At 33.2% G+C, this 144,179-nt stretch overlaps 2 protein-coding genes and 1 long non-coding RNA gene across 3 annotated transcripts; 2 read left to right on the top strand and 1 right to left on the bottom strand.

Moving 5' to 3' along the window:
* Positions 1–48,326: 48,326 nt before the first annotated feature.
* On the bottom strand, positions 48,327–100,001 carry LOC132742969 (uncharacterized). Its single transcript, XM_060731476.1, has 6 exons — positions 99,964–100,001; positions 90,532–90,636; positions 88,315–88,518; positions 68,526–68,632; positions 51,700–54,024; positions 48,327–51,362 (listed from the first exon to the last, which is right to left on the bottom strand). Exons 5-6 carry the CDS (start codon positions 53,656–53,658, stop codon positions 49,548–49,550), a joined length of 3,774 nt encoding a protein of 1,257 aa, XP_060587459.1. The 5' UTR covers positions 53,659–54,024; positions 68,526–68,632; positions 88,315–88,518; positions 90,532–90,636; positions 99,964–100,001; the 3' UTR covers positions 48,327–49,547.
* On the top strand, positions 54,302–57,186 carry LOC132742906 (uncharacterized). The gene is made up of 3 exons (XR_009627501.1): positions 54,302–55,635; positions 56,037–56,110; positions 56,456–57,186. It is a non-coding gene; the product is annotated as an uncharacterized LOC132742906 (long non-coding RNA).
* A 74-nt stretch (positions 100,002–100,075) lies between the features above and the next one.
* LOC132742925 (Fanconi anemia group D2 protein-like) lies at positions 100,076–141,728 on the top strand. The gene is made up of 44 exons (XM_060731431.1): positions 100,076–100,158; positions 100,934–101,006; positions 101,359–101,487; positions 102,014–102,075; positions 102,654–102,706; positions 103,201–103,248; positions 103,837–103,897; positions 104,372–104,427; positions 105,192–105,282; positions 105,735–105,859; positions 106,342–106,429; positions 108,069–108,173; positions 113,095–113,171; positions 114,108–114,213; positions 114,987–115,160; positions 115,819–115,953; positions 116,904–117,035; positions 117,395–117,502; positions 118,270–118,319; positions 118,951–119,010; positions 119,721–119,907; positions 120,164–120,240; positions 121,509–121,640; positions 122,099–122,199; positions 122,553–122,668; positions 123,041–123,149; positions 123,716–123,833; positions 124,746–124,833; positions 125,234–125,328; positions 127,292–127,373; positions 127,820–127,936; positions 128,471–128,599; positions 129,122–129,240; positions 130,200–130,313; positions 131,436–131,563; positions 131,775–131,874; positions 132,638–132,760; positions 133,773–133,866; positions 135,207–135,278; positions 136,170–136,208; positions 137,476–137,625; positions 139,443–139,589; positions 140,189–140,281; positions 141,551–141,728. The coding sequence occupies exons 2-44, from the start codon at positions 100,949–100,951 to the stop codon at positions 141,635–141,637; spliced, it is 4,335 nt and encodes a 1,444-aa protein (XP_060587414.1). The 5' UTR covers positions 100,076–100,158; positions 100,934–100,948; the 3' UTR covers positions 141,638–141,728.
* The last annotated feature ends 2,451 nt before the right edge of the window (positions 141,729–144,179 follow it).

Raw genomic sequence — 144,179 nt, 5'->3', positions numbered from 1 at the left:
AGATATTGGCACAGTACCATAACTCTGATTTGCTTTTTTAGCTGACTATTCATAAAGAATAAGTAAGTATTTAGTCACCCGAGCTCGGCGTAACCACTTATGTTAAAGTTTTTGTAATAGTTAAATATTTTCAAAAGTCCATTGAATATGGCTTTGAAGACTTTGCCACTTGTTCACCATCATTACCCCAACCTATAACAGGAGGACGGTAACCGTATCAAAGCATTTGACAGAATTAGGCCTTTTGATTAATTTACCGTTAAAGTTTTTGTAATAGTTTCAAATATTTTCAAAGTCCATTGACCTATGGCTTTTAAACTTTGCACACTGTTCACCATCATTACCCCAACCTGTAAACAGGAGGAGGTAACTGTATCAATCATTTTGACAGAATTATGCCTTTTTTTCGACTTAGAATTTATGTTAAAGTTTTTGTAATAGTTTAAATATTTTCAAAGTCCATTGACATATGGCTTTGAAACTTTGCAAACTTGTTCACCATCATTAACTTCAACCTTGTAAACAGGAAGGAGGTAACTGTATCAATCATTTTGACAGATTTATGCCCCTTTTTTCAACTCAGAATTTACGTTAAAGTTTTGTAATAGTTCAAATTATTTTCAAAGTCCATTGACCTATGGCTTTTGAAACTTTGCACACTTCTTCACCATCATAAACCCCAAACCCGTAAACAGGAGGAGGTAACTGTATCAATCATTTTGACAGAACTTATGGCCCTTTTTTTCTACTTAGAATTTATGTTAAAGTTTTTGTAATACCTCAAATATTTTGAAAGTCCATCGACATATGGGCTTTTGAAACTTTGCCACACTTGTTCACCATCATCACCCCAACCTGTAACAGGAGGAGGTAACTGTATCAAGCATTTGACAGAATTATGCCCCTTTTTTCGACTTAGAATTTTACGTAAATTTTTTTTGTAATACCTCAAATATTTTCAAGTCCATTGACATATGGCTTTGAAACTTTGCACACTTGTTCACCATCATTACCCAACCTGTAAACAAGAGGAGGTAACTGTATCAAGCATTTTTTTTTTACAATCAAGCACTAACAATAGTCGAGCGTTGCTGTCCTACCGACAGCTCTTGTTACATAATAATGCCCCTTTTTCGACTTAGAAATTCTTGGTTAAGTTTTGCGTGTAAGCTGGTATCTCCATTACTACTGAAGGGAATGGATTGAAACTTCACACACTTGTTCCTGTGATTATCTAAGATGATTGGCACAAGTCACATACTCTGATTTGCTTTTTTTACATAATTATGCCCCATTTTTCGACTTAGAAATTCTTAGTTAAGTTTTTGCGTGTAAGCTGGTATGCTCCATAACTACTGAAGGGAATGAATTTAAACTTCACACATTGTTTTCTGTGATTATCTAAGATGAATGGCACAAGTCTCATAACTCTTGATGATTTGCTTTTTTTACATAATTATGCCCCATTTTCGACTTAGAAATTCTTGGTTAAGTTTTTGTGTGTAAGCTGGTATCTCCATAACTAACTGAAGGGAATGGATTGAAACTTCACACACTTGTTCTCTGTGATTATCTAAAATGTTTGGCACAAGTCCCATAACTCTGTTTGCTTTTTTACATAATTATGCCCCTTTTTCGACTTAGAAATTCTTGGTTAAGTTTTTGCGTGTAAGCTGGTATCTCCATAACTACTGAAGGGAATGGATTGAAACTTCACACACTTGTTCCCTGTGATTATCTAAGATGATTGGCACAAGTCCCATAACTCTGATTTGCTTTTTTGCATAATTATGCCCCTTTTTCGACTTAGAAATTCTTGGTTAAGTTTTTGCATGTAAGCTGGTATCTCCATAATTACTGAAGGGATTGGATTGAAACTTCACACACTTGTTTTCTGTGATTATCTAAGATGAATGGCACAAGTCTCATAACTCTGATTGCTTTTTTGCATAATTATGCCCCTTTTTTGACTTAGAAATTCTAGGTAAATTTTTGCTTGTTAGAAGGTATCTCCATAACTACTGAAGGGTTTGTACCTTTTCGGACAATTTTAAGTATTCATATAGGTAAGCAGTATTATACACAATGAAACACCCGACAACTTTTCGAATAGTCAAGCTTTACTGTCCTCCGACAGTTCTTGTTATTTTTTGTTTTGATTGGGTTTTACGTCACATCGACTCAGTATGGTGGAGGAACTGGTGGGGGGAAGACTTAGGGCCTTCCGTGCATTTTTTTTCAGACACGAAGGGGGGACCTGAAAAAAACCACGACATTCGTGCTAGCTGGATACTTTTCAATGAAAAATTAATCCCTGTGGGGATTTTGGAACCCCCAGTGGTGAGGGGAAGTGGTTTGAATCAATGAATAAAATCGGCCATGTACCCTCTTGTTTTCCCTGTATTGAATTTATAATGAACGTTTTTTTGATGTCCTCGGGGTTTTGCCTGTGCCCTTGTTGTTTTTTTTGTTGGTATTAAATGTTCCCCTTCCTTGTTATCTTTTTTTATATTTATTTTTTTGGTTGCGGGAATTTGGGGTAGAAAATAAATTTTTGTGATTAATTTCCCCCTAATTAACTTTGATTCACAAAAAACATGTATTGGTACATCCCCCGGTCCCATGACACTATTGTAAGAGTTTTAAGATTTGATTATATTTGATGAAACTACAGTCATGTATGACTTTGAATGATGGCTGTGTGTCTGTTATTTGTCAACATTCACAATTTTTTTAAACAACATCTCCTGCCAAACTACTAAGTGGATTTTGACATAACACATTAACCACTCAGCCATGCCGCCACTCAAAAACAGGTTTGACTTGGTAGACAATTAAGTTGAGTGATAATTGGATGAAAAATGGTCACTGAATAATTAGTTGAAATACTTTTTGAAAAACATTCTAGAGACATAAAGCTCCCTTAACAGCAGTAAAATCAAGTATGAAAAAGTGAAAATCAAAGATTCAGTTTGATGTACAAATGTAGACCAATCAAGATAGATAATTTAAGGATAATTATCCTTTAAATACATAGTTTAATAATGATTAGAGCTGTCATTGATTCAGTGCGAAGCATGTTGATGATACATCGGATGACACATATTTTGATACTCAGATATATGGATAAATACTCCTAATTTCTTGTATATAATTATACATAATATATAATATATATCATTATCGATCAATGATAATTAAAACTGGAGAAAAAACAAAACGAGAGTTACCAATTGCGGCCCACTCTCCTCGTTTCATCGTGGCATTTTTCCCTTACTCCTTTTTGTTTCAAATTGGACAACGACATTGATTGCTTCAAAAATAAAGGACATGACATGGCACTTTCTTAGGACTGAAGTATTTTCGACATGCAATGCAGGGGTTGTAAAAATTGATGTTTAAATGATTTTAGTAAAATATATTTTCCCTTAAAATGAATATGTTGTGTTCCGTTATAAATGTCCTTCAGATGATTTTTTCTGACCAATTTTGTCAACATTGCTATGAAATGTTTCCATTATGTTACAACAGCTAGGTGTTAGACATGGCCACCTGCTTTTGTATGCGTTTTGGGTGAATTAATCAAAATTATCTATTTTTTCAAATGTGTATGTGAAAAATATCAAATATAACTTTATCGATGACATCTATTTTTTTAGCTACAGCAGATTGTTACCCTGTTGAGGAGATTGATGTGAAGGAACAGGAAAAAATACTGGACCAAATTATCAGGTAAATACTTGTACATGAGTTAAAGGGTTAATAATTTCATTTTACTTTAATATTGATTTATTATAAAACATGTAAGTGATAAATGATAATTTTTGGCATGACTGTTTGAAGAATTAGGGAGAACTATGATAATTGTTCTCACCGGGCAGGTGTCTGCATCACAATTTTGGTTAAGTTCTTGCTCCAAGTTATGGCCCTTTAATGAAAAAGGTGGTTTTTTGTGTAGCCTCTACAGAGTGGTGGCAACATACAGGGATCACTTCTCCGTCATCTGTCTGTCTGTCTGTACAAACCCAGAGGTACTTGTGTGACTTGGAGAACAATGGGTAACAGTACATTACCTTTGTTCCTATTCATTCCGTTTTTACTTGTGTGTCTTTTTTAGGCCTTGTGTTACTAAAAAGGCTGAAAAGATAAAAGGAAAAGTCACATAAGTACCATTTCGTAAGTACGTCTGTCTGTCCATCACAAACCTTGTCCGGACTACTCCTTATAAACTATTAGTGCAATTTCATCCAAACTTTAGAAGAATGATCAGTACCAAGTCTAGTTGTGCATATCCTCAGCATTTCCGGTTCAATGATTTTTGTACATTAGTATTTATATATAATACACAAGTTTTTCACTTGAATGATTTTTGAGTTATTGCCCTTGAATAAAAAAGGTGTTTTTTTGTGTTGCCGCTACACAAAAGTTTGTCTGGACTACTCGTCAGAAACTGTTAGTGCAATTTCATCAAAATTTTAGGGAGCATCTCATCAACATCAACATCAGAGTTTTTGCCCTTTCATGATTTTAATTTAGTGTTGGGTATCAGACTCAAAAATCACTATCGATAATCAGACCACCACAATCGATTGTCTGCCGATAATATAATTGAGTTCCGCATTTTTTATGGCCCTTTATTCTTCTAAGGTACCAATCCTTGTATATATTTTTTTATACAGTACTGACCACATTTTGAGAATAAATAGACTCTTGTCTCCAAGATTAAAAGTAAGATTTACTCTTTGAATTCAAAACAAACAACACACATACCTAATACAACTTTATGGCTGTCAATATTGGTACTAGTCAACAGTTTCACTAATTTGACTACAGTAGATAATTATGTAAGTTTATAATGTTATGTTATTACACACTATAATTTTCTAAAGTAGTATTAACCATGTTAAATAGGTTTTGAAAATTAGATGAATTTTATTATTTACATTTGAAAATGTGCACATACTTTCATACTGGTTTATCTTAATCATTTAATCGTGCTCCTGTTGTGTATTCATTTATATGCAAGTAAATTTACATGGTCGAGTAGTTACTGTCAAATATGGTAAGAACCGATCCAGGGTGTTAACTATCAAACTCGCTGATTAAAAAGTGGGAGGTGTCGTGTAAATTATGCTCAATTAATTACGATGCCGTAGATGTACATCGGTGACTGCATAGCATGTCACATAAATGTATTAATTGCAGTCTTACAATTGCAATTTTCGGCAGTATATTTCAATGGTTAACAGATATGCCCGAAGGTGAGGATTAAATTTATTGTGTTAAGTAATGATTTATACATGCTGTAAGTAAAAAAGCGTGATGAAGATGAATTCACTTTGATGTTCAGGCAACAAGGTCGTTCAAATTGCCTGCTTATTCACTAGCCATGCTTTTTCTGTATTTTTTTTACAAGGCAAACAAAAGACTTTAGGATCATCTGGAATCGATAAACTTCTATTTGACTGCATGTAAAAAAGTTACGCTGTAGGCATTTCAGCCATGGTAGAACATTAAAATAATCGATTTTTAAAAAGGACTATCGATTGACGCCTATTTTTGGGTGGTCCGATTAGTTATCGATTTTCAGAGACAATCGTGACAACACTTATTTTAATTTTGAAATTTGTCCGGACTTACTGCTGTTATACCACTAATGCAGTTTCAATTTACTTTTCAACTTTACATGATTGATCGATAGCTCAAATTCTTGTGTATATTACACATGTTTTTAGGTTGAATGAATTTTTGCCATGTTATGGCTATCATGAGGCGACACATGTCATCACTGATGGCCCTTGTTCTTGTGTGTTGCCAGATACACAAAAGCTTGTCCGGACTAATTCTCAAAAAACTGCTGGTGCAATTTCATCCAAACTTACGCATAAATGGTAATTACAGCCTTAAATCATGTGGTTGTTATTCTCTGTCGAATGTTTGGATGACATACATTAATTTCTTGCTATAAGTGGACTCCCAGTCTTGCACCTGCTTTAGCTATATGAAATAGGCGATGGATATCGGTCTTCCTATTCGTTTTTTATTTATTTTCGCTTTCTGTATTGCAGAACACTGGTTTTGTCCATGTCTTTTGTAAACACATGCTCAGGATATGTTGCTAAACCGTTCTATTCAGTACATTAGTTGATATATCTTAATAGGTGTCATGCCGAAATACTCACGAAACCTGATAACTGTTTGCTGTGCCGCAAATTTTTGGTACATCACCATTTTAACTTTCCTATTTTCTATGAGATTTTTTCATTTTTCCGCATCTCGTTTGTTTGTTAAGTTATTTAACTGAAATTTTCTGAGATAATGTCAGCATAGTAGCAGAGGAAGTCAACATGATATGGTGCAGACAGATCTTTAGATATTTGAAATATACATAATTTATTAAAGCTTATTCATAACAGAATGCATATTATTTGACATGACTGGGAACTCAAACCAATGTGGTTAACACTGAAATTTTTTTAAGTAATTAGAGTAGATATTTTGTAAATAATGTGTTGTAATGTAAAATAATAAATTTATAGGTTATATGTATGAACTTTTATCTATTGGTGTTAAAAATGAACCGTCACTGACTTTTGGGATAACCCTGGTATATTTGCCTGATTATAAAATAATAATAAATTATATTATATTAAAAATGGATGTTCTTTTGTTTGACACTGCTTATTTTTGTGGGCAATGTATCGTAATTCTCGGAGGTACATGTACATAATATTAAAAAACTTCAATCAAGAGATTCATATCATTTGGCAAATGGATATCATTTCATCAATTTACATTTTGTACCCCCACTTAAGGGGCGGGGGATCATTTAGATTTACCCTTGTCCCTCCGTCCACTCTCACGGGACAGTAATAATGTGGCTAGAGGGACAATAGGTAATTGTTCTTTCTCTTTGATGTCATTCATTCCGTAATGTTTCTATGTGGCTATTTTCTTTTGTGTGGCTAAAAAGAACAATAGAGTAGCCACATTATTACTGTCCCGTTAGAACTTTCGTATTTTTAGAGTTATTGCCCTTGACTTAGTAAAAATTTGCAATCTTCAACTTGTGTCGCATGTTACTCAAAAAGTATTTGACCTACAGTCATGAAACCTTGTAGGAATGTTGCTCAGCATGTGAAGTTGTGCACCTGGGTAATAACGTGTGGATATAATTTAGTATTTTTAGAGTTATTGCCCTTGACTTAGTAAAAATTTGCAATTTTCAGTTTGTGTCACATGTAGCTCAAAAAGTATTTGACCTACAGTCATGAAACTTTACAGGAATGTTGATCAGCATGTGAAGTTTTGCATCTGGGGTTTGGCATGTGAATTTTGTATGTTTTTTCAGAGTTATTGCCCTTGATTAAGTAAAAATTTGCAATTTTCAATTTGTGTTGTGTGTACCTCAAAATGTATTTAACCTAGAGTCATGAAACTTAATAGGAATGTTGGTCAGCATATGTAGTTGGGCACCTTGGATTTCGCTTGTGGATTTATCCAGTATTTGTAGAGTTATTGCCCTTGACTTAGTAAAAAAATGTTTCATTATGTTATTTGTTCCTTGAGTGTTTGAGTTAGAATCAATCAACTTTGCAGGAATATTGATTAACATCATTGTGAAGCTATGCACCTGGGATTTTGCATGAAGATTTTTTCAGTTTTGTTAATGTTATTGCCCTTGACTTAGTTTAAATTTGCAATTTGCAACTTGTTCATGCATAGCTCAAAAAGTATTTGACCTGTAGGCCTGAAGGTTTACAAGAATGTTGGTCAGCATGTTTACTTATGCATCTTGGTGTTCGCTTGTGGATATATTCAGTATTTGTAACGTTAAAAAACTTTCCCTTTACTAAGTAAAAGTAGTCCAAAAAAATATTTGGCATAGAATCATAAGATTGACAAAACAGTGAAGTGTGGGGGCACCCGTGTACTTTGGACACATTTCTAGTTGCATCAGAATTAATTACTTTTTTTCATCATGGCATAATAGTGTTGTTAGATGATATTTTATAGCAGAAGTGCAGACACTAGAAAATCCAGTCTGATGAGCAAGAAATAGCGTACATTGCATACAAAGACAGCATTTGTTGAAAGCATAACATCTTATCAAATAATTAATACTAATATTCAGTTAAAAATTAGGTATATATATTATGTTACAATTAACATGTCTTAACTTGCCAATATTACAGTCAGGGCAGAGTGAAAACTAAAGGAACTGATGCTAGCCCACCATCCTCAAAGGTAAGAGACTTTACAACTACTTGATCTCACCTCTTAAAGAAATTTTAATTTTTAAAGATTAGTAAGAAATTTATAAATGTTGTATGTCCTTTTATTAATTCTGACCGCTGGGACAAACCTGTAAAGGCCAAAGTATCTGTGCACTTGCTGGTCCAGTTGTAAAGCCTATATCAGGTGAGACTTTTCATACAGATCTTCCTAAGCCTGTTCTTCATACAGTGGGGGTCATGAGTCGACAAAAATGTCCAAGGCATCATGTCTATCAAAAATTGTTCCTCTAAGGGCAACCATCTCAGGTAGTCACAACAGGTCAACCAGTTATCTATGACTTGACCTTGACCAGCCTTGTGCCTTTTTGTCAACTTGTGTGCTTCGGAAGGGATTTAGAGAAGAAATCTTAAAAAAAATATCCTTGCATATTTATAAAAGGGACATGGTGGTAACAAGATTAAAGAAACTTTATTTTAAGTTGTTTTTTACAAATCATATTACATTAACTAATAAGCTATTTACAGAAATAAAAGATAAAAAGCATCAAATTTACAACCATTGATGCTACCAGGCTTCTTTGAGAAAAGCCCTTCAATTTGACAAAATTTACAGCTAGGACAAAAGCCTTCTTATTAAATTTACATGTAGGACAAAAGCCTTCACATTAAATGTACAGCTAGGATGAAAACCCTTCCGTCAAATTTACAACAAAGACAAAAGCCTTCCTCTTGAACTTTATAGAGAGAACATAACATTATAACAAACTGCAAAAAAGAGTGGATGCCACAACTGTTAATAATAGTATTATTTTATTAGTACATGTACAATAATGTGAATAAATATATTGACTTTGCATTGCTGTATTATTAACAATCTTAACAACGAAGGGAGGAGAGGAGGGGTTTTCTTACCTGCTTGATATTTGGGAGGGCATTTTTACTACCTGCAAATTTCATTGGAGTGCTCTGGTCCACTATATATTTTTAGATTGAGAGCTTTTTTCTTAAAGGGCTTTTGTTATACTCTCAATGCTACAATTCTCCCTAATTGGACAAGCTATGATAATTGATAAACAAACAGTCACCTGTAGTAACAATATAATTTTGCACAATAAGCATAATATGCCCTTTTTAGTAGATTGTAAAAAAAGAAAATGATTTTAAAAACAAAAGTTTCTTTTAAAACACAAGCTTTTTATTAGAATTTAAATATTCGACCAATTTTTATATTTATGTAAACTTATCAATTTCAGGTAGCTCCAGTGCCGCCAAGACCAGATGTCAATGAAGGTGAGTATTCACAGATTTCACTTATTGTCAGTATGTCTAAATCTGCTAGTCAAATGAGTAATAGCAGGTACTTAGACTTTTAAATTTTACCTTTCCAACCCCAATTAGACTTTTAAATTTTACCTTTCCAACCCCAACCCCATCCAGTATAGGCCTCACCCTTCTGAAGGCATAACCTCTGCTCAACCTTGGTAGTTGGAAGTATTCCCCATTGTGTTGGTGTCAGTGTGGGCATAAAAGTTACAAGGTAATAACTTTACTCATTTAATCATGTTTTCCTTCGAGATGTTGTAACAGTTGACTGGAGCATAATACCTAACAGAAAAGGCAAAATAATTATGTTTTTGATAAATTCTTTATCAAACCAATACTAATTATAAGTTAGCGTATCGGGTTTTGAAATACTAGAACTTTCACGGTGCCTATACCATGTGACATTTTATGATCTGGGCATGGCAAAAACAACAATACAATAGATGACCCAGATTTATCTTCATCCATTACTATTTGAATATTTCATTATTTATGTGTCGCCTCTACAGAGTAGTGGCAACAAATAGGGATCACTTCTCAGTTCTCTGTCTGTCCATCACAAAATTTGTCTGGACAACTCCTCAAAAACTCCTGGTGCAATTTCATCCAAACTTTACAGGAATGATAGGTACCAAATCTTGTTGTGCATATTTTTAGCTCACCTGTCACAAAGTGACAAGGTGAGCTTTTGTTTTGTGATTACAATTCATCCGGTGTCCATCCGTAACCTTTTACTTAAACAACATCTGCTCATAAACCGTTGAGCCAATTTCATCCAAACTTGACTGGAATGTTCCTTATATATATATAGTAAACATTTAAGAAGCCTTCTTTTAAAAACCCTAAGAGCTAGAGCTAAGATATTTGGCATGAAACATTTTCAAGTGAGTGTCTACCAAATTTGTTCAAATAACAGTCTTTGGGTCAAAATTGGCCCCAACCCAGGGTCATTGATTTTCCTAATATGTACATGTATATAGTATAAACTAAAATATGATAAACAAGATCATCAAGTAAAGGCGGCATTCAATGAACACAGCCTCCACACGACCCAGTAATAAGAGCCAGTGGCAAGGAGCCCAGGAGGACACCAAACAAAAACAGGGAAGGGCATAAGGCAGAGTACGGGCAGGCAAACCACTACCTAAGAATAATTAATTAGAAACTGATAAGGGACTATAAGAAATCAAATAAATGATTGAATAAAAACCTTCTTTTAAAAAAAATAGGGGAACTAGGGCGTAGATATTAAGCATGAAACATCTTCAAATGAGTGTACCAAGTTTGTTCAAATAAAAGCCCTAGGGTCAAAATTGGCCCTTCCCCGGGGTTCATTGATTTTCCTTATATGTATATAGTAAAACTTCTTTTAAAAAATCCAAAGAGCTAGAGCTTAGATATTCAGCATGATACATCTTCTAGTAAGTTTCTACCAAGTTTGTTCAAATAAAAACCCTTGTGTCAAAATTGGCCCCCACGGGTAATTGATTCAATATGAAATATGAACTTTGTGATATCAGTTAAACATTTAGATTTTATATCTGCTTTTAATAATATAGTTTACAATATTTCTTGTTCCTTGTCATGGAGAGTTTCTATATTCAGGTGAGCAATTAATGGCCATCATGGCCCTCTTGTTGGCATTTTCCATTTCATTGTTTAGAATTATGGCCCTTTAATGATTTTTAACTTTTTAGCTCACCTGTCACAAATTGACAGGGATCGCTTTTCATCCATCTCCGTCCGTAAACTTTTACTTTAAATGACATCTCCTCATAAACCACTAAGCCAATTTCATCCAAACTTCACAGGAATGTTCCTTTGGTGGTCACCTTAAAAAATTGTTCAAAGAATTTAATTCCATGCAGAACTCTGGTTGCCATGGCAACCGAAAGAAAAAACTTTAAATATCTTCTTTTAAAAAACCCCTCAGAGCTAGAGCTTAGATATTTGGCATGAAACATCTTCTAGATAGTGTCTACCAATGTTGTTCAAATAAAAGCCCTGGGGTCAAAATTGGCCCCGCCCCGGGGGTCATTGATTTTCCCTATATGCATATAGTAAAAACATTAAAAATCTTCTTTTAAAGAACCCAAACAGCTAGAGCTAAGATATTTAGCATGAAACATCTTCTAATGAGTGTCTACCAAATTTGTCAAATAAAAGCCCTGGGATCAAAATTGGTCCCGCCCCAGGGGGTTATTGATTTTCCCTATATGCATATAGTAAAAACTTAAAAAATCTTCCTTTAAAGAACCCAAACAGCTAGAGCTAAGATATTTAGCATGAAACATGTTCTAATGGGTGTCTACCAAGTTTGTTCAAATAAAAGCCCTGGGGTCAAAATTGGCCCCGCCCCGGGTGTCATTGATTTTCCCTATATGCATATAGTAAAAACTTAAAAAAATCTTCTTTTAAAGAACCCAAAGAGCGAGAGGTAAGATATTTAGCATGAAACATCTTCTTATGAGTGTCTACCAAATTTGTACAAATAAAATGGCCCTGCATCTTCTAATGGATGTCTTCCAAGTTTGTTCAAATAAAAGCTCTGGGGTTTAAACTGGCCCCGCTCCGGGGCCTATATACAGGTGAGCGACCTCAGGGCCATCATGGCCCTCTTGTTAAAGATTGCCGGGGCTACTCCACTTATACCACTTATGCAATTTAATGAAACTTTACAGGACTGATCTATAGCTCAAATACTTGCTCATAGTACAAGGGGTCTCGGGTTGAATGATTTTTGTCTGAGTTATGGCCTTTTAATAAAATTGGTGTTTTTTTTTTTTTGATGCTACACATAAGCTTGTTCGGACTTCTCCTCAGGATGGGGTCGCTTAGTTTACATAGACTTCTATTATAAAAATGTTTTCAATATCTTCGTCTCTTAAAGTACAATGCCAGGGATAAGATATTTGGCATCACCTTATGATCCTATACAAAAGATTTTTAATCATGCCACTGGGGTATAAAATTGGCCTGCCACTATGTCACTTACTTTATATCGACTTATAAAGGAAAGTACATATAAGTCTTTTTTTTTGAAGCTACAACGTCAAGATGACTTGGGTATCATATAAATCATGTCCACTCGGCCATTCCGCCACTCAAAAACAGGTTTTACTTGGTAGAGAGTTTAAAGTGATAATTGCATGAAAAATGGTCTCTGAACAAGTAGTTAAACAAAATTTAATTTTGTTTGAAAAAAAATCTGGTGACAGCATTAGCTCCCTTAACAGCAGTAAAATCAAATATGAAAACGTGAAAATCAAAGATTCAGTTTGTTCTAGTGTAATCCAGAAAGGTAATAAAAGTATGATTGTCCTTAAAATATGTAGGTTTATTATAATAAATCTATTTTTTTAGTTGCAGGAGAAAAGCCAGAAGTTGTGGAGAAAGATAAGGGAGACGTATTGAGGTCATTATTATATAAATTATTATATATTTTTAGCTCACCTGTCACAAAGTGACATGGTGAGCTTTTGTTTTCGCTTTTGGTCCAGTGTCCATCCAGCATCCTTCCGTCCGTAAACTTTTACTTTAAACAGCATCTCCTCAAAACTTCACAGGAATGTTCATTTGGTAGCCAACTTTAAAAATTGTGCAAAGAATTTAATTCCATGCAGAACTCTGGTTGCAATGGCAACCAAAAGAAAAAACCTTAAAAAATCTTCTTTTACAAAAACTTAAAGAGCTAGAGCTTAAATATTGAGCATGAAACATCATCTCATCAGTGTCTACCAAGTTTGTTCAAATAAAAGCCCTGGGTTCAAAATTAACCCCGCCCCGGGGTTCATTGATTTTCCTTATTTGTATAAAGTAAAGACTTAAAAAATCTTCTTTTAAAAATCCCAAATAGCTAGAGCTTAGATATTAAGCTTGAAACATGTTCTAGTGGTGTCTCCCAAGTTTATTCAAATAAAAGCCCTGGGGTCAAAATTGGCTTCGCCCCAAGGGGTCAATTTGTTTTACCCTCTATGTATAGTAAAAACTTAAAAAAAATTCTTTTAAAAAGCCCTAAGAGCTTGAGCTTAAATATTAAATATGAAACATCTTATCAAAATTTTTTTATTAAATTTCTATTAAAAATCAGTTAAATTTTGCTCAGGCAGTCTCAACTGTAATATGTCTTAACTTTCCAATTTTACAGGGACGGTGAGGACAGTGTGAATGCTAGCAAATTTTCCCCAAAGGCAAGAGACTTTACAACAATTTGATTTCACTTCTTAAATAAATTTAATTCAGAAAGATCAATAACAAATTTATAAATGTTGAATGTGCTTTTATTATGCTCCCGAAAAAAATTTCTGGGGAGCATATTGTCACCAGGTTGTCCGTCCGTCTGGACGTCCGTACGTATGTAGGTCCAGAATTCGTTTCTGGCCCATAACTTCGTTATTTGACGTCGGATTTTACAAATATTTCACAGAAATGATCACCATATTGAGACAACATGTCGCAGGCAACATTTGGGTTGCTACTTTGAAGGGCAAGGTCAAGGTCACAGCATGACCTCGCAGCAAAATCGTGTCCGGCCCTTAACTTTGTTATTTTAAGTCGGACTTTACAAGTATTTCACAGAAATTGTCATCATATTGAGACAACGTGTCACATAGAACATTTGGGTCGCTACTTTGAAGGTCAAGGCCAAGGTCATAGCATGATCACAATATTGAGATGACGTGCCGCAAGCAACATTTGGATCGCTTCCTTGAAGGTCAAGGTCACAGCATGACCTTGCAGCAAAATCATGTCTGGCACATAACTTGTTATTTGAAGTCTGATTTTACAACTTGTTCACAGCCATGATCATCATATTGAGACGATGTGTTGCGAGCAACATTTGGGTTGCTACCTTGAAGGTCAAGGTCACAGCATGACCTTGGAGCAAAATCATGTCCGGCCCATAACTTTGTTATTTTAAGTCAGATTTTACAACTCTTTCACAGAAATGATCACCATATTGAGATGACGTGTCACAAGCAACATTTGACAAAAAAGTCATCTTTTAAAAAATCCAAATAGTAAGAGCTTAGATATTTGGCATGAAACATCTTCTTGTAAGTGTCCACCAAGATTGTTCAAATAAAAATCCTGGGGTCAAAATTGGCCCTGCCCCAGGTGGGTGATTGATTTTCCTTATATGTACACATCTTTTGGAACTGTTGTTTTCCCTTATCCCTTTCCCAGATATGGTTTTACACATGCTTTATTTCAGAAACAAATATAAGCTTTGTTATATCAGTTTATGATTTAGATTTTATATCTGCTTTCGTTTATATTTAACAGTATTATTTGTTCCTTGTCATGAAGAGTATTAATATTTAGGTGAGCAATGGCCCTCTTGTTCCCAGTTATTTTCCTTTTTATCACTTTGAAAATAGGGCATTGTATGGTTTACATATTCTGGCAAGTTTGATTTAACTTTAATTTCTCCTAATAACTTCATATCTTACATATTTGGTATTTAGATATTTTCAATGGTTCAGTAAGAGGTCACTGGGGTCAATGTCATTGTTTTCTATAAATGAATTGAAACATTTTTGCTCATACAGCCTTAAAATACATGTATTTTAAAATTGATTTATTTCTTTTGTGTTTAATATGGACATGCCTAGGGAGGTCATTTTGCTTGGGGTTCAGTTAGGGGTCATTTATGTCCAGGTCAAGGACACCAATGTCAAAAATAGATTTTTACACTTTTACCGATGTAACCATATTCTATTGACTGATGCCTTTTTGGTAGGAACATAAAGTTGAGGAATTTTCTTCCTTTGGATGGCGTTAAGGGTCAGTTGGGTCAAGGTCACCTGAACTAAAAATAGATTTTTATGTTTTTGTCATTTAGCCTTTATTATGGACAGATAGATGTCTTTCATATTTGGTTGGAAGATATCTTGCATGGTCCTCTTCCTTTGGATTGAGTTAGGGGTCATTTGGATTGAGTTAGGGGTCAGTGGGTTAAGATCAGGGGTGTAAAAAATAGATTTCTAATTTTTTGTTAAGTTAATGATTTTTAATTGAGGAGTTAAGACGTAAGTCACTGTTTCAAGGACAAATCTGTCATGATGTTCTCTTGCATGTCGTTAAAATTAACACTATAGTGATTAAAATGATTTGATAAAAAAGAATGAGTTACTTTCCCTTTAATCATGTCATATTCTATTTTTGTAAATTCTGATTTTAATAAAATCTGGCAGATCTTTATTTATCAAAAAATGCATTTCATAGTTACTTGCCAATAGGTAAAGTTTATTTAACATTTCTTTGTAAGAGAAAACTATTATATCAATCGCATTATATTACAGGTAGAACCAATAATAGAAGAACACCGAGTATCTGCAAGTTTTAAAGAAAAAGCCCAAGATGATTAAAAAACTTCAAGGTATTTCTATGTTTTATACATATTGCTTTTTTATGCCCCCTGACTTTTTTTAAGTTCTACCTGTAGCAATGGCTTCAAAATTTACACACTTACTAATCAAAACAAAGAACATGATCTGGGAAAGTTACATAACTATGGCTTTTATTATGCTCCCTGAAAAATTTCGGGGGAGCACATAGTCGCCAGATTGTCCGTCCATCTGTCAGTACATCCCGAATTCGTGTCTAGCCCATAACTTTGTTATTTGAAGTTGGATTTAACAACTATTTCACAGAAATGATCACTATATTGAGACAACCTCTCACGCGCACATTTGGGTTGCTACCTTGAAGGTCAAGGTCACAGCATGACCTTGAAGCAAAATGGTGTCCGGCCCATAACTTCGTTATTTGAAGTTGTATTTTACAACTATTTCACAGAAATGATCAACATATTGAGACGACATGTCGTGCGTGACATTTTGGTCGCTACCTTGAAAGTCAAGGTCACAGTATGACCTTGCAGCATAATCCTGTCCGGCGCATAACTTTGTTATTTGAAGTTGGATTTTACAACTAGTTCACGAAATGATCACCTTATTAAGAAGACGTGTCGCGCATAATATTTGGATCGCTACCTTGAAGGTCAAGGTCACAGCATGACTTTGCAGCAAAATTGTGTCCGGCCCATAACTTTGTTATTTGAAGTAGGAGTTAACAACTATTTCACAGAAATGATCACCATATTGAGAAGACGTGTTGGCAGAGTTATGCCCCTTATACTTTTAAAATAATATAAAATTTTCAGTTTCTGTTCATTATCTCCCCAACGTTATTACACATTCAACTCAAATTTGACATATGGATAGACAAAGGAATGTGCAGGTCAAGTTTGAATTTGGTCATGGTTTGATAATTTTTTGCAGAGTTATGCCCCTTTTACTTTGAAAATAATATGAATTTTTCAGTTTCCATCCATTATCTCCCCAACGGTATTTTACATTCAACTCAAATTTGACATTTGGATACATCAAAGGAAGGCACAGGTCAAGTTTGAATTTGGTCATTGTTTGATGATTTTCGACAGAGTTATGCTCCTTTCACTTAGAAATGATATGAAATTTTCAATTTCCCTTCGTTATCACCCCAACAGTTGTACATATTCAACTCCAACTCAAATTTAATCTATGAATATGTCATAAGAATACACTGGTCAAGTTTGAATTTGATCATTGTTTAATGATAGCTGACAGAGGTATCCCATTAATTTTGAACTTTGAAAAAAAAAAATCAGAAATTTTTATTTTCCGTTCATTATCTTCCCAATGGTTGTTACACATTCAACTGAAATTTGACATATACAATAAGCAGTTCAAATTCAAATTTGGTCGTCATTCAATGATTTTTGACAAATTGTTATCTCTTTTGAATGTTGGAAAAATTTTGAATTTTTAGTTTCAGCACTCATACTTTTGTAGAAATGTATGTAGCCATTATTTTGGCAACAAATAATTATGCAATATGCAATTTACAAAAGGTTAACACTTAAAAGTTTCAGTACCTTTAACTTTTTTTAAAAATGGTTTATGTTAACACTGAATAGTTTTAAGGGCTTTGAACTGTAAATGAAAAAAAAAGATTGTGCAAACAAATTTGGAACTAAATATTATAACATCTGAAATTTTGGCTGCATGTGGGAGCATTTGTGGCGTGACGACACATTTCTAGTTTATTTCTTAAGGGATCAACTTCATACTACAAATATATATTCCTTATCATTAACCACATCTTATGTGACAAGGTTCATAACTCTAGTACCAATGTTGCAAGAATTATCTCCCCATTAACTTAGATTTTTTTACTTGAAAAATGTTATTTTTTACTATAACTTCTTTAGTTTTGAAGGTATCTACTTCAAACTTCAAATACATATTCATTATCATCAATTACATCTTATGTGACATGGTTCATAACTCTTTAAGCAATATTTTCAGATTTATCTCTCTTTGAACTCAGGATTTTCTTTAAGAAATATTATAACTTCTTTACTTTTTATATGCCCGAAAGAAGCATATTATGTTATACCATCTAGCGTCTGTCTGTCCGTCTGTCTGTCCATCCCTATGTACCCAGAGGTACTTGTGTGACTTGGAGAACAATGGGTAACAGTAAATTCTCTATTCATTCCGTTTTTACTTGTGTGTCTTTTTTTAAGCCTTGTGTGACTAAAAATGGCCAAAAAGATCAAAGGAAAAGTCACATAAGTACCATTTTGTGAGTACGTCCCAATTTGGTTTCTGGAGCATAACTTAAGTTCCGTTTGGCCCACAATATTCAAACTACATAGGATGATTGTCCATATAAGGTAGAAGACCCCTATTGATTTTGAGGTCACAAGGTCAAAGGTCAAGGTCACTATCACCTTAAAACTGAAAACAGTTTCTGGAGCGTAACTAAGTTCTGTTTGGTCCACAGTGTTCAAAATTCATAGGATGATTGTCTATATTGTTTAGAAGACCCCTTTTGATTTTAGGGTCACTATGTCAAAGGTCAAGGTCACAGGGTTATTGAATGTTAGTATAGTTTCCGCTTATTATCTTGAAAGTAATTTATCACGAAGTCTTCATATTTCACATAGTGATTGGTCATAACTAGTAAGTGATTGCTATTGATTTTGGGGTCACTAGTTCAAAGGTCAAGGTCACAGGGGCCTTAAATGTCAGAATGGTTTCAGCTCATTATCTTGAAAATTATTTATCACAAAGTCTTCATTATTTTTCTTTTTTCCATAATTGAGCACTTCCATGTACCCATTTATGGCAAGTTTTTTATAAACAAAATTACCAATAATGTGAGTCAAGGGCTAGAAAGTCGTTCAACATTTCTTTTTACACATTGGTTTATACAGCCTTTATTTATAGACTGATGTTTTTATATTTGGAAGGAACATACCTTGTATCTTCCATTGCTGGGAGTCAAAAGGTCAATGTCACTTGTGCTAACAATAGATTTTTTTACACTTTGTATGCCCCCGGGCATATAGTAATTGAACCGTCCATCCGTATGTCCTTCCGTTCGTCCGTCCATACGAGGTTAACCTAGAGCGGCAAGTTGGATTTTTCTTAAGTTCTACCTGTACCAATGGCTTCATAATTTATACTAATCCATACAAAGTATATGATCTGGGCAAGTTACATAACTATGGCTTCCATTTGCACCAAGTTATTGCCCTTTTCAGCACTTAGAAAATGAATAATGGATAACCTAAACTGGCAAGTTGGAAATATCTTATGTTCTATCTGAACTAATGGCTTAATAATTTTCACAATAACTATTCAATACAATGTACATGATATTGCCAAGTTATATAAATGTGCCATCCATTTTCCCAGTAATTTCCCTTTTTATCACTTTAAAAATATGGCCTTGTATGGTTAACCTATTCCGCCAAGTTGGATTTATCAAAAAATTTCACCTAATTACTTAATTTATTTAATGATATCTTTCATATTTGGTAGGTGGATACCTTTAACGGTCTCTATTTTTTTGTGGCGTTAGGCGTCTCTAGGTCAAGGTCAAGGTCACTTGTGTTAAAAAAATAAATCTAAACATTTCTGCTCGTACAGCCTTTATTTTTAAGTTTATGTCTTTCATGTTATAGTCATACCAAGGGAGGTCCTCTTCCTTTTCCTTAAGTAAGGGGTCATTTGGGTCAAGGTCACCAATGTCAAAAATAGATTTTTTACACTTTTACAGGTGTATTAACCTTATTCTATCGACAGATGTCTTGTTTATTTTGTAAGGACATAAAATTGAGGTATTCTCATTTGGATGGAGGTAGGGGTCAGTTGGGTCAAGGTCACCAGTGCTAAAAATAAATTTTTACACTTTTGCCCATACAGCCTTTATTTATTGACAGATTTGTATTATAATTGGTAGGAAGATAACTTACATGGTATTCTTCCTTTGGATGGAGTTAGGGGTCAGTTGGGTAAAGGTCAACAATGCTAAAAATAGTTTTTTACACTTATACAGCCTTTATATATTGACAGATTTATTTCATATTTGGTAGGAAAATAAGTTGCATGATATTCTTCCTTTGGATGGAGTTAGGGGTCAGTTGGGTCAAGGTCACCAGTGCTAAAAATAGATTTTTTACACTTTTGCCCATACAGCCTTTATTTTAAATATTGTTACTCAGGCAAGAATCTGAGCCGGGGGCATTTGTGTTTAACAAACACGTTCTTGTTTTATACAGCCTTTGTATATTTTTTTTTAACCAAAGTCTCATTGGCGTCCGCTCCGAAGCGCGGCGCCTTATGGAATGAAATGAGATTTTGTGAAAGGGCGACAGCAACTTCTCGAGCCTTTTATTCGGTCATAATAAAAGCCGATCATTCCGATCGGTATGAGGGTGCTTGATTATTATAAAGTTGCGATATGTTCAATGAATAGCGATCTGGAGAAGTTCGCAATGCAAACATTTTCAAATGAAATAACCTTTTCCGTCTCTTCGGTTTTTTTATTAATCATTTTTAGTACACAGTGGGTTATTATGGTATGGTAAAATACAATAATGAGTTGATGATCTAAAAATTTATTGATTATACATAAACATACAATTCGAAAAAAAACCCAACAACAACAACAATAGCATGTTTATTTTATCTATATGTGATAAAAACAATAAATATGTACAATAATTGAGAAAAAAGGTACATTTTTATGGTATTAATATGACACTATCAACTTTGAAACATTTTATTTAATTTGTTACTCGTGTTTAGTAAAGATGCCGAGGAATTATTCAAAGTTACAAATTAGATTTTATGAATTATTCAATCGATTGATAATTTAAAAAACGATAAAGAAAAATACCAATGTGCCTGTACATGGTTTAAGAATAAACAATATTATATCTTGAAACATTAACCATAATTTACTGACTTTTTCCAGTTAAGTTTTGACTTATAATCGTCGGTCAATATGACAATTGAATTCTTAAAATTTATTTTACAATTTTAATAAAAAAGAGTAGTAAACATAAAAAACTCAGTATTAAAATAGCACATAAAACACAAAAAAGAGAGGGAAACAATATTCATAAAATCTGTATTTTTATATTAAAATAGATATTACAATTATTGTATAATAAACAATTATGCTCAACATGATCAACATGGTAATATAACCAGTATCATATTTTTACTAAGTGTGAACAGATACCTTAAGAGGGGGTCTTCGCTAATAGCGATAACATAATAAGGGACAATTCCACAAGTGTCGTGTTGATCATGAGTTACACATATGGATTATAAATGATTGTATACATGTATATCCGTTGTTATTAATAATCACGATCATAAAGAAATAACAAGTAATATTCTAATCTCTAGCATGCCAATCAAAGTTCATAATGAACAATGTCTATCGTCTGTTCATTCTGGTAAAAACCAATTAACCATTGAAAAGTTTATAAGAATATCTTGTCATCATATGTCTACTAGTTCATCTTCACTTTCTGCATTTCTTGCTTGGACGCCCTTTGATGCTTTGCATCAATGCTTTTCTTGTATTTATAAGGAACATACCTTAGATTGTCCTTTAAGTTTTGATGGAGTTTTGGGTCACTGGGTTCAAGGTAAAGTTTTGCATTTATATATATAATTGATAAAGTTGAATATTTTTCAACTTCATCACAAGTCATAGCAATGATTTGCAAACTCAATATTTTTCACAGTTACAAAATGTTATGACTCTTTATCGCATGGTTTGAAACTTTTCCTTTGTTCTTACTTACCCATTATACTCAGTACACCTTACCCATTATACTCAGTACACTTCAATGAGCATTTGAAAACTGTATTGATATATAGGCTAGTACAGTTTTTTCATTGATTCATATAGGAAAAAAACTCATCTGTTATATATCAGGAGTTTTTTTTCGCACCTTGTATATATCAATGCAGTATTTTTTTCATAGAGGCTCCAATGGGGCAGTGGCAACGACCATTCCCAGTAGCAAAAATAAAATAAATTAAAAAAAATGGAATCAATAAAAATAAAATAAACACATAAATACAATGAAAAATATAAACAAAGATAATTTATGAAATGAAATTTACTCTCATTTAATCAAAAGGTACATCCGCTGAATGAATTATTTCCACTGAAAAAAAGCCCTATAATCTTGAATCAACCTTGGTAACAGTTTACAATCCGCCTCTAACAATTTGGATGTCTTTTGTATATCTTTTTTTCGCAGCAGCGAAAACAACTTGAAAAAACTGCCTTATCATAAATAATTGTAATGCAGCTAACGATCTATTTATTTATTTAATTATTTGTTTCTATTACAAAAAAAAGAAAAAATTATATCATTGCTATAAAACAGTTATAGTATATGAAACTCGTTAGTTACGGGGGTATAACACTGGCTGGGGCGACATCTCGGGATGTTTCTGTAAAAAAAATTGTCCCCGCCATTTTTTAGCAGAAACACCCCTTGATGTCGCCCCAGCCAGTGTTATATCCTCCTAACTAACTGGTTTCATATACTATAACTATAACGTAAAGTTATATAACTGTTTTTACTATTTTCTTGGCAATTTTTCTGTCCATAACTGAGTGAATACGTAAACTTTTTTTTTTAAATATTGTTACTGACAAGAATCTGATTTTTTGTTTAACAAACACATTCTTGTTATGTAACTCACCCTTACCATACAGTAATGGTCGTGCCCTACTTTGAGTTTAGAACTGTTCATTATTAATTTTAGGGGTTTTCATATGAAAACATTTAAATTTGGGAGTCAACAGTTAAGAGACAGGTTTTGCAGGTGGCTTGTTTCTTCAACAGTAAATCATTATTGCGAATAGAGTTAATAAGCAATCTCTAAGAAGTTCCTTTCATCAATTCAGTAAGGAGTGGTGGCATGGCCAAGTGGTTAACACTTCAGACTAGAACTCTAATGATCACTAGCCACATGGGTTCAAACCCCATCAGGGGCAAGTCATTGTTTCCTTGAGCAAGAAACTTTACACTCATTGCTCAGTACTGGTTGGTTCCAGGAATGGATTCGAAAATGTGTCTATAAGCTTCTTCCTACACATTCGAACTAAAATAAATTCTGTATAAACCAGTGCATACCAAAAGAGTATTAGAGCCCTTTGACAAATTATTTGATAAATGAATAGTATCTGCTATAATGATTTGATGTAAGCACAGAATTGTCAATTTTGTGGTATGCACTGCTCCTTAAGTTAATGTTAGAATGTAATGGCTTACACAAATGTATATTAAAATAATATATTATATGTATATTGAAATTGCTGTTGTATTTTAGATGAACTGGAGTCTATGAAGAGACAGCAGTTACAAGATAAACAACAAATATCTGAGTTGATAAAGGAGAACTCTGTTCTCAAAACCAAGGTAGGTGTACCAATTATACATATATGATGTTTTATTGTGCCCCCATTTTTGGCGGGGGGGGCATTTAGATTTACTCTTGTCCTTCTGTCCCTCTGTTCTCTTTTGTGTCGCACGTAGCTCAAAAAGTATTTGACCTAGAGACTTGAAACTTTATAGAAATGTTGATCAGCATGTGTAGTTGTGCACCTGGATATTTCATGTTTAATATCTAGTATTTATAGAGTTATTGCCCTTGACTTAGTATCAATTTTCAAATTGGGGGGGATCCGTCTGTCCTTTCCATCCGTACATTCTCTTTTGTGTCACACATAGCTTAAAAAAAATTTGACCTAGAGTCATGAAACTTTAAAAGAATGTTGATCAGTATGTGTAGTTGTACACCTGGGTATTTTCATATAGATATATTAAGTATTTATAGAGCTATTGCCCTTGACTTAGTAAAAAATTACAATTTTCAACTTGTGTCGCATGTAACTCAAAAAGTATTTGACCTAGTGTCATGAAACTTTAAAAGAGTGTTGATCAGAATTTGAAGTTGTGTACACCTGGGTATTTTTGTGTGGATATATTTAGTATTTATAGAGTTATTGCCCTTGACTTAGTAAAAGTTTACAAATTTCATCTTGTGTTGCACGTAACTCAAAAAGTATTTGACCTAGTGTCATGAAACTTTTCAGGAATGTTGAGCAGCATATGTGTTGTGCACCTCGGTAATTTTGTGTGGATATATTTGGTATTTTAAGAGTTATTGCTCTTGACTTAGTAAAAATTTGCAATCGCACATATCTCAAAAAGTATTTGACTTTACAGGAATGTTGCTCAGCATGTGTAGCTGTGCACCTGAGGTTTCGCTTGTGGAATTATTCTGTTTTGTTAGAGTTATTGCCCTTGACTTAGTAAATACAGTTAACTTCACTTATAGCAAACACGGTTATAAGGAACAATTTATTTTTGCCCGAATAATGCCCTCCTTTATTCAATATAAAAATATACGGTTATAGCAAAGACGGTTATAAGGAATTATCGCTTATAGCGAACTCATTTCTTAGTCCCAATTTAGTTAAATGTACAGAAAATTACACTTTTATAACGAACTCCTAAATATCGGCTTACCGTAAATAGAAACTGCATTTTCAACTTTCTTTTTCATTGACATGGATTAAAACTTGGCCGAATGTACCTTTATTATTGTAATATGTACTTCAATACATCTATTAAAATGAATTTGTATAGCAGTATGTACTCGTTTTCTATTAAGGATATTTTTTTAGAATGAGTTATTGTCACCATGATAAAATGGTTATTTCTTTTATTCTATTATTTCTTTTCTTTAATAGTTTTGCTCGAGTAAAATAATTATGATCATTTATAATTGGTTTTCAAGATAATCACGCATGCTAGCAAGCATACTCCTTTGAAAACTACAAAGTATGCTTGATTGAAAAGAAAAGAAATCTATATCATTCATTAGTAAAAGTCACCCTTAAAATATAATAGAAGATATTCAATATAAAAGGATGGAAAAAGTCAAAAATCTTGTTGATTCTTATTCATGGAAAGAAAACAAAAAGCACTGAGTTTAGAAACAAAATATGATATTTTATGAGAGAAGGAGTAAAACTAAAACTGAAATAGCAAAAGGATTTTCAAATTTCAAAAAGTACGCTCTCGGATATAATGTGTCTAAAATGGAAATAAATGACTATTTTTTCTTAACCAAATGCTCTTCAAAATGGCGGACGATGATAAACATTCAGTTTGTTATATGTAAATCTGTTTGCTATAAAAATTCCTGATACAAGGAACTAATTCGCTATATGCTTACAAGGAACTCTGGATATAAGGAACAGATTTTGAATGTCCCGATGAGTTCGTTATAAGCGGAGTTTACTGTATTTGCAATTTTCAACTTGTTTCACATGTAGCTCAAAAAGTATTTGACCTAGAGTAATGAAACTTTACAGGAATGTTGATCAGCATGTGTAGTTGTGCACCTGGTTATTTTCATGTGAATAATTATGTTTAGTATTTTTTTTTTAGTTATTGCCCTTTACTTTGTAAAGATTTACGATTTTCAACTTGTGTCACACGTAACTAAAAAAGTATTTGATCTAGTGTCATGAAACTTTACATGAATGTTGCTCAGTATGTAAAGTTGTGCACCTGGGGTTTTACTTGTGGATTTATTCTGTTTTTGTCAGATTTATTGCCCCTGACTTAGTGAAAACTGTTCCATTATGTTGTGTTATTTGTTCCTCGAGTGCTTGAGTTAGAATCAACCAACTTTACAGGAATAATGATCAACATCACTGTGAAGCTATGCACCTTGGGTTTTGCATGTGATTTTTTCCGTTTTGTTAGAGTTATTGCGCTTGACTTAGTATAAATTTGCAATTCTGAACTTGTTCATGCATAATTAAAAAAATATTTGACCTGTAGGTCTGAATTCTTGTTAATATATTGCTTGATGTATTATCACCAAACTTGTTACTATTTGAAAAAAAAACACTTTATGATTGATATGATTATAATTATATACCTGATGAACACTTAAATAAAGTCAAAATGTTGTATTTAGATAAAAACAACACCCATATTTTTGACTATTATTATTATAAGGTCCTTACCTGTTTAACTGGAGGGGACTTAAAGTAAACCCTCCATGTGTCTGTACAAACACAGAGGTACTGGTACTTGTACAAACACAGAGGTACCGGTACTTGTACAAACACAGAAGTACTTGTGTGACTAGGAGAACAATATGTAACTGTACATTTTCTTTGATCCTATTCATTTTGTTTTTACGTTTATGTCTTTTTTTAGGCCTTGTGTGACTAAAATTATCAAAAGAAAAGTCATACCAGTACCATTTTGTAAGTACATCTGTCTGTCCATCTGCTCTCCTGTTCGTCCATAAAATTTGGTCCCTTGATGTAGCAAAAAGTACTGAAAATGTTTTATGAAATGTAAAATATGGGAAGATCACAGTCTGGAGATTATGCATGTCTTTTTCGCTCACCTGAGCTGCCACAGGATGAGCTCTTAGGATCTTTCAATGTCCGTTGTCTGTCCACATTTTAGTTCATTAACACTAGTAAGTGGTCACAAATTTATGTCAATTGTCATCACACTAGTTCACCCGTATAAGAAGCAGTGTCATGCGCTTGAACTACATCTCCAGGCCAAAGATCAAGGTCACACATAGAGGTCATTGAAGAACGCTTGTCTGGTGCAAAACTTCTACATGCATAGAGGGATTTTAATTCAACTTGGTACAAATGTTCACCATTGTAAGGTAGAGTGTCAGGCAAAAAATTCAGGTCCCTTGTGCTAAGGCCAAGGTCAGACATAGGGGTCAAATTTCAGATAAAAATATGAAGATGTGAATAGGGACCATAATTTAGTCATCATTTATTGAGGGATTGTAACACAAATGGTCATTATCATGACTACTGCCATGGCACTTGTATTTTAAGTCAATTTATGCAAAGTAAAGTCACTAAAGATGATGAAATATCTGGATTTTTTTAGGAGCATATCATATGTTCATCACCATTATAAGTATTGTATTGCTTTATACATGATCCAGTTCAAAGGTCAAGGTCATACTAAAAGCTAATTGCTATGCATATCTATAATGCCCACATGTCCATCAAAGGCTTTTTAATGGGCATATTTTGCGACAATGTTGCCCTTGTTCATTCTAAGTTCAAGGGTCTTAAACTTTTAAATGTTAACACAAACCATTTTAAGCTCGACTTTTTTTGAAAAATAAAAATGTGGAGGTATTGTTACAGTCATGTCAGTGTTGCCAAAAAGTTTTAATTTCTTTTACCGTTTCAAAAGATATACAGCAGACACAAAATTTTGAAATTGATACAAAATTGACTGTGACCTTGACCTGAGAAAGGTCAAACCTGCGCTCTGTACAATGAAATAAATTAAGTAGAATTAAAAGGAATTGAATAACTTATTAAACAAAATATTTCAGTTTCAACAAAGCACAAAAGCGAAAAAGGAAACAAAAGCAGCAAAAGGGGTTCAAGGAAAGGTAAGTGCATTCACATATACAGTGTAACTTCCGAAAACCGAACACCCATGGGACTTGTCAAAAAGTTCGGATTTCAGAGGTTTCCGGAATTCAGAGGTTTATGATAATGTGGACAAGACTAAGCCACTAAATGTCAAGGAAGATGTGGCCATTACTGTAATATCATATATAATAGTCTTTTAATCAAGATAAAGATGTGAATGAAATGAATACATTTTTATCTTACCTGCAAAATTATGCTTTTGAATTTCTATCAGTTTGTAGAAATGTTGTTAATTGCATAAAATTACATATCTTCCGACGCTAGTTAATTAATTATTACATCAAATGCAATAAAATCCCTATAGACGTTTGATGCATACATTGTCCAATTAATTGTCATTTAATCCGCTAATAAACACTTCAAATTAACTGACTGCCGTAAATTACTTTGACTAACCGCATCACTTCAAACATACCATTTCACAGTTTGTGATTTTAACGTGTGTCAAATTCACCGCTAATTAGTAAACAATCGATAGGGAGATTAAATCTTCCTGCAGGGTAAACATTCTGGATTTACAATGTATTTCACACCTTTGGATATTTCCGGTTTTTGGAGGTAAAATTGCATTGATTTGACTCTAATTTTACGAAAATATCGTCTGGAATTCAGAATTTAGAAGTTCCGGAATTCAGAAGTATTATATTGATAAAAAATAGAAGGGAAAAAATCGGGATTCGGAAGTTACACTGTATGAGTAAAAGTGGTTTAATATCAGGGCTTTTTAGCTTGACTTTTTAAAAAAAAAATAGGAAATAGAGGGAGGTATTGACATTACAGTCATGACGGCATTGAACATTGCTATTGCTGTCCGCAAACTTGAACCTTAATCAAAACTTTTTATATGCCCGAAAGAATTTCAGGCATATTATGTCATACCTCCTGGCGTTCGTCCGTCTGTCTGTCCGTCCGTTAGCAATTTAGTTTCTAGAACATAACTTAAGTTCCATTTGGCCAACAATATTCAAACTTCAAAGGATGATTGTCCATATTGTCCCCCGCCTTTTCGAAATAGGCTCCGTCTGTCCGTTCGCACTCACAGGACATTAATTATGTGGCTAGAGGGACAATAGGTAACTGTTCTTTCTCTTTGATGTCATTCATTCTGTAATGCTTTTATGTGGCTATTTTCTTTTGTGTGGCTAAAAAGAACAATAGAGAGAACAATAGAGTAGCCACATAATTACTTTCCTGTGAGAATGTCCGTCCGTCCGTACGAACCCAGAGGTACTTGTGTGACTTAGAGAACAATTGGTAACAGTAAATTCTCTTTGATCCTATTCATTCCATTTTTACTTGTGTGTCTTTTTTAAGCCTTGTGTGACTAAAAATGGCCAAAAAGATCAAAGAAAAAGTCCATAAGTACCATTTTGTGAGAACGTCTGTCCTTCCGTCCGTCTGTCAGAGCAAACATTTTGGGTTTAGGGGCTATATAACAGTAAAGAGAACAAAAGAGAACAGTAGGTTCATTCCGTGATCAAAGGGTTTATGGGCTAGTAGCCCTTAAGAAAACAAAGAAAATAACAATGAAAATAGCCCCTAAACCCAAAATGTTCGTCCGTCACACTTTCGTGTCTGGTCCATAACTTTGTCATTTATCAAAGGAATTTGAAATAACTTTGCACAAATGTTTGTTATAATAAGACAATGTGTCAAGCGCAACAACCAGACCCCTCCCTCCAGGGTCAAGGTCGCTCTTGCTCATTCAAGGTCAACATTGTCTATTTGAGGGTATATGTCGACACTGTCCAGTCCATAACTTTCTTAACTATGAAGGGATTTTGAAAATACTTGCCACAATTGTTCACAATAATCAGACGATGTGTCATGCGCAAAAACTGGTCACCTACCTCCAAGGTCAAGGTCACACTTGGAGGTCACAGATTAACATAGTCTGTTAAAGGGTATATTTTATGTCCGGTCCATAACTTTTTCATAGATCAAAGGATTTTGAAAATACTTGGCACAAATAGTCACTATAATAAGAGGATGTGTCATGCGCAACACCTGCATCCCTACCTCCAAGGTCAAGGTCACACTTAGAGGTCAAAATTAACATAGTCTGTTATAGGGTATATTTTGCATCCGATCTAGAACTTATTTATAGTTCATTGGATTTTGAAATAACTTGGCACAAATAGTCACAATAATAAGACAATATTTTAAGTAGAACACCTGCACCCCTACCTCCAAGGTCAAGGTCACACTTAGAGGTCTAAGGTTAATAGAGTCTGTTATATGGTATATTTTGTGTCCCGTCCATAACTTCTTCATAGATTAAGGAATTTTGAAAATACTTGGCACAAATAGTCACAATAATAAGACAATATTTTAAGTAGAACACCTGCACCCCTACCTCCAAGGTCAAGGTCACACTTAGAGGTCAAAGGTTAACATAGTCTGTTATAGGGTATATTTTGCAGCCCTTATGATCATCAGGGCAAATGTGACTATGCGACGACGTCACATTTGCCCTGATGATCAGAAGAGAAACCGGTTGGCAAATAATTAAATAAGTTAACTCATGGACTGTGTTTTTTGTTTTTATTTATATGTGACTTTTCCGGCACTTGTTTTCGTTTTTTGTGTATATATATATATATATATAATATATATATATATATGAAGGTTTTTCAGCTATAAAGGAGGATTGCTTTTTGAAAGAGGTAATACTTTATTTAATCCCATGTCTTACAAATGCTTCATCCTTACTAAAAAAAACACTTTCGTGCATATAATGCTTCGCCTAGCGGTGCACTTGTTAAGTTCTTGTATTGTCAAATATCTAATTTTTGCTTGTTTTTTTGCTGTTAGTGGCTATAGTTTTGTTATTTTCGAATTGATTGTCTTCAAAGTTTTACATAATAATAATTAAGGATAGACCTTAAAGTTTATCAGACAGACTTTGGCCTTCACTCATGAATGTCCTAGACCTTGAAGGTTAAATTGATCTTGACTCATGTATGACTCATGTATGACCTTGACCTTGAACTTGAAAGTCAAATTATTTTATTGCAATGATAACCGCTATTATTGGCTTAACTTAGTAGTTAATCAATGGATTATTGTTATACTTGGACAAAACAACATTTTTGGACAAAATCTTCTCAAAGGTTGTACTTGAACCTGAGCTTTAAATGACCTTGACCTCAAGGTCAGAGTAATGAAATTTGTTTAAGTTGTCACAATTTTGTTATTTATGTATGGATTGATTCATATGTGGTCAAAACAACAATAAAATGTCACCACAGAGATTTGTGGAATAAGTTAGATATGACCTCGACCTTTAAATGACCTTGACATTCAAACAGCACTGGCTTAATTGGTTTTTAATCTAAAAGTATTTATAATCAATGATGTCGGAGGACAAGAAAAAAGTAACAGTGCCAAGATAGAATATGAACTGCTTCTTAAATATTTTGATTTTTTTTCATTTTTCAGCAAGCGGCACCAAGGCCTTACAGTTTAAGCCATCAGAGCCGTCGGTCACTGCCTGAGCTTGATATTAAGGACAAAATCTTGGTAAGATATTTGTATATGAGGACAAATTTTAAACTCTAATTTGTACAATGGACTTAGCTTTGCTTTGAATAATGCATGGTTTCAGTACCAAAATACTTTAACGGAGCAATCTGCAGTAAAGAGTGCGACTGTATGCCTAGATGTCATTATATTCCACACACTACATGTACGAGGTATGTTCAAAAAGTTCGTGGATTTTTGCTGTCATTTTTTACTTGGTTCATAAAAACACCCTAAGTGGATATGAAACGAAAGAGTGTCTTTATTTCTAAAAGTAAGATTTACTTTTATTGTAAACCTTTGTTTCCTTTACGAGTTATGTGCACTTTAATAACCATGGCAACGCAACATCGGCGCACGCCGAAATTTTCATATAATGTTTAAATATAAACAAATGTTGAAACAAACTGAGTGATTGTTTTATGAAGTAAATTACAAGTAATCATCTTATAGTATGTAAATGACATAAATCTGAAATTTGACGTCGATTGGACGTTGTATAGCTGAACAAACAGGTTTTGAGCAGTAGTAGACAGACGGGTTAGTTGGGAAGTATAAAGCCCGTTTAAAAACTAGAAATTTGCTCTTTCGGAAATTTTTACCAATAAATGTGGGATACTCCTTCATAATTTTATTAGGTGATTAAATTAACTAATAACAATGAGGTTGGCGAGCAGGTCTCTTAGTTTCAGGTCGCGCAAGCGATTTAAATACGGCAAATACATGCTCACAGACAGAAAGGGTGACAGAGAATTTTTAGCAGAATTGTTGGGACGTTTGTAACGTCAATTGCAAAAGATCTACAGAAGTCCAGACAGTATGAAAGGTTTGCGATATGTCCGACATATTTAATTTCTGCATCGGATCTTTGCATTCAATTCTGACAAAACAATTTAATTTAATTAAAATAATATGTTATTTCATTCACCAGGATATATGCGTATTTACAATAAATAATTATAGTTATTTTTGTATTACGTGTATTTACTCTGGTCCGTTTGATAATTAATGCTATTTAAACCGGTATTCAGTAGATTTACCGCATAAAATAATTGTCAGTTGATAAATGTTTTTTCTTTATCATTGATAATCATATTGTTTAAAGATCGGACGAGGGCGGTTTCAAATTGATACTATAAATCAACAATTGAATTAAACTTAATAACACTGTCCGTTAAGTGTCGAAATTACTCAAAAATCCCGATAAAGAGCGGAAAGTATGCGGCACTCGGACCTTTATACGGAGAATGGAGCGAAAAGATGAACCACTTTATATCTCGGGTCATCATCACACACAGAAAAATGGTTTTGGTATATGATCCGCAGATATTGAACACTAAAAAGAAACAATGTCGCTGGTAAAATGTTTCATTTATATTGCGACGTCACGAACGTCATTTTGTTTCGTCATCAGCGTGCGCCGGATTGTGCACCCCTTGTGATTTGTAACTGTCACAGAATTGTTATTTGTAAACATATTGTATTGATTTTTTCACTGTTAAATAAGGACATATTTTCGTATATGTCTCTTGTAAAATCATATACGCAAATTAAAAGATGTGAACAGTAGAGCCGCAGTCCACGAACTTTTTGAACAGCCCTCGTATATTGATTGCATTTTTGCATTTTCACATATTTCCTTTTTTACACTGTCACATATTTGTCTTCAGCTTGTACAAACAAATGCCCCGGGCCCAGATTCTTGTCAGTAACAAATTTTCAAAGAAGGTTTACCCATTCACTCAGTTATGGAAAGAAAAATTGTCAAAAATTTCTAGCACAGTTTTATAACTTCACAGAGTCATGACCTTTTCTTTTTGTGAAAAATGTTGGTTGGGAAAGTCATTGTTATTTGATGAAACTGAATATCTTCAACTGACCAATATTAGTTTATCAAATACAATTATATTAACACAAGACAGTGACCTTGAACCCAGTAACCAGAAACTCCACTCAAACTTTGAGAACCACTTTAGGTATTATCCTTCCAAATAATAATGAGAATTAGTAAAACTAGAAGTGTTTCAGTAGAACACGGATGCCCCCACACTCCACTGTTTTGTCAATCTACTGACTCTAGGTCAAATATTTTTTGGGAACATAGAACATTGCAAATCTTTTACTAAGTCAAGGACAAAAGCTCAACAAATACTGAATAAATCCACAAACAAACCCCTAGGTGCTTACTACACATGCTGACTAACATTCTTGTAAACTTTCAGGATTCCTGGTAAATACTTTTAGCTATGTAAGAACAAGCTTTACATGCATAATTTTGTGCATATTTTATTTGTAGCTCAACTTTCTTTGAATAAAAATTAGAGGTATTGTTAGTCATGATGCCATAAGCTATAAAGTATTTGACCTGTAGTTATAAAACTTTACAGGAATGTTGATCAGCAAGTGTAGTTGTGCACCTGGAGTTTCGCTTTTTGCTTTATTAGTCCCCTCTGGTTTACCGGAGAGGACCTTAGTTTTACCCTCCGTCCGTCTGTCCGTCCGACCACAAAACTGGATCCCGCGATAACGCAAAAAGTACAGAAAATATTTTTATGAAACTTCATATATGGATAGATGGCAGTATGGAGATTATGCATGTCTTTTTCTTTTCTTCCTATGATGAAAATTATGGTTGCTTTGGCAACAAATAGACTGAAAATATGGCAAATTTTGCACATAAACTGGATCCAGTGATAACGCCAAAAGTACTGAAAATATTTTTATGAAACTTGCTATATGGATAGACAGCAGTATGGAGATTATGCACGTCTTTTTCTTTTCTTCCTATGTTGAAAATTTGGGTTGCTATGGCAACAAATAGACTGAAAATATGGCAAATTAAACACATAAACTGGATCTAGTGATAATGCAAAAAGTACTGAAAATATTTTTATGAAACTTGAAATATGGGTAGATGGCAGTATGGAGATTATGCATCATGTCTTTTCTTTTCAACTATTTTGAAAAAAAATTGGTTGCTGTGGCAACAAATAGGCTTAAAACATGGCAAATATAACAATATTTGTGTTTAGTCAAAAAAAGCTGAAATTTTTTATGAAACTTAAAATATGGATAGATGGTAGAATGGAAATTGTAAACAAATTTTAATCTTGACTATAGGGATTATATTGAGAGCTGTCATACTTAACAAACGTCAGCAACCTCAACAAGATTTCTGATTCCAGTTTTTAGGCCTTTTAACTATACTGGGATCCTACATATTACCAACCAAAATATGATGTTTTATCGCTGTAACTTTTATTTAAAATAATAAAACAAAATGGAATTTTACCCAAATAATTTTTGGTTCTTAATACACGTAAACATTCTTTTATCAAACATGAAATTAAACATTTGACAGTAGAAATGTGTCTTTAAAGTATGGCATTATAATAGGAGAAAAATCGTGTAGACAACCCAATTTACTGGACATGATGTTTCAAATTTTTTTGAAGTTGTGAATTGAAATTAATCAAGGAAACTACAACTTTTGAATGGCAAGGTTATGATACTGGAAAACCCAGTATGTCACTAAAATAGACATAGACACGGCAGCCATGCTTTTACAAAGAGTCCAGTATATAAGATGTAATTGAAATTAAAACTATTAACCCAATTAAAGTATTGATTCCTTATGATCCTTAAACGTATGAAACATTTTGATATTCAAATAAAATTCTGTTCTTAGTCATACAATTTCCTTTTGGTCATCATGTAACATGTTGTAAAAGCTATAAAATCTATTTTATTTACATTTCATGTAGTTTCCTCCCATTGGCGTAATCCATTTCTAATTTGCATTTCTTTGTAAAAGACAGCAACGAGATACTGTTTGAACTAAATTTAGAATTACATTTTATCATTAAAATGTGTTACGATTGTCTCCTGAGATAACGTTGAGAATAATTAAAAGTAAAATCTATCTAAAATAACCCATTAATGGCCTAAATAATCGGGCATACGCAAAATACATAATTCCCCCACATTACCAGGTATGAAATAAAATAGTCAACAAAAGGGCATATAATTCAATAAAGAACTGAATCAACAATATTTACATGAGAGTGGTCTTGTTGTTATTTACTTCGAAGTTGAAAGTGTGTGTGTAATTCAGACCGGATGACTTTTGAATTGCAACAAAAATAAAGCCTTATTCGACATGAATATATTTTGTCCGGTAAACTGATTGTCCGGTAAATATGTAGGATCCCAGTAAGTTTTTTATTTCTTAAGGTATTTATTTCAAACTTCAAACATAAGTTTCTGGTCATCAACCACATCATATGTGACAAGGTTTTAACTCTAGCACAAAAATTATCAGAATTGCCTCCCTTGAACTTACATGAAAAAAATGTGTTTTTAATAACTTCTTTATTTCATAATGTATCTTCTTCAAACTTCATATACATGTATATCTATGTTTCTTATTATCACTCAAATCATTTGGGAGAAGGTTCAATACTCTAGCAAGACTACTTCCAGAATTATGTCCCCCTTGAACTTAGATATTTTTTTCGAGAAATTCAACTTCTTCATTACACTTAGGATTTACTTCAAACTCCCACATCATAATAATATGACAAGGTTTATAAATCTAGCATCCGTATTTCCAAATTATCTCCTCCTTAAACATTGAATTTTTGTTATTCATTCTTTTAACTTTCTTTTACTTCAAATTTAAAAGAAACATTCATTATGAACAGCTTCATTACTAATTGTTCTCTGTTACTTTCATATTACGTATGAGTCATCTTGGATCTTTATTTCAAGAGTTAGTTCAAGAATTTTGCTTTAAAAAAATGTTATATTTTGGTTACAGGGATGCTTAAAAAATAACTTTGAAGTGTCCTTCAATCTGTCTGTTCATAATAACTGTTTCCTGTGATCACTTTTGAAGAACTTTTCCAACAAATTTTCTTAAAAAAGAGAAAAATTGAAACATAAATAAATTTCCAATGGCCCTTCAGAATGTTCAGATCGGGTTCTAACCGGTAGGGAACTTATGGATTGCTTGCAATACTATGAAAATTGCTTGTTCTGTTTGTTCAGAGTTAAGGTACTTGACATAGTAAAGATTTACAATTTTAAACTTCTGCCGCATGTACCAATCAGCAAATATTGCTATTTTTAGCTCGACTTTTTTTAGAAGAGTAGAGGTAAATTGTTATATTACTTGAGGTGTTGCCGTCCGCAAACTTGTACCTGGATCATAACTTTTTTAGTTCTTGGTGTATTGTCTTCATACTTGGCCACAACAACCCTTGGGACAAGACCTTTCAGTAGACCACACTAACCTTGACCTTCATCCATAAATGACCTTGACCTTCAAGGTCAGAAGTCCAAATTTTGCTTGTTCTTGATATTATTGGCTGTAACTTTGTTATTTTTGAATGGATTGTCTTTAAACTTGAACATAATAATCTTCAAGGTGAGCCCTTTAAAATAATCAGACAGACCTTGACCTTCACTCATAAATGACCTTGACTTTGGAGGTCAAATTATTGAAATTTTCATTTTTTTGGCTATTATTAGCGGTAACTTTGTTTTTGAATGGATTGTCTTTAAACTTGAACATAATAATCTTCAAGGATACCCCTTTAAAATGACCAGACAGACCTTGACCTTCACTCATAAATGACCTTGACTTTGAAGGTCAAATTATTGAAATTTTCATTTTTTTGGCTATTATTGGCTGTAACTTTATTTTAGAATGGATTGTCTTCAAACTTGAACATAATAAAATTCAAGGATAGTCCTTTAAAATAACCAGATAGACCTTGACCGTCACTCTTAAATGAACTTGACTTTGAAGGTCAAATTATTGAAATTTTCATTTTTTTGGCTGTAACGTTACTGGCTGTAACTTTGCTATTATTGAATGGATTGACTTCATATTATAACAGAACATTCTTAGTGACAAGACTTTTATGTTTATCAAACTCAAATTGACATTGGCTCTTTTAAGATCTTGACCTTGAAGGTTACATTATTGAATTTTCACTGATTTGTGCATTAAATGACCATATCTTTGTCCTTTTTTCTCTACTGTAATACACATGCGGATATATATGGAAAAAAACAAAACAAATGTGATAAGACAGACCTGTTAAATTTATAAAAAGGAAACGTCAAGATTTGTTCAAACATTTCTTTGTTTGCTTTTAGAAAAAGTAAAAAGTCGAGTGTTGCCCCCGCCCTGCGGTGGCTCTTTTGTTAAAGATCTATGAGTATTTGTCAGTTTGTCTTGTCTTGACATTGTAATACCTTTCACTGTATATTTTTTGTGCACTTAATCTCATTTTATGATATAAAAATATCTATATCTGTTGATGTTTCTGCATAACAGATTCCCAACACAGCAAAATTGAAAATATTGCACATTTTGAATGGAGCCTGTTAATTGATGATAGTGGTAATTGCAAGCTACCCTCCATGCTCCCTTGCACCAGCCTAAACTCAATTCAACATCATACATGACCTTGTAAAATTTTGAAACATCCCCCACGCAGTATACATTGTTGGCAGAGTACATGGAAATGAAATTTACCTTGTAAACTTAAAATCAATAGCGGTCACCTATCAGTTTTATCTGAGATGAATCAATCTATCAAGTATGATTTGTCTCAGCTAAAAAGTTTTTGAATTATACATGTAGGTTGCACAAACCTTGGTTGACATTATAGACCATTAGAAAGGGTTGACTGTACTTTTAAACGTTAAATTATTATCAATAACCATATTCAACCAACCTGTTTTTTATTGTTTCTTTATTCATTTCATCAGTAGTTAAAGAGTTAAATAGAAATGGTCCGCCAGACAGCAATATGCCCTCCCCTTTTCAGGGGGATGGGGGCATAAAATATATGTAAAGATGCAACTACTTTAGGGCAACATAATACTGTTACCAATTATAAAATTTTATTCAAAGATTTCTAATAGTAATTTAACATTTACAGCATGCATTAATTGACATGATCTACTTTTCAAATAATCTTCTTAATAAACAAGTTGTACCGGGATAGTACACATAGAAATAAGACCACATAAAGATTTGTTGCTGCTCTTTTTCAGACAGGGTTAGAGAATGCATTACAAGATATCATATCAAAACAGGACAAACTGGCAGCAATTATGTTCATCGACCTTGACAACTTCAATAATTTTTGGGAGGAATTGCCTGAAGACAAACACTTGCCTGAGAATTTGCACAGTGTTTGCTTCATTGGAGGGGACCGAACTTGGAAACCATTGGAAAGTAAAGCACTTTCTCACCATGTACAAAAGGGATTATTTTCCCTTGTTCTATGTGGAACTGAAAAAGATGCTGCGGACGAAGACCTTAAAAAACTGGTAATTAAGTCTTTTACTTTTTTCTTATGGATTCCATGATAGGAATCATGCCTGTAAATCCAAAAAAATGTTTGCGGTTCTCCTTAGAGATCAAATTAAATTGGTTGTTAAGTTAAAGTGACTGTTAAATTCTAGTCACACTACATATTATACGATGCATCTTTCATTTCATGTGTGATTTTCAAGATTTACTGTGACATTCTAAATGTCATTATTTATTGAATGATACCCATGTTAGGCGTGTGGAAATCCTACTGCCCCACTTGTCCCACTAAGGACTTTATGCCAGTGGCAGTGGACAAGTAGATTTGTCCATAGAACTAGATCATGGACAAGTGAAAATCTAAGCTACTAGTAGATATAAAAACATACCGTAATTCTATCTTTACCAAATAGGAGAATTTATTCTAGTAAGTCAAGATAAGAAATCTTAGTTAACTGTGAGTGAATACACTTTTTCATATCATTAATATCGACCCTAATGGGATTACATTTGTAGGAAAGCCATCAGAAAGCATTGTCTCCCTGATACATGTAGGTCAAAATACGGAGGCATTCAGTTGTTGTTACAATGTAAATGTCTAGCATGCCCATTTATTTTATGTTTGTTAAGTTGTTTTGGATCAGTTATTTATAATGGCAATCATTGATTTTCCTCGGGTTGCAAAAATGACATCTGGTCTTCGTTTAGGATAATATCTTAATTTCTTACTATGAAAGGACACTATTACCTCTCATTAACTTTCATTAACACATACACTCAAAGTTATGTATATTTATAGGGGCAGGTAAAGTAAACCTGAGGAAGAGTAAAATTTTCAAAAATTTCATGTGGCAAAAATCCATATTTCTACATAGACCTGCCAAATGTATTTAATTGTCTTAAATACTTAAATGTATAAATTGTGTACTGTTAAACTCATTCTTGGAGAAAATGTGTCCAAATATTGGCTTGGTTAATTTGGTTTCCTTCATGAAGTAATTAAAATACATGTATATTCATTCCAATGGTTTCCTACTTAGTGGGTTTTCCATCCTTTAAGATTAAACTTTGATTACTTGTCCTATAATAATAATTCTACTCTTAAATATGAGTAGATAAGTGGAATTTTGCAACCCTGCTTTTGCAACCTAGAAATCTTAGAATTATGCTCCATAGAAAATAGTAGCAAAAGGAGAAACTCCAATATTAAATTAAAAAAAAAACAGTAATAAATGCCACTGATTTGTAAAGATATGAAAAGTTTAAAGTTAAACTGGGGATAATTGCTGACACTTTGTTCATTTCAGGCACAAAGTATTGACAGTGAAATACCGGACCAACACAAAACGTTTTTAATTCTGTTTAAAAATTGTGGATTGTACCCATACATTAATATGAAAAGATATGTACAGACAATGGACCCCAGACAAAAGCCCCTTCAAGAAAATGTGTACCATGTAATCTTGAACCATTTAAAAAGAAGCAGTAAAAGTTATTAAAAATCTGTATAAGGAGTCAAGTAAATCAATGAAAGCATGGTTGTCACATTATTTTCGTTTATTTTTAGGCCAGAAGTATTGACAGCACAATATCTCAAAAGATAACATTCCTCATATTATCTGGGGATGGTGGATTCTTCAAATTCCTCCAAACAGCAAACAGACATGTTGAGATTCAAAATCCACATAAGACATCAGTCAAAGAGCATCTGTATGATGTTGTATTAAATCATATGAAACCTTAGCCTTGCCATAGCCTTATGTTTACAAACAACATAGTAATGAAAATGTAATTGAAAATGCTGATTATATCTTGTTGTCTGATATTTCAATAGTGAATGTTTCTTATACTCTATATCGTTGTATGGCAAAAAGGGCACTGTCACAGATGATTTTTTTACTGGATATTTGTTCTACGGCACATATTTTGCAGAGGATGTGACCACGTGATATAAAATATTCTCTGTTCCTCTCATCACAGATGAATCACCTTGAGCTGTCAATTACTGAAAGACACCTAAAAATAAATTCATTGAAATTAAGTTAATCAATGCATATATTACATGACTTTACTGACGTTGCTCTCAGAAAGTCAAATTTGAAAGAATAGGACATAAGACATATTTGTTCGGAGTATCAAAAATATTTAAAGCAGAAAAATTGAAATCACCAAGCTTGTTTGCGAACTTGCTTATTTTAATAACAGACAAATGCTTTTTGCAATCATTTTTTTTCTTTTTCCAAAACCAGTGTATTGTTGTTAAGTTGGACTCCAACTACAACAGGTTATATAATTATTTCATAATGTTGCATAATGTTATATCACGAAAAAAGAAGGGTTTAAACTTTAACTAAGATTTAAGTTTATTTTAAAGTTTAATGATAACAAATCCTTATTGCTTTACAGATATTTCGTGCTTATCATTCACTAAGTTATATTTTGGTTACAATAATTATTGTATTGAGTAAATTTGTAAAACTTATTGATACACTGTTCTGTAGCTTAGCATGGCCTAATGCTCTTTATATACAATATATAGAGAATGGTTCTACATTTGTACTTTTACTTACACTCTTCTCACTTTCCCTCGGAGCGTGCACGTCGCTGAGAAGGCACAGGGCATCGGCAGAAGATTTGAAGACTTGGGATGGCGAAAAAGATCGAAACATGTGTTGCAGACCAGCTGCCGATGTCCTGACTAATGCCGAGGGGAGTTGCTGTACAAAGTAGGCTTTGGGTCAACGAGGATGCTATGCTAGGGTGCGTGAGCCCCTAGCACAGTTAAACAGCTTGAACGGCAGGCCTTTTGCAACAGCCCTTTTCAGGGCTACCCTTTTATATTGACTCAGGTTACTGTACATTTAGGTTCTCATTGAATGCAGAACAGTGACCAACTTTTGGCTCAAAATTCATATCTTAGGCTAATACTTCGTGGAAATTGCATGGAGGTAAATTATCACCTTTGTGCTTCAAAATTAACTCTTTAAAGGCATGACTGGTGACATGTCCGGGGTCCGTAGTCTATAGTGAAAGCTGCATTTTGTGCCCTTTTGGGCGGATGAACCCTCATTAAGCTTCGACTACATAAATACATACATTTTGCTTTCACTGGCCTTTAATCTTAGTGAAGTATAAGTTGATATAGCATTTACTTAATTATGTTAATAAATTATAAAATATGTTAAGTTTCTTAGTAGTATTTCGATTCTTTTAATTATTTTGTAATATTTATACATTATTATCATCTTTTGCTGAAAATGCTTTATATTCTTTCGTGTTAAACTTTTCCATGAATCATAATCTATGTTTAGAATAGTTATGTAAAGAACTGATAAACCTAAAGCATTTGTTAAGTAAATTTTGGTTGGTTGTATGCAGACCAATCAGATGAGTTGTTACATACAGTGCCACCTGTGTGTAGATGCTAGCGCCCTCTAGGATTCAGAAGTTCATTTATCCCGGCATCTTGTGGAGTTTTGACAATTTGTTAGAAGTAACATCTAAAAGCTCTCCAAGGTTAATTATTTTATTAAATTTAGACACTTTGGCATTAAGGAAACCTTAGAGATTAACTTAATTCATTGAAACATTTTTTGATAAATTTGTAAGTAATTTTAGTAATTTCTATTTGCAAAATTAATTAAGATTAATTAATTAATATCTTTTCTTTGTTTTAAGTAGCGCCATATGTATATTTTTGTTGATATAGATTAAAACAGGACTTGCTACTATTCAGATTCATTAGTTTAACAGCACAGAATCATTTAGGTTATGTTTTCATATCTTCAGTTATTACTTTTTTATCAACTTTCAAATCAACTTAGTTTATTCTGATTTTCATATTTTGGTTAAATAGAATGAATAAGAACAGTTCATATTAAAGTGATAATTGTAAACTTGTTTAGCTTTAAGTAACTTTTAGTTAAGTGTAAATAAAAACATAGTTCATTAAAAATTTGGTTGATTCAACATTTGTGTTTTATTATTAAGTAACTTTTAGTTAAGTGTAAATAAAAACATAGTTCATTAAAAATTTGGTTGATTCAATATTTGTGTTTTATTATTAAGTAACTTTGAGTTAAGTGTAAATAAAAACATAGTTCATTAAAAATTTTGTTGATTCAACATTTGTGTTTTATTATTAAGTAACTTTGAGTTAAGTGTAAATAAAAACATAGTTTGGTTGATTCAACATTTGTGTTTTATTATTAAGTAACTTTGAGTTAAGTGTAAATAAAAACATAGTTCATTACAAATTTGGTTGATTCAATATTTGTGTTTCATTATTAAGTAACTTTTAGTTAAGTGTAAATAAAAACATAGTTCATTAAAAATTTGGTTGATTCAATATTTGTGTTTTATTATTAAGTTACTTTTAGTCAAGTGTAAATAAAAACATAGTTCATTAAAAATTTGGTGGATTCAATATTTGTGTTTTATTATTAAGTAACTTTTAGTTAAGTGTAAATAAAAACATAGTTCATTAAAAATTTGGTTGATTCAACATTTGTGTTTTATTATTAAGTAACTTTGAGTTAAGTGTAAATAAATACATAGTTCATTAAAATTTGGTTGATTCAACATTTGTGTTTTATTATTAAGTAACTTTGAGTTAAGTGTAAATAAAAACATAGATCATTAAAAATTTGGTTGATTCAATATTTGTGTTTTATTATTAAGTTACTTTTAGTTAAGTGTAAATAAAAACATAGTTCATTAAAAATTTGGTTGATTCAATATTTGTGTTTTATTATTAAGTAACTTTGAGTTAAGTGTAAATAAAAACATAGTTCATTAAAAATTTGGTTGATTCAATATTTGTGTTTTATTATTAAGTAACTTTGAGTTAAGTGTAAATAAAAACATAGTTCATTAAAAATTTGGTTGATTCAACGTTTGTGTTTTATTATTAAGTAACTTTTAGTTAAGTGTAAATAAAAACATAGTTCATTAAAAAATTTGGTTGATTCAATATTTGTGTTTTATTTCCCTTTGCATTCAAAGAGTGGTGTCATCCTGACAATTAGATTTTTTCCATTAAAGAGTACTCCTGAGCAAACTAAGGACATCAAAAGGTAAATATTAGGTAATAAGTAACTACATTCTATTTATAGAAAACAAAAAGCTTTTATAAGTTTTCAACACCACAACAATGGTTTCAGGCGATGGATGGAGGCCTACATCTAATTTTAGAAACACTTATTATGTCCCCTTCAAATTGTTCTGCTTATGTCTGTCCGTCAGTAGACCACACGGTTTCCGCTGATTATCTTGAAAACTATTCATTACAAAGTCTTTATATTTCACCTTACTAGTAGATGACCCCTATTGACTTTCAGGTCACTAGTTCAAAGGTCAATGTCAAAGGGGCCTTTAATGTCAGAATGGTCTCCGCTGATTATCTTGAAAATTATTTATCACAGTCTTCATATTTCACATTCTAATTGGTCATAACTAGTAGATGACCCTTATTGATTTTGGGGTCGCTATGTTAAAGGTCAAGGTCACAGGGGTCTTAAATGTCAACAGACCGACATTAACAAAACACTATACCTACCCCCTCTTCGAAGGGGAGCATTACAAAGGTAAAGCAAATAATTCATTAATTGGACCTTCAAGGTCAAGGTCATATATGGGAGTAGGTCAGAGTCTGTTTATCTTTAAGGGCTATCCTTAAAGATTATTATATTCAAGTTCGAAGACAATCCATTCAAAAATAAAAAAGTTATAGCCACTAAAAGCAAGAAACAAGCAAAATTTGGATGTTTGACCTTGGAGGTCAAGGTCAGCTATGAGTAAAGGTCAAGGTCTGTCTGGTCAACTTGAAGGTCTATCCTAAAAGTATATTATGTTCAAGTTTGAAGACAATCAATTTAAAAATAACAAAATTAAAGCCACTAATAAAAACAAGCAAAATTTAGACATTTAACCTTGAGGGTCAATGTTAGTCTGGTCTACTAAAAGGTCTTGTCCCAAGGATTGTTGTGGCCAAGTACACCAAGACCTTAAAAAGTTATGATAAACATACAAGTTTGCAGACGGCAACGTCGACATGACAATAACAATACCTCTTAAGTCGAGCTGCAGCTACTATAGTGTTCACAAGATTTTTCTACTTTTAGCTCCTGTGACCTTGTTTTTGAACCGGGATATCCCATATTGAATGTGACCTAGAATACATCAAAACAACCTTCCTTATCAATAACTTTAGTGTTAACAAGATTTTACTAATTTTAGCTCCTGTGACCTAGTTTTTGACCAGAGATGACCCATATTCAAACTTGACCTGTATTTCATTGAGACAAACATTCTGACAAAGTTTGATTATGAGCCATTCAAAACTGCTAGAGTGTTAACAACCCAAATGTTGATAACGCATGACGATGGACATAGCCCCATCAACATATCTCACCTTGACCACTTGGTGGTCAGGTGAACTAAAAACCAACAAATTTAGGCATTTGACCTTGAATGTCAAGGTAATTAATGAATGAAGGTCAAGGTTAGTCTGGTCAAGCAAAGGGTTTTTGTGGCCAAGTATGAAGATGATACACCAAAAACTTCAAAGGTTATCTTGCAGATGGCAATGGCAAACAAATAATGTAACAATACCTCTTTTTTTTCTTCAAAAAAATAAAGTCAAGCTAAAAATGGTTCCAACCAATAGCCCTTGAACCCTTCACTGTTGCATTGGCATTGGCCAGTAGATGACCCCATTGATTTGGAATGGATTTTGGGTTAACGGGTCAAAGTACACTCAAAACTTCTAGACAACCCATGGACCAACACTAAAATTTTACACTAAATGATCACTATATGGTGTCAATGTCACATTTTACCTTGTATGTCAAAAAAGTTTCAGATTAATAACTCGACAGCCCATGGGCCTTCACAGGTTGCATTGGTCTTTGGTAGTAGAGGACCCCTTTTGAATTTTATGGGGGCAAGTTCAAAGGTCAAAATCACACTGACCTATATGCCAAAACGGTTCCCAAGCAACATTGCATGCAACTTCCGATATTCTGATGATGGCAGCATGAATTTTTTACAAACCTCTTGTTTTCAGAAGGTTCAGTGACAATTTTTCCTACATGTATCATGGTTTATTGGAAATTATAAAAGACATGTTGGTCAGTTACATTGCTGTCTGATCAGGATCTGCACTGAGCTCTAGTCAGTAAGTTTCATATTTTGAAATTTTCCCCAATATTCATGAGATTGAAAGATGGGCAGGTACGGTTATATATATATTAAAATTTTTAACATGGTAAAGGTCCAACAGAAAACTAAAACACAGTATCAAATTTTTTCTCATATATTTTTTTCAAAATTTTCTTGGATTTTTGTCAATATAAATATTACATAGAAAATGGCATATTCAAAAAACCGTTCATGAAAAGACCATTTTTGTCACAAAATAATACATACATGGGTACATATAAAACAATATGATGTTATCAACAAGGAAATTTCTGCATAGAAATAAAGCATATTTTGATTATAGTTGCTAGGTAACTAATTCAAAATGAGTTTTATTTATACAATATATAAATTAGTGTGCATGATTAAATGACATAAAAAGAAAAATAATCTAATAATATCTCTTAACCTAATATCTAAGGAATAAATTCGCACATCAAAGGCATAAATAGGTAATTATGTTAATAAAATTTAATAAATAGTAAATAAATGAGATTAAATTATGTAATATCAGTATTGCTTTAGAGTGGAAATAGTTTGAATAATGAATAACTTACAAAATTTTAAGAGATTTGTTTTGAATATTTTCAACTACAATTGTACCAGTCAATTTAAATTACATTCCCCTTGTTTTGTTTGTTTGTTTTACCACATTTTGGGGACCTAGACATGCGTCAAATGCATAAGTCACACCAGCTGACTGCTTCCTGGGAGTCCAAACCAGAAATCGCACCATTTATTTGAGCCACGTCACGACAAAACCAACATAATGGGTTTGCGACCAGCATGGATCCAGACTAGCCTGCGCATCCGTGCAGACTGATCAGGATCCATGCTGTTCGCTATCAGTTTCTTTACTTGTTATAGAGTTTTTTAGCGAACAGCATGGATCCTGATCAGGCTGCGCGGTCTGGATCCATGCTGGTCGCAAACCCATTTTATCTTTAAACCACAAGTGAAATACACTAGACCTGAACTTATTGTAAACATAAAAGGGATTAAATAAATCAGACTTGAATATCATTGTACCATTTATGTAGTAGTTTACAAGAAAAAACTAGAAAAATATCTTTAAAACATGAACAGGGTTCTGACCGGCATATGAGAGTTCATAGATCTATATTGATATATCAGTACTTGAGCTTCACTATGTAGGTAGGAACAGCTAAATCATACATAACAGTTACTGTAGTTGTATGATAAATATTATTGAGCATATAAAACTATAATTATTCACACCTATAAATATTTTACAATTTACATACTGTAGTTCTGTTTTTACTTTCAAACTGCAAACTACTGCTTTTTTTTTTCTTCTCAAGAAAGATAACTCCTCAAATACAGTATACCAAAGGTACAAATAGATTGTCTCCCTTAGCACATGCATTAAGTATTGGAGAAAAAATTTATGATTTTGATAATTTTTTAGTCAATTTAAATATAAAATTGCATAGCTTGAAATTTTATCATAACTCTATTACCATGTAAACTGCATATTTTACTTTATACACTTCATTTTCAAACACTTATTAAAAGAAATCTACACTTTCATTACTTTTGATGTCAAAGCTCTACACTGCAATTTAATTAGCCTAATAAATCTCCTTTCTTCATAAAACTAAAATATACTTTCGGAAAGAAATGATTTTCTAATAAAATTTCCGCATCAGTTATTTGAAAGCTTTTGTTAATCTAAAAAAATCTGTATAGAAAATATACATGTATATCAACAAATCATTAATTGACTAAAAATGTAAAAAAAAATTATGAGCAGACAAAGAAAGTTTTTACTGGTTTAACAATTTCTTACTGATAAAAGTGTGTATTATAGTGTAAATCTAGGAAATAAACTAAGCTCTTTCAGGTTAACTTTTTCAATTGACAGTGACATATTGTATAGAAAACTTAGGAAATTAACTTTAAGGTAGTCTCACTGTAATGATTTCCCACACAAAAAAAAAAAAAAAAAACATCGGCAAATATCGTAGCAAATCAGTTATTTCCGGGAAAGTTATTTTTTCAAAATCTTGGGCATTTGATTATTTACAGTCATGCTCACACTTTACTCCTATGTACTAAATTCCGGTTATAAACGGTTCAAAATAATTGAATTCCAAGATTGTGATAAATAACATTCCAGAAATGGCCGATTTATAACGATATTGGCCAATGTTAGAAATCTTTATGGTGGGAAAGCATGACAGTAAGACTGCCTTATTAACGGTACAGCTAAAAGAACACATCGGTTGGTAATAGTAAAGAGCCAGGCCAGCTGGTAAATCTGTGTAATTTGACAAGGCTCCTTAATGTGAGCAACTCAATTTTAGAACTTGTATATTGAAATCCAATAAAATACTAATGAACTGTTACATAATCAAACCTGGGCAAGTCCATTATACAAAGTAAGATAAGTATGCAGTATTATGTGAATGGATGGTTTTATTTATTCCAATTCTCTGAAATGCAATATTAACTAGAACTGCCACTATCATGGCTTGAATACCCCCGCATACCACTTTGTCAGAATCAACAGTGGCCATTTAGAGCTCAAGAACAACCTCCCTGCCAAGGTTACTAAGACAGTGCATTGCTAAGTTATGTATTCTACATGCTTCAAATGTGAAAATGTCAAAATCAATACATTGCGGACAGGACATTCTTTAGCAATTGAGAAGAAAAGCTTTTGTTTTGTCAAGGTCCCTGTGACCTTGACCTTTGACCCAGTGACCTCAAAATCAATAGGGGTCACCTTATAGTCATGATCAACATCCATACCAAATATGAAGACTGTTGGTCAAAGGGAATCTTAAGTTAATGGGAAGACAAACTTTTTGAAGTCAAAGTCCCTATGACCTTGACCTTTGATCCAGTGACCTCAAAAATCAAAAGGGTTCATCTACTAATCATGATCAACATCCATGCCAAATATGACGACTGTGGGTCAAAGGAATCTAATGTTATTGGGCAGACAAAGTTTTTGAAGTCAAAGTCCCTGTGACCTTGACCTTTGACCTGGTGACCTCAAAATCAATAGGGGTCATCTACTAATCATGACTAACCTCCATGCCAAATATGACGACTGTAGGTCAAAGGAATCTTAAGTTATTGGGCGGACAAGCTTTTTAAAGTCAAGGCCCCTGTGACCTTGACCTTTGACCTGGTGACATCAAAATCAATAGGGGTCATCTACTAATCATGACTAACCTCCATGCCAAATATGAAGACTAAGGGTCAAAGGAATCTTAAGTTATTGGGCGGACAAGCTTTTTGAAGTCAAGGCCCCTGTGACCTTGACCATTGACCTAGTGACCTCAAAATCAATAGGGGTCATCTACTAATCATGACTAACCTCCATGCCAAATATGAAGACTAAGGGTCAAAGGAATCTTAAGTTATTGGGCGGACAAGCTTTTTGAAGTCAAGGCCCCTGTGACCTTGACCTTTGACCTAGTGACCTCAAAATCAATAGGGGTCATCTACTAATCATGACTAACCTCCATGCCAAATATGAAGACTAAGGGTCAAAGGAATCTTAAGTTATTGGGCGGACAAGCTTTTTGAAGTCAAGGCCCCTGTGACCTTGACCTTTGACCTAGTGACCTCAAAATCAATAGGGGTCATCTACTAATCATGACTAACCTCCATGCCAAATATGAAGACTAAGGGTCAAAGGAATCTTAAGTTATTGGGCGGACAAGAAAAAACCGACGGCCGGACGGACGGCCGGACAAGCTGATTCCAGTATACCCCTCTTACAACTTTGTTGTGCGGGGGTATAATTATTCATGCAAAAGTACCATGCAGTATAGACATATGTAAAAAAAATTTAATCTCAAAAAGTACTAAATGAATACATATAATGTCAAAATATCAAAAATGGAAACACTAAATAATGGAATAGGAGACATGACTGTAGATTTTATCTACATGTACAAATACGGTACAATTGACTAATAGATTTAATATCATAGCTTTATATAATATATCATCGTTATACAATTACTCGCACTTCTGCAGTTTAAACTAACTGTTATCATATCAAATCATAATTCGGTTCGCATTTCTCCATTAGAACCATAGTGTGTAGTAAATTCTTCATCTTTCCCTATTGTATCCACACTCGAAACCGAGAAGTACTTGTTTTTTTCAAAATGTTTATACTTGGGTGAACTTGACTTAGAGTCATCACTCTTACATCTCCGCACGAGGGGCCTCATTAATCGTGCATCACTTGATTTACCCTGGTCGTCGGCAGAATCTGACGAATAGTTTGTGGAATCAAGGTTTGACACAGCACCCCCAGCGTTATTATCACAATACTTGTCACAAAGACTTTCATTAAAAGCACAATCACTTGAATTTTTATCATACCTATCAAATGATGGGGGTAAACTATTGTGCGAAATAACGTCTGCTTCTTCCACACAGTTGGAATGAAATGCTCTGTCTAACTCTGATTCCATGCTTGCTGCCAAATCAATCATTGACAGTGGCCTAAATATATCTGCACTTTTATTTGATGCACCACTCTCGGCACTTTCAGGAATATCTTGATTATCACTCTCCTGTTCACTCTCGGTCACAACAATATCTATATCAGTTTCATCAGCACTTTCATCATTATCAATATATCCTTGATTTGAAGCACTTCCCTGCAGTAAATAGTTCTCGAAATTTATACCCGGCACATTTTCATGTCCAACATTTGGACTACTATGACCTGTGTAATTCAAATTCACAACATTTGTTAAAGCACCCGTATTTTGCCCATCTGGTCCCACATTCATATCACTGGAATGAGACGATCGAGAATCAAGTTCATACTGGTTTGATGGTAAATTTTCATCTTCCCGTCGTATTCTTACAAAACCATCCTCAACCACCAACATTGATGGTTTACTAGTCCGTTTTATTTTACGAACTAATAATGTCGCATCGGGATCAGAATATTTTTCTGCTGTGTGCGGAGGATATGGGGCCTTCGGAGAAGGCGACTTGTTCCTAATTTTTTTCAACCAGCTTAAATGGTCTGTTTCTGAGACAACAAAATCCAAACTTATTGAAGAGCTGAATACTTCATTCTGATCCAGTTTGTTCGGACAACAGCACATACTACACGGTAATAAATAATCGTATATCTTATGATTAATATCTTTCTTCATTTTATATCTCAACGGTTGACTAGCAACATATGCAACACCTAAGCACATTAAAATTTCCAAACTTCTCACAATAGTATGATATGTCCACCAAGGCCATGGATCAGGCTTTGTCTCAAACTTCAGCACACCATACACACCGAACATCCCGTAAAGCTCAAATCCTATTATAGCAACACCGAAAAATGCCGAAATGAACGTAATTTTCACTGCAAGACAGAGTGTGTACCTCTGTTTAGTAGGCTTGACTTGATATGTATGAGACGTGTTATGTTTATACTCATTGGGGCTTCCCGTCATTAGCTTCTGATGTGTCATAGCACCTTTATATAGTTTTCGAAACAACACCAAATACCCTACGAACATCAATAATCCCCATAGTATGAAAAATGCTTGACATATAAATATCATTACTGAAGCACTTGAAAATAATCCAACAACTATATCTGTAGCTATTGATAATAAGAAATGCAATGACACAATTAAAACTAGCACCCATAGTTTCTGAACTTTTTTAGAAATGGCCCGCACTCTTGTAGCAAGAAGTAAAGCGTAAAATAATATACTGAATAATGCCGTCATACATGGAAATGCTGTACTGTAAATGAAATAATCCAAACCGAATGGAAATGTTCCCAATGAATTATAAGCATCCACCATTAAATATGTGGCACGTAGAACACAAATAGATATCACAAGTAAAATGCCCAAAGTGATAAAATTTTAAAGCTTTTTCTCAGCAAATGCTCCTATTCCAAAATCTTATTTAAATTTTCACAAAAAAAATATTAAAACCCAACACAGAGAATGTAAAATTTCCCAAAAAAACACATGAAAAATCCCACGCTTCTCGCCAAAATTTTTGCTAGTTTCCACTCTGGGGCCTGGCTCTCAAAGGGATTTTTCCCCTAAAAATCTTGGGTTTTCCCTTCCCCATTTACTTGTTTTATTGTCTTTTCTCAGATTTTAGGGTTTTTATCTTATTTCCCCTCCCATTTTATCACTTGGTCTTCAGTTGGGGTTTTTGGGAACGAACCTGTTTGTTTTTGCCCGTATGTGTTTTTTCAGTTGAACTAGATATTTCTGGTTCAGCAGTAGGTTCTACAATAGCACTACCTGTAGTGACATTTTCTGATGGTTCTGGGTGAGCACTAGTCACTGGTTCATGACTTGTCTCTGGTCTAGGCTCGGGGTTTGTGGTAGTTTTTGGTTTAATTGTTGTTTCTGCTACTATTTCAACAGTTGTTAGTTTAATTGTTGTTTCTGGTACTTTTTCAACAGTTGTTACAACTGTTGTTGGTTTAAGTGTTGAAGGATTACTCGACACTGTTGTTGTATTACCAATGTTATCTGACTTAGTACTATTTTCAGGTTCTGGTTCAGAAGTTGCTTCGCTTTCTGGTTCAGGGGTTACATCTACTTCTACCTTTGAAGTAGTTGTTCTTATTGTACTTGATGTAGTTGTTTCCTCTGTTTCAGGTGTAGGCTCAGCATTACCACTTTGTTCAGATGTTGATGAATTAGTAACTGGTGAATCTGTAAGTTCTGGTTTAGCACTTGGTTCAGGTTCAACAGTTCCATTTGTTAGTTTATTATTAGGTTCTCCTGTAGGCTCAGGACCACTTTCTGTATCAGTTGAATTATTGCTAATTGTATTCTGAGTAGTTATTCCAACATTTGGAGAATCAGTGCTGCCTTGATTACTTGATGAATTAAGTCCTTGCTTAATGCTGCTGGTTACTGTTTGTACAGTAGTTTCTGGATTTGCAATCTCAGTATCATTGCTACTGCCTTCAGGTTCACTTGTAAGCTCTGGTTCCACAACAGTTGAATTATTTTCAGGCTCTGGTTCAGGCTCTGGTTCAAAATCAGGAGCATTGGTGATGGTTTCATTGTTTGTTTCTGGTTCAGCTGTAACAGCTGTGTCAGTCACTTTATCAGTTCCTGCACTTAAAGTTGGTTTTGGAGAATTTTCAGGAACCACATTGGCTGGATTGCTGCTATTATAGACAGTTTCATTGTTTCCTTGAGGCAAATCCTTTAAAGTTTCATTAGACGCTGTTGAGGCCAAAGTTGGAAAAATATTGCTATTGTTTTCATTTGATTCAATCGTAGTCTTTACTGTTGTGGTAAAATTTACAGACGATTCAGTAATTATTTCATTCTGCATAGGAATCGTTGTAAGCGGAGTGGTTGTAATAATATTTTGTGCAGCTGAGGTAGTTTGTATTAACGGGCTCACTTGTGTTGACATTTCTGGGATCTCGTTATTCATTTTGTTATCCACTTGAGTAGGTGGAGGAGAAGTATTTAAATTGTTTCCACCAAGCATATTAGCCATTTTATCTGTGGTACTCAGAATTGCATTAGAGGCACTTTGTCTTGTTGAAGTTACTGGTGTAGCGAAATTGTCAACAGTGTTATTTTTAGTCTCATTTTGTGATGTGGATAGAGCATGTTCGCGAACATATTCACTGCTATGGTTGGATGAGGATATTGCACTTTGTGATATGGCAGTTGAATTATTATTGTTATTTACAGTGTTATTTCCTGAGATAATCATTGAATCAATATCATTTATTTGGTTACTTGTATTGCTAGAGTTTTGAGAATTCAGATCATTATTATGATTACCCTGGTTTGATGTATCACCTATTTGTGGAGAGGGTAGTGAGTTTTCATCATTTTGATTTTCGCCAGAATTTGCACTTGAATTCATTGGTTTAACACTTATGTTGTTGTTGTTTCCTGATCCTGGGGCATAATTATATATTGAATTTGCAGAAGTTGTTGTTACTAAATCTGAATTTGCATCATTTTCTCCAATATTATTTTCGACTGAACGTTTTATTAGTTTTATTCTTTTCCAATATTTTTCAATTTCCGTCTTTTCCAGGAAAGAGTTTTTATTTCTTCCATATTCCTGATAATCTAATCCAAAAGTTTCATGACTGATTAAAAATGAACACAGGAAAATAAGATATATGGCAGCCATTTTGTATCCATGGAAACCTTAAAGTTGACTGGTTTCTCTTACAAATAGACTGTACTCTATACAGCACACACAAGCGCCCAGAATCATGCTTTTTCTCCATAAACAAGGTATCACAGTCTATGTTCTTAAATTGACATTTCTCGCCCCCAGTTTAACACATACTCGCAAAATATAACTTCCGTTTTTTTTTAATTTCACTGGAGATTATTCTATCCTTACTCGTCAGAATGTTGCCAAGTTTTTATGTTGATTCCGGTAGATAGAAATCTTAAACATAATATCTTGGGCATCTAATGGAAGTATATTCATCTGCAGATGGTCTTGTTAATCAACATGATCAATGCAATTGATTCCAGGGTGTCGAAACTGAAAAAGAGACGAAAATTGTATTAACACATTTATCTCATACATAGTTGATTACATATACAAATTATCTGTAACTATCAAGAATTTTTTTCTTTCTTAAGTACCATATTGTTTCCATTTAACGCCTCCAGGGGCTTTCATTTTTCTAAAAGGGGGATGGGGGGCTATAAATAAAAATGTGCTTCAAATATATTTATCTTAAATATGTTTATTAAGATACTATTCAATTATAAAAAACATTATGCATTATTATGATCTAATATATGACACAGGATCCCGGGTGTAGATTTTCCAGGGTAAGCCTGGAAGAGAGGCTGGTAAACCCTGGAAAACTATGGAAAAGCATGGAATTTCATGGAAATTCATGGAAAATAAGTATTTTTTCCATGCTATGTGGACTTTTTTTGTCCAGCCATTTCCAGCATTGCTGGAATAGGCTGGAAATTGGCTGGACATTTGTGGTAAAAGCCTGGAAAACCATGGACTTTACTTCCATGTAGCATGGAAAGTGGAACTTAGATTTTTTTGATGCTGGAAATGTGTTAAACTTTTTCTAAGTATGCTGGAAAAAACTTGTAAAAATTACAACAAGAAATCTTACTTTATATATATTCAGCACAATATTGTAAATTTACGAAGAAAATATAAAATCATCATTTATCTTAATGCAAGTTACTGTAAATGATTTGAAATTTGACACTTTATACTTTTTATGTAGTTGAAAAAGGGTAACTCAGAAAAAATGTCTATGCTAAAGACATAAATGAATTGATTGTTCAAAATACATAATTTTTTATTATTATTTAAATAAATCTACATGAAGTTATGTACAGTGTAATAATATCCATTTAATTACAGGCTTTAGGTTTAACTATAGATTAATTTAAGTCTGTGATTAAATCATTCAGACACTATAATAATCAAGATGGGATTGCATTACTTGCCATTTTTAAATTGTAAGAATTCATGTTTTTGGATAACAATAAATAAATAAACAAACAAAACAAAACAGTGCATGAAAGAATCTCATATATATTCTGTATTAAACTCATATATATTCTATATTAAATTGACCAATATTTAGGAAAATAAATACTACATCCACTGAGATTTTACACTACACAGATCAGAGCTCTGATAAAACTCATTGACCAGCATTTTCTCACCGTCTGCGCATGACTAATTTACTCCACTGGTCATTTCAGATCAGGCTTTTCCATGTGATTATTTTGGGGAGAGATAACATTATAAATTTCATATGCAGAGTGTGTCTAGAAGGACATTGCAATCTTTTTTGTACAAAAATTTGTAATGATCTTTAAAATCTATATATTTATTAGCTATTTGATATTTTCTTTTACACTCAAAGAATAAAAGTTAAAATGATGAGTAGATTAACCCTGCTTTACATAATGATAGACCTGTCCAGTAACTGTTGTAAATTTTGAATTCTAAGATATCTGGGTCAGCTAAGAGTGCAAATTACAGTGGATGTACTTGATAATTTAGCAGTTTTGGAGATATTGTTTTGTTTAAGACTTTAAAGTGTTTAAGTATTGGTATGATAACAATTAGAATCACCAGGGACAAAGAGATATACAACAGAATCAGGTATTTATAAACCTTAAGTTACATCAATGCAGAAAAAGGTTATATATCAAACTATCAACATTTGTAACAAGAGATCAAGGTTGTTTTTATATTTTTAACTCCATGCATTTGTTTTTCTGAAAATTGTTTTTAATCTATACATGTATAGTCTGTAAAATATAAATTATTCAATGATTTCTTTACAATGTATATTGTTAAAATGACAATTGTTATTACTGATCTTTTTCATTTCCTACAAATAAAACAAATTAAATCAATTTGATTAAATAGGACTAAATGGTACAATCAGTAGTTTTGTACCCGCTGAACAGGGTCATCATATGATAATCATTTGTTATTTACATGTATGTGTTGTGTTTTCAATGATTACATTTTACATTATACAATTACATAACTTGCAGGCTGGGACATAAGTGCTGACTGTGAGAATTACCAATAGTGTTGAATAATGATGTGCAGAATTAATCCTGAAAAGGTATATTTTTAAATCTCAATATGTGTACTTTTTTATTCCATGTCTTTTCTTGAAAAAATACATACTGGGTGATAAATATTGTCACAAATTGACTTAATTCTTATACATGTTTGTGAGAGAAATTCTTAAACACTTGTGCACTTTGAAATAAGATATACTGCATTGCTTTAGTATTTTCTAATATGCATAAGCATTATAAGTGAATATTTAATAGTAAATACTGTTGGAACATTAGATTTGATGTTATTAAAAGATACGAAGTATAACTGCATAATATTTATATGCAATAAAACATAAGTCATTACCACATCTGTGTTAAATTTATTATGAATTTTATCTTTAAAGGTGAGCACAACCACAAGAAGTTCTAGGAAACACAGGCAGAGGACTGAAAATGGACATCAATAAAAGAAATAGTAATTTAAATAATCAGAAACACTTGAAACAAATTTAAGATTAAAAAAGGTTCCTCATTGACAGACTAAGAGCAAATAATTGCTAAAATTTATAAGACAACCAGAACCTACCAAACCTGCAGATAGTAAAAAAACTGTTTGTGCTATAGTGAATGTAGGATGTTCTATTCTGTATTTGGACTAAAGGATATGTATTAAATTTTGTGAAAGAAATATGTGATCATGTTAAACTTATAAAAAGTCCACCCTAAACATTCCTGTGCTGAATTCCGTCAGAGAATTTTACATTTTAAGATCATTCAGGGATGCTGGAATTAGGCTGGATTTTTTTCCATGTTATTCCATCAAGGCTGGACTATTTACCATGGTAAAAAGTCCAGCCTCTACCTGGTTGGCAGACACATGGAATACCCTGGAAAAAAATCCATACTTTTGTTCCAATACTCCATGTACATGGAAAAGCATGGAATAAAGTCCATGCTTTTCCATGGAAAACATGGAAAATATTCCATGCAGCATGGAAAATGTTCCATGTTTTTTCCCTGTTTTTCCAGCCCATTTTTTCTCAGCTACAGGCTGGAAAAGGCTGGAAAATTTTGTTCCAATACTCCAGCCTCTTATTTTCCATGGAAATCCCTGGAAAAGCATGGACTTTTTACATCCGGGATTATTTCTTTTAATGATTTTACATTACTGGAGTGTCATTGTTATTTTTTAAATAAAAATATTTGAATTTTTTGGATTGCTTTTTCATTACAGATTATAAATCTATAAGGTAAGATTTTTCTTCTACAAAATGTGGTGGTGGTGGGGGCATTAATTTGGGGGTGGGGGCAACAGGGAGGGATGTTAAATGGAAACCAAACGGTATTTTATAAACCAATACATGTATAATGACTATGTTACGTTTGACACAGCTCCTCTAAATAACCTTCTTAACCTCAAGATGTACATCAACATTATTTCACAAGAGACTGGTTCAAAATACAAATGTATTAATATATTGATTCCACCTAGTACCTACAAGAGATACTTAGTATTTAATACTCTTTTGTCTATTTAACAAATTCCCCCCTCCCCACTATTCTCCAGTATTTAAAACCTAGTTAAAGTAACCAAAATGTTGTGCTAGCTTAATGTTATATCCACAAGTACCTTACAACTTCTCAACATATTTATTAAGATTTATAAAGACTGAAAATATGTTATATGCAGTTCAACTTTAAATGATAAACTTTTCAGTATCATTTGAAGGGTTCTTCTACGATTTTTGGGTTTTCAGTTTTCATCAGGCTATGTATACTAGCTAGAATGTGCTTTTTCTAGAACCATCATTTCTATAATGTAAAATGACCCAAAAATCAGGCCAAAAATCATTCTCAATTTATCCAGATTCAATTAAATATGAGTTTATTCCTTTATGATCCTTAGCAGATTTTCCATATTGAGTTTTTTCAAATGATCTTAATAATGTACAAACTTCCACTTTGGTGTTTTTAGGCTTTTTGACCTGACAGTGGAGCGAGCCCCTTTAATATCAAAATCCCTTTTGATTTATCTTTATTTAGTATCATAAAACAAGTTAAAATTCTTCTTTTGTGTATAAGTTTATTATGATTTTGATGATAATGACGCTGGTTATATAATATAAAGAAAGGAGAAATCAAAAAGGAAGAGTGATGTTCACTAAACAACAATATTGAGCTACAAACAAAGCATTAGTAACAAACTTAAACACCGTAGGGCACAGGGGTGGGGCAAAGGACACCATAGGGCACAAGGATGGGGCAAGGACACCATAGGGCACAAGGATGGGGCAAGGACACCGTAGGGCACAAGGGTGGGGCAAGGACACCATAGGGCACAAGGATGGGGCAAGGGGGGGGGACTCCATCAACTACTCCAGTTTACAAATCCATATGTAATTATCTTTAAAAGCCCTAAAACTAACAAAATCATAATTATTTTACATAACAATTATATACTTAAAATGAATCATTAATTCATAGGTATATATCTATCATGTTCCCTGTTTAACTTCTCTACAAAAAAACATTATTAGATTACTGTATTATGTATCAGTCTGATAATCAATTACTGACTATAACCACAACCCTGATCACCATAGTTTATCCCATCTCTCTTCTCTTTATTAGACATATATAGATTTAACCCTTATCATGCTAAATACCTTAAATGGACTTGTCTGGCTTTTTATCCGGACAAAACCATTTATCATTTTTAGAGAAAATTTCAAAACAAATATTGACTGATTAGCTAACAGTGCAGACCATGAATAGACAGTAACGATGTGCCAGCTGCCTGACATTGGTCTGCACTCATGGCATGGGTATATTCAGGCTAAGAGTTAAACCTCACTGATTATTATGTAAGTTGGTACAAAAATTTTCATTAATAAAATAATTTTGAAATAACACAAAGAAAGTTTTCTTTGAATTTTGCATCAACAAAATGCACTAACAAAAAAAACCTCCTAAAATTACAGAATAATTTCATTTCACAACAAAATTTAACAGACATTATTTTGATAACAGTAAGGAGTACATAAAAACAAGAGGGCCATGATGGCCCTGGGGTCGCTCACCTGAACATAGGCCCCCAGGGCCGGGCCAGTTTAAACCAAAGGGCTTTTATTTGAACAAACTTGGAAGACACCCATTAAAAGATATTTCATGATGTTAAGTTTTTACTATACACAAATAATGAATAACAATGACTTTTGCCCCCTCCCCCCTCTCCCTGGCAGGGCCAATTTTGACCCAAGGGCTTTTATTTGAACAAACTTGGTAAACATCCATTAGAACATGTTTCATGCTAAATATCTTAGCTCTAGCTCTTTTGGTTCTTTAATAGAAGATTTTTAACTTTTTACTCTATGTATATAGGGAAAATCAATAACCCCATGGGACAGGGCCAATTTTGACCCCAGGGCTTTTATTTGAACAAATTTGGTAGACACCCATTAGAATATGTTTCATGCTAAATATCTTAGCTCTAGCTCTTTAAAAGATTTTTTAAAGCTTTTACTATATGCATATAGGGAAAATCAATGACCCCCTGGGGCGGGGCCAATTTTGACCCCAGGCCTTTTATTTGAACAAACTTGGTAGACACTGATAAGAAGATGTTTCATGCTTAATATCTTAGCTCTAGCTCTTTGGGTTCTTTAAGAGAAGATTTTTTTGAGTTTTTACTATATGCACATAGGGAAAATCAATGACCCCCTGGGGCTGGGCCAATTTTGACCCCAGGGCTTTTATTTGAACAAACTTGGTAGACATCCATTAGAACATGTTTTACGCCAAATATCTAAGCTCTAGCTCTTTGGGTTTTTCAGAAGAAGACTTTTTAAGTTTTTACTATATGCATATAGGGAAAATCAATGACCCCCTGGGGCGGGGCCAATTTTGACCCCAGGGCTTTTATTTGAACAATCTTGGTAGACACTTATTAGAAGATGTTTCATGCTTAATATCTTAGGTCTAGCTCTTTGGGTTCTTTAAAAGAAGATTTTTTAAGTTTTTACTATATGCATATAGGAAAAATCAATGACCCCCTGGGGCGGGGTCAATTTTGACCCCAGGGCTTTTATTTGAACAATCTTGGTAGACACTTATTAGCAGATGTTTCATGCTTTATATCTTAGGTCTAGCTCTTTTGGTTCTTTAAAAGAAGATTTTTTAAAGTTTTTACTATATGCATATAGGGAAAATCAATGACCCCCTGGGGCGGGCCAATTTTGACCCCAGGGCTTTTATATGAACAAACTTGGTAGACATACATTAGAACATATTAGATGCCAAATATCTAAGCTCTAGCTCTTTGGGTTTTTCAGAAGAAGATTTTTTTAAGTTTTTACTATATGCATATAAGGAAAATCAATGACCCCCTGGGGCGGGCCAATTTTGACCCCAGGGCTTTTATTTGAACAATCTTGGTAGACACTCATTAGAAGATGTTTCATGTTTAATATCTTAGGCCTAGCTCTTTGGGTTCTTTAAAAGAAGATTTTTTTAAGTTTTTACTATATGCATATAGGGAAAATCAATGACCCCCTGGGGCGGGGCCAATTTTGACCCCAGGGCTTTTATTTGAACAATCTTGGTAGACACCGATTAGAAGATGTTTCATGCTAAATATCTTAGTTCTAGCTCTTTGGGTTCTTTAAAAGAAGATTTTTTTAAGTTTTTACTATATGCATATAGGGAAAATCAATGACCCCCTGGGGCGGGGCCAATTTTGACCCCAGGGATTTTATTTGAACAATCTTGGTAGACACTCACTAGAAGATGTTTCATGCCAAATATCTAAGCTCTAGCTCTTTGGGTTTTCTAGAAGAAGATGTTTAAAGTTTTTTCTTTTGGTTGCCATGGCAACCAGAGTTCTGCATGGAATGGAATTCTTTGAACAACTTTGTTAAGGCTTCACACAAGGAACATCCCTGTGAAGTTTCATTATGATCTGCCTTATGGTTTCAGAGGAGATGTCGTTTGAAAAGTGTGAACGGACAACGTACGACGGACGAAGAGTGATCCTAATAACTCACCCTGAGCATATGCTCAGGTGAGCTAAAAACCCATGCATGAATGCTTTGTTCTTTATTGCCTGAACATATAACAATAACAGTGTGAAACATTTTATTTATCACAAACCTGATATATTAACTACAGTATCCATTATTTTCAAGCTTAATCTGGCACTGCCTAATGCATTTTTTTACAGTTTCATAAAAATAACTTTATCAAGGTTTATCAGAATGGTTTCATTCTGCATCAACATAAATACATCATTAACTATGTTGTTTTTGTGAACGTTTTATGGTGGATATCATCATTTACAGAATAAGCCTATAGCCTATGATAAGCAAGAAAACATCTGTGAATCTGGCACCTGTATTCTACAAAGAGTGAAAATAAAAACCCCATTCCAGCTTTTAGACAAGGAAAAGTATAAATAGCAGATTTTTTTATTCCCAATGACCTTGACCCTTACCATTCTAACTTTGTATAATGGGTATGTCTCACTTTGACTGTATCAATTTTCAGGTATATCAATAGCAAATTAGTCTGGTTTAAATGGACAGACAGGCTGACTTAGCTGGAAAAAGAAATCAACATTAATTTCTCAATTAACTGATTCCTTCACTCTATGAAAACAACCCCACATTATTACCCACCTTGAAAATTTAGAAAATTGAGAAAATCAAATTTTTCCTTAAACAAAAATTAAATAAATAAAAAAATATACAAGAGATAGCAGGTGCATGTTCAGAGATAATAATTGCATGATGGTAAGATATAATGTCAGATGATGACTGGGAATCATCTGTAAAATCTCACAGATAGCCATCTCCTGTACTATTTACCCCATATTATCTGATCTCCTATAACTGTGTATTTGTAAATAATCAAAAGTAATAAATATCATGTCTCCAGAGAGGCCTCCTATGTGTTAAATGTTTCCTGAACTGTAAATTTTTAAAGGGTTTTAGGAAGTATCTTTTAAATCTGTCGGCATGTAGATTTTTTTTTCAAATCATTCTGCAGAAACTTTTTATAATCTAATACATTGGCATGTAGAGTTATTTATTGTTACATTGGCATGCTCCCTGTGGAATTATTTAAAATGCAAGAAATTTTATGACTTTTTCTCTTAATTTTGTATAGTCTTTCTAAGTTGTTTTTTTTTAAAACTTTTTATTAATGCTAAATATCTTAGAATTTTGACTTGATCATCTTTCATTCTGTTAAAAACCATTCATCATTTTATAGAAAATTTTCAATGTTAAGTACTGACTGAAGAGGGAATAGTGTAGACTGACTTAAAGCATTCTGCAACAAATTAAGTACTTTTATAAAATTTAAAATAAATGATGCTACATATACAAATATATTCAAAATGCAATAAAAAACCTTCAATTTTACCCCCCCCCCCACGTCACCCCTCCATCCATTCCCCCATCCCTACACACTTCTCAATTTAAACAAACAAATCATCAAAAATTCATGTACTTACAAATTACATAACAGTGAAATTGCACTCACAAATAATATATACCATTGAAAGCAATTAATAAAATTCATTCCTATCTAAATACACTATTAGTAAAGATAAAATTAAGTCTCCAATTATTACAGCCACTCACAACAAAGGTAATTGAGGTATTTAATGCTCACAATGACTTTAAACCACACACATGTTTATGACAGGCGAATGCAGACATAAATATTACTATATTACCACTAATTGTTACCCCTTCTAGGTAACTGCATAATAAATGAGGGAACGAGAGTAAAAAAAATCCTCAATAAATAATTCAATGTTTATACATACAGGCCACTCAGACACCTGTATTTTAACATTTTGTGTGAAATACATAACGCATATTCTTCATTAACATTTTATATTGAATATGATACGATCCTGTATGTAATATTGTAAGATATAATTGAGCCGCGCCATGACAAAACGACAAAACCAACGTAATGTGTTTGCGACCAGCATGGATCCAGATCAACGCAGTCTGATCAGGATCCATGCTGTCTGCTATCAGTTTCTCTACTTGTAATAGGGTTTATAAGCGAACAGCATGGATCCTGATCAGACTGCGTGGACGTGCAGGCTGGTCTGGATCCATGCTGGTCGCAAACGGATTACATTGGTTTTGTCATGGCACCGCTCAATTATATCAAAATATTGCAAAATTTTGGTGATTCATAAAATATATGCCGACTGCTGGGCTAGTTTGCCAGTCTCTAAGTTATGATTTAAATAATTGTAACACAGTCTTGTTTAATGGTCTATAAAAGTGAAGTTATTTTAGTTACATGCTGTGATATGATATGAAATAAAAATATGACTGCTGTATTTAATCTAATAAACAGCCATAGAATACACTAACCCATATGCCACATTAAAGATCCATCTTTAAATCTGAGCAAAAATAATGTCTGTTGTTCAGCAGACTTACTCTGGTGCTAAGATTTTTTTAAGATTTCTCTGCTAATCCGAGGGTGCAAACAAATTTTTACATTTAAAATTTCAGAAAAAAAATTGTGAACGGCTTTGCAATAAAGCTTTAACAAGGGGTAAAAATTTTTTTAAAAACCCGGAAAATTTTTTGAAAAAAAAAAATTTAGCTGATTTCCCAAAAACAACTATTTTTTTTTATTTTGATTCAAAATCCCCTCAAACCCACAATGGACTTTTCCAAATATAAAGTAAGACCTGTCCATCCGACCAATACAAATTGGTGGTTTAACTAGGTTTCATTATCAAATATAGTAATGAAGTAGTACACTGTATATAATTATATCCTCAAGGTAAATTACATGATTCATGAAACCTATTCACATACTTATGAAGAAGAAAAAACCCTCAAGAAAAAAATATTTAAACTTCTATCATCCCAATAACATATTCATACAGCCTTTTAAAAAATGTATCAATATTCACAAAGCCACCGTAAATGTCCGCTCAAGGTTTGCTAAAAGCATGAACGCATTGTAAGTCCGCTCAGGGTGAGCTGGAAGCATAAATGTTGTCATAAAGAGCCATATAAAAACAATTGCAAGCTTGTAAACCATGTCAAAGTTGATATATTTAACACTACCACCAAACTTACTGTAATTACACAATTGCCTTAGGCTGTTTTCCCTAAATTACTTATATGTTTATAACTTGTCAATCTAAGTATGCAATCTTTTTGTTTCACATAAAAATATGAAAGGAAGAAAACCGAAACATTTCACCAACCCAAATAATTGTGGCAGTTAGCTTTTTAACTGAATGAAACATTCAATGTGTAGGTGTGGATCATGAGAAATGACCGCAGCTTGCAACTGCCCTGTTTACAATTTCGTTAATGTCCAACAACTTGGTTTGATTGTACCATAAATGGTAATAAAACTTCAGCAATATGACATCATTCTAAACTTTAATTCAAGTGATCTTTCCAAATAAGTACACAAGTTTTCTTGTACTCAAATGTGACTTTAGAATGATGACTTTGAAGTTTTATAATGGTTACTTTAATGCTTTGATAGGTCATTTAACTATTCAAACAATTTCACCTACTTTTACCTCAGAGTTGAAAATTTACAAGGTAGAAACATTGAAAAACAAAATAAGTCGAAACAATGAGTAAGCATTGTTTTTTTTTTCCATTAACTTTATTTCTATGTAAAAGTAAATTTAATTTTGAATGAGTGCTTCACTTTAGTATGATTTCCAGCTGATTTTAAAGTGTTTATTTATTTAGTTTTATGGCGCACCAACACAGTATATGTCATATGGCACTGAAACAGGAAAGATGGCTAACCTTTTAAAGCAAGAGATGCATATACTTCAGCTATTCGAACACACGGACGCCTCTTACGATCACGCATTAGGTTAAATGGTAGCTGCAATTCTAATATGTCTCAACCATTCAAGGCAACCCCTCAGCCACAAGGGGTAATTTTGAAATGTATATTAAAGTTTAAATGTTTACTTCATAGGTTTCTGAACCCCGGGGGGAGTCCATTTTTTAAAAATTTCCGAATCTAAATCTGCAAGTAGTAAAACCTGCCGTTTTTGGGAAAAAAAAAAATTCCTCAAAATGAAGAAATTTTCAACACTTTCTTCCAAACTTATTATATTAATTTTAAAACCATTGTCAGTGTTAATGAAAAAATCCCTTTTACAAAATTTTACAGCAAAAACTTTTAAAAATTCCGATGACGGTTAGAATTAAAGACAAAGAAATTCACTTGTTAAATATATAAAATATTACACGATATAAACCAAGTATTCAAATCTGCTTATTAATCCAAGATACATGTATTTAAAGGGATGCCATGTAAGCTTCAAGGTTTCAGCTTCAAACTAAATCAGATTAATGTCAGCTACCATGCATGCCTCAATAGTATCTCACAATTGTTATTTCATTTTCTTTGATACTATAATTTTTTTTCTGAAAAAAAAATACAGCAATTACGGCCAATAGACCTTAAAATACACTAATAGAATATGGCAGTTTACAGTAGTTTTACAGTTTTCATGCTTTACTTCAAAGATAGCTTGAAGCTATTGTCAAAGTGACATAACAATTATATTGTCAACGCATCTTTTAATAAAAACACATTAATACCAGTAACACATTTTTCATTGTCAAGTTACCAGCTGTCCCATGTCTGTTGTAAATCTTTTCAAATGCATCTGATTTTGACACTTAGTATCCCTAAATCAGCAGGTTTTGAAACCTGCCATTATGTTTATACACCTTATTAAACCTTGCTGTATTTATATAATGCTCTTGCCTTGCTTTGAAGAACACAAATGTTGAAAATGGCAATGGCGGTTCATACTGTTAATTTCCAAAACTAAAATTGAGTATCCAACAGAATAGAGTCAGATCAGACACAAGTGGTATGGATTATGTATGCATTAATTCTAGGTTTAATGTGGATTCATCCTCCCTTTCAGGCACAAAATAAGCTTAAGCTATGGCATATGGACCACATGCATGTCACCACACCAGTCATGCACCTAGAGGGTTAATTTTGAAGCAGCAAGAGATGATAATTATCTTCTGCCCCTTTGTAACACAGATTTGCCAAAAAGAGTAATTTAGACCCAAAAAAGGTAGGACTCCCGGGAACTAAGCCAGAAACCAAAAACAACAATGAAGGGAAAAGGGAGCCCTGAAAAAGGGTTTCATGTTGCAAAAGGCTTTCTTCCAACTATCTCTAATACTTTGGAAAATTTATCGGTTTTGGCAGCTATTCACAAATCCCCAGTTTTGGTGATTTTTTTGTTTTCACTCTAAGTTCTATAACTCTTCAGCCGATACCCTTTCTTCTCAATGACATCTACATTATTTGTAACATACCAAGGGGAAGATAGAGACTGCATGAATATGTAGCCTGACATGACTTTATTCTAGTAGCATTATTGTGCTAATTACATTCAAAGGAGCATAACACATTTGTATCACTAATTATCACCTTGATTTTATCTGTGAAGTAACCATTAATAATACTTTATAAATACATGTACAGTAAAATGAAGGAGATTATTGTGTGGAAAAAAAAAATCCAAAAAATTATCACAATTATACAGTTACCGTGAAAAAATCTACAGTCAATAAAGGTGGTCATTGTGCTTGTATCTGGAAAAACTAGAGGATGCTTTTGTAAAAAAGCGCATGTCTCCCCCACTGCTGAGAATAACTGTGAATGGAAACAGGAATGGAAATGGAGATAAAAGAACAGAGTATATAAAACCAGACAACTGATATATCACTGATATATCAATAATAGTTAAATGTCCTCACTGATAAGAACTCTAGTTATCATCCGGAAATGAGAAAATGACCAATGGTCACTGTGACCTTAACCTTTGACCTACTGACCCCATAAACAAGAGGAATCATCTGCTCAATAAGACCAATCATCCTATGAAGTTTGAGGGTTGTAGGTCTAAAGGAACTCTAGTTATCATCCGGAAAGGAGAAATTAACCAACGGTCCGCTGTGACCTTGACCTTTGACCTACTGACCATTAAAACAATAGGATCATTTGATTAATAAGACCAATCATCCTATGAAGTTTGAGGGTTGTAGGTCAAAAGGAACTCTAGTTATCATCCGGAAATGAGAAATTGACCAACGGTCACTGTGACCTTGACCTTTGACCTACTGACCCCAAAAACAATAGGGATCATCTGCTCTATAAGACCAATCATCCTATGAAGTTTGAGGGCTGTAGGTCAAAAGGAACTCTAGTTATCATCCGGAAACGAGAAATTGACCAACGGTCACTGTGACCTTGACCTTTGAACTACTGACACCAAAAACAATAGGATCATCTGCTCAATAAGACCAATCATCCTATGAAGTTTGAGGTCTGTAGGTCTAAAGGAACTCTAGTTATCATCCGGAAACGAGAAATTGACCAACGGTCAGTGTGACCTTGACCTTTGACCTACTGACCCCCAAAAACAATAGGGATCATCAGCTCTATAAGACCAATCATCCTATGAAGTTTGAGGCTGTAGGTCAAAAGGAACTCTAGTTATCATCCGGAAACGAGAAATTGACCAACGGTCACTGTGACCTTGACCTTTGAACTACTGACCCCAAAAACAATAGGGATCATCTGCTCAATAAGACCATTCATCCTATGAAGTTTGAGAGCTGTAGGTCAAAAGGAACTCTAGTTATCGTCCGGAAACGAAGAATGGACGGACGGACGGACGGACGGACGGACGGACTGACGGACGGACGGACTGACGGACGGACAGGGCAAAAACAATATGTCTCCCCCCGAGGTGGGGGAGACATAATTATCACTACAATATTATTATTGTTATTTATTGAATGGACAAAGATTATTAATGTGATACTGGTTCTATGACCTTTATTTGGTCATCTAGATTTTGACATCTGGGTCAGTAACTCAGGTTTTGATGGTCAATTTGATTTGGATCACAGCATAAATTACTGGAAGGCTTTGTGTTAAAACCAGAATGATTTGTAATTACTCTTTCTATCTTTATTTCAGAATTTCAGGGGTGTTTCTGAACCAACATTTAATAATTCATTTCTTTCCTTGAAACATATTATGTCTGTGAAATATTCTAAGCTATTAAAATCTACAGGATGCTGCATCTATGGTTGACCCTCATTTTTGATGATTTAATTATGATTTTTCTTTTGATATAACAAAAAGAGCATAATTTTTGCGATGTACATCTTGAGTTTATAAAATGTATATACAAGTAATTTCACTTCTCTTTCATTAAAATATACTTAAAAAAACTTTTTTTTAAAGAAAACTAAAACCTAATTATTATTTAATATTTGTAAAGACATTTTTGTTAGGAGTTTTGTGTATACTATATGCATCAAATTACAAGTAATAATTCTCTAGCTTAATATACTTTGTTCAATATTATATTACACTTAATTAATTAATTAAACATCAACAACAACTTACTTAAAGTACCAGAGTAGTAATTATCCACATAAATTGTTTCAACAAAGTCCTTGTCCATCACCTTTTATACCGTTCACGAAAATGATCACAATCCGATGACACTGCAACTGAAATAAGAAAACAACAAAACTGATTTCCTATATTCTAAATTAAAACACAAAACATTCCATATCATTCTTTCTTAATGACATGGATGGAAGTATATTGTAGTCAGAAATAACAGAGAAACCTCCATTGTTCCTTAATTACACGTTGATGAAAGTATAATGGCATTCTGACATCAGAAAGAAACCTCAATAAAATATTTTTCAGTTTCGTAATATCAGGAAATGATAACATGTAGTAATTTCACATCATAAACTATGATGATTAGATTTAAAAGAGAAACTCCTTTATCATACAGATACACATCATTACCATCATTTTGTTCATCTTTCTGTATTTCATGCTTGAAAGCTTTCCCCATCCATCAATTTACATAACTTTTCTTTCCCTCTCAGTAATCAAAATTCATGAATTATATAGTAAAGGATAATTTCAGTAGCTCATATCGAATTCCTTCGAAAAAATAAAAAAATAAAATCACACAGACTGGTTCTGTTTTAACCTGGACATGCTGTCAAAATATGACCAGTGTGGACCATGGCAAGATCTGTGGCGAGCCAACAATCATGCCATAGACTGATCATGGTCTGCACTGTTCGCTATTCAGTCAGTACACATTTTGAAATTTTCCATAAAAATGATGAATGGTTTTGTCCAGATTGAAAGATGGACAATTCCATTTAAGATATTGGTAAGAAAATGTTAGCTGTTACTATGAGCAACTGGTCAGTCTGGCTCTGCACATCCATGCAAGCAACAAACATTTTACCGTTTGCAATACTGTTCAAGTACAGTGATCAACATATTGCACGCACATTTGACTCTTGTTTTTCATATAATTATACAATTCAATGTTTAATACAAAAATATTACAATTATAGCAGCAAAAAAAGGGGAGAAAGGTGAATAAGGGTAGAGCATCGACTCCTAACTTTCAGGTTATGACTTTTGTGTTTGAATCCAAGAAATAGTGAGATAATCTCTTATCGCTTGAATACACAATGGTATGATTTATACAAAGGCAATCATGGAACCCGCGAACATCTTGCTGGACTTATGATGTCCCCAACAAAAAGGGGTTTGGCATTTAAGCCGGAAAACAAAACAAAAATTATGAAACAGACACTGCTCTCATTGCATGAAAGTTTGTTAGTGTGTGTGTATTCTATGTTTAATGAGAGTCCATCCAACCTTTTAGGCATTGAGAGTACAGACCCCATCCATGAAAGCTTGAACTCAATTAAACGAGTGTATAAAACTACCAAACTGAGACCACTAGAAGTTTGTAACATGTTATTCAAATAAAATAATATTATTTAAAAGAACATGAATATTGTAAGCATATTTAAAGGATATTGATGGAAAGACCACCTTAATGATCAAATTTGCATTTTCCTCCCCTAGGATATAGAAACCAGAGGAATAAATTAGATGATGATACATTCACACAACTTGATGATAGCTATCAGTTTTGACTCCCCTCCCTGATTTAGTGTCCTAGTTTTATGGTGAAATAATTCATTTGAAACACAATTTTATTGTTTGTAAAGTCCATTAGCAGTAAATTAATACAACCAAGCTTTTGAATCGAAAAACAAAAAATTGGAGGGGTTTTATTTATCATTCATTCAATCAAGAGATATTTTTTCCCTTTAAATATACTTTTTAATTCAGGGTAGTTTTTTTTCTTCTTCTTTAGCATGGGTCAAAATATTCTTTTTTTAATCACACCAGCAGAGGTCTTTAAATTTACAGTTGTAAACCCCTCAGAATATTATTTCTTTAAATCACACAATTTTCCAATTACATAAAGCTGTTTCTACTCAGTTTTGCAAAAATTCAATGTTATTCCCCTGCACCCACCACCCCATCCCCGAAAGTTAGTTTAAGGGAACGAACGGCCCCTTACCATTCCTGTGAAAAATAGCCTTTCACTTTCTTACAATTTACGGAAAAAAAAAATCACAAAAATTTGCATAATTTGTCTCAGATTTCCATAAAAAACTAAAATTTTATTCACTGTTTATAAGGCAATGAAATTTCAGGCATCCGCAGATCATGGGAAAATTGATACTATTTCTAGATAATGATCTTTAGCGTAATTTTATGCACTTACATCATGCATGAAATAACAAAAATAGACACTGCGCATGCATGATGGTAATCTACTGTAACATGATAACACTATACTATTACACTGTTTCAATAAAAAATATACAAAAAAGAAAATTGTAACATTTTTATTGTCTTAAAGAGTATTGGGTTGTATTTCTTTCACACATAAAAAAATGAGAGAGAGAAAAAATCCCCGAAACATTTGAACTACTTCACTTTTGGGTATTATACTACAATTGACACTTTTCAGTTATGTAAGCTTAGTACAAATGAATCTTTTAGAATTTCCAATATTAAAGGATTCTTAATTTCTTTGCTTTACAGTGCAATGGCCGGGTTCTCTGTTTTTTTTTAAATACAAATTTAAAGAATTATCAACAAACTTATTTAAAGATATTAATGTGTGACCTTTGTTTCATTTTCAGATGCAAATTTTAAGGACGTAAGTAAACTTACAAATCGTCCAAATGTTATTTACAAAGCTTAAAATAAAATCTTTTTTCCAAAAGTCCATATCAAATAATTATGAGCTATATTTGAAAAAAAGATCCAGCCGTTATTGTAAGCAAAAGGAGTAAAAATGTTAAAATAAATTATAATCCTTCGCACTCAGTAACTCTAGCTATGAACAGTATAATGAAAGGTTAAACAAAAAAACCCCATAAATTTAATTTATATTTTATGCCACTTTGGCAAACCCCACCCAAAAAATCAGTAATATGACAAGGTCAGGCTAGCCTTTTGTTCTTGTACTGGAGAATATATCAACAGGTGATAAACATCTCTAGCAGGTGAATGAAGTAATTACTTCTCTACTACTTGTACCAGAAACATGGAAAAATACTTTTTCCTCCCTCGTGTTTTAGCCATGTTTAATGAGTACAGAGAATATACTTTGTAACTATAGATAGGGCGTTCTCCTTTGAACAATGAAATCAGACCTTCTCCGAACCTATTTTTGTATTCACTGTTAATGTTATACTGGTTCCATAAACATTTCTGGTTTTCAATTCTGTTACAGAAGTATCTCGACAGTATGCCAAAGCCTTTGGACCGTGTTGTGAACTGACAGACTTTTATATGATTATCAGTAAAACATTTTTTAGATTTATTGTTACAACACCATTCTCAAACAAAGAAAACACATTTGTAAACTTATGCACATCTAATAAAAAGTTAATAATTCTTTATACATCTTATCAAAACAATAATTATTCATAAAATTCAAAAATAAAACATTTCTATCATGATCTGTTCTTTCTTTTCTTCCTAAATTTCAAATAACAAAGATAAATTCACTGAATATTCAAACAAAACATGGCTCTTACAATCTACTCCCTCAGAATTAGATATTAAATGCTATTAAAAGGTGTGCCATTAAAACCGGCACCTGGAATTTAAATTCCTCTTTATTATCAATAAAACATTGCTAATAGCCAGTGATTTAATACATCAAAATATTTAAATACAGCCCCAATCTTTTATCAGTGAATAAATTTAAGGAATATTTGAATAAAATCAGATATAAAACTTCAATGATCATCTCTCCTTATAATGCTTTCATAAAGTGTTTTCTTTATCCCACAAATTTTTTATTTGTTGTTATTTGTTGATTGTTGTACTTGTTAAGTTAATCGTCCTATCAACTTTGATAACCCTTAACACATGGATTTGTCCATCTTTCAATCTGGACAAAACCATTCATCACTTTTAGGGAAAATTCAAAATATTTACTCACTTAATAATATGAATAGCTAACAGCTAGTGCAGACCATGATCAGACAGCACACAGACCTTAGACTGCACTGGTCACATGGGAAGATTTTGTTGCCACCAGCAAACTCTAAATAGCCTATATTAAGCCTTGTTGAGAATTTTACATTGATTGGTAGACTAAGGCCTTGGTAAATGCCCTCTTGTAAGCTCAGGGAACCACCCCGAGCTTAGTTATATGATGAAAACTGCGGAAAATGCACTGATGAGGGATCAAAACAAAATCTTGACCTACACAAATTGTCTTACCAACTTTTTTCAAATAAATTCTTAGGCAACTTTTTAAAATATACACACAGGCTGAGGCATATAAACATGTAGTCATCACCTACATGCATTGATAAGATATTGTTAAGTATAACACTATTCTAATTAAATTCATTTTTAATTATTTTATATTTCTTGTTTAAATTATATATCTCAGATCTAGATTTACTTAAAAATAACCTTTAACCGGTTCCCAAGTAACACTTTAATGATATTTAATGGGAAAAAGTCCTTTGTTTCATTAATTACAGAGTCTAGAGATTTTATCACATTCAAAAACACAACCATTCAAACAATGAAATACAAACTACAGCTTTCCTAATAACTCACTTTGTTATCACAATGAAATCTAGAAGTAACTGCCACTCAAGTTTACATGGGCTGTACTCCTGACAAGTTAAAACTGTTTCAGGTTTCTTTATCATTAATACCTCATTAAGTTTCACCTACTGTTCTTTTTCCAGATTGTTATTGTTTAACAAGAGGGTGTCAGGGCGCAAGTGGTTGGAAATTAATTGCACCAATAATGGACAGAAAAGAAGCTATGTGTGCACATTGTGACCTGAACTGACCTGATATTTGCCTGCCTTAACCTACACTAATTAAGGCTTTTCAAATCCTGCTGGGACCTTTTCAAAAGGATAAAATGGCAACTTTGACAGTAAATATAATGACCCATTGGTGCACAAAAAAGGGAAACATTTTTTTCTTGTATTATACTGATGAGCTGATACATGAATTAAATTATTTCAATGTAATGTACACAGAGGGTAAAATGGAATCAATGTATCAATCGCTGTGAGTCTGTATAATTCAATGTGTTTGGTTAATTGCGAGCACAAGCCACTTTTACTTCCAATCACTGTATGATTTAGTGCGAGATTATTTAATTCAACTTGTACATTTCTTATGAGTGTTTATCCACTGTAATGTATTTTACAATTATAAGTTGTATCAGCTATGAAAAATTGCTCTTCCATCAGTTTAAGATGTAATTTTACAACCTGTATAATGCATTCCATTTAGAATTAAATATAAACTCATGTTCTTATTAAAAAAAAAAGATTTCAATATCACAACCCAGTTAACTGTACAAAATCTGAACAGGTACTTGTCATATTTAGATATCCTCATCCATATTATATTAGATGTTCTAAAAATGAAAAAAAGATAAAATTTCATATAAACATTCTAAACTGTTTCTCCTATATGCTTTTATGAATGCAGATCAATGGGAAATTACTGTTCTCTTGAATATGCTTTAACATCCCATAACATTACAACAGAGTGCTCTACAAATATACAAATGCCGTATATAACTGAATTATATTTGTATTCTCTTTAATAAAACAAATAAAAGAGCTGCACTTCCATGACACTCGGATAAGTTGCTCTTCAAGACATCAAAATAAAACAGAAATGCATTCTTTAGCAACAAACAATGGTACTCCTTCAACACATCATCATGGACTTCCCTTCTCATGGTCATGACAAAAGCAGTCTGCATGAAAGATAATCACTCATGCCACAAACAGATCTGCCTTCTCAGATGGCAAAAAATAGATAAATAGTAAGATCTGCTTTAACATGGCACAGGTATCGACACTTAATGAAACTTATATTAGTCCAGTCTTTAACTTATAGCTTAAACAATTATGCTAACAATCCCCATGAAGCAAAAAGAGCTGCCTTCTCACAAAACAACACTCCCTCATGACACAAATAGAGTTGCTTTCTAATAACACAACACTCCCTCATGACACAAATAAAGCTGCTTCTTACAACATAACTCTCCCTTATGACACAAATAGTGTTGCTTTCTAACACAACACTCACTTATAACTCAAACAAAGCTGGCTTCTTACAACACAACACTCCCTCATGACACAGAAATGCCTTCTTGCTGCAAAAACACTCCTTCATGACACAACTAGACCTGCTTTCTCTTGATGATTCGTATTAACTTTACTTTCCAAATAGTTCACTTTTGTTTCATAATTAACAATAAATTTAAAAACAGCAATTGCACCTAAATATTACCTGTGCTGTTTATTCAAAAACAACTTTCTGTTTTCTTTCATAGCTGAAATAAACTGCCCAGGAAATTCCTCCCATAAACATTATAACAAAGTACCATAATAACAAAAGTACAGTAAAACTAGAAATGTGTCCATAGGACACGGGTGCCCCCACCGCGCCACTGTTCTGTCAATCTTTTTACTAAGTCAAGGGAAATAACTCTACAAATACTGGATAAATCCACAAGCGAAACCCAAGGTGCAAATCTAAATATGCTGAGCAACCTGCCCATAAGGTTTAATTAATGACTATGTCAAATCCTTTTTGAGTAACTTGCGACACAAGTTGAAAATTGCAAAAATTTTCTAAGTGAAGGGCAATAACTCTAAAAATACTAAATAAATCCAGACGAAAATATCTGATGCACAACTGCACATGCTGATCAACATTCCTGTAAAGTTTCATGACTCTAGGTCAAATACTTTTTGAGTTACATGCGACACAAGTTGAAAATTGCAAAATTTTACTAAGTCAAGGGCAATAACTTTGAAAATACTAAAAATATCCAGACGAAAATACCCAGGTGCACAACTACACATGCTTATCAACATTCCTGTAAAGTTTCATGACTCTAGGTCAAATACTTTTTGAGTTACATGCGACACAAGTTGAAAGTTGCAAAATTTTACTAAGTCAAGGGCAATAACTCTGAAAATACTAAAAATATCCAGACGAAAATACCCAGGTGCACAACTACACATACTGATCAACATTCCTGTAAAGTTTCATGACTCTATGTCAATTACTTTTTGAGTTACGTGCGACACAAAAGTGAATGGACGGACGGACAGATGGACGGAAGGACAAGGGTAAATCTAAATGCCCGCCACTAACATGGGGGCACAAAAAGAACTTTATCCTATGGCAATATTTGTATCCTTGTTGTGTAGAGTGCTTTGGTCAATTATAACCCTAACAGTATCACCATTTTCCTGCTTAAAAGGGATTTAGAGGTTTCGAGAGTGTGAAAAATCAATAATAACATCATAAAAATAGCATTTACCCTGCATTCCTTCACTCTTAAAGTTTTCAATACTTGTAGTTATTTGGGAGGAAACATAAACAAACAACATGGATGAGTCAACAAATAAATAATAATTTCCTTAATAGCAGCAAGGTTTTTGAGTGATGATATAAATGATATCATAGATATCAAAAAAAACTATAACCATGAAATCCCATAAAACCCCAGTGAGGATATAATATCAATTTTGTGTCTTTATTTTTTCTTCAGAAATTTGTTTTCAGTACTGAAAGATGACCAAAAATCTTTTTAGGATGTGGTGGATAATTTCTGTCATTTTTTTGTCTTTGCATACGTACATGTGATCTTTTTTCGATCATCAAGTGGGAGATTTTTCTGCAATAAGAGGGAGATTTTTCAATAAACAAAGAAAGTTCTGAAATCAAAAAGAGGGAGATTTCTTTGATTTGTGAAAATACCCCTTATTTTAAGAAAAATCTTAAAGTGGTTTACATGTATGAAGTCAAAGCCAGAGGCACTATAATATATAAGACGAAATGTCAGACATTGTCACACATTGAGTCTAATGGTCATTTTTTTCTCACCTGATTAAAAAATTATGTGGGATTATTAGTTGGTTACTTGTTAAGAGATTGGTAATTACTGGTTATTTATCCAGTAAAAGCAGGCAAGGTGTACCGTCCGCCAAAATATTACAATATGACCAAAAATATGTTTAAATTGATGTTAAAAACAGAAAAAAAGTGTTTTTTACATATTTAACATAAAGAAGCTTTTAATAGCTGATCAATTTTGATATTTTACAATTGAAATCCCTTAGACAAAGACAGATATTGTAGCAATTTCAAATTCTCATGTAAGACTCATCCATTATGATTTAAAGTGCAATTAGTACAGTAAATAAACTAACATTATTTTCATAATTATCTTACATTAGTCATCAATTACAGTTATAATCTAAATTTGTCCTAATTCAGTTAAACTTAATGGCGATCATAATTATCATTTACATACAAAACCTTTTAATACACATTTACTTTAATGGTAAATTAGATCATTTTGCCTACAGCAATAAGTGACAGCAGGCACCTTAAACCTATACCACTAAAATATCCCCAGTTAATGGTGTACACGTTTTAGATAATTATCTATGTAAATAAGAAAATAACATCCTTTTTCTTACTTAAAACATCCTAAAGACACAAAGGTTCTATTTAAAGATTAAAGCAAACTGTTGCTTAAAGTAAAAGATTGTTATCCGGAACTCGGCAAATGTAGGTTTTTCATGAAAGATACAGTTAGCGCTCGGTACAAACAAACTTTTACCATTATAGCTTAATCAGGTGCACTTTAATAGATAAATCCACAAGAGCTCGGGAACGGGACCACAAATTGCTGGGCATATTTTCAATCATGTAACAGTTTTTAAAAATGTTCCCCCTACATCTAAATATATATTTTTGTATTATCCGAGTGTCTGGCCTCAAAAAAAATATTATCAATTGAACACAATCTTTACTTTTAAAATTGGTTAAATTTTACGATATACCCCACAATCTGCGGTCCTGTTCCAGAGTTCCTATGAGATTTGTCAACCTGTTGCACTTATTTTTCGAAGCTCAGCAACTGTAGTTTTGTACATATCCCTGGATTAGTTTGGAAAACCCAGAATATACTTAATTCTGTAGTAAGTTAATTAAGCCACTTAAATCCATAAGAGCTGTTGAAATCATAAGGAAAAAGTTCTATATATAGTATTAGATTAAACCTAACTGTTCCTAAGAATAAGCCACTTAAAGCCATGAGAGCTAGCTGTTGAAATCCTTGACACAAATCTTATATTTATATATTACCTCAAACAGTTCCTTACAATAAGCCACTTAAATTCATGACAGCTGTTTGAAATCCTTAAATATGTATCACATCTAATGTAACTGCACATGTTCCTTAGAATAAGCCACTTAAATCCATGACAGCTGTTGAAATCATAAAGACACAAAGGTTCTATTAAAAGATCATACCTCAAACTGTTCCTTAATAGAAGCCACTTAAATCCATATGAGAGCTGATATTTAGTATCTCCATCAAGATCAATTGCAACTAAATAAATCTGAAGCATTTAAAATAAAATCCATTTGCAAAATTTTATGATCTGGTCTTAAATTTATTCCTGCATGCATCTAAATTTCAATTAATTTATATTATCAACAAAATTCAGGAAATTTTCTAACAATGGCGATTTTGTGTTTCCTGAAATGTAAACATACAAAAAATTGCCATTAAAATGATTACATTAGACACACTTAAATCTATTTTCAACATTTCATTTTTTTTTTAGATATTTTTAACACACATGAAATTAAATTTCAATCATGAAAAACATATTACCCTGTTAAATTCTCATTTATAAATTACAGGTGTAGTTCTTTGATCCTTTCTAACACAACCTGTTTATTTATCTTGTCGAAATTTCACCAAATTTCACAAAGGATTTAATCAGGTCCATTCATGACAGTAGTTAACAATTGCATAACTGTTTGATAATATATTAATTGAAAATATTTTTCATGCTGCTTATCAAATCAGACTTTTATAGGGATAACTGCGACAAATCAAAGCAAAAATAAAATTTTGATAAATGACCTGAATTTTGACATAGGGATATTAGTAAAATCAGATTTGCCAAATTTTATCTATAAAAGTGCAAATTTTATACCCTTTGATTGAAATTATTTTTGGTCCAATAGGATTGCAGTATTTTAAATGAATCGTAACACATTTACTTTGGTAAAGAGGCAAACTGTTAATCTGAGTCTAGTAAATTGACTGTTTGTAAAATTAAATTAAAAACACTAAGCCGGTTAAAATTTTTAAGTATGTATTTACAAAATTTAATTGGTTGCGCGGCCAGCCTCGCCCGAGCAATTTAATTTTGTAAATACATACTAATAAACATTAACCTATTCTAGACAAGGTTTCTTTTTTTTGTCACGCTAATATAGATATGAGGCGATATCCGGACAATTCCCCTCCCGGACGATTCCCCTCCCAGTAAATTTGAATGTTTTTTCACAACCCGGACATTTCCCCTCCCGTTATTTTTTTACGGCGGACAATTCCCCTCCCGTTAATTTTACAGGGCGGACAATTCCCCTCCCGTTATTTTAGCAGAGCGGACAATTCCCCTCCTGCTGTTGTCAGAGCGGACAATTTCCCTCCAGTGGCTGTTGAACAGATATATGTTATAATATTGTTTATTTGAGCTGTTGAACATATATATGTTATAATATTGTTTATTTGAAAGGTATTTTTAATCGACTTTAAATACATTTTGCTTGTCTATATTGACATGAATATAAACAAAACAAAACGCATTTTTTTTTGTTAAAATAATCTTTATTTCGTCAATACATTTCTGCAGCTGTAAAATAATTGTAATTAATTGGTTTTGCAATCAAGGATACATTTAATTAAGGGCAGCATTGATTAAAGATTTTTTATTGACAGTTTGTTTATCTTAAGCAGCGGCGGCAATGATTAAAGGCGGTATAATGTCACCTTTGTGAAATAATGATTCTTAAAAGTTCCGATCTTTAACAGTGTGTTGTTAAGAGTAAAAACTGTCATCTTTAATAAGAATGGTTATAGATTTTTTATACTCAGTGGCGGCTATGATTAAGGGCCGTATAATGTCACGTCCGCTCTGATAAATACGGGAGGGGAATTGTCCGCTCTGCTAAAATAACGGGAGGGGAATTGTCCGTCCTATAAAATTAACGGGAGGGGAAAAGTCCACCCTATTAAAATAACGAGAGGGGAAATGTCCGGGTTGTGAAAATAATATGGAAGGGGAATCGTCCGGGAGGGGGATTGTCCGGGATTCATATGAGGCCAGTAAGCCTGTATAACCATGCAATCTGACTGGGCATGCTTGGTCTTCTGGCGGTGTCCAAATGTACCCACATGACCACAGTGCTGGCATATCATCTGAGGCATCTTGATAATACAAGACCTTTCTGACAGAAATCTGAACAAAAACATCCTTCCCCAAAACAAGAGGGCCATGATGGCCCTGAGGTCGCTCACCTGTATATAGCCCCCCCAACCCCGGGCCAATTTTTATCCAAAGGCTTTTATTTGTTTATTTGAACAAACTTGGTAGACACCCATAAGAAGATGTTTCATGCTAAACATCTAAGCTCTAGCTCATACGGTTCTTTAAAAGAAGATTTTTTAAGTTTTTACTATACACATATAGTTAAAAACAATGACACCCCTGGGGCAGGGCCAGTTTTGACACCCGGGCTTTTATTTGAACAAACTTTGTAGATATTTACTTAAAGATGTTTCATGCTGAATATCTAAACTCTAGCTATTTGGGTTTTTTCAAAGAAGATTTTTAAGTTTTTGATATACACATATAAGGAAAATCAATGACCCCCCCGGGCGGGGCCAGTTTTGACCCCAGGGCTTTTATTTGAACATACTTGGTAGACACCCATTAGAAGATGTTTCATGCTAAATATCTTAGCTCTAGCTCTTTGAGTTCTTTAAAAGAAGATTTTTTAAGTTTTTACTATATGCATATAGGGAAAATCTATGACCCCCTGGGGCGGGGTCAATTTTGACCCCAGGGCTTTTATTTGAGCAAACTTGGTAGACATTCACTAGAAGACATTTCATGCCAAATATCTAAGCTCTAGCTCTTATGGTTCTTTAAAAGAAGATTTTTTAAGTTTTTACTATATGCATATAGGGAAAATCAATGACCCCCGGGGCGGGGCCAATTTTGACCCCAGGGCTTTTATTTGAACAAACTTGGTAGACACTCACTAGAAGATGTTTCATGCTTAATATCTTAGCTCTAGCTCTTTGGGTTCTTTAAAAGAAGATTTTTTAAGTTTTTACTATATGCATATAGGGAAAATGAATGACCCCCTGGGGCGGGGCCAATTTTGACCCCAGGGCTTTTATTTGAACAAACTTGATAGACATTCACTAGAAGATGTTTCATGCCAAATATCTAAGCTCTAGCTCTTACGGTTCTTTTTAAAAGAAGATTTTTTTAAGTTTTTACTATATGCATATAGGGAAAATCAATGACCCCCCCGGGCGGGGCCAATTTTGACCTCAGGGCTTTTATTTGTACAAACTTGGTAGACACTCACTAGAAGATGTTTCATGCCAAATATCTAAGCTCTAGCTCTTAGGGTTGTTTAAAAGAAGATATTTAAAGATTTTTCTTTCGGTTGCCATGGCAACCAGAGTTCTGCATGGAATTAAATTCTTTGAACAATTTTTAAAGGTGACCACCAAAGGAACATTCCTGTGAAGTTTGGATGAAATTGGCTCAGTGGTTTATGAGGAGATGTCATTTAAAGCAAAAGTTTACGGACGGACGACGGACGGACGGACGGACGACGGACGGACGCCGGACGAAAAGCGATCACAAAAGCTCACCCTGTCACTTTGTGACAGGTGAGCTAAAAAGCAAACACACTCCTCTCCCCTCCCCCATCAAATTGATCAACTTGCTTCATTTTTAAATACTACATTCTAAAGCCAATATAAAAGTCCTTCCAAAATTTATTCTCGTCACACAACATGTACAAAAGCTTACCAAACCAAAATAAATCCTGCGTTTTATATCCAAATCATAAAATTATCCATTAAAATTCACTTTCTTAGCTAAACTGTCAACAACAGGTAAACAACCAAACATTGCTTTAAGTTATATGTTTTTTTACGCACATTTCACCACACTTAGTTAATAATCATGTAAACAAAAAATTAATCCACCATGCCAGAATAAAAGGTGTCGAAAAAGTGAAAAAGTCATACTAAAATTAATGATCCCAACCTACCACAAAAGAACTGGTTTTCACTTTAAACAAGTGTGTATACATTATGAACTGCTCCAGGTGAAAATACCATCAATACATGTATATAAACTATTTACAGGTAGTGTGTCATGTGACACATGCGTTATTAACTGTGTGTCACAAAACCAACCGAGAGCCATCCTCTGTCCCTAAAGGGTTCATTAGCACACTTACATAAAACATATGTTGTCATTTTTTTTGTTTATACGAATAATGTTTTCTTTTTGTTCTAATTATACTAATTGTGTAAATTTAGACATTTAAGAAATTATTTATTTTAGCTTAATTATAATGAATTTAGCTTTAATTATTTTACAGATTCAGAACCACACTAATTAAATGTCTTCTGGAACGAACAAGTGCTGGCATCAAACATGGTCATGGTCAAATAAGGCTCAAACCCTGTAGGTTGCCAGGCAATGACAGTCCTTTACCACTAAGTCAACCCTAACCCTTTCCTCTGAAAATTAGTAATAGAATGACAGAAATCCTAAAATATGTCAAACTTATTTAATAATATGATAAAAAATCATTGAATTTTATCACAAACTGTATCAAGTTTTAAATAATGATTATCTGAACTTATCTTTTAAAGAATTAAATCTTTAATCAATTTCATCAGCGACAATAATACTTTAATATAATAACAAATTATACACATGTACATAAGTATTAAAATTATTTTTCCCCACAAAGTATTCAGATTTATTAACAACATTTAAATAGTGCATTTATTTAAACAGATACTTTAATATTTTCCATTCTATTTCATCTAAGAATCAATTTTTTTTATAATGAAACCAACAAATATATCTATTTTTTATCCTTGACATAATCCAGTCACACAGAGTTAATACCTTATTACCTTGCCCCATGAATTTATCTAACTTTTCAACAGATTATAAAATCTTTAATGTGAAAACTTCACAGGTAGCCCCAATTTCCTCTCTATTATACATTTAAATGAAATCGTCACCTACAATCTGAGAAATAAATCACAAAATCCCATTAAAACACTTGAAAAAGTGTAAAAGGTTTAATAGTAAACTACTTTACCTTCTGTCCATCTTCAAACATATCTCTAAAGTGAAATTTTTTCACCCCTAAAATGTACACTTTCGGTACATGTACTAAAAGAACCCAAAGGTAAGCTTTTCAACAAAATAATTCATAGAGAAAAATGCCTATACATAAAATCAAACAATGACAACCCTCAGATGAAAAGTCTCAAAATAAGCTGACCCTTTATTGATGAATGCCTTTTTAGGTGAAAAAAAAAACCATACGGGTGATCTTTATTAAACTGTGTCAAAAGATTTTTTTGAAGGGGAAAAAAGAGAATTAATCTCCTTAAAACTTTGACATCAAATTAAACCCTTTCATAAAATAAACCGCAGATGAAATCTTATCTGGATTATAATCTTCAAATATAACAGAATAAAGTCTTTTTTTCTTATAAACATTATCATATTTGGTAATCATATAAGATGTTTATAATTCAATAGCAATAAAATTACAACTTATTAAAAATAAAATTACTTCAATTGTACTCTTTGCCATGGAAGACAACAACTGATTATCTTTGTTGACATCAAACTAGATTTCTTAAATAAAATGGGTATTTATTTACAGGTACATCTTTGCAAACCTGTGCTGAATCTACCCATGTGACTTAGTGCAAACTGCAGATCAAAATAAGTTGGCACTGTTCACTATTCAGTCAGTATCAAGCTCAAAATTTTCCATAAAAGTGATGAATGATTTTGTCCAGATTGAAAGATGGACAAGTCTATGTAATATGTTTAGAACCATAATCACGTGTTTTCATGTTCTTGAGTAAACATCAAATTCTATTTGTTTTGGGAGCTTAAATTTGAAAGATAAGTTTTATGAAACAAAGACTTTTATCCAATGATAATCTTTATAGACAGTATTTACTGTCCATAATCAGTCATTAAAACAAGACTGCAAGATGAACATAGTTGGACATAGATGGATCTGAGACCCCTTGTTAATTTGACAAAGCTAAAATGATACCCTACTAATATGAAGAATATAACAGTAATCTTGAACCTGTTTTCAGTTTCAATTTGGCTTTGACCCATTTGACATGCCACATCATCAAAGGGTAGAAACCCAAGGTAGGTATCACCACAAAAATATCAAAGGTTGGTCAATAAATAAAGTTGATATAAACAGGTGTGAAAGTGTGACAGAAGCGCTGAAAGGATGAAGGGCATATCAGCAACTTAGAATTGCCCTATGATATAAAATGCATAATGCACCATCAGAAGAAATCAGGTTCAGCATAACTTTATTATTCTATTTAAGAAACAGACCTGCTTATAATATTGAAGAATATGTCAGTATTTGAAATAAATAGAAATTAATCTCTATTTTTCTTCTTCTTTTATAACATGTTAACACATACATAATCAATAACTGAATTTCAACATAAAAAGCCATTGTTCTCCATGATTTATTTGCTTGTAATCTAAGCTTTTTCTGACTAGGTCCTAAATCAACATCACTAAAGTTTTCCCCCATCATACATTGGTAACAACAAAGCTGAACAACCACTCTCACATGCTGTTTCTCTTAAAATAGAAATCTAGTCAATTATAAACATGAAACAGTAGCCCAAAACTGTCACTTTTATCATACTAGACAAAAGAGTCGTAACTAAATTAGGCTTCTGAAGCTTGGTTATATCAACAAAAACAGTTGATACTCCCTTTTCCGTGATGCCAGTTATTGTAATAGTTGGGCGTGTGAAACTAAAGAATTATAGTCAACAAATTTCTATGCCAGAAACGTATTATACTCATTTTCAGAGTGTACGACAATCTTCAGACCCTCACTTTGTTGATACAAAAAACAAATGCCTTGCTTTTGATTACCTCAGAAAATAAGGGGTGAAAAGTATAAGCAACAACAGATACTAAACCTTCACATCAGCTTCTGTGATCTAGATAGTTTGCATATATGGAGATTCATTATCAAAGAGAATAATTTAAACCCATGTATCCATTTATATGTAAAGCTGTATCAATATGTAAATTAAATGTAACATTTATAATGGTGACTTTACGATGGAAAAAGCATTTTGCCAGAGGAATATAATTATGAAATATACAAATATCACTAACATAATACTAATGTTTTTTTTTAATATCAGATGTAAGTCAAGGTCATACATTTCAATCAAGCTCTTGTCCAAAAGTGAGTTGTGTCAAAGTATAAATGAAATATATTTCAAAAGTTACAGTGAAATTTTCTGAAAACTGATGGTCAAGGTCACTAAATTGGATCAAAGGTATATTTAATTATTTTAAAATAAATGTCATTGAGTCAAGATATCCAGAGGTATCTTGAATAATTATGTTAAAATATGAAGGTTCAAGCTAATAGAAACTTGCAGACAGGAAAAAAATCTATTTTTTCTATTGATTCCAGGTTTATTATATAAAACAATATATGCCAGAAAAAGACATATGAACAGAATGATGTAACTGACACTAAAATATATACTTTACATGTAAAACTGTCTGATGATGTGTACATGGCAGTAACTAGTGTGCTACAGTCATTTATTTTATCACAGTGTATGATTCATTAATGAAATTCTCCCACTTTATGATATTTCCCTGACAAAAATTTCATACACTATGTCATCTGCTGCAATTGGAAATATGCTGTCTCTTGCTACAAGCTAAATCTTGATACAGAAAATTCAACTCTGATTGCAAGCACCATTACCTGCAGCTAGTCGTCTGCTTCAAGTATTCAAAGTTAATCCATCTAGTTAAACCAGACATTTATTCTGCAAGCTTCTCAATGTTAATTGACCATTACAATTATAATAATATTGGAACCAGAAATGTGTCCATTAAGGACACAGATGCCCCAACAATCCACCGTTTCATCAGTCTATGGATGGACAGACTGTCACAGCCAGACATACAAGGGAAAATCTATATGCCGCCCCTCTAAGTAAGGTCTTTAAAAACCTGGGGTGTTTCAAAATTAATAAAAAACAAAGTCTATTACACAAAGTCAACAGAAAAGAAGTGAAAATTCTAGTGCAGTTTTTACTTTCACACTATCCTACGCTGTGATAAATGTTGTGGTTTTGTTGTAAGCTAAACAATTCAGATAATAAAAAGAGCAACATACAACTTTCTCTAAACCCAGAGTTTACTAGTTTGGTTTTTTTGTAATTTTAACATATATTCATTCATATCTTGGTGGATGGTTCCACCTAAGTTGCTTTCCTAGATAACTGACCAGTAATTAACAATTTTTCCGCAAGTGACAGAAAACTAATGCAACATGATTTCTAAATCAGCTGTGAGAAGCAAATGACCATTAGACTTATTATCTAACATCAATTCTTACATGAGAAATTTGCCTTGCCCTAAGGATCAAACCACCATGAAGCCTTGGATTACAAATTCGATGCTCTCCCTCTAGAGCTAGGTGGGCCAATCTTGGTCTCAGAGTCAAACCTCCCTATGTTTACCAGACATAAAGAGGAGCCAGGAAAATAAATGAAACATTGAATATCAGTAACAACCCCAAAATCATATGAATACCGAGCCTATATTATTGCATCTCCAATCTAGACGCCAATCATGAAAACATTGGAACTATGCACCCCTGTTATAAATCATCTAAACAATTTACATTGATGTTACAAACTTGGCAGTAAAAAATCATTATTGTTGAATGCTGTAAATTGACTGTGGCATAAAACTGTCTCTACAGAATTTGTAATATTACACAGCAATTATCATGTTATGTAGAAATGATGTTGCACCTGGACAAAAAGGCCAAGCATTGTAAAACATGTGTTTCATAAACTATTTCTTATAATGAACCATTAATACCACAACATCATTAACTTTCCTATTATATTTTTTTCATAGAGTTACCTCCTCCTGTCTACAGGTTGGGAAGTGTGCAAAGTTTCAAAGCCATATGTCAATGGACTTTGAAAATATTTGCAGTATTACAAAAACTTTAACTTAAGTGGTTACGCCGACTCCTACGCTCGGGTGACTACAATAGCTCTACTTCTTATCAAATAGTCGAGCTTAAAATGAAAATAAAGAGAATTTTAAATCATGAGCATGTATATATATAATGACAAAGTTAGATAATAAGATAACTAAACAAAAACAACATATAAAGGCTACTTCACATATCTACAGATAAAAGACCGCATTCCCTACATGTCACAGATGGCCTATACATATGCATGTACCTATTGTTATAGACTTTTACTGCAAGCATAACAATATGTGCCAAACTTTCTATATTTGAATTTATAACAAAATGTGCCAATTTCTTTCTTTCTATATTTAAATTTATATTTCGATCAGAATTGACTGTAATCTTCGTTTGTCTACCGTTGTCATAAATAAAGACATAACTCTTTTATCTTTGAGACTATTTCATTATTTATTCATTGTGATCACTTGGTTAAAGCATATTCTTCATTTACATTAGTACAATCAGTATGTCTAAGTAAGTCTGTCAATAACTCCCAAAGGGGGTGCTTGATTACTTGAATGACATGAATAATTACAAACCAGAATGTAATTCCATAAAATTCCATTAGATTAAAAGTACATGTACCAGGTATGCATTATTAATTTTTTCTTATAATACACAATATATATTATGCTCTTTTCTTAAAGAATTCTCTTATTTAAAAATGTTTAAATATTTGTGAAAGAAGTCAATTGCAATTTACTAAGTCTTTGCAGTCTAAATTTGCCATAGAATAAAATAATTAGTCAGTCATAAGAAATTATTAAACAGTCAGTCTATATAAATTAAATGAAATTTGAACTATATTTTATATATCCCTCTTTTACAATTAAGTAAAGCATAGCAATGTACAAGTAATTTATTAATTTTTTTTTGTTTGTTTCAATTCTGACAAGTAAAAATTATCAAAAACAAGAGCGATCAGTAATCACATGTGTCGCCTCATAATGGCCAATTTCATGATGGGACAAATTTTGTGACAGACAGACGGACAGTGCACAACTAGACTTGGTACTGATCATTCCTGTAAAGTTTGGATGAAATTGCACCAGTAGTTTATGAGGAGTAGTCCAGACAAGCTTTTGTGTATCTGGCAACACACAGAAAAAAACACCTTTTTGTCAAAGGGCCATAACTCGGCCAAAAATCATTCAACCGGAAAACCCGTGCAATATGCGCAAGGACTTGAGCTATAGATCAATCCTGTAAAGTTTCATTGAAATTGCATTAGTGGTATAAGAGAAGTAGTCCGGACAAACTTTAAAATTAAAAATTATTAAAGGGCCATAACTCTGACAAAAATCACTGAACCGGAAAATGCTGACAACATGCACAACTAGACTTGGTACTGATCATTCCTGTAAAGTTTGGATGAAATTGCACCAGTAGTTTATGAGCAGTAGTCCGGACAAGTTTTGTGACGGACGGACAGACAGACAGACGGACAGACAGACGACGGAGAAGTGATCCCTATATGTCGCCACTACTCCGTAGAGGCGACACAAAAATAAATAAATAAAAGTATTACCTTGAGCACAATATCTCACAGTTTCGGTTACAGCTTTTCCATAAAACACAGTTTCCTGACTCTGGTTCTTGTAAAAATCTCAGAAAATTTCCTCCTAAATCACTGACGAGGGAGGCAATCAAACAGTTTTTCATTAGCTTCAGGCACACTAATTCCAACTGAGGAGCCTTTTTATCTCTTGATCATTAACGCCCTGTCCTCTCCCTGTAATAAAATGACAGGCATTTAGTTATACACTGATCTATGCATTTCCAGTCACCACTGCTGCATGCTGGGATACAATAATTCTGCATTTTGCCAATAATGTGGAAAAGTATTTCCCTAAATGTAGCCATATATACAAGTTACAGATCTTTTATGTTCTATACAAGATGTTACCAATGTGGATGGTTGGTTATTCATAAATTGCTCGATTAAATGTGCAGAACATTTACATTGTAAAGGCATTTTTTTTTGCATCCCCTTAATATGCAAATTAATCTAAAAACTACATGTACTTAACTGACAAACTTTCAGAAGGCTAATTTTACAATTTTCATGAATTTATAATTCCTTAATAAGCCTACTAAATAATCTATTAAGGAAATTTTCCCCTTTTATAGAGATTCTTATGCGACAGACTACAAATAATTTTTTGAGATTTGTGTACCATTTGAAGAAGGTCTGGACCATTTACTTCTGTGCATAATAGCAAATCATTTGCTCACTCTGGTTTCCATGAGGGCCATCCAGTTATTAGAAAAGCAGAATAACACAAACAAAGTAGAATGTAACAATACCTTTCCGTGCTTTTATTTTAAAAAAAACCCCTAAGATTACAGTTTCAAGTAAGACCAGTTAAAGCTCCTCTGTTCCCTCATTGTTTGGCGGTGTTTTAAGTCACCCCATTATTGTTAGTCATAATATTATAACATTACCTTTCCGGCTTTATCAGAAAAGGAAGAAATCAGATTGCTGTTTATACAATATTTCAGGCATAAGCTAGGTACCTGAGTAGAACCACTTCCTTTCCATAGGCTAGCCAGAGAGCTTCATTACATGAAAGAATCCAAAGTACCTCTGGATATTTGAACCTACAGCAGTGAGGGGAAAGAAATTTAAGTCTTTGTGCAGTCTAACCTGGGTTGGCTGCTTAAATGGTATCAAAATCCAAATTCTGTTCCAAATTCAAAACTATACAAAATTCAGCAGGCTTGGGATTATGCAAAATCAAATCAATTTGTGGAAAGTGTTTAATATTGTAAGGTTGTAGTAGCAGAGTTTAAAGGGTGTAACTCGAGCCTATTCAAATTCTGATGAACCCAGACCATTTTGTAAAGAGCAGATGTTTGGCCAATTCAGTGTCAGTAATTATCAATCAATAACTTCAATAATATCTGATCCAATTATCATATCACTAGCAGAAATAGTCTGCTGAACTTTTAACATAATAATAATAATTGCTGGTGAAATTCACATTCTAAATGTTTGGAAATTGATATTTTTTTCCACAAAAAAAACACTCCCAAAACAACAACAACAAAAAAAACTGTTAGGATAAATTTGATACTGTTTTCAGTTTAATCACTCATAGCACAAAATGTACTTTTTGTAAAACAATGGCATTAATTCACAAATTAACTTAAAGTGGTTTGTTGTTTTTTTTTGTATTTTTCAAGTGCTACTTTTTCCTAATCTTTGATCTTGTATTTTAAAACCATTCATGTTTTTTTCTCCTCTCTATCTCGATTTAATGATCAATAACATAAAAACTGCATGATAATTGGTGTACATAACTGACTGCAATATATATTTCATATGATATCCCAGAGGCATTTGAGATATTATTTTACATTGTAGTATTTTATGTTGCAAATTTTTTTTTTAAAGCCAACATAAAATAGTATAACTAGTTCAATACTAATTACTATTTGCCATCATTATTACTGCCAATAAATTAGCATGAGCAGCACATTTAGGTTTTCATCCACCAGTTAAGCTTGCATTACACATAACAATTGCGACTTAAAATCTAACACATACAAAAAATTCTTTATAATAACATCAGTTTCTGTTGCATTATATAGTGGCTTACTGTGCAGGTTATTATAACTTAACTTTTTTACCTGAACGTTCTGAAGTTATGTATATAACGTTCTGAAGTTATGTATATTTAAAAATAAATATCTTACAATCTATCTTATACAGTTAGAAAGCATAATTATAACAAAACCTTACCTGTTTCAAAATAATTCTAATGTTCCACCTTATTTCAAAATATTGTAATGTTCCGGCTTTTAACTTCCATGATTTCTTTTTAACCACAACAAGGGTTCTCTGAATCTAGAAGAAAAAGAAAAAATCCTTCACAAATATTGTATAAAATCATACAAAGATAAAACATCATTATATATGTATGACAGGTTGAAAATTTTAATCTCTGTTGAACATACCTAGTAATGATTGATAAATGTGTTTAACAGGGGTGAGATATATCTCTATATCCAGCTAATAATCTAACAAATCACTAAGCCAAGATTCATGAGGCCATACCATTATACATCTATCAGCTGCAAAGTGTTAAAAATTCAACTAATTAAGCCTAGAATACCAAAATTATTATTATATGTACTGTCCATGAACTTTTTAGTTTTGAGTGACTTGGCCTAATTTTTGTTGATGGAATACAAATTTATTTTGACTGTTAGAAATGCTAAATATCTTAAATGGACTTATCTATAAATTCTTTCAATATGGACAATGCTATTCATCATATTAAGTGAAAATTTCAAAATATGTACTGAGTGAATAGTGAGCAGTGCAGACCATGATAGGATGACAGTCAGATGTCTGCCAGCTGATCTTGGTCTGCACTGGTCTGATACACGAGAATATTAAGATGCCGCCAGCAAGCTTAAAGTAAAAGTATAACAAATCACATCATCCCTGACTCTGTCAGTCTTGCATGCAGTCTATTTTTCTTGGGAGGAATATTGACATTACATCACAAAATGAGCCAAAAGTTTCCAGTCTGGCTGGTAGCTCTTTTTATGCATTTTGATATACATTTTGTACAAAATGTATCAAAACCTGCTGCTCTGAATGTACTATTCCAAATCTGATGTTAATAAATTACACAAATTCAGCAGGGTATCACATGGGTAAATCAAAGCACAGAAGGCGCTGAATTTGATTGTGTCTCGGAATGTCAGAAAGGTGAAGGTTGTGAGATTATAAACCAATTTGTTTTTGTATAGTGCCAGCAATGCTGTTTCCAGTGTTATAACTGTAGTAAATTGGCTTTAAGACTGATTGCAACATTGAAATTCAATTCAATATTTATTTAAAACAAAAACATAAGTTGTCTTAACTTGGATTTGAACTCCAGACCTCTCGCTTCCTAAGCGAGTGTATAAACCTCGCGGCCACAGGGAAGTTATAAGGTAACGGCCTGGGGAAAACCACATTATTCTAAATTAGAAATTGTAACCCTTATTAATTTTGATATATTTTGTTCACGGTAAACCTGTTGTTTAACACTGATGTAGGAATCATGGAGCTTTATATAACCATGTATATTGATAAAGAATAACACAATATAAGAAATCTTCGACCAATTGGTAACTATTTTTTCTTCCCCGAGAAAGCTTGAAAATTAATGCGCCTGTAATTTGACAATCTTTACACAGTGATCTCCCTTTAATTTTTCCACATTAGTGTATAAAGGGAAGTAAGTGCTTCGAGGAGTTTGGACTACTTTCGGTTTTTGCAAATAAGCACATCAGGGTCTGAAATCTCGCTCCCATTATTTGTTTGGTCTGACTACCCAAACAAATAAAAAACTGCTGTCAATGAAAATAAATTTATAGAAATATGATATATTTTTTAACAAGTACAGTGGAAACCATTTGAAAGTGTGTCATCATCATCATACAGGTGAAATGTCTGCTTGTTTTTAAGTCATCACTAATACAAAATACTTACAGGAAGTACATTTAAATTTTCTTGTTCTTATTTCTTACTGACCTCTGAAAATTAAATCTAAGGATCAAGTTAGCCAAGACAAAAGAGAGACAAGTATTTGAACAAGAGCTGTCGGTAGGACAGCAACGCTCGACTATTCTTAGTGCTTGATAGTAAAAAAAATCCTTGATACAGTTACCTCCTCCTGTTTACAGGTTGGGGTCATGATGGTTAACAAGTGTGCAAAGTTTCAAAGCCATATGTCAATGGACTTTGAAAATATTTGAACTATTACAAAAACTTTAACGTAAATTCTAAGTCAAAAAAGGGGCATAATTCTGTCAAAATGCTTGATAGAGTTACCTCCTCCTGTCTACAGGTTGGGGTCATGATGGTGAACAAGTGTGCAAAGTTTCAAAGCCATATGTCAATGGACTTTGAAAATATTTGAGGTATTACAAAAACTTTAACGTAAATTCTAAGTCGAAAAAGGGGCATAATTCTGTCAAAATGCTTGATAGAGTTACCTCCTCCTGTCTACAGGTTGGGGTCATGATGGTGAACAAGTGTGCAAAGTTTCAAAGCCATATGTCAATGGACTTTGAAAATATTTGAACTATTACAAAAACTTTAACATAAGTGGTTACGCCGACGCCGACGCTCGGGTGACTACAATAGCTCTACTTATTCTTATCAAATAGTCGAGCTAAAAAGTAGAGAAATAGTTCACAGGGCAGGGAGAAATGGGTTTAATATTTGTTCAATATCCCAAATTGTTAATCGATAATTAAATCCAATGTTGAATATCGATGATACATTAATACAGCAATATTCAATGACAGCCCTTGAAAAAAGAAAAGAAAAAAGATTATATTCCATTTCCAGAAATAGAAGCAGCTGATTAACTGGGAACAGTACAGCCTGGCCTAATATTCAACCCATTAGAATTGTTTGTAGAACAAAACCTGAATTAATCACGAGGTATGTTTACAATGCATGTTTGCAGGCATGTACCAGGTGTAAAACCACATGTATACATGCTCTACTGCCTATCATATACCACAATCACATCCATCTAAACTATCTGGACAGTTTAGCTATGATAAGAACTTCTATATGCTATCAATGCATTATACAGATTCAAAGAAGCCTGCACGAAATTGTCACAGGGTCAGAAAATTAAAGAGCAGCTGGATTGTGACTTGAACACATGTTACCTTCGGAATGTTTCGCAATCCTCCCAAGTGACATCAGCTACCTGACTGCTGAGTTCACACATGTTTCCTGCCCCGTACCTGCATAATTATTTTTAGAAACTGCAATGCCCCTCATTGTCCCACTTATGTTGAAGTAGACCTCGAAAAATATTTTTCATTTTCATTGACTGTTGGAGGGAAGGTGGTTTTTTCTTTTTCAGAAAATGGAGAGAAATAATTATATACTATTCAAAGAGGGCAACGGGGACAATTTTTGTATGGGGCCCGAAACTGGCCCTTGAAAAACAAAGGGAGAGACTATATCTAAATATATATTAGCTAAAACATTGCAGAACTTGAGTCCAATTAAACACCCAGGAAAAGAAATGAAATTGTTCAGTTTTGACAAAGACCATTTATATTAGAGATAAATATATTGAAAATTTCAAACCACATCAATCATACCCTCATTAACGTTTGTATCAAAATGCAAAAGTCATTATTTTCTATCCACGATCAATTTTTTGGTCTAGACTGAAGTTAAAATTGTTGTTCTGCATAGAAATTAAAATTACACCATCAATTTATGAGCAATACAAAGAACATGTCTATTTGTAGCATAAAGTTTAAACTTTAAAGGCACTTAAAGCCTTAGATATGAATATTTCTTTCTTTTTGTAGAAAAGGAAAATTGTTTCATAATGTTGTTATCATGATTTAGCATATAATGTATGATGCTTACCACTATAAGAAAATAGTGCTGAATGTATGATAATTTGTGATAAAGAAAGCAAGCAAAAGCAGTAAACAAAGAAGTATTTTGAATTCCAATACTAAAATTCCAAATATTTATTACTGCACTAATTGTCAAAATACAAAAGAAGCAGAAGATGGCTCATCTCTATGTATATGGCTTTATGATTTGGAAAATGTTTTGGAAACTGTAACAGGACATTAAAATGATTTTGCAAAATTATTTGCATTTTTGAGGCTTAATGGGTCTTTAAAATATTATACAAACAGCTATATTGTTAACATAACTTGTAAACAGCAGAAAAAGTTTTATGTCAGTTAACATGGTTAAAAGATCAGAAGTCTAAATTGAATCTTATTACAATAGTCATTTTGTCATTGCATAGTATTACAATATTAAATTAATAAATCTTCTTAAATTTTCTGTGAACTTTATTGAGGAAATTCTCATAGCTAAAATTCAATGGAAATATAAATGTTTTAGAAATAAAAAAATGCAAAAATCTTCAGAATGAAAATATAAATGAGTAAAAAGTTGAATTTTTTTGAAAAATTTTGACATGTAAAATCAGTGCAGCTTGACATCTGTATAGCATATTGGCTGCTTCTGTACATGAAACCCCTCAATTTACTCAAAATAATTAAATTAATAATAATGCCAAAGCTAGATTCTGAGATATTTTCTTTCTGGGTCAGAATCTCGCTAGATACTGCCTGGACACAAAATAGCACAATATCTCATTGCATAGCCCAACAAATTGTGCGCTTTAGGGCTTTTTTATATATGCCCTTCTCGACATCTATGAAATATAAGATTATAAAATCGGTCTGTCTTGCCGTCGAAATATTGAGACTACTCATTGCAAAGTACAATTAGTTGGAGCTGCCCTGGACAGTTTGAAATTAAAAGCAAGATGATTGAGTTCATTATAATAAAGTGTTGAACCTTTAACAATAACTGTAACTTACTAAGATATGATCTGACATGTACAATTCATTACTTTCCCATATAAATCACAACAGAACAATATTCTCTGATCCCCTTTCTTGCACAACAATCTCTGTTTTATTATAAGCTTGAAATAACTTACAGAAATTTTCAAATCCTCTCGTATAATGTCTGAAAAATAGCCATTGATAATGTACATACAACACAAAGTGTTACACAGATATCTGTCCAATTCACAGACCTTTACTCCCTAGACCAGCCCTATCTAAATCCTCTAATCTTTATGGCTACACACACACTATCTGCATTCCTTCATTACCATGCATAGACAAAACACTGGCTTTTTTATACATCAACATCTTTATTAATGTCCAGTCTTTGAAGCGAAACCAAGCTGAACTTCTATTGCATCTATCACTTTACTTGTTGATAAAGCCAGGGGAAACAAAAACAAGAGGGCCATGATGGCCCTGAGGTCGCTCACCTGTATAGAGCCCCCCCCCCCCCCCGGCCCAATTTTTACCCAAGGGCTTTTATTTGAACAGACTTGGTAGACACCCATAGGAAGTTGTTTCATGCAAAACATCTAAGTTCTAGCTCATTGGGTTTTTTAAAAGAAGATTTTTTAAGTTTTTACTATACACATATAGTTAAAAACAATGACACCCCTCGGGCAGGGCCAGTTTTGACCCCTGGGCTTTTATTTGAACAAACTTTGTAGATATTTACTTAAAGATGTTTCATGCTTAATATCTAAACTCTAGCTATTTGGGTTTTTTCAAAGAAGATTTTTAAGTTTTTGCTATACACATATAAGGAAAACCAATTTTGACCCCAGGGCTTTAATTTGAACAAACTTGGTAGACACTCACTAGAAGATGTTTCATGCTTAATATCTTAGCTCTAGCTCTTTGGGTTCTTTAAAACAAATTTTTTAAAGTTTTTACTATATGCATATAGGGAAAATCTATGACCCCCTGGGGCGGGGTCAATTTTGACCCCAGGGCTTTTATTTGAACAAACTTGGTAGACATTCACTAGAAGATGTTTCATGCCAAATATCTAAGCTCTAGCTCTTATGGTTCTTTAAAAGAAGATTTTTTAAGTTTTTACTATATGCATATAGGGAAAATCAATGACCACGGGGCGGGGCCAATTTTGACCCCAGGGCTTTAATTTGAACAAATTTGGTAGACATACTCTAGAAAATGTTTCATGCTTAATATCTTAGCTCTAGCTCTTTGGGTTCTTTAAAAGAAGATTTTTTAAGTTTTTACTATATGCATATAGGGAAAATCAATGACCCCCTGGGGCGGGGCCAATTTTGACCCCAGGGCTTTTATTTGAACAAACTTGGTAGACATTCACTAGAAGATGTTTCATGCCAAATATCTAAGCTCTAGCTCTTACGGTTCTTTAAAAGAAGATTTTTTAAGTTTTTACTATATGCATATAGGGAAAATCAATGACCCCCAGGGGCGGGGCCAATTTTGACCCCAGGGCTTTTATTTGAACAAACTTGGTAGACACTCACTAGAAGATGTTTCATGCCAAATATCTAAGCTCTAGCTCTTACGGTTCTTTAAAAGAAGATTTTTTAAGTTTTTACTATATGCATATAGGGAAAATCAATGACCCCCAGGGGCGGGGCCAATTTTGACCCCAGGGCTTTTATTTGAACAAACTTGGTAGACACTCACTAGAAGATGTTTCATGCCAAATATCTAAGCTCTAGCTCTTATGGTTTTTTAAAAGAAGATATTTAAAGTTTTTTCTTTTGGTTGCCATGGCAACCAGAGTTCTGCATGGAATTAAATTCTTTGAACAATTTTTAAAGGTGACCACCAAAGGAACATTCCTGTGAAGTTTGGATGAAATTGGCTCAGTGGTTTATGAGGAGATGTCATTTAAAGCAAAAGTTTACGGACGGACGGACGGACGACGGACGGACGGACGCCGGACGAAAAGCGATCACAAAAGCTCACCCTGTCACTTTGTGACAGGTGAGCTAAAAAGCCATAAGGCTTATCAGCAGGAAGATGGAAACAGCAATTAAAGGGGATCCAATTAAAGCCCACACTGAGAGATGGTTATCAAGAAGCATTACACTTTTTATCTGAAACTGTCTAAAGACTCTCTAAAGTTCTCTAATAAAGCCGCAAATTAAATTGAAATTGTACAAAATCTTCACAAGAAAATTACTAAAATTATCAGGGAAACCCTTGACACTTTTTTTTTCATTATCAATCAAGTGTTGTATCAATATTATAAATCTAAAGATCAATAAACTTTAATTTGATATTAGAAAAAACTTTATTTGAAAGAAGATTATTTTGGATAACTTTTAAGAACATCGCTATTCAGAAGACATTTTTTAGTGGAATGTTTTAAACTGTTTTTAATAAGTCATGAAAAAGAATTGTTTCAACATTTTATCCATCTGTTTACTGAGAAATATTTAAATCACCACCTATATCAAAAATAATTCAAAGAGTAGATGAAAAATAATACACAATATGACAGATATAAATAAAATGTGTTATAGAAAAGAAAACTCTACATAAAAATTATATAATCTCAATGTAAGCCTGAGCTTTCTAAATGGGACATCATGCTTTAAATGACCTAATTCAATAATGTTAATCTATAGTCATTATCTTCTTTCTGACATGCATATGCTGCTGAAACATAATAAAATACCTATAGCTAAATTGATTGGTTGCAAAATATAGTAAAACATGATTAAAAGACCAAATGCCAATACAGGTAGATAAATTGGTACAATGTAATTTACTTAGTTGCAAAATACAGTAGAACTTGGGATAAAAACCAAAGCCAGTAAGGGTCATTTATACTCAGAAAACTATATTTGGCAAAAGTTTATTGCAAAGGTTTTGAACATTTTTTCACTGTAAGTCAAGGCTTTGTTTGAACTATTGCTTTTTGCTAAAAGATATCTGTTCAGAGTAATCACCCATCATCAAACTAAGAGAAGAACTTGATAAGATTTAATATATAAACTTGACTGTATGTAAATAAACTATATCATGTATTGTGTATGGTCTGGAATAAAATATGTATATAATATGTATAAACTCACAAACTTACTTTCACCAGTCTTTGAAGTAAATTGAAGATAAATTTGACTAATAGAACCAAGTTGATGCCTGATGAAGTGTATCATATCAATTGAAACTAGTAGCTAATAAAATTATTAAAGTTAAACCCAACCTTGTGTTGTATGAGTGTCCCTCACCTTTCAATTATAGTTTTTAGAAACAACTTTGTCTATTAAATATATTCACTTTGGGCTCAAATTGTGACACATCCAACTTACAGCTTAAATACATGTATGTATTTAAAGATAATTCTCGAAATGCTTTAATGAAAAAGGATTCTTAACATGTGATATGAACAACTGTAAAAAATATAATCAATTACATGTAATTAACAGGAATGGAATGGAACAAAATACAATGATGTAGATGTTTTTTTCACATAAAATAATGCAAAGCCTCTGGGGTAGGATTAGAACTCACATTCAATTGGTGAGGGGCTATAAGTCTTGGACCTAATCCATTTGGGGACCAAAACCACTTGGTCACAGAGGCCAACTGCATTTTATATATTACATGTATTATTTAGAATTACAAGTATGTTTGCAGTGCTGCGGAAAAGTAGGCTAGTTAGTTCATTGTAATATTCATCCTTATTCCATGTTTTTATACAAACCTGACATAGCATTAATTACGGTTTTATATTCTTCTGCTCACAATATGTACAGATTCACTTTTACTATATTCAATGGGAAAAAAGTAATAAAAAAATCTCAGTAAGATTTGAACAGTTTTGTTATTTGTAGAAATATTGAACTTATTTGGTAATAGATCTATATTTATAAGATATTGATAGATTTTGTTTTGTTTAATTTATTTAATAAATTATTTTATAAAATGAAATAATAATAATAATATAATATGCATAAGTTACACAGTATTATTCTGTTTTTTTTTTCTAATATATAATGAAATAATAATAATAATATAATATGCATAAGTTAACTTACACAGTATTACTTATTACAGTATTCTGTTGTTTTTTTCTAATTAGCTGTTTAATTTTTCATACAATACTGGTTGGGGACCACCAAAACCGGACAACCACCAAACCCGGACGGCCTCGAAAATACTTTATTTAGAATTTTCTTTGTTCAGTGGTTGTCAGTCACCTTTTTATCAACAATAAATGCATGTTTCTTCTAAAATTAAGTAAATAAATTTATTTCAACCTCCGTAAATGGTAATATTTTAATGTCTATTTCAAGAATGTTGACGTTGAAATTTGGGGGTCAAGAAAGCAATGCCTGACCTCATATAACAGCAATAATTATTTGCAAAGTAAACAATAGAATATCCAAAACTTCTGCATTTGCTGCTGAAATATTGTGTGTCATGTTAAAAATAAAAAAAAGAACACCAAAGCTTTTATCTGAATTAAATCAACGTTATTACATATCTGTCCGGACACATGGTACTGTAGTATGTACAATTTAGGTAATTTTGATACCCTCCTTGACGGGCCTTGGATATAAGTGTCAAAATAATCAGAACTAAACAAACTAGTTTGTTAGTTAGGAGAAGAACCTAGCTGTACTGTGTCAAATTTTCGTACCTTTAGCTTTAAAATTATGAAATTTGTATAGAAAAATGTTCAAAAAGTGTCCGGTTGATGGTCCCTGACCAGTATGTTTGTCAAATTTTTTGACACTAAAGTTTTAATAAAAATTAAATATCAACACGGCTGCCTTACCTTTGTCGTCAATAATAATATCCTTTACAAATTTACGCGTATGTTCCAGTTAATTGGTAAAGGTACAGAGCTCTTTCCTCGCTTTCTTTCAAACCAGAGTAACTATTCTAACATGTGGATTTTACATGTACACCGGTTAGAAATTTTGCGGGAAAGATAAAAGAAAGTAAAAACAAAAAAATATCAACATTTTAGGTATCTTATGCTTTTTAGTGATATATTTATAAAAACATTATTGTTTTTATTTGATGATAAGTACTTAGGTTAGAAAAATATATCAAACCAACTTTGTTTACGTTTTACTAATATCTTGTTTCGTACTCAAAATATAATTTTAGAACAACCTGTAATTCGTACCTCATGTATGTAAAACAAATGCTTTACAGAAATTAGTTATTCTAACCGCTTTATGTTAATAAATTTAACAGTTATAACTCCATGTTAACTTGATTATGTTATGCAGCATTGATATTTCTTTTTCACGATTATTTTTTCAAATTCATGTCACAGTTATCGGGTTATAATATGAAAAACTTTTTCACTGGCAAAGCCTCAAAGTGAGCTTGATTTACTTTAACCGTGTAAAAGTATAAAATAATCGTTCATTTTTATTTGACATTTTCCATTTTAAAATTGTCATTCGATATTTTATACACTGCTTCTGTTTATTTTGGTTCCCTGTCCAATTATGGGTCCCATATAAGTGCGCAGGACACCTGCGTCTATGCTTCCGTTTTTAATCAGAATACCCAGGGTTTTATCTTTATCTTGTAAATCGAAAAGTTGTTAATTCAGTACTTCGGACGAAAGTTGTCAAAAACATCACTATGTAGCAGGTACTTGCGTTACCGTATTAAAGGCTCGCTCTTCGACCTCGCTATTAACAATTAAACAGGAATGCTGAAGACCGCAGTCATTGTAATATCATTTTGTTCACTTATTAAACAAAAAATCATTATATTAATTTCAGACCTTTTTGAAAGTAATGGTGCTTGATAAATCATCCAGCCATATGAAACGTAAACTTACAGACCATAGTAAAGGTAAGATGTAAATAAGACAGGGTGTCCATTTGACCCTTGAAATGACTCTTCGACCCTTTAAATTTCCAAAAGGCCTGTCAGCTGATTTGACCCTCAGGATTTTAACTAGAGAGTCAAATTTTGTTAAAATCATGAGGATTTGACCTTGTAGTCTGTAAAACTTAGTCATAATGACCCTCAGAATTTCATGTACTAATTACTATGCCAATTTAAATGTGTTGTAAAGTTCTACTTGACCTGTAACTGGTCCAAGGAGTTGATCAACATTCTAATGAATTAACATATATTGTAATTTGTATAAATCAAGAAATAAGGTAGGATACACAAAGCTTATGTTTATATTTGTTTACAGGTCAACCAACTAAGAAGAAGAAGGGATCATCTTCTAATGAAGATTCATATACTAGCAGTTCCTTTTTCTCAGAGGCCTGCAAACATGCTGGATTACATCTGAAAAATGGCACCATGTATAATATGCTAGGTATTGAACACATTCTAAATATGTTCTTAAACATTGCAGAACAGAAATAAACAAGGTATAGTAAACATGCTAGATTTTACCTGAAAACTACATGTAGCATAAAGTATGATATGCTAGGTTTTTGTAAACATGCAAGATAACATCTGAATTGAAAGCTTCAACAAAGTGTAATATGGTAGGTATTGTTACATATGGTAGATTAATTTTGAAAACTAGCTTAGATAATGATATGTTAGGTATAAAAAATATGTTAGATTTCTTCTGAAAACTAGCATAAAGTATGATATGCAAGGTATTGTTCTTCTGAAACTGGCACAAAGTATATGTTAGGGATTATAAATATGCTAGATTATAGATATGTAATATTGCACCCAAAAACAGGCTGAATTACATCTGAATATGGCAAAAATATGTTAGGTATTGCAGTGTGCTGGATATGAACGCGTTATTGTGTAAATAATGCCTGGGTTAGTAAATTTAGTTTGGCTGTAGGAAAATACTGATTATTTTTGCATCTGTTTTGCAGGAATGGATCAGGCTGTATTCCAGAAAAATCTGTTAAAAGAGTTGCGGGGTAAAAGTGGAAATGTAAGAAAAGAACTCCTTTGTTATGAATCTTCTGTAATTAAATAGTTGGTTGATAAGTTAACATTTGATGGATAATAATTTTTCTATCTCACCAATGTTCTAAGTCCTTGGTAGCAAAATAAGTCCTAAAGCCACCTATATTCATAGACTACTTTTACACCAATCTGCCCATGTACATAACATTTTATTTATGATATGTAAAAATTGAGATAATTTCCGTAGGCTAAGCATTGTTACCAAAGAAACCAGAGATTTTATTATAGATTTACCATATATTATACATATTAACCCTTACCCTGCCAAATATTTTACATGAATTTGTCATCAAAGGGGGAGCAAAAACTTGATGTAAATTTAATTTTGGGTGAAAACTGCACAATTTTAAAGATTTTTTTTTCATTTGGGAAGCCAGTCTTAAACGGCCCCTGCTATAGAAGGGAAAAAGGCCCTGGTCTGTCCATTAACTTAAAATCAGAATAATTCATGAAAGAGCCGCTGATGTCGCCTTCAGTTAAACTGATAAATATGTAATTCGGCAGTCAATAGATTGTACAGCAGATAAGTTTGTCACATTGCAGGGTGTTGAAGAGTTTATTGAAGGCTTCCAGGAGTACATTGAAGAACCTAAAAGGTGAGTTTGAAGATCTTAAAGCTTAAATTTGTTCCACAATGTGAACTTAGAATTATTCTCCCCACAAAATGAAGGAAAAAAATATTTGAAATATATTTTGAACATTTGCTAGATATCTTAATGTTTAAGTCTAGGTACCCAAAGTCTTATTAAAACATACATATAACATGAGATGACGATAGCAGTAAAAGACTAAAAGTTATTGGTTTGTTTTAGACAAATATTTAATATTGCATATATCTGATAAACAGAAGATTTATAATTATATGAGGTACATGTAAAAGCAGAAAAATGGAATGTGCATTAACCTTATTTTCTATACATTGTATATATTTACCAAATTGTAGCTGTAAAAAGTTTGATTAGCTGGGGGAATCCCAAAGATTTGTTATTTTGATGGTACTTTATTATGAGGCTACTATACTGATGGCAAAAGTCTTATTATTAACATTCAAAAGAGTTAAAGGAAAAAACCCCAACAATATATGTTTCAGATTTCATAGAAGTCTTCTGCCAACTAAAACATCACCAGACTGTGAAAGGTAAGCATTTGTACATTCAGTCTTCTTCATTCTATGCAACCATATATTTGAAGACTTTTTTTTTTTTTTTAAATTATCAGTAGAAAACATTATACAAAATATTTATACAAAATATTTTTTCATGTTTTAGGAAACTTTTGAAATTAAGATGGAGAGATTTAATTTGACTCGTAGTTATATTAACCAGTTTCAAGCTTGATTATTCAAGGAATATGAGCTATTAATAGCGAACTTTGGTATCAGCATCACACTTAGGTCAAGTTTTTGCATGCAAGTTGGTATCTCCAAAACTACTGAAGGTAATGGGTTGAAACTTCACTATGATTATCCAACATGATGGACAAATGTGCCATTACCTTTTTACAGAGTAATGCCCCTTTTCTTTCAAGCACTGAGAATAGTCCTAAGGACAGCTCTGCTAGAACAAGAATCCTCAAGATATATTTAAACATGATTATTTAAACATTTATGAATGAATGTTAACTGACATTGAATTTCACCAAAGGAAAAGGTTATCATAAGAACAAAGTATTGAAATGTGTGCATTGTGGTACTGTTAACTCTGTACTATTGTTGAATGTGTTTCAGTGCCCGAAGTGGATTCCAAGAAAGTGTTGTAAAAATTTTGATGGGGGTTGATACTATACAGGTTTGTACAAAAGATATTTTTCAATTTTGAATATTTTTATGCAGTTATTAAAGGGTTATTAAAGGGAAAACATATTATATTTCAGACATAAAATAGTTACAAAATGTTGTTTATTTTAATCAAGGGAAGTTATTTCTTAGCTAGGAATTGTTTAAGGTACCAATATTTTTCCCCCTTTGTTTTAAAATATTTAAGGGAAAATGATGCATTGCAATTGGAATAGCAATCAAATTTGAAGTCTTGATAACTTCTTTATCATATAGAACATGTTAATTAATTTATTATTTAGAAATTTGATTAATGAACATAACATGCTGCAGTATGGAATATATTCAATATTTTTCAAAGACTGACCTGACAATACAGGTCACATGGCTATTTGCTTTTGCTTCCAGCAGGGTGTTGGTTAAGTTGCCAATTGATGTTTGTGTGACATACACAACCCAACTCAAGTATTAACCATTTCTTTTTTAGCCACCTTTGATGACAGTGTTACTGGAAAAACTACCCGAGTTCACCGGAGAAGAGGAGTATATAATTTATAATTATACTTTTGATTATGTTGAAAAAAGAAATATTCCAAACTTATCTATCCTTAATGTACTTTATACCAGGAAGTTATTACTCTGTACAATATTACAAATAATACTTACATAATTTATTTTGTATGCAAGTATTTTTCACATTAATTTCATACAAAATATGGCATTTTTTAAAGAAAATTCAAAGTTTTACTAACCCTATTCACTTAAATGTTTTTCACACAAAACCAGTAGTATTGCTAACAATTTGGACCCAACATGACATTTTGAATGTGTCTGCAAATACTTAACAAATTTTTACCCTTTTTCTGTGTGATAATTGATAAATATTGAATAATTTACATATGTTTTTAACTTTTTATTGATTTTTTAAGTCATTTCTGTTATTAAGTACTTAAAAACAAAGATGGCTGCCACTCATGAGGTTATATATACAGAACTATCTTTTTGATGTATATTTAGAATTTCTTTTGTATAATTGTTATTTTTATCAAAAAATGGTTGCTTATCAAAAAATGGTAGCTTCTCAGTAAATAACTATTTTATCCTCAATTTTTTCTGTATTATATGATGGTGGACAAAATAAGGCTTACATTCCTGGTAGATAGTAAAACCAGTATACTTGCTTCTATATCTATATTTGTACCTTTCAAATACTTTTATCAGTACTTTTAGTATTACTACAAATATAAGTTTTGGTTTGAACTATAGTATACAAGACATATTTATATTTACGTACATGTATGTTACAGTTGTGTGATATTGGAGCAAGGTCAGAAAGTGAACATTCCTCTTCTGCTTCTCTCTCAGTTTCAATGGCTTGATCACATTGTTAACAGCAAGGTTAGTACATCTCGTATCACAGTAGATTCTTGTAGTGAATTAGTGTTTTACAGACCCCATATAGGTGATCAAATATATTTGTTTACTCAACTTAACCAATGTGGGTCAGTGCATATCCAACAGGATTTTTCAAATATTTTCTTTGTTCATTAAAAGTGAACAAGTGTAACTAATACAAGGGATATTATAGAAATGGATAGATACATATATTGAACATTTAATTTTTGAAGAGATATTGATAGTTGCCTTCGTACCAGAAATAAAGGTCAAGGTCAATTAGAATACTGGTTGTCAGATATTTCTTGGCCTTAGAACTACTAAATCAACTACCTTTAAGAACTGCAAAATGAATATAAGTCATTTTGAGAAAATGAATTTAATACTTTTTTTTTCAGTTTTATAAAATTTCCACAAACATCATTTAAACAAGTGTTTTTGTATCTTTTATCCAGGAAGTGACGGAAAAGTTACTGGAGATGGTGTCAATAACCTGTGAAGATGTTCAAAGGGAGATAATCTCGTGTCTGCCAGATATTGTACAAGACTCGGAACATACCCAGGTTGCTATGGCATTGAGGTAAATGCACAATGTGATCTTAACATTTAGCCTGTTGGTGACAACAGAATCTACCCCTGCAACCTGTGCAGACCAAGATCAGCCGGTTCTGTAATCATATTTGTATAATATTATTAAGTGTAAAATAAGACTGGCCCTACAAAGTGGTTTTTTTGGTACCATTTTTCAGGTTTTTCTGTCTTAAAAGTTATAAACTCATGTGATATGTATTTCATACATTTGTTGGCATTTTAGAAAAACTTTACTTAAACTCATCCACAGGCACATTTATAACACTTTTCCTAGACTTTGTTTTATGTGAGATCCTATATATCGTAACTTTATGTTATTGCACACAGAATTTGGTAAAAACGTATCAAATTTTCATAAGTTCATGATAAATTTATTGAAAGTTAATGATAGACTTATTACAATGAAAACACATTTTTTCATTGAAATACATCATTTATTTAAGTGATAGCAACTGTTCCTATGTTTTCCAGAGATCTGATGAATGAGAATCAACAGTTGACTGTTACAGTTCTAGATGCCATGTCTAACCTTATACTGACACCTGTTCTACTGTCAGAGGTATGTAGCGAATCTTAAATGCTTCTACCAACATTGTACATATACATGTATTTGCATGGTGAAATTAACAGGTATTCAATGGTACAAAACATTATCAATCAGAAAATGTTATGTTTTTATCACACACAACATTAAGCCATGGTCTAAGTTTGAATTATAGACTCGTCCTGCTAGGAGTTTGTAACTGTCACTTTAGTACGGTCAGACTGCAGATTGGCCTGGCTATGGAAGCATGAAAAAAATTCATTGTTTTTACAAGCTTTTCATGGTTTAAATATATTAGTAAAATAATGTAGTTTCTATTCAATTAATTTTTAATGATACCCTATGTCTTGTAGATTCGTGACTCTGTGCTCCAGTCACTGTTATTATCCCCCGCCGAAAAATTTTGGCGGAGGATATAGAAATAGTCTCCGTCCGTCCGTCCTTCCTTCCGTCCGTCCGTCCGTCCTTCCGTCCGACATTTTTGTCCGGAGCATATCTCTAAAAGTATTTGAGTTATCAACTTGAAACTTCATAGGTGGATAGACCTCATTAAGGAGGAGTGCAATGCACAAGAATGATAACTCTACCTTGCATGATTTTTGAGTTATTGCCCTTTGTTGTTTTTTAAAATTGATTTTTGTCCAGGGCATAACTCCAAAAGCCTATGAGATATTAACATGAAACTTCATAGGTGCATAGATCTCACTCAGGAGGTGTGCAGTGCACAAGAATGATAACTCTACCTTTCATAATTTTTGAGTTATTGCCCTTTGTTATTTTTCATACCTAATTTTTCACCTGAGTGGAGCATAACTCAAAAAGTGTTTGAGATATCAACATGAAATGTCATAGGTGGATAGATCTTATTGAGGAGGAATGTTGTGCGCAAGAATGATAACTCTTCTCTATACAATTTTTGAGTTATTGCCCTTTGTTTTTTTCATGCTATTTTGTCCAGAGCTTATCTCAAAAAGTATTTGAGGTATCAACTTGAAACTTCAAAGGTGGATGGATCTCATTGAGGAGGAGTGCAGTGCTTAAAAATGATAACTCTACCCTGCATTATTTTTGAGTTATTGCCCTTTGTTATTTTTCAAAATTAATTTTTGTCCAGAGCATAACTCAAAAAGCCTTTGAAATATCAAAATGAAACTTCATAGGTGCATAGATCTCACTCAGGAGGTGTGCACTGCACAAGAATGATAACTCTATCTTTTATAATTTTTGAGTTATTGCCCTTTGTTCTTTTTCATACTTAATTTTTCAATTCAATTTTTTTCTCAAAAAGTATTTGAGGTATCAACTTGAAACTTCATAGGTGGATAGATTTTACTGAGGAGGGATGCAGCACACAAGAATGATAACCTACCCTGCATTATTTTTCAGTTATTGCCCTTTGTTATTTACAGCCATCAGTATTCACATAGGTTTCAAATCTGTAATCACTATAGCCATCGGTTTTCATTACCAAAAGACCTCTTAAAATGGAATTATTCCGCTCTACTACATATACATTCTTCCAATGAGCAAACACATTCGGCGGGGGATGGCCATGTTGACATGGCTCTTGTTTATAATTATACCCTATGTCTTGTAGATTCGTGACTCGGTGCTCCAGTCACTGTTATTTATAATTATACCCTATGTCTTGTAGATTCGTGACTCAGTGCTCCAGTCACTGATATCAGTAGAATTGGAGGACCTACCAGTACTGGTCAAGTTTTTGTTGCAGTCAGTAACTAGTGCTGATGCTCTACAGGTACAAATTCTTATTTTCATTCAGAGTTCATGAGACAGGGTATTTCGTAAATTTATTTTAAGAAGGTTGATTTAATGGCAGCTAAAAAATTGTTTAGAGCTTTATTTGATTAAGATATTCCATGAAAAATGTCCCGAAGTTTTAAGTTTTAAGCTTCAATCCTTATAAAAGATCAGGGATTTAAATTTTGGGCTTGTTTTCTAGCTGATATTTGGTCATATTCTTAATTAAAAATAGTATATTATTTTCCCTATCCACAGGAAAAAATTCCAATTAAAAGTTACAAAATGAAAATATTGAGTAACTAATTCTAAAACCTTAAATAATAAGGGCTCCTTCACTGTTATAGTGCTTCAATGTTTGATGATGCCATCCTAGACAGTGATTCTTTGCATTCATTTAATCACTGCAAAATTTCAGTCATGCATTTTTCCAAATTTTAAACAAAACATCGCTGAAATTCCCAATTCCATGGGTATAGGTCATGTTCCCAAAATCCTGCAAAAAAACACCCTGAGGATGGTTATTAGTCCCCTACCGGTTTACCGGAGGGGACTTTAGGTTTACCCTCCGTCCGTCTGTCCGTCCGTCCGTCTGTCCATCCGTCTGTCAGTCCGTCCGTCCACAAAACTGGATCCCGCGATAACTTGAAAAGTACTGAAAATATTTTTATGAAACTTGGTATATGGATAGATGGCAGTATGGAGATTATGCACGTCTTTTTTTTCTTCCTATGTTGAAAATTCTGGTTGCTATGGCAACAAATAGGCTGAAAATATGGCAAATTTTACACATAAACTCGATCCAGTGATAACGTAAAAAGTACTGGAAATATTTTTTATAAAACTTGACATATGGGTAGATGGCAGTCTTTGGATAATGCATGTCTTTTTCTTTTCTTCCTATGTTGAAAATTCTGGTTGCTATGGCAACAAATATGCTGAAAATATGGCAAATTTTACACATAAACTGGACCCAGTGATAACGCAAAAAGTACTGGAAATATTTTTATGAAACTTGACATATGGGTAGATGGCAGTCTTGAGATTATGCACGTCTTTTTCTTTTCTTCCTTTGTTGAAAATTCTGGTTGCTATGGCAACTATAGACTGAAAATTTGGCAAATTTTACACATTAACTGAATCCAGTGATAACTCAAAAAGTACTGGAAATATTTTTGTGAAACTTGACATATGGGTAGATGGCTGTCTTGAGATTATGCACGTCTGTTTAACTAGGTTTTCAATTTTGAAAATCCTGGTTATTAGATTGGGGTATGGCGGGCGGATGGGCGGATGGGCGGGCGGGCGGGCGTCAAACGAAATTGTGTCCGCTCTGTAACTCTTCAACCCTTTGAAGAATTTTGATGAAACTTCAGACAAATGTTTACCACATCAAGATGACGTGCAGAACGCATGTTCCGCATGGCTGGCTCCAAGGTCAAGGTCACAGTGACATTAACATTGAAAATCCTGTCCGCTCTGTAACTCTTCAACCCTTTGAAGAATTTTGATGAAACTTCAGACAAATGTTTACCACATCAAGATGACGTGCAGAACGCATGTTCCGCATGGCTGGCTCCAAGGTCAAGGTCACAGTGACATTAACATTGAAAATCCTGTCCGCTCTGTAACTCTTCAACCCTTTGAAGAATTTTGATGAAACTTCAGACAAATGTTTACCACATCAAGATGACGTGCAGAACGCATGTTCCGCATGGCTGGCTCCAAGGTCAAGGTCACAGTGACATTAACATTGAAAATCCTGTTTACATGATTTTAACTTGATTTGGCAGTCAAAGGTCATATCATCTTTGGAGGTAATTTAAAAAAAGATATGATATATTATTTCATGTCTACTTTGTAACTTGTTTTTCATTATACAGAATTATCAATATAATTATAGTGAACAAATTCTTCTGTGCTGAACTCGTCCTACATTTCTCAACAGATTTTGTTCAAACTTTCACAGAAGCTTTGTCATCAAGCACCCTGGCACATATTGTTTGGGTTTTGTGATTGGATAGTTTTTGACCTAATTATGGCCCTTTGTTTTTTTCCTTATACATAATATTATAGTGAGCACTTCTTCAGTGGCAATTCCTCCTACATTATTCATGTTTTACATTGCACATAGTTACATTGTTTGTTGCTTGTATTTGTATTTCAAATACAACATATTTATCTACAATGGTGATAATTGAAAACCTGGTTTCATGGCATTGCCATGTTTCTTGTCTTTTCTTCCTATGTTGAAAATTCTGGTTGCTATGGCAACCATAGACTGAAAATTTGGCAAATTTTACACATAAACTGAATCAAGTGATAACTCAAAAAGTAGTGGAAACATTTTTGTGAAACTTTACATATGGGTAGATAGCAGTCTTGAGATTATGCATGTCTTATCTGTTCTTCCTATTTTGATAAAATATCAGTTGCCTTGGCAACAAATAGGCTTAAAACATGGAAAATATAACAATATTTGTGATTAGTCAAAAAGAGCTGAAAATTTTTATGAAATTGCATCTTTAATTCAAGAGTTATCTCCTCTTTAAGAATTTTGCTTTTAAAATGTTATATTTTGGTAACAGGGATGTTTCAAATATTAACTTTAGAGTGTCCTACAATCCGTCTGTCTGTCTGTTCATAAAAACTGTTTCCTGTGATCGCTTTTAAAGATCTTTTCCAACAAATTTACTTAAAATAGAGAAAAATTGAAACATTAGTGAATGGCCAATGGCCCTTCAGAATGTTGATGGGGTTCTAACCGGTAGGGGACTTATGGATTGCTTGCAATACTATGATAATTGCTTGTTTATTCCAAAAGTTTCAACATCATAAAAATAATATTGAGCAGTTAGTGGTCCATTTATACTATTCAGAACAAATGAGCCGCATCACAACAAAACCAACATGGTGCATTTGCGACCCTGCATAGATCCAGACCAGCCTGTGCATCTGTGCAGTCTGTTCAGGATCCATGCTGTTTGCTTACAAACACTATAACAAGTAGAGAAACTGATAGCGTACAGCGTGGATCCTGATCAGACTGCGCAGGCTGGTCTGGATCCATGCTGGTCGCAAAGGCACTATGTTGGTTTTGTCATGACGTGGCTCAAATGCTGTTTAATTAATCATTATCACATTCAAATGGTTACAGCAATTTCAGGACTGATCTGTGATTGACTTATGATAGAAGAGTAGAAGCTACAGACAACATTGAATCATTGATGTTGACATTTATCTGAATATTAAACCTAACCATACTAAATATCTTAAATAGACTTGTCCAATTTTCAATATGGACAAAACCATTGATCATCTTTAGGGTTTTTTTATGCTCCCCGAAAAATTTCGGGGGAGCATATAGTCTGCGCCTTGTCCGTCTGTCCGTCCGTCCGTCTGTCCGTCTGTCCGTCCGTTGTCTTGTCCGGAGCATAACTTGAAAACCCTTGGAGATAATTTGTTGAAACTTCATACAGTGGTAGAGGGCATCGAGGGGGAGTGCAGTGTCAAAGAACCATAACTCTATTTTGCCCGGTTTTTGAATTATCTCCCCTTATAGAAAAATCTTGTCCGGGGCATAACTCTAAAACTATAAGAGATATCAACATGAAACTTTGTAGGTGAATAGATCTCAATGGGTAGATGTGCAGTGCATAAGAACAATAACTCTTTTTGTCCTAATTTTGGAGTTATTGCCCTTTGTTAATTTTAATACTTTGAACTTTGTCCAGAACATAACTTGAAAACCCTTGGAGATAATTTGTTGAAACTTCATACAGTGGTAGAGGGCATCGAGGGGGAGCGCAGTGTCAAAGAACCATAACTCTACTTTGCCCAGTTTTTGAATTATCTCCCCTTATAGAAAAATCTTGTCCGGGGCATAACTCTAAAACTATAAGAGATATCAACATGAATTTTTGTAGGTGAATAGATCTCAATGCGTAGATGTGCAGTGCATAAGAACAATAACTCTTTTTATCCTAATTTGGAGTTATTGCCCTTTGTTTATTTTAATACTTTGAACTTTGTCCGGAACATAACTAGAAAACTCTTGGAGATAATTTGTTGAAACTTCATACAGTGGTAGAGGGCATCGAGGGGGAGTGCAGTGTCAAAGAACCATAACTCTATTTTGCCCAGATTTTGAATTATCTCCCCTTGTAGAAAAATCTTGTCCAGGGCATAACTCTAAAACTATAAGAGATATCAACATGAAACTTTGTAGGTGAATAGATCTCAATGGATAGATGTGCAGTGCAAAAGAACCATGACTCTGTTAAGCCTTATTTTTGAATAATCTCCCCTTTTAGAAAAATCTTGTCCAGGACATAGCTGTAAAACTATAAGAGATATCAACATGAAACTTTGTAGGTAGATAAATCTCAATGGGTAGATGTGCAGTGCACAAGAACCATAACTCTACCTTACCTAATTCTGGAGTTATTGCCCTTTGTTTATTTTTACTTTTTGAATTGTCCAGGACATAACTCGGAAATCATAAGAGATATCATCAAGAAACTTTGTAAGTTGATAGATCACATTGATTAGAAGTGCAGTGCAAAAAACTGTAACAGCCTTGCCTAATTTTGGAATTATTGCACTTTGAACTTTTTCCACGGACATAACTCTGAAACTACAAGAGGTGTACTTTCCTGTGTCCAAAACCTATTCGGGGAGCATCACCCGGCTCAAACCGGGCTCTTGTTTTAAAATAAATATACTGACTGAAAACAATGTAGTGAACAGTGCAGACGATAATCTATGCCAGCTGATCTTAATCTGCACTGATTACATTGTTGCTGGCGTAGAGTTTATAATTGATATTTATATGTACAATTTCTACCTCATATTTTTAGCACTTCTGAATGGAATTCTTGTCCCATAAGTTTTGCTCATAATATTTTTTATGCTCAAAGGTTGTTACAGAGTTGAGAGCAAATTTAGAATTTGACACGTCTACTGCTAAAAAAGGAAGTGGTAAAAAGAGAAAAGGGTAAGCTCATTTTGGTTTACTTGAAAGATTTTTTGTGTGTGTCTCTTATGATGTTACAAGTTTAATTTTTATGGACCACCTTTATAAGCTGCATGAATCTATATTAATAGCACTTTCGGGGAAATTGAAATCCAATTTCGTAATCTAGGGACTCAACCGAACATTTGGTATATGAAACCCTCTGTTTATGATCGGGGACCAGTTAGGTGTTCCTAAGCTTATCAAATTTGCATCACTACAAATGTTATCTTGATTGATGAAAAGTAAGACTTAATGAGCAATCATGGATTTTAATTGTTTGTCCAAAGGAAGTGTTCTCTCTCAAATGCTAAAGACGCCTTTGAAAATTTAAGAGAAGTCAGCTTTAGAGAACATATGAGTGGCTTCAATATGTTTTTATGTATTATAGTTTCACAAAAGTAGCCTGCAGTAAATTCTGCAGTAGCAAGTGATTTTATCTGTAAGCTGGGACTTAAGAAAGCACTGCCCACACCTCACTGAAAAACAATGTAAAAAGTGATAATCATTCTGTTTTACTTTATACATGTAAGCCTTTTATTGCAGCTTCTGAACCCGATTTTATCTTTTTAAATTCAGTTTGATGTGAATTTTTGGATCAATCATTTATTGTAAATCATTGTTTGGTTTTTTTTTCCACTGTAACACAGGAGCCTTACATTACAAAGACCTCTTTCATAATCAGGAAAGCAAGTTTCACAATTGAAGGTTTCTTTGACAACTATAACAATAAAATTTTAAAGCTTTATTCCTGATATAAGACTAAACACCTCTTAAAACATTCCAAGCTTTAACAAGTCTTGTCTTTAAAGTTAAGATTGTCTACAGTATTTGTATGATATGGAACTATGTCTTATGCATTTATATATTCCAACATCATCACATATTTTACAAATATTTTGAATTTATTGTATATAGGTCAAGTGGAGACGCTAGCTGCAGTGAGGATGTGGAGACAATTATTCTAGAGACGGTAAAATCTGCTGTACGATTTCAGAGACATGTCGGTGATGCTCTTATCAAAGTATGTTTGAGTCTGTTTGCATTATATTATAAAGATATTTTGTTTTGGTTCATCCAATAAAATTTTTGACCTTGACTAAGTACTTTTGTACTTTGGCTTAGGTCATAAAGCAGGAATTTTGACCTTCTTCAAAATGTAACTTTATGATGATATTTGTGTGTGTAAACTTATTATGAAGACAATTATTTTTATATTCAGATAAAGTAAACAATAAATACTATAAAAACATTTAATGTGTGGCTAGCTATTTCTAGTGATTGACTGTATGGTCATAATCATTGATTTTGAATTACTTGCTTTAGTTAATTACTTGCCACACGCCAATCTGGATGGGTTGACATATTGCTAGCCATGTTTTGTTTTCATCTGATTAAACTATTCAGCCAGAATATGACAAGTTGGTGATAATTCTCGTCATGTGTTTCTCTTTTCTTAAAATGCATCTTGATACTTTCTTTGTGAGTACAACTGGATAGCTGTTATAACATCATTACTAGAGTTGTCGTGACATAAAACTTAACACTCAAATGCTACCAGAGATTTTGTGACGTAAACACCGCATCTCAAATGTCTACTAGAGATGTGAGGTAAAGCCTGCCACTCAAAAGTCTACCAGAGATGTTGTGACGTAAAATGCACCACCCAAGTGCTTCTACATAAAGACAAGCAGTCTTCTATCTTTTCTCTTTATATAAATTTTGCCATTTTAGAAAAATATATGAGCATATTGACTATTGTTGTGTTTAATTAGTTAAAATAATTTGTTTTTGTAGGCAATAGAGTCAGTAAAACAGCCCAGTGATCACAAAGTTATAGACTTGTTTATGTTACTCATTCTTCATGGTACACCGAGGAAAAAAGTTGTGGAGAGTTTGTTCAGAAATAAGATTAGAGCAGGATGTTTTACGGAGGCATATATCAAATCTATCTACAATGTCCATTCACAGGTATGTTGTTTACTCTTTTTTGAGGTCATGTGATGTCAGTGATAGACCCACGTGTAGAGCCAGACAGGACAGCATAATTATCTATGAAGTCTAAAGAGATTTTATAATTTTGTCTAATCAATTTTAGTATTTTTATAGTGTTTTCTCTTTAATTTCAAACAGGTTGTTGACCTTAATGTCCACATTAATTCACTTAACAAGTCAATTCTGTATCATTCATGAGTGAATTTTTCATATAGCTTTTGCACTAATGTTCATGTTGTTCAGGCATCTAGTGTAAAATAAGATGTTTTTACGAGGCCAAATTTTTACATTTTTACAAAATCAACATTTCAAACTAATTATCAAGGTTAAATACTCACAATTTATTACATTCAGTTCTTTAAAATTTGTTTAAAAAAAAATTATAGGAAATTCTTCAATCGCTAAATCATAAAAATTTAATTAATTGCAAAATTATCGGATTTTACAGTAATGTGCAATACCTATTTTTATAGCTAATGATAAACCCATGCCACCTATATGGGGCTTGGTCAACTTTACTGTATACAAATTTATTTTAGTTCCATTATGTAAGCAGGGCAGGGCGGGTTTATTAAACAAAGTCAGCTGAGTAAATGTTAATAACATTACAGCTCAGATAATCTCCGTATTTCAGGTACTAAAGGGGTATTTCCAGTCATTACTGAGTCTGTCAGAGGTTTTACTAAGATCACCAGAATTACCAGTCTCGTATTTTGGATCAGCTCTGTATAAACAAACATTCATCACATTGGATGCCTACCATCAACAGGTAACTGTTTAAGTTTAATTAATTGATATTTTAAACATTTTCAACCCTTTTTCCAGGTTTGACCTTCACCAATTGACTCTTATATATGAATATATACAAAATATGTACAACAATGTATCGTCCCAAGAGACCATAATGTAAGAGCATGACATGAACCGATTCCCGACAGACATCTTTACCATTTAGCCAAATTGTATCTTAACCCTTACCCGGTGCAACCAAAAATGTTTAGTCTTTGCAACCAGTACAGAGTCAGGCCAGCTTGCACTTTCATGCAATCTGAACAGGCTTTATCCTTTTGCTAGCTCAAATTTTGTATTTTGATGTTGAAATCCTTAAGTTTGGATTGACTGTTTCAAATTCAGATATCCATTACAAAAATTCAGCAGGTAATGGGTTAATACAGTGAATAGTTTATAAGATATCATTAAGTAAATGTGTATTAAAATATTTATATTATGGCCCGGGCACCCAAAATTAATAGATTTGTGGAAGGGACATACTGTTTTTGTTCAGTATTTTTGTCTTTTTGTGGACAACTTTATATTTTTGACATACCGGTAACATATTTACTGTTTATGTGACATTGTTAATACCAAGACACAATATACCTGTGAACAAAAGCTTAAAGGCTTGTCCTTTATCATTTCTCCAGCAGCTTGGTACCAGTCCATATATATCACATTGTATTGGTACAATATTGCATTTGGTGTATAGTTTTTAGGCATTTGCCTGAATTTCAGGGTTTTTTAATGCTCCGAAATCACTCTTATTCTATATAAACCATTGAAATAATGTAGATAATAATAATTCAGATTATTCAGGTTTTCTGACATTTTGAATTTTTTCAAGCGATCTAAAATATTTCTGATAATGACATTTATGATTTAATCATTACATTACTTTGGAATATATATATATATGATCTCAGAATGTTGTTACATTTGCAGGAGATAGTTGGTAATCTTGTAGCACACATTGGAAGTGGGTTTGAAAGTGAAATAGATGCCTCGCTAGATATTCTAGCTTACCTAGTGAATCATCATCTGCCAAAGATGGCACCTTTTGCTATTCTTGTTAAGGTTTGTATTTTATATTGTTTGTTGTCATTAAGTAAAAAGTATGAGAAAAAATCATTATATAAATGATTTACTTGAGGAAACAGAGCATCGTTTTTAGGGCTGTCATTGAAAATTTTCGATATATCAGTACAAAATTTTATATCACTGAATGTCCAAATCCTTTCCTTGGCCACTATAAAGAAACACCATTATTCATAATTAAAGTATTTTTTTAACCCCAAAAAATTGATTTACTTTTTATAAATTGAATGTTACAGGTATATTTTTTATGGCAAAATGTAAACTTATTTTGACTTTCACCTGCTCATTCACGACATACCCTTGGCTGTGTATGATGTTACTTTAAATTATATTTTCAGAGTGTACTGGACTATCTAGATAATCTGTCAGTCTGTCAAATTAGAAAACTGTACTTTATGCTGAGTGCCCTGGCCTTTAAAAATCCCCAAGAAGGGGGTCTAATACAGGTAACTATAGCAACAAGAAATACTTGTAATCTTATTAGTGTTAACCTCTTATATTAGCTATATTATCATGTTGTTTTTTTTTTTTTGGGGGGGGGGGGGGTTTATGTGACACCAACACAGTATATGTCATATGGTGACATTTCAGCTGTACTGGTGGAGGAAGAGTTGAACTTCAGGTGCCCTTCCGTGCATTATTTAAGGCACAAACATGCACCTGAGTAGAACCACCAACGTTCCGTAAGCTAGCTGGATAGCTTCCTCACGTGAAAGAATCCAAAGTCCCAGTCAGGATTGAACCTACAGCAGTGAAGGGCAAGTAGTTTGAAGTCAAGGACCTTAACCACACTGACGTCCCCCATATTATCATACCTATACAAGTGATTCTTATGATACTGGATTGTCCCATTATTAGGGTAGGGCAGTTTCATTAACTTTTCTAGGAGGGAAAAGCCTCATCATGTTATAAACACGGCAATCTTAATGTGTCAATAGGACTGTAACAAAGGAGAAAGCAAGAAAAACTTGCTGTATCACAAATGTACAGCTATACTGTTGGCTAATAAATTTTTTAAATTGTATAAAGTGCAGACTATAATAAGAAGGCACTTTTTTGCTGGCAAATCTTGGTCTGCACTGGCCATATGGACAAAATCAGTCTACGCCTGCAAAGACAGGGTTAATGAATGTTGTTGCAAATACCAGAGAACTTGTAAGACTTCTATTCTTTCTTTCACTATTTCACTGTACATGTTATTCTGTTATTTCAGGATGATTTACATATTGTAATAAGAAAACAGCTTTCAAACAATAATCCAAAGTAAGTATCTTTCTAACAAAATAATTTTTTGTGATTATTATTTGATGTTAGTTTCTTTAACGTTGCTCCTATAACAGGTACTTGGTTGATTTTGATTTCTCAATATGCATGTTATTGTTCATTTATAACATCAAATAAACCATATATTAAGAATTATTATACGCTTAAATTAAATATTGAGAAATATTGATGAAATGAAATGTGTATTATTTTATTTTCCATATTTTTCAAAGAAAAAACATTTTTTTTCACTGCAGTGAAACATATTTTCCGTATTTTCAATGGTGTCTTGCCAAACTACTTTGTATAATACATAAAATTTAAGGGGAAGTCTTTCAATTTGCTATGTCAAAAAAGAGAAAAAATGTATATAATATAAATAAACAAAAAATTCAAGTTTTTTCTTTAAATACCAGATTTATTTTCATAGAGTGGAATGAAAATAAATATTTCATTTATTTTTTACTGAAAAAACTTAAATATCCTTTAGATATTGTTATGTAATAATGTACCATTCTACAGTACAGTAGCCATATAAATGTACAAATGTTCGTAAGTTTAAGAATATTACTATTGTTTATAAAAGTGATGTGAACAGGGGTTGTTATACATATATGATTTATATTTTCAGGTATAAGAGAATGGGGGTTATAGGGGCAGTGATGATAGTGAGTTGTATTGCTCAAACTAGGTATGTTTTCTTTTTTTTCTCCCCCTACCCTCCCCCACCTTTCCTAGAATCTTGATATTTTTGTTATTTAAAGGTGAAAGCAATTTGTAATATTGCTTTGTATTTATTTTGTTGATATAATGAAAATAAGTTTCAATTGCCATTTGCCATTTTCTTCACACATAACTGATTTTCATATAATGTTAAAAGCTTAAGCTTTTTGGCATGTTTTAAAATACAACAGAGACTATGTCACTAGAAATTAGTAAATTACACCCAATAATCACATTCCATTATAAATGGGGTTCGGATATATAATGCTCATTGCAATATTAAAGCTGCATGCCTCTAGATAAGCCAAAATATTTCATAAAATACATACCCTGATAAATATTTTAAGATTTCTGGAAATGTAAAAAGATTAAAAATTCAACCAATGAAATTTACATGTTATGTGGCACTAATGAAAGATTTTGCTGTATTTATCACCATATTTCTACTGAGTTACTAATGCAGTTTTCTACTCCGCTACTAAGGCAGTAAGTGCTATTTTTGCATATCTTGACGTATTTTTGGTAACTTATGTGAATTATTAGTGCTGTTTGCTATGTGTTAGTTACTTTCTTTGTTTACTTCACAATATTTTACTTTTAAATACATTTTCATGAAAATTAGCATGAATCTGGAGGCATGCTGCTTTAACTCACAAATTTATTTCGGTTATTGTACAGCAATACTGAGGAGAGCACAGAAAACTCGTGCACACAGGAAGAGCTGAGTGCTGACCTATATAAACAGGTGACGAGCCTACTGACCCTGGTACGATCCAGTAGCAGTAAATCCCCAGAAGCCTTTGCTCTCTTTATGGATGAACTGTCTACCATCATAGCTCAAGGAAAACTTCAGTCTAAAGTTGAGGTATGTCTATTTAAAAATCTGTACTGCTACATATAATTGAAGAAATTTGGGAAAGAAGATACTAATTTCAATTTGGAATATGACCAAGTATAGGCCATTTAACCAAGCAAAAGAAACAATTGCAATATTTTGGAAAAATCAAATAGTTTATGTCAATATGAGGAGAATTCATTTTAAATGATATATATTATTGTTATAAACGAACTAATGTAATGAATATTGAAATTAGAAATTGATGTATTGACATTCATTTTAGAATTGGATCAGTGAGAATTTGACAGTGGATTTCCAGGAAAACTTTGTTGTTGATATTGCAGATGGTGTGCCTGAAGAGTACGTATTCATTGATGATAAATGCTAATTCCCCACAGTGGAGTAGATCACTTAAAAATCTTGTATTATGAAGTCAATAAAGATTGTCTGTTACACGTAGTAAATTATAAATGCAGTCTTTTGGACATTTAATATTGGCTCTTAAATACTGTCAAAAAGCTGCATATATATTTGACTGTCTGGAGACAACAGTGTACTAGCCCTTACCACTGATTAATAAATGGGTTTTTTCCATCTTTAAGTCTCAACAAATAATCATTTTGAGGGACAATTTCAAAATTACTTCTGTCTAAATATTGGTCAGTGCAGACCATGATCAAATGGTACAGATGTGCAGTCTGATCTTGGTCAGTACTGGTCAGAATTGGTGGCTGGGGTAGAAACTGTTGCTGCCAGAAGGTTAAAACTCATAGTTCTTCATACTATAAAAAAAAGTTACAAGTTATTTCATATCCATGGTTAAAGAGAGGTCTTCATCCCCTGGAATGTCGCCTTTTGACCTTTACAGTTTTTGTGCGACTTATAACCCAACAAGAAAAAAAAAGAATAAAAAACTAAGATTGTGTTTAACCCTTTCCCCCATGAGCATATTGTGAAAAATAGCCATTTTCACTGAAAAGCTGCAACTTCTCAAGGGATTGAGATAGAGTCCAAGGCTTTTCAGCGTTGGTTACACGTTACCTTATTATCAACCTGGGGTCATTTTAAGCCTCTCACAAGTCCAAAATTTTCTTGGCGATGAGGGGGACTCCCCCCCCCTTCAAACCCCCCAAACAGAAGGGGGTACATCCCCCTTCTGGCAACCCCCTGATGTATTATTTGGATGGGGGCGGCGCCGAAAAAATGGTCACTTTTTTTAACAACACTTCTCAAACGAAAAACAGTGTTTGGGGTCTAAATAGGACATTTTTTCACTGTTTGAGGCCTCAAAAAAGGGGAGAGGGGGGCAAAAAGCCGTCGAAACACGCTTATATAAGGGAAAAGGTTAATAAATACCATTTTTTTCAAGGTTGCATCAAGGTAATAATTGAACATTAACAGTCCAACTGGGATAAACACTATAAAAAGTTGCTTTTCGAAGTGGCAGCATTTTATAAAAAGGTGTATGAAATTGGGCAGTAACTGAAACAGGGCATCCTACAACATACAGTTTTTAGAACAAAATAAGTAAAGAAAACTTATAATATCATATGATTTGAATATTGCCAATTTATCTCATTTTAATGTTTTGTTGGTTTATAATACATTAAGTGCTATGATAATTTCAGGAGTGGTAATATACCAGTAGCAAGTGTACATGGTTTAGATGATGAAAGTGAGGGAGGTATTGCCATAAACCTTCTACCACTGGTTGTACAGAAATATGCCTGTAAAACTGCTCTAACTGCATATACTGAAAGGTTTATATTACTTATTTATTCTATTTTTGTTATATTTGAATAAATAGTTGCTACCTTTCCACAGTTGTAAAACCTGGGGTCAATCCAACTTGCAGAATTTTCATTTAACAGTTACCTTGCTATATGTCTGATTGAAATGGACTTGTCTATCTTTCAATCTGTACAAAACAATTCATCACTTTGAGGGAAAATTTGAAGGATATTAAAACTTAACAGCTCTAAATGAGCAGAGTACGAGTGACTGTAGCTGTTTAAAGTTTTTTTCTTTTCTTTAAAGTGTCTTACTAACTTGAAACAAAATAGACTGTCAGAAAATTTCAAAACTAGAAATTTTCATTGGGTGAAAAAGTAGGGCTACAGCTAATTTTTAACAACTTCAGGGTAAATATCATGAAAACTTCCTATTTAATTAAAAGATAAGGAGATGTTCATATATGTTTATGATTTTTATGTTTCAGTGGAGTAACAGACCCCCTCTGTATGTCACCTTCTGTACGACTATTGAGAGTTTGTGAAGAACGGCAGCATGGTACCCTGGAGAATATAGATGCTTTACTAGGTAAACCAAATCCAGAATGTAAAAGTAATTTAGCATGATGTCTGTAAAATTGACATGGACTTAGCTGAGATTGGCTCATTGTTTAAACTTTGGTGAAATTTGTAGTTGTACTACAGGTGGTATTCATAAGAAATTTCTGTCATGCTTTCGATATTTTTATTATAGATCAATTTCTGTGACTCATATCTATGTCATATATTGAAGGGAAAAAAAATTACTGTGAATTGCTTCATCGTACAGGTCAAGTTGTCTATAGTTGAGCACTGTCCTACTGACAGCTCTTGTTTTATTTCAGTATTTCATTATATGATATTTGCGATGTGAAAACCAAATAAATACTGATAATATTGTAGGTTGTCCAGTATATTTGGCAAAGGAAGATGTATACGAGAAGTTTGAGCCTTTGTCTACGAGAGAGAAGGAAATTATCGTGTCTTCACTGTTTTATTGTATTAACTGGTTTATAGAGGTGAGAATTCATTTTTCATTGTTTTGATAACATGTTTTTATATAGTTTAAATAATTTCAATATTTTGCTCCTTTTGTGGCCCCTCAAACTATGAAGGCTTGTTGCTTGTCTGTCTGTCTTTCTCTGAACTACTTTAATCTCTGCAATACTTGGAAATAACTTACTACTTATTGAGAATTTACTTTGACATCTGAACTCAATAACTAAAACCTGGCACCCGGTACATGCTTGCTGGCTGTTTGCTAACATCAGTGGCGTAAAATGATGTTACCATTTGACATCATGAAATGTTACTGTCTGACATGAATTTAAACTATACAGTAAATAATTCAAGAGAGGTATAAAAATCTGAAAGGTTACACTCCTTTATAGATGGTGAATGGTTTTTCGAACCAGTCCGATGCTGAGATTAAAGGAAAAGTGATCACGAGGCTCCACAATATAACCGAGTTACAGAAGATACTTCTATCTTGTTTACCAGGTAACTATGAGTTTATTTGTTGCCTGTCTTTATACTAGTATATTATAGTCTATATGTAGGTTGTTGTAGCAGGAATCTTATGAGACAGCTTGTGTCTGCCCGCTTTGCTAAATAGGGAGAGTATCAGGTAAGTAATCTACAGGTTGTTGGTTTTTTTCCTATATCGGGGTCAAGGTAATTTGATTTGGTTGTAAGCAGCGTTTGTTAATTTATGTCACCTGAGGAAGTGTAATGAAAGAAGCAGTCCTAAACTGTTTTAACAATTTAGCAATGTCATTTAAATATTTGTAGTGAAAGATTTTTGGCTGATTTTGATGAAAACTAAATGGGAAAGACCAAATGAAATTGTGTTCATGTTAACCATATAGTCAGGTGAGCAATTAAGGACCATCAAGGCCCTCCTATTACAGAAAAACATGACCATGTATTGTAAATGTGAAATGTGTACAAAGTGAAATTTATTTAAGAAATATTTTATCATACAAACATAAAGTTAGTGTTTTCTATGCAAATAAGTTAATGTGTTTATAAATGCTTAAGACAATGGATTTTCTATCCTGGTACAGAAACTCCCAACTTTAAGCCACCACTGGCTAATTTTGACTTGGATGAAGCAGTTACACCAGCTGTCAGTACCGGAACAACCTGGAAAAGTGAAACCAAGAAAAAAGCCAAGAAGGGAAGGTAACCCAACATTTTTCTTATGTTAATGTTTATTTGTACAGCTATAATAATTTACATCTACATGGCTGACCTGTTGTTATGTACATGTCCTGTTTTGGTTTTAAAACAAACGTTTCTGTGACTTTTTTGAAAAAAAGTTCATAATCTAAATGGTTAAATTTAGTATGAAACATTCATAGTTCTTGTCAGATTGCATAAATATTTTAAAATGCAGTCATTTTCAACAAAATTCGTCCTTCTTATATTTTGTTTTGCTAAATAATGAATATTATCACTGTGTATTGAATGAAAGAAAAAGCATTGAAACACAAGGCTATCTGAATTGTACAAGGGACGTAGCCCCAAAGTATAAATCAAATGCTGAGTGTTTTGATGTTCTTTCTCTTGTATCATAGGATAAAATGAAAATGAAATGATGTTTATGGTAAAAAGTTGTGCTTAAAAATAGAATAACAAGCTTAAAAATGCTTGAGTTTTGACATTGAATATTTATGAACTCTGGATATCATAATATAACTTTTCACAACTGTAGCTATACAACACATGAGTGTGCGTCTGTCGCCGACTGCTAAAGGTTGTTGACTTCAAACCACTTGCCCCTCACAGCTGTGGGTTCGAATCCCGACAGGGACTTTGGATTCTTTCATGTGAGGAAGCTATCCAGCTAGCTTACGGAACGTCGGTGGTTCTACTCAGGTTCCCGTTCGTGCCTGAAATAATGTACTGAAGGGCACCTGAGGTCTTCCTCCACCAGTAAATCTGGAACATTGCCATATGACCTATAATGTGTCGGTGAGACGTAAAACCCAATTAAAACAAACAAACACATGAGAATATTATGCTTATGCAATATTTTCATTATTCACACATGTATGATATTTATTGAGTAATCTTTACCCAAAATGATTGTAGGAAAACTGTGGGTAAGAAAGCTGACAAGCCATCTTCAGATAGTGATGACAATAGTAGAGACAGTTCACAGTTAAATAATACAACAATGGTAAGTTAAACATAATAGTAAAGATTGATATTAGTTAAGTCATTTTGGTTAAAAGAATTACTAGTTTTCGTAATCTCTCTCTGAAATATGTTTGATACATAATATGCAAGAAAAAGAATCAAACACTGGCTGTCATAACAGATGGGAATATATAGCTCTTGGAAAACTGTTTAGTAGAAAAATGGCAGAGCCATGTTACTGTCATTAACAGTTAACTTAAAATACAAGCTAGATATTCCAGTCTTTATAGGCAGACATCGTAAGATTCATATATTATGACAGCTATGCTAGTAACTTCAGAGAAACAGTTAATAAAAGATTTGTGTTTTTTTTACTTCTTTGATGTTTAGATGCCAAAACAAAAGCCATTATTATAGATATAATGTTATTTTTGTTGTAGAACAACACACAGGCAGCAACACAGGCAGCTGATGGTGGAGGAGGAAAAGATAGCAAACCATCCGTCAGTCTAACATCTTACAAACCATTCTTCAGGTAATCATATACCTATTCTGAAAGCATCCTAGAAACCATTTTTAGGTAAAAAGTTTATATACATATTCTGAAACAATGAGAACTCAGTCAATTGTACTTGTATGATACAGGTAAAAGATTCTTTTCAAATGAAAGTGTTAATAATTTAGTAGGTTTAAATAGGTACATTTTTTTGTAGTGGATCTTAAGCTTCCCTTATTCTTAGCCTGCTGTTAGTGACTGTATCTAGTCTTGTAATTGATTATGATAGAGACATTATTATATGCAGCCGTCCAGTTAGCTCAATATATAGAGCATAACTGTGAATCGACAGGTCTTTTACATTCTGATTGATCATGAAATCCTTACTATGGTCATTCGCACTGTACCTCTGCTCTGACATGTACAGAAGTTATCAGTTCCTTGTGAGTGTAGGCAACTAGTACTGGAAACAACTTGACAGCCTGCCAAAGAATGATGCGGTGGCTAAACTGTGCTCTGGTAAATTCACTGTGGCTTATTATCGTGATCCGGATTGTAAACTACCAACACCACATTTATATATATGCAAATGACTTACTTGTAAATAATATGAATATTTTATTTTTTAGCTCGACTATTCGATAAGAATAAGTAGAGGTATTGCAGTCACCCGAGCGTCGGCGTAACCACTTATGTTAAAGTTTTTGTAATAGTTCAAATATTTTCAAAGTCCATAGACATATGGCTTTGAAACTTTGCACACTTGTTCACCATCATGACCCCAACCTGTAGACAGGAGGAGGTAACTCTATCAAGCATTTTGACAGAATTATGCCCCTTTTTCGACTTAGAATTTACGTTAAAGTTTTTGTAATAGTTTAAATATTTTCAAAGTCCATTGACATATGGCTTTGAAACTTTACACACTTGTTCACCATCATGACCCCAATCTGGAAACAGGAGGAGGTAACTCTATCAAGCATTTTGACAGAATTATGCCCCTTTTCCGACTTAGAATTTACGTTAAAGTTTTTGTAATAGTTCAAATATTTTCAAAGTCCATTGACATATGGCTTTGAAACTTTGCACACTTGTTCACCATCATGACCCCAACCTGTAAACAGGAGGAGGTAACTCTATCAAGCATTTTGACAGAATTATGCCCCTTTTTCGACTTAGAATTTACGTTAAAGTTTTTGTAATAGTTCAAATATTTTCAAAGTCCATTGACATATGGCTTTGAAACTTTGCACACTTGTTCACCATCATGACCCCAACCTGGAAACAGGAGGAGGTAACACTATCAAGCATTTTGACAGAATTATGCCCCTTTTTCGACTTAAAATTTACGTTAAAGTTTTTGTAATAGTTCAAATATTTTCAAAGTCCATTGACATATGGCTTTGAAACTTTGCACACTTGTTCACCATCATGACCCCAATCTGTAAACAGGAGGAGGTAACTCTATCAAGCATTTTGACAGAATTATGCCCCTTTTTCGACTTAGAATTTACGTTAAAGTTTTTGTAATAGTTCAAATATTTTCAAAGTCCATTGACATATGGCTTTGAAACTTTGCACACTTGTTCACCATCATGACCCCAACCTGTAAACAGGAGGAGGTAACTCTATCAAGCATTTTTTTTACTATCAAGCACTAAGAATAGTCGAGCGTTGCTGTCCTACCGACAGCTCTTGTTTATCATACCCAATCCATCTGATGGTCCTGCCCATAAACAGTATCATTATATGAGCCGCGTCATGACAAAACCAGCATAATGCGTTTGCGACCATCAATGATCCAGATTAGACTGCGCATCCACGCAGTCTGATCAGGATCCATGCTGTTCGCTTGCCAACCATATTACAAGTAGCAAAACAGATAACGAACAGCATGGATCCTGATCAGACTGTGCGGATGTGCCAGCTGATCTGGACCCATGCTGGTCGCAAACGCATTACGTTGGTTTTGTCGTGACGCGGCTCATATTTCTATTTTCAGGGAATTGGATATATCTGTGTTCACCATATTAAATACTGGATCTATTAAACAAGCCATGCTTGACTCAGATATGAATACAAAGGTAGGTACCCTGTATTGTTAGACTTGTGAAGTGCTTGGCTTATTACAGGAGGTCACTGTCTATGGCCCATAACTCTTACATGTATTGATTTTGACAGAATTGAAACATGGAGTTAGACATAACTCTAACATGGATTTTGGCAGAATTATATTTCATTTTTAAACATAGAAAATTCAACATTATCAAGGCTCTTGTTTTGCTATTAAGCACTAAGAATGGCCGAGCATTCTGTCATACTGACAGCTCTTGTTGACCAATCAGATACCTGAGATTTGAGTTTCAGATTAGAAAAATTCTATATAACCTCGCTTTGAATAGATTGCGTTGGCAACTCTTTTTCACAGGTGATATAAAGAAAAATTAGTCTACAAAGTTATGTCTATCATGAAGTTTAATTACTTTCAAATATTACAAAAACTATTTTGTTAACTATTATATGTACATAGGGTGTAAATGAGTTGTCCCTAGAGATGGCCCAGGTCAACTTTCTGGTAGAAGATCTCTGCAGAAAACTGGAACATTCACTCCTAGCATCAGCTTCAAAAAGGAAGACTTTCTTCAAGGTAAAAATTAATTGTCATGTTAAAATTGCCTTATATCAGCCTGCTGAATTTGTGCAATGGTTAAGTTGATCTTTGACTGATTTACTGCTTATTGAGATAGTTAACTATGATTTTTGTTAAATCTTCTTGAAATATGTGGTTAACAGCTAAAAAAAATTCAGTCAAACTTCATGAAGTTGGAGGCTGGCATGGTTGTATACTTATCTAAGGGCAGCCTGATTTGCTGATAATTATGTTCAAAGATTTTATACATAAGTTACCAAATGGCTAGCCTGGGCTCCAGTCTGTCAATTTTTTTGTGCTTCTATTTTGCATACTATTAAAACCATGAACGAATATGTTATGAATAAGAAAAAAAATGTTATAAATAAGCAAAAACTATCAACGCCTTATTCCCATGCTACCAAATGGCTTGTACAGATTATATGAAAATACTTTTAAAAAAATCATGATTATTTTGTGATTTTGACTTCAAGTCACTTGCATTTCTTTTTTTGCAAGTTGATAAAGAGATAATTTATGATTTTAATCCAGGTCAAAGCTGAGAAGAAGGTTGGATTCTCCAACTTGGATCAGTTAACTCCCCTTGAAGTTGCAACAAAAGTAGTCAAGTTGTTACCTGCCCTTTGTAATCATCTTGAAGGAGCTAGTGGTTTCTTTCAGGTAATACACTTGTGCTAAAATAGATTTTTATCTGTAGCCTGCTTGTGGCCATGCAACCAGTGCAGACCATGATCAGGCCATACATCAGCGTCACCTGGTCATGTCTGCACTGTTCATCATTCAGTCAGTACATATTTTAAAATTGTCTCTACAATTGATGAATGGTAACGTCTAGATTATAAAATGGAAACGTTTGTTTAAGATATCTAACATGGTAAGGATTAAAGAAGAAAAAAAAATGTAATAACAGAAAAATGTCCTCATGTTAGTTTTAATGTAAAAGAGGCAAAATGGAAAAGCAATGCAATTAGCAGACAATTAACGTCTATACTGTAGGGGTTAGGAACTATCCATTGCTACTTAGGGAGGTTTTGAAATATGATACAAAAATCCAAAATAAAGCATCAACATTGAAGAGTCTTGTCAGATTGCCTGGATTTGCTAGCAACACTTTGCTCTCTTTACTGATGTCATAAGCTAGTCATTTTGCCATGTTTTAAAGGTTAAATTTATGCTATTTAGACATTACTGGCAGACAATGATGGAATGATGGATGGTCCAGGTAGTCACAGTCCTCAGGCACAGATGTCTGCCATGTGTTTTCAACAGTTATTACAAGCTTTACTCTCTATTTTCTCATGGTATGTATAAAGTTCTTTTATTTTGTCCCCATTACTTGGGGTAGGGTGGGAAAGCATAGCTTTGCCATTGTCTGTCCTGCTGTCCATCAATAGACTGACACAACAGTGGAAAGTTAGTGCATAAATGTTACCTATGGACACATTTAGAGTCCATTTAGATGTTAAAGTTGTTGTTACAGATTTAACAGTGGAAAGTTGGGGCATAAATGTTACCTATGGACACATTTAGAGTCCATTTAGATGTTAAAGTTGTTGTTACAGATTTAACAGTGGAAAGTTGGGGCATAAATGTTACCTATGGACACATTTAGAGTCCATTTAGATGTTAAAGTTGTTGTTACAGATTTAACAGTGGAAAGTTGGGGCTTAAATGTTACCTATGGACACATTTAGAGTCCATTTAGATGTTAAAGTTGTTGTTACAGATTTAACAGTGGAAAGTTGGGGCATAAATGTTACCTATGGACACATTTAGAGTCCATTTAGATGTTAAAGTTGTTGTTACAGATTTAACAGTGGAAAGTTGGGGCATAAATGTTACCTATGGACACATTTAGAGTCCATTTAGATGTTAAAGTTGTTGTTACAGATTTAACAGTGGAAAGTTGGGGCATAAATGTTACCTATGGACACATTTAGAGGTAACCCTCACCATGTTAAATTTGTTGTTATAGATTTAACATTGGAAAGTTGGGGCATCAGTGTTACCTATGGGCACATTTAGAGGTCACCCTTACCATGTTAGATTTGTTGTTAAAGATTTAACATTTGAAATTTGGTGCATCAATGTTACTTATAGACACATTTAGAGTCCATTCTATCCCTATTAAATTTGTTGTTATGGATTTTAACATTGGAAAGTTGGGGCATCATTGTTACCTATGGACACATTTAGAGGTCACCCTAACCCTGTTAAATTTGTTGTTATAGATTTATTGAATGCTACTCTTTTTTTTCAGGAATGGATTTCAGATGGTAGAGAATCGTGACTTACTGAAGGAAGCTCTTGGTGTACTTGTTCAAAGAATTAAAACAGCAGGTCATTCACAGATGTCTCTAAAAGATCTTGTCAAGTATGTGTTTATATACAGTTTTTGCGATATTAAATAAGCAATATTGTCAAGTATGTATTTATATGCTGTATGATAAATTATAAAAGTAATTAGAGATATTAAGACTCTCTCTAATGATTTGTATAATGAATTTTCTTTGTAGCAGTCTGTTAGTAGCTTGAAGGGACTACACTGAGGCTTTATAACATAAAAGACCACAGCTATTTTTTCAAGACTCTCTAATAAAACATGGATCTGGACCAATAACTTGTATACACAATTACAGATCATTTGCTCACTCCATTTCCAAGGGATAGTTAATTTTATTATGCAAATTTACCCCAAGATGAAAAGCGTTGCCAAAATAGTTGATTTACAGTTTAATACGGAGTATATTTTCATAATTATTACCTATTGTATACTTTTCAATTTTAAGTGCACAAATAGAGGATATTGAATGAGTGTAGTTAAATACTAAATTTATTGAACGAGTTGAATAAAATCATATTATGCGAGCCTCTGGCGAGCATAATATTGTTTTATTCAACGAGTTCAATAAATTTAGTATTGAATCTACACGAATATGATATTCTATTTATCACATATATAAAATAAAAACAGTAAACTGTTAAAATGAGTAATTTTTCAATGACGCGCCTATAGTGTAACGCTAACATTAGCGCGCTTTAACGCTATGTTTATATATAGCGCAAATGACGTCACGTCAAAGTGTTATTACACTAGTGTAATATCGTTTTTATTAAATGGCTTTATTACACTCCTCCGCCGCGGTTTATGTGATAAGTTGATTTATGAAATAGGCTAAAAAACCAATCGTAGGCTTCCTTAAAGGGATTTCAGTGTACAAATTCAAAAAAAAAACCAGTGCAACCTCTGCAGAACAACACCCTGTGGGAGACATAGAATTTTGTTATTGTTGAGTGGGAGGTGTTGCTCAAGAGACATAAAATTTACTGTGCATTATTACTTTGGGAACAACATTGTTATCATTGTAAATAGGTAATTTCTTTTCAGAGAGTCGCTGTGCAGGGGTTACACTGTATTTAGATCATAAATAAACAAATCATCACAGTTGTGTTAGTAAATTCAGCCTAATTATGTAATTTTGCTCTCTCGTTTTAGAACAGCTGTAAAGTATATATCTAACTTTGCCAACACAGTACCTGATATTGGTACTGCAGTAATGTTGCTCAAAGTTCTTACCTCCCTTTGTGAGAAATCAGAAGACAGGCAACTTACAAGGAAACTTGGTAAATATTTGTAAATTTAACTCTTTCACTGCTTAAAGTAATCAAATCTTGCTCTGCTTTAAATTTGGAACATACTGTTGCTTATATAAGGGATTTCATATGAAAATAATAAATTTTAACTGCCAAGAATGTTAAATTTTGATAAATAAGACATCAAGGAGGAAATTCTCTTTAAAATTGACATTAATGAATATTTTGTGAATTATTTTAGTACCAATATCTGAAGAATTTCTCAAGAGAGAATGGATAGGTCATGATGGACAGAGAGAAAAGGGCAGCAAATTTAATGAGCACCTACAGATTATTATAAAGTAAGTCTGTTAATATTATTACTCTAGGACTTTCATAGATAACAACATTAAATTTACAAAATCCATAAACCTAGCAAATATAAACCATTTTTTTTAATTGAGCCAATTTGCCATAACTAAAATTTAAGCCAATATACCTTACCCACAAATGTTAGACAATGTGTTATACCCATTATAGAAATACAATATGTTAACCCCATAAAATTTAACCAATATTTCATACTCATAGAAATAAGTCAATATGTCGATCTCATTAAAAAAGCTAATATGTCATACCCATCATATCAAGCCAATATGTCAAAAGGACACCAGTCAGTATGCCATACTAAATAAATAAGCCAATATGCTGTAAATCCCATGATAGTAAGCCAATATTTTAAAGCAACAAAAGTAAGTCAATACATGTATGTCAAATCCATAACAGAAAGCCAGTCTGCTAAACCTAAAATAGTAAGCCAAGATGTTAAACTCATGAAAGTATAACTATTCCAATATGTCATTCCTGTAAAAGAATACCAAATAGTTTGCCAAACTCATATTAATACATGTACACTGTACTTTGCACTGAAATGAGTTAAAGAGAGACTTACCTATGAAAGAAAGCTTCATTTTAATACAAGAGTAACCTCCGTGATTGAAATATTTGAGATATATACATGTAATTTTTTTTATTGGCTGAAAATTTAAAATTGGTTTTAGATAGGATTATGTTATCTTTATAACAATGGCTACTCAGTTTATGTCAGATCACTATATAATTCAGGTCATATGTTGTACATTCTGAAGATCCTCTGAAAGCTGTTGAAGTTATAGCATCTAAAGCTATACCAGAACTGTTGGAAACTGATAAAAATGGCTGCTCAGCAACATATCCAACTATGAACAGGTTTGACAATAACTATTCTTATGTTATATGAGCCGCGTCACAGCAAAACCAACATAGTGCGTTTGCGACCAGAATAGATCCAGACCAGCCTTTGCATCAGCACAGTCTGATCAGGATCCATGCTCACTTACCAACTCTATAACAAGTAGAGAAACTGATAGGGAACAGCATGGATCCTGATCAGACTGCACAAACACACTATGTTGGTTTTGTCGTGACATGGCTCATTTATACATTGGTTTATTACTTACTGGTAGCAAATGGACCTCAGTGGCTAAGTGGTTATGGTGGCTGACTACATGCAACTTGCCTTTTACTGCTGTGGGTTTAATCCTGCTAGAGAAATTTGGGTTCTTACATGTTAGGCTGCTTTCCAGCTAGCTTATAGAAGTCTGGTGGTTCTACGTAAGTACCCACTTGTGCCTGATTTAATGCATTGGGGCATGTGAGGTTTTCCTGCATCAGTAAAGGTGGAAAGTGGTTGTAAGCAAATACGATAATTAAATACATGCTATGATTTATGCTTTTTTTCTCTCCAATTTCTTATTGATTGTTGTGCCTTGGCTTGTTATGACCTTGGTTGTGTAAACATTTCTTATTTAAACCTTACCCTACTAAACTTCTAATATGGACTTTTCCTATTTTAAATATGGAACAGTCCATTTTCAGTGAAGAAAATTTTAATACCAAAATAAGTAGCCAACAATGTGGAGCATAGTTTAATGGCATTAATGGCACAGTTGTGCTGTTAAGCTTGATGTTACTGATTGCATATACAAGGTATTGTTGTTGCAAGAATTTAATTCAATAACACTTTTTTTTCTAAGAGATTTTTTTTATAGATTTACACTTACATGTACTTACATTAATAATGATCATTTTCAAACTCAAAACTGGATAAGTCCATGATGCAATAACATTATAAAAGCAATGTCTGTTTTCATCAAAGTATGTATGTCACGTAATAACAAAATTGAATTTATTGTAAAAGTATATTATCTTGTTATTTTAGATCATCGTACACAGTGTATTATCGTGTTTTGTACAGTGAACTTATAGAAGCTGTGAAAGGTATACCACCAGTCAAACAATCAGATCTGATTGATGTAAGACACTTTATATCATTTCACTTGAAACAGGTTATATTATAACTATTGTGGTATAAATAGAAAAATTACTTATTTTTGCAATATTCACCTCTATACATGGAGATCTTCTAGTTATAGTAATTTAGGCAATTTAGTTACAGTAATTTAGGCAATACTATTTTAGTGAAATTTAGATTTCTTTATTTTGATATTTTTATGTGGCTCTTTTAGGGTTTTCACTCACTGCTCACATGAATGTCTAATTCAAGTATATACACCATAGTAGGGACGCCCGTGGCTGAGTGGTTAAGGTCGTTGACTTCAAACCACTTGCCCCTAACTGCTCTGGGTTTGAATCCAGATGGGGACTTTGGATTCTTTCATGTGAGGAAGCTACCAGGTAGCTTACGGAATGTCGGGGGTTCTGCTCATGTGCCCGTTTGTGCCTGAAATAATGTACGGAAGGGCATCTGAGGTCTTCCTCCATTAGTAAAGCTGGGACATCGTTATATGACATATACTGTGTTGGTTGACGTAAAACCCAGTCAAACAAACAAACAATATACACAATAGTATTTACCCTAATACTGCTTTATTATAAGATGCTGAATTAATGGAGGGTGTGGACTTGAACGTCTCCCTGGATACATGGTAGAAGTCTGATTAAATTCCCCATGTAATTAATTTCAAAAATCAATTTGAAAATGTCACACAGAAATCATAACATTATTCAGTGGAATTGCTGTGGTCTAAAAGAGTATAATCCTTAATTATTAAAGTATCATTAGGTGACAGCATAGTCTCTTGAAGAAACAGTACTTTTAGGGAGTATTTTGACAAAGGAAGAAGTAAATCAAGATTGAATCATTCCTAATGCTGTTAATATTCATAAATGTTCTTGTCCAACTTCGATACTTGGAACCGTCCATTATAAATTTTTGGAATATAGAGATGAAAGTTTTAAGTTGGTCAGCCAACAGTATAGAACCAAACAGAATATCATAGACGTGCAGCCTGTTTTTATAATGGTGTCAAAGGTTGTTTACAGTAGATGACATCAGTGATGATTTAACTTTATAAATATCATATATATATAGACTGAATGGTTAAGATCAGTGACTTCAAATCACTGGCGCCTTCACCAATGTGAGTTTGAATCCTACCAGGGACTTTGGATTCTTTTATGTGAAGAAGCTATCAAGCTTGCTTACAGAATGGTGAATGTTCCATTTAGGTGCCACTTTAGTACCTTAAATAATGCAAGGAGGGCAACCTGAGAAATAAATATATAAATACTTTACTCCAAAATTTGTACCAAGTATATAAAGTAAATCTGTTGAATGTATTATATTTTACAGACATGGATTGACAGGCTATTACAGTGGAATGTAGGAGTAAGGATATTCCATATTCTAGTCAATCTTGTCAAGGTGATATTTGTATTTTATTACATTAGCACATATAAAGGGCTTAATATAAAATAATATTTGTTGGCGGCTTGTGACACAGTTATGCCAAAAAATCCTGCCTGCTCTCCTCTGTGGGTTAAAAACCTTCTAGGGACTGAATTCTGTCATGTGATGAAAGCTTTCCAGCTGGTTTATGGAACTTCAGTGGTTCTACTCAGTTGCTTGATCATGCCTGAAATAATGCATGGAGGGGCACCTAAGGTCATCCTCCCAGAGAGCTATAGAAAGTTTATCTTAACACATTAACAAAACATACTCGTAGAAACTTTGTTGAAGTGTATGAGCCGCGTCACGACAAAACCAACATAATAGGTTTGCGACCAGCATGGATCCAGACCAGCCTGCGCATACGCGCAGTCTGATCAGGATCCATGCTGTTTGCTTACAAACCCTATAACATGTAGAGAAACTGATAGAGAACAGCATGGATCCTGATCAGACTGCTTGGATGCGCAGGCTGGTCTGGATGCATGCTGGTCGCAAACGCATTATGTTGGTTTTGTCGTGACGCGGCTAATATAATTGTCTTTCAGAACCAATAATGTTTTGAATTTCAGTAAAGAATGCATATGATTTTTTGTCAGCGAACAAAAATACAGTCTCGAAAACAATAATTTAAGGGTTTTAATGGCTTCAGGTTCTAGTCTGATCATCGGTGACATTTAACATATAGTTACAAAACAAAATGTCTTCATTACATATGGTATGATCATTCTCCATATTGTTGGCTTTAATATTTTTGTATTAATAAAATTTCATTTACTCTATCCAATGCAAAGCAGGACAGGTAAAATTTTTGCAGTGTAAGTATTAACTTGGCAATTCTGATAAGAGTGATATGTTATATTTCAGACATTTGATGGAAGAGGAAACTTGGGAACATGTATAAAGGTAAGATATATGCTATCAGTTATCAGAACTTGATGGTCTTAGGTGATGCAGTATACACAGGTCAACATGTACTTAATGCCATGGCAAAATTACTGGTTATTTAATTGCACTCTTTGAGAATAGCCATTTTCAAAAAGACTAGCTTCTTAATTAGATGTTTTGAGTAGAGTTATGGCAAACAACTGGTTTCTTTATTGCACACTTTGAGTAGAACCTTTACAAAAAGACTAGCTTCTGAATTGAATGTTTAGAGTAAAGCTTTGGCAAAGCAACTGGCTTCTGAATGAACCCTTTGAATATGGCTTAGCCATGACAAAAAGACTGGCTTCTTAATTGAACCTTATGTGTAGAGCCATTGGAAAACAACTGGTTTCTTTATTACACACTTGAAGTAGAACCACTGCAAAAAGTCTGGCTTGAATTGAATGTTAAAGTTAATCCTTGGAAGCATCTGGCATCTAAATTGAACCTTTTGAATATGGCTATGGAAATCAACTGGCTTCTGGATTGAACCCTTTGAATATAGTCATGGCAAAATGACTGACTTATGAAGTGCACCCTTTCAATATAAGGGACCTAAGTCACCAGTAAAGTTGGGTCATCATATACATCTATGAATTCTGACTAGATTCGATACTGCTGACTGCTTAATTTAGCTCTTTGATTAATTTTTATAATACATGAAGATAACAATGGATAGTTACAAATTTATACGGGACAAGTCTGGAGTTATTTTGAAAATATTTGATTCAGCATCTTTTTTATTTACATAAAACATTTCCAAATTTTGATTAAAGCATTTAGGCTGATTTTTCTCCCCTTTCTCAACTTAGAAATTCATGGTAAAGTTTTGCTTGTAAGCTGTTATCTCCATAACTACTGAAGGGTTTGTGCCTTTTTTGGGACAATTTTATGCATTCATAATAATAAAGCAGTGATTTACTTGATAAAACATCTTAATAACAAGCCTTTGTACCTTTTCGGTCAATTTTATGTATTCATAGGTAAGCATTATTATACTCAATAAAACACCCTTGTGACAACTTTTTCGAATAGTCGAGCCTTACTGTCCTCCGACAGTTCTTGTTTCTTGTATTCTGACCAGGTATTTTACAGTAGACTGAGTAATTTTGAATTCATTCTGGAAACAGTTAGTTAATAATTATCTATTACACAACAGCTATTTCATTCTGAACAGATATTTTAATATCAAAAAGCTTCATGTAATTTTGATACAGACCCCATAAATTTGTGTTTCATTTTTCAGTATGGTAGATTTTTTGTTGAAGCTTTCCTAAGACTTGGAATGCCATTGTTAGATATGATGTTTAAAAGTCACAGACAGGATATATTGGGACTGTTGAAAAACTTACAACAAAGTACACGAGCACTTCATCACTTGTGTGGACATTCTAAGGTAAATCCTCCATTTACTTGAATAAATGATTATGATATATAATGTGGGCTTACCTGTGTGACTTTAAATGGCTATAGTCACTTGCTAGGGATTGTGAAAGATGTTGCACGTTCCATTATAATCACTCATAAAAAACCAAGTTTAATATTTTCGACTACAGGGAAGCCTTTTTGTAACATACACTTCGGTTGTTTCTGAGAGCTGTTGCTATATAGATGTTACATTAATTGTGAATTCCTCCTTTGGAAAGAATAAATAAAGTTGTTGATAAAAGGTTATTGCTTTACAGGGGGTCATTCTGAAGATAGGGCCACTCTAACGAGGTTACAAATTTGCTTCCATTGCCCTAGTAGGGTTTTCTCTTTACAGAATTTGTCTGTGACACCAATATTGAGTCAGTCTTGTACAGTTTACTGCTTCTATTGTTGTACTTTGATCTTGATATTCTCTTTAAATGAACAAGGATCATTTCTAGATTCTAAGCATGGTGAGTTTGTAACATAAATGTGTAGCAGTGTAAATAAAGTCAACTTTCTGAAAATAAGGTTTACCTGTGTCATTAGAGGAAATGGATGAAAGATTAGAACTCCAGTACCGCTTTAACAAAGAATGTTTCAGTTTGATGCTAGATCCCTTTAATTACTAGACCACCAGTTTGCATGTTTGCCATTACTTCATATATAACACAAATGGTACATTTGTATTTTTATGATCGTAAAAAGACATCAATAATTTTAATTTATAGCAACTTATCACACACTTCAATTACAAACTTAAGATGTCGAACCTAATTTGATGTAAAACTGTTCACAAAAATGAATAAATTTGTTGCAAATGTTATAAAATAGAACTTCAAACATCTCCTTCATCAGATTTAACATTTAGCCTGCTGGCAGCAAAATAAATTAACCATGGTACCATAGCAGACCAATATCAGTCACCATAGATGTGTCGTCTGGTTATAGTCTGTGCCCTGTTTGCTATTTAGTCAGTTATTATTTTTAAAATTTACCTAAAAATAATAGTTTTGTCAAGAATGAATGACGGACATGTCCATTTTATGATAGTTCTCTTGGTAAAGGGCTGAGAAGGGCTTAATATTTGTGCTATTTGGAAGGATGCTTTGTTCCAATTAAAAACTTCTGTAATTCGAATAACCCTCAGGAGTCCAGTGATTTTACTCACTTAATTGGCAGAGGCCTAAGCCTCTTGATTTTGGGACAAATTATCTCTAAAATTGCTTATTTGGGAAGTAAAAAAGCAGGTTTAAAACTGCATGATTTTTAAGAAAATTTCAATTGGGAAGAGGCCTTTTATCGGAGTCTGTTATATAAGCAAGAAAATCACTGGAGTCAGAGTATATGAAAGTAATAATTAATTTTATTACATGCTTTTCGGTGGTTTATAGAAATATATCAGTGATATAAAACTGGTAATTTCACTGTTTGAAACAGTGAAATTACCACTTTGATAATTTCACTGTTTTGAATTTAAGCCCCTTACGTTGTTTCAGTGAAATACCAGCGTGCTTTTCATTCAGTATTAGGTTTAATGTCTTTTTAAAACGTTTCTTTGCATATAATAAAAAGAAAATTTGTTTAATTTAGTGTAAGATCGAAATATATTTCACCTTGTGAACACCAAAAGTTCATATTTCACTCGTGGCTGTGCCACTCATGAAAATATACCTTTTGGTGCTCACTCGGTGAAATATATTCCGATCTTACACTGAACTAAACAAATATCCTCTATGTATTATCTATAGATAAAGTAATATGCCACTAATCATTGAAATCATTTCCTTTTTTACTTTGAAGATTATGAAAGATTTAGCATTGACGAATAATGTACCGATGTTGAAGAGATCCCTGGAAGTATTTGTGTTCCGTGTTAAAGCTATGTTGACAGTGAACAAATGTCTAGAGGCATTCTGGATGGGAAATCTCAAAAACAGAGATCTACAGGTATACTGCTTATATACTTGTAAATATGTAGAACAATTTAGTTGAAAGAGCATTTGATTCACGGACCTTGAGTTTTGTTTTTACCATGATGACTGTTGTATGAACTTTACTGCAGATATAACTAAATGAGCTGTGTCATGACAAAACCAACATAATGGGTGTGCGACCAGCATGGATCCAGACCAGCCTGCGCATCAGCGCAGTCTGATCAGGATCCATGCTGTTCGCTATCAGTTTCTCTACTTGTAATAGGGTTTGTAAGCGAACAGCATGGATCCTGATCAGACTGCGCAGATGCGCAGGCTGGTCTGGATCCATGCTGGTCGCAAACGCATTACGTTGGTTTTGTCATGACACGGCTCAAATTCTTAATTAAAACATTTTCATTTTTTAACGTTTACCCTACTGGAATGTTAACTGATCTGCTTTTACCACTTATATAGAGCCAGGCCAGGCAGCTTTCTGAGAAATTCTTTCAACCTTTTTCATGAATAATCTGATGATACTATTAGTCAGGCATGAACGTTGTACATTGTTTTTTTTTTAAACAGTATAGAAGTTGAACACATTTTTCAACATACTTTAATGATGTTTAACAGGGAGAGGAGATTCTATCTCAGACAAATGTAACACAAGATGGTGGTGACAGTGACGGGGAAACTTTACCAGACGACGATGACCTCAGTGATGTGGTAATGTTCTATATATAATTTCTACAGTTGTAAAATGTTTCAATTTATATGAACACTTGTTATCTATTCTGACTATTCATGTTTTCAAGCATACCTGTGCATGAAAAGAAAGCTTTTTTCTCAAAAACTATAATTGTAAATTATACCTAAAGCTTAAATTTATTCATGTAGCATCACCACCATATGTAGGATATGCACCAGTGTTGATATTGATCCAAGTTTACCCTTTTAAAATTCAATTTAATTTGGTTCTGCCCATGTTTTCTCATTTAGGGCAAAAGCATTCTTTTACTTGGGGACCATACGACGCTTTTCATGGAATGGCACTACTGTGTCACATTGAAGGTTCCATGATAACCGCCGTATGATCACATCTGCGGATGTTTCTAAATTCAAAATTTCACCTTTTCGTGTTAAATGTTGAATTCTTCTTAAGTCGGTGCTAGGGGGCGTGGACGGTAACTTGCACTTTCCATTACCATCCATGAACAGGCTCAATCAAACTGAGCCTGCAACATTTTCAATTTTGTTGTGTTGGACTTTCTTTAGGGATTCTGTTTTTCTCTATTTTATATGGAAAAAATCTTCTCTGAAACTGCATGTCCTAGCTTAGCTAGGGCCTCAGCAAAAGTTATATAGAAAATGCACCTGGGGTCAATATTGCCTTGCTCAGGGGTCACTTATTTTACATTATCTGATATAGTAAACCTACATTAAACAAAGCTTCCATATTTAACATGAAGAAATAGTCAGTAATTCCTTTTAAAGTTACAAAAATCATTACCTCAGGGTCAAAATTGGCCTGTCCCTAAAGCATACACTTATAAAGGGAAAGGCATTTAAACCATCTCAGACACTACACGTCTCAGAGTTCAGATATTTGGCATATAGCATTGCTAAGCAGACTTTGGGTAAAAAATGGCCCTGCTCCAGACTAACTTTTCTTATATGGACTTGTATAGTAAAGAGGCTTTTGATATCTTCTCACCAGAAACTAGATATTTGTCCAGAGTTGAATTATTTGTCACAGTGGTTCTCTAACCAAATTCTAAGGTTCAAATAAGAGCTAGTTCAATAAAAGTTGAGCAAGGTAAGTCATAAATTTATATGTATATCTGAAGTATGTATTATGCACTTTACCATTTACAACAGCAGATGATTTAACTGTCTCTTTTTCCAGATGTTAGAACATTGTACATTAAGGCATACTGTAAGGCTTGATTAAAGATTTCATTAAATGATCGCATTACGTTTATTTTTTCTGTATAGGAACTTGAAAATGAAGGAGATGAAAGCAATGAAGTAGGAGATAATGATATCACAGACCCTGAAGGTTCTTACAGTCAGGCTTATTGATATGTAATGAGACAGTGGGACAAATATGAGCCGCGCCATGACAAAACCAACGTAATGTGTTTGCGACCAGCATGGATCCAGACCAGCCTGCGCATCCTTGCAGTCTGATCAGGATCCATGCTGTTTGCTTACATACCCTATAACAAGTAGAGAAACTGATAGTGAACAGCATGGATCCTGATCAGACTGCAAGGATGCGCAGGCTGGTCTGGATCCATGCTGGTCGCAAACACATTATGTTGGTTTTGTCGTGAAGCGGCTCATATTTCTTAGGAGATTGGAAGGACATACATGCAGCAGAAAATTTGTTAATTGTGGTAAAAATACAGTAACATAGATATTAAACTATAAAATGTTTAGGATTATTGATATGCTGTGATGCACTGGCATTTCAAAATATTCTTAGCATTTGTAGTATGATATTATGACATTACAGACCAAGTTTGGTGTGGATGTATTGTAAGGCTATGCCTTTGTGGTACAATCCTGGGGTGTGTTTCACTAACTACATACGTTATCGTAACTCAAGTTTGAACATATCTTTTTGCATTAGCAGAACTTACGTATTTATTTGCGTTTCATTAAACTTTCTTAGCTTCGCATTTGCGTAAGTTTACACGTAAAGTTACGCACACTTATTGCTGGTGTAAATTGCATGTTCTATATAGTGAAACGCAACTAACATAAATTTATGCAAAAATTACGGAATGTTAGTGAAACGCTCGCTTGGTTATTAAACTGCTATGATATGACATTCAAGAAATTAATGTGCTCTAAGGGTATACCATTATATAATCTTATGTAACCCTGGTGACAATTACAGGAAATTCTTGGTTTTTGATGTGCTATGATAATCTGATGAGGGGCATGCGAGGCTGACTGGTCAAGGTCTTGACTTCAAGCCACTTGCCACTCACCACAAAAGTCTGAGTCTTTAAAATAATAAATTACATTTACAAAAGTATATGGATTATTTGTACGATGTCATTTGATTTCATAATAGAACAAACATGACTATTGTTACACTATGATATAATGATGTAACAGAACAATCTTGGTATAATCCATTAAATGTCATCAGACAACACTCGCTTATAACCGTTCGCAAATCATTTATAGCTTTTCATTGATAAAACCCCTTAAAAAGTTATAGTAGATTCTTCCAAACTAAAAGCAGAACTGTTCTTTTATCACATAAATATGGTGATTCCAGAGTTGTGATGAAGAAACCCTATTACAATGGACTCTTGAATTTAAAAAAAAAACAGGACAGTTCCATTATCCCACTAGTGTAGTGATGCCAAAGTTCATTGCAAACTAAGCAAAAACCCCTAAAAATTATGATGAACTCTTCCAGGTTAAAAGCAGGCCAGTTCCATTATCACACAAATACAGTGTTTCATTGCATACCATAGTGCTAGTATCTGCTGCAATAAAATCATAATCATACAATTGAATTTTTTGCATGTGTGGTTATTTAGATTTGTTTCAGTTTTGTTGGTTAAGTGATATTATGTAAAATAATATTCATTGTTTTTATATATTAAAATATAAATTATTTATCTTTGTTGTTTTGTCTTTTATAACAAAACTAACCTCAATTTCATATGTATGTATACAAAACATTGTAAATATTTTATATTGCCTTTTGTTGTATTGAAATGTGGATCAAAGTAGGGTTAAAACTTAAAAGTTCATATTGACTTTTTTTCTGTTTTGTATTCATAATCTTTATGTTGGTCTTGTATTCATATGTTTTGCAAACAGGATAGATTTTATTATTTTTGAAGTAAACTTATTCTTAATTTTTAATAACAAATAAAAAATGGTCCTAATTATTTAAGTAAATTCAGCTATACTAAACTGTATATATTCGTAATTTAATTTTATTCTGAAACAAGTTTTACCAGTTTGAATGCTTATAAATGATTTGTTGATTGACAAATAGCTTGTGTGAAAAGTCAATACTATTGAAATTGATTCCCAATTAGTTTTTGAAATGTCAATCAATCTACAAAATAATGCCTTGACTTCAAGGTAGTTGCACTTCCATGTCTTGTCCAGGCTGATAAACATTTGTCAGGTAGCACGTTCTTCTTATTCACAAATCAATTATGTAATCCAACCGTACTTCCGGAATATGGCAAGAGAAATAATTGAATGAAGGTTTCGTCCAAAGACACCTTTAGATTTTAATTAAGCAAATTATTATACGGTTCGGACGACAACTGTGTGAAGTAAATAGAAGCAAATGGTATTCCGAGAAATACTGTATGTAAACTAGTCAAGACGTGTAAGACTTTAATTGAATTAAATTTTCCTGTAAAAAGATAAATCTTTAATATTCACAAATGAGATATTTCAGGAAATGATACGGTAAAATGTGATGGCTTAATCTGTCTTGTAGAGATGGTTTTCTAAACGGATATACAAATAGTACTTTTAATTTAGAACTTTGTTGTTGCCAATAATGTAAAAATGCATGGGTATAGTTTAAATGCGTTGGAATATTATCAAGACTAAAATGCATTTGAACAACAAA

This window comes from Ruditapes philippinarum, unplaced genomic scaffold, assembly GCF_026571515.1.
Source record: "Ruditapes philippinarum isolate M1 unplaced genomic scaffold, ASM2657151v2 ctg1781_1_1_1_1, whole genome shotgun sequence".
Lineage (NCBI taxonomy): Eukaryota > Metazoa > Mollusca > Bivalvia > Venerida > Veneridae > Ruditapes > Ruditapes philippinarum.
This window is presented reverse-complemented; position numbering and strand designations above follow the sequence as displayed.

What these genes read in the sequence shown, in the direction of transcription:
- LOC132742969 (XM_060731476.1), bottom strand. Translation starts at nt 53,658, where the DNA reads ATGGCTGCCATATATCTTATTTTCCTGTGTTCATTTTTAATCAGTCAT. An exon ending in ATACGGGCAAAAACAAACAG is followed by an intron (nt 51,363 to 51,699) that starts GTTCGTTCCCAA and finishes TTGGGCATTTTA; the next exon opens with CTTGTGATATCTATTTGTGT.
- LOC132742925 (XM_060731431.1), top strand. Translation starts at nt 100,949, where the DNA reads ATGGTGCTTGATAAATCATCCAGCCATATGAAACGTAAACTTACAGAC. An exon ending in TGGATGCCTACCATCAACAG is followed by an intron (nt 115,954 to 116,903) that starts GTAACTGTTTAA and finishes TTACATTTGCAG; the next exon opens with GAGATAGTTGGTAATCTTGT. An exon ending in ACGATGACCTCAGTGATGTG is followed by an intron (nt 140,282 to 141,550) that starts GTAATGTTCTAT and finishes TTTTCTGTATAG; the next exon opens with GAACTTGAAAATGAAGGAGA.